Source organism: Amphibalanus amphitrite, unplaced genomic scaffold, assembly GCF_019059575.1.
Source record: "Amphibalanus amphitrite isolate SeventyFive unplaced genomic scaffold, NRLGWU_Aamphi_draft 000200F_arrow, whole genome shotgun sequence".
Lineage (NCBI taxonomy): Eukaryota > Metazoa > Arthropoda > Thecostraca > Balanomorpha > Balanidae > Amphibalanus > Amphibalanus amphitrite.
The window spans coordinates 84587-228765 of NW_024881695.1; the positions used below are offsets into that span (position 1 = coordinate 84587).

Consider the following 144179-nt stretch of genomic DNA (forward strand, 5'->3'; position numbering starts at 1 on the left):
AATCACGACCCCTATCTTAAATCACGCCTACTTTATTTGACACAACTAACTTGAAACCCGCTGGTGTCAAAACTGATGAAACGTTCTAGAATTTCTCGATTTTGAAATCATTGGCTATTGTCTATTCAATGTTTAACACCACTCGTGAGAAAAACTAGATTTGAATTTTTTAAGATGGCCTGGTAGACCCCACGAATCAGAATGCCGTCCGCCAATGGTATAAATTTAAAGGAAATAGTTCACTTTTAGCATGGGGTTTTGAACTGGAATAGCAGTTTCGTAGCTTGAGCTGAGACTAGCACAAATCAGGAGCTTTTACGGCTCAACGATCACCCTAGACGAAGATATTCCATTTCTCGTTCCGAAAAGAGTGCCTTGCACTGGAATGTGTGCCTTGCACAGGAATGCAGCCACGTCATCGTCAGCCAATCAGCATGCTGCTTACAGCCAATGCAGCATGCGTAGGTTTGAACTACGCAATATGATTGGTCAACGCGTAACAAGCTTCCGCGTCAAACATTATTTTACATAGAATATAGTTCGTCCTACATTAAAATATAGAAAATAATTGTTTTTACAAAAAGGTTTTATTTTATTTTCTGATCATTTTGAGCATAACAAATCATAAATCCATAGCAAAATACTAATTTCAGGAAAGTGAACTGTTTCCTTTAATGTTTGTAGCACCTTTTGACAAACGCATTTCGCAAATGTCGCTATGCTACAGCCACGGATGTATGCCTATACCTGAATAAACGTTTGTGTATAACACGGATAGTTAGATCCGCTAGAATTAAGCGTTAAAGTAAATAGACGTGTATATGTTATAACGTTTGTGTTAATTCATAAATTAAATCACTGTTCACGCTGAAAATTACTCGCAGTGGGTTTTAGCTAAAATGTTAATATTTAATTCAAATTCCGCAAGTTTGCCACAAAAAACTTCTTGGGTTATTTTTATACCTTAGGGTAAGTGGCTCCTATCACGCACACCTAGTAGGAAAACTGCTTTTGAGACTTACTGAAACCTGTTTTGCTGACAAAATGGTCACAAGCAGTTTTCATAAGCATTTGCTTTCTTGATTTGACTTTTACGTTCCAGCGTTCCTTCATCATTTATGACATATAAGGCAAAACATCCACCAACGTCCGACGTGCGCTAATAGAGCACCGGTGCTCTTATGACGCACATTCAGCTGCCTCAAATGCGCACAAGAACAATTCCAACAGGTTTTAGGTTTAATAAACATGTCGAGGTATTGATCAAATCACTTTATTTTAAAGTTGAACACCATGAGCACATCATGAACTTTGAACTCGACACATCATGAAACACACCATGAACATGTACGCATCATGAACACATCATGAACTTTGAACTCGACACATCATGAAACACACCATGAACATGTACGCATCATGAACACATCATGAACTCGAAACCTTTTCATTGACTCAGTATCTACTGTCGGCAGAGGTCACAAGTGAAACTTGTCTGTTTTGTTTCAGCGTCAGTGCATGGCACGCATGCCCAGCCAGTGCACACTTGACATTGTATCCACTCTTCACACGATCGTGAGAACTTCATGCAGCAGTATATGCATGTCGTCTCACTTCCTGATGACTGGTCTTCATTGGGCTTTAGGTACCTGTTTTATTTTCACGTGTCCATGTTTGGCTGTTTTCTTTGTTTTTTCCTTGTTACCGTCGGACTCAAACAATGCCCTCTTTACCAGCACAGCATCTCTATTAACTGCCCTTCGCTTACCTTTGCTCTGCACGCGAGGGGTTGGCATCACGTCATGCAGACTTCTATCTAGTTCTTCGTTGTCCCGCATGGATACGGAGTCAGCACGAGATGTTCCATCGGCCGAGCTCCCGGGCCCGGCGTCACCAGCCGAGCGCCCGGGCCTGGCGTCACTTGCCGAGCGCCCGGGCCCGGCGTCACCTGCCGAGCTCCCGGGCCCGGCGTCACCAGCCGAGCGCCCGGGCCTGGCGTCACTTGCCGAGCGCCCGAGCCCGGCGTCACCTGCCGAGCTCCCGGGCCCGGCGTCACCAGCCGAGCGCCCGGGCCCGGCGTCACCTGCCGAGCTCCCGGGCCCGGCGTCACCTGCCGAGCTCCCGGGCCCGGCGTCACCAGCCGAGCGCCCGGGTCCGGCGTCACCAGCCGAGTGCCCGGGTCCGGCGTCACCAGCCGAGCTCCCGGGCCCGGCGTCACCAGTCGAGCGCCCGGGCCCGGCTTCACATGCCGAGCGCCCGGGCCCGGCGTCACCTGCCGAGCTCCCGGGCCCGGCGTCACCAGCCGAGCGCCCGGGTCCGGCGTCACCAGCCGAGCGCCCGGGCCCGGCGTCACCTGCCGAGCTCCCGGGCCCGGCGTCACCAGTCGAGCGCCCGGGCCCGGCTTCACATGCCGAGCGCCCGGGCCCGGCGTCACCTGCCGAGCTCCCGGGCCCGGCGTCACCAGCCGAGCGCCCGGGCCCGGCGTCACCTGGCACCTGCCGAGCTCCCGGGCCCGGCGTCACCAGTCGAGCGCCCGGGTCCGGCGTCACCAGCCGAGCGCGCGGGCCCGGCGTCCAGCTCCACCGCCGTTTTGCCAGCTCCACCGCCGGGAGTGGAGCTCAATGCCGCATTCTACACTGTGCCAATGCCTAACATGTCAATTCATCGTGATATAAGCTGCTCCTTGTAAGAAAGAAGGCTAGATAATCATCAGATGTACTGTGCGCATTTGCGGCACTGAAAGTGTGCGTCATTGCAGAACCAGTTGCCCTAAACACGCACACCTGACATTCAGCCCCCTCCCGTCAGCACTGACGCATTCTGGGTAAAGCATGCATGCCTAAACTGAGCCCCGTTTCATTGCCATCCGGTCAGTGCCCATCGATCTTTCCGGCCTATTCAGGTTTACGCGAGAAGTGCATGCGTCTTAAAACATGCATTATTGCTTCAGGCACTTTTTTGCTGAAGAAACATTGCACCTCAATCACAATATCCGCCATAACTACTCACCTTTTGAGCCGACAACACCCCACCGCCGTCCACACGCAGCACAAATGTCGCTGGAAGTGATTGACAGCTGATTTTTTCGTTCCTGGCTTCTGCTGAAGGAACTACATTAAAAAAAGTTCTTGGTGTGCGCTTTTAGGAAGTGTGCGTCATAGGAGCCACTTACCCTACTTTATACATTCTGTCGTTAAAAAGCAAAAATGTATTTATAGCATAATGACATTAGTCTCACGGAAAAAACATACCAGAAATGAATCAGATGCATAGTTATGTAGAATAAGAAGCAGCTCTGCCTAGGTCATGTTTCGTAGGTGCACGTATTATATGCTAATTGTAATTATACGTAGACATACAAACATAAAAACGATTCATAAACAAAACGCACACCACAATGTTCATAGCTTACCTCAACCTTGTTATCGCAAAAAGTCCTCCTTCAGCTGATGCTGGCTCACCGCCGCACGGGTCACGAGCGTGTGAGGCCGCTCGGCCGCCGGGCCCGGTCCTCCGGTCACCCGTGCCCCGCGGCGGTGAGGTCACAGGGGCGGCGCCAGCACCGCCGGTCGGGGAGGCGCCGGGCGCGGCTTGGGTCGATAGCAGGAAAGTCGTGATTGGAGATAGAATAAACTGAAACTCATCCTACGCAGGATACTTCATTGCGCGCTTGATATGTCAAGTGGTGACGGTATTTGTAGTGATGAAAAAAGTCATGCTACGGCCATCAGTCTTTTTTCATTGGATTTCAATACGACGACCGTTGTTTTATTTTGCGGCGTTTCTGCACAGTTAGCTTCACTATAGTGAATGGGGCAGTTAAGGGAGACATTCAGAAATTTATTCAAATTTGAAATAAATTTAAAAAAGGTCTTTGGTTTTTGGTATGATATAATTAAAAATTGTTGATACACCATACACAGTTTCTTAGCGACTCCCCTGTCCATACCCCTCCCTTCCTCTCCAGCCAGGTGCAGGTAGTCCGTGGGATCCCTCGGGACCCCGGGAGCACGCCACATTCCACCTGGCCTGTTGTGCCGGTGAGCCACCCGAACGGCCGCCGCCGGCTCCTGGCGCCCGCCGCTGCCGGCAGATACCGTCCGAAGGCCGCGACCCGCGGAGGGTAGGCGGGCAATCGTGAGAACCAGCCGTCCCTGCCGCTTAGCTTTTCCTACCGGTCACGATCTAATATTTTGATAATTTCTTATTAGTATCATGGATGACCATTTCACTCAGTTACAATTGCTGTACTTTATCTGATGACTTTCTTACATGAAAATGACACAACAAGTGTTCAGGCCGTTTTAGGCGTCTTAACGGAACACTCCTCTCCTGTGAACGCCCAAAGCACACAAGTGTGTGTACTGATTCGCTCTCATGACACCACTGCCGGCCCACCCCGATGCTGACGTGTGCCGCCCTTCCGTCCGTCTGTCGTGTCGCTATCAGAGCACGCCCAGCACGCCCAGTACGGCCGGCACGCCCACCGGCCGCCGTCGGAGCCGGTCCCGGGGTGGAGGGACGCGCCGCCGGCCCCGGCGCACCCTCCGTATTTGGAGAAGCAGGCTGAGTCTCAGTCGGACACAGGCGCCCGGCCGGCCAACAGCACCGGACCACCTGTGGGCTAATCGCTCTCTGGTGCCGGCGGCGAGGCGGTGGTGGCTCCCGGAATGGTGCTGGTGATTTGGTGACGTGGTGCTGGTGACCCTGGTGGTCGTTTTGGCTCGGTGGAGTGGAGGGAAGTGGTGTATTGGTGGTGAAGCATTGTAGTAGTGGTGCCGACTGCCGAGTTTGCCGAGAAGCAGACCTGCCGTCCATACGCCAGTGCGATGATTAAGCTCTTTCGCCAGCTCAGTGATCAGTCGGAATATGGGCCTCGGTGAGTAACCAATGACCATCCGATGATCAGGTGGTTTTATATCCAGTCTCGTCCATGAACTCATCGAAAAGCAAACATGGGATTCCACCTGCGGACACATTATTCTGCTGCTTTATTAACTCCGTGCACATATTTACGTTTATTGCCGCGTGGTTTTCTCATCCGGGGCAGTTTCTGAGTGGTTAGCTGGCGGGCGGAATTCGGTGTCAAGGCAGTGGCAAAGGTCAAGGCATCAATGTCAGATTATGGCTCGGATGAGCACGCCCCATTTGTTTATAGTCATGGCCTTTATACGGCGGCATACGTGCGGCGAATGCAGAAGCGGTTCCATTCAGTTCGTGCCTTCACCCAGCTCGCCGATTAAATGCTCTGGCTATTCAAGCCTGCGGTAATTGTTCCCAGCACTGCATGAACAGTGGGTCATCTTTGTGGGAGCTGCATTCATCCAGTTGTAGTCACGGTGTAGTCCTTTCTCTCCAACTCACATACCGTGCCTTCAAACCAGCCCACTTAGGTGCCGTGATAATTACTGCCGAGTTTCGTAATTGGCCTGTGTGTCTCTCTTATGTCATATTCAGCGAAAGTAAACACCAGCTGGCCTACTACCATGCGGCCCGCTTTTCCCTGCTGCACTGCCCCAGTCTTCCTGTGCCACCGGGTCGGTTCCCACGGGGCGGCCATTTGCGACCCGGCTCGAAATGGCACACCGACGTAAGCCTTGTAGTGCACTTCCGACACGAGCTCCTTTCCTGATTCACATCGATGATAAACCATCAAAAGACGGCCGTCAAATGTCATATGAACAGTGCCTTAGTCTGTGAACTATTGTTCATGCGTCCGTTTCTCACTAAAGTTTTAGTTTCCTTCACTTTACATAATGTTATTTGCATGAACTTAGCTCCATGGTGAAGCGTGTTCGCACTGTTCATTGATTCTCGTGTCCAGTTTTTCAAAGACACTGACGCTAAAGTAGCACAGTGCAATACTTTGCACCGATACGGTTGACATTGAACATTGGACGGTCCTATATCTCTAATACATGACTACCTAGAATCAAGCCGGATATCACCATGGGTATCGTATTGTGTCGTCTTTCGTGACAAATATTAAATGGCCGCTGTCGGGCCGCGCTGGTGAATCTCTCGCTACCGACCCGTCTCTGCCTCCCTCAGTACCCACTGTGCTGTTTTCGACCTTGGACATAGACGGACGCTGCATCTCCCTGCATACATTTCGCGTTCATCTGGTGTGTACTCCACCCTGGAATCGGATTCCGCTCTGAGCTCTTGGTCGGCCGAGCGTCTTTGTGTTTCTCTCTCCCGTGTGTTCGCATGTGGGTACCGACCGGTGCCCTTGAGGGCAGAGTTGCTATGGCTCTCATGGGAACCTACTTATTTGACTTTTACATCAATAGATTTAATCAGTCCTTCCTTCTTGGTTGGCCAGTCTTTATGAAATTATTTATTGATGTATAAAATCACATTTTTCTCCTTTAAACAGTTTAAACACTTGAGGCGTACGAATACCTATTGAGTCTGGCGGAAGCCTGTCACTCGAGCTGGAGCAGTTGGCTGTCGCTCGATAGTCGATACACGGCATTGCAAAGAAATGATCGCGTCGTGCTGTCACGCAACCTAAATATTGATAAATCCAGACCTAATAGCAGATTCAGTTTAAAACACTTTTAAAAATCGTGCTGCTTTACTCACGATGCTTCTAACCACACCTGTTTTCTATTGGTAGTTGTGGACACGTTATGCAGGAAGTAATAGATAATGGTCACTGTACACTGACACAAGTTTTGAGGCCTCTGAGCCACGGAGTGGATGGATAATAGGTTGCCGAATTCTGACCGCAAAAACGTCCATGTTAAATCACACGTCTGAGTTATTATAATGCATCTGCATTCTGCATGCCGCCCTTGGAACAGGTTTTCTCGTACACGAGTGTAGCGTAGCAGCTGCTTCCGAGGTCGTTTATAACGTTTTCATTTCTTTTTACGTATAGGGTAGAGCAAAGGAACGCACCCTGCAGTAAAATGCCTTTTGACGACTCTTTGGCTTAACTACTTGTAGGTAAACACATGCTTTTATTGGCGTTTGATTTTTTTCGGATGGTAGTCCCGATGAATGACTGAATTTTGAACATGCTAGCGATCGTGCCGCATTTCCTCACATAGACGTTTGATTGACACGCCATTCCATTTGTGATGGTCTACCTACCTTCATGTCTGCCTACATATAGGAAGACTAATAGTTAATTCTGTCAAAGGTAAGGCGTGCATTTGTTCAAATAACTTCCTGTTATTCCTGACTTTTGTCTCTTGAGCTTCCTCATAAGCCCTATAACCGTTCGGGCAATTACTCCGACAGGTTATTGTGTCATTATGGCACCATCGAATTAGGTATCACGTCCTCCTATCCATAGCTGATTGCCTTTAGATCGCTTTATCGATAATTCAATCGGTGCGATTAATTTGATGGATTGAACCACGCCACACATGTATGATCCAACTCCGAGTTAGGCAGATCGCTCCGAATTTCTGATCGTTCTTCAGGCATCGACTTTCAAATCATGACACAACTACACAGCTGGCTGACGAATAAGGAAGACCGGCGATACAGTTACGTCATCAAATTAAAATATTTGACTCGCGTGGGCGCTGGGCGGCGGTCGGGACCGCTAATTAGTATGCGCTGATGACCATGATTTTGACATATCGACTTGTGAAAGTGGGAGCGTGTTTAAAGACAGACTGGGCGTTTTTTGCGGTATGGAAGGGAAATAGAGCAATACTGACGTGCCTTGATTGAGGAAGGGTGATACCTAACGTAGTCTCTGGTGTCCGATGTTATAATTTTGTTCGTTCCGGTGTTTAATAAATGCATTATGCTGAAATAATGCGCTCGGTCGTAACTCTAAAAAGTAAGCCACATTTGCTCCTTTTATGCAACTGATATAATTTCAAAGAGTTGAGTCATAACCCGCGCTCAAACCTGGCCTGGCCCATAACTAGCGTCGAACTAACACGCTCAGGAGATGACGCCTCGCTTTGTTCCCCTGCTGTTCCAGGCTGGCTCCCGCCGCGGACTCCCCTCCCAGCGGGATGACGTCATCAGCACCTCGGCCGCGGAACCCTCTGCGTCGGCTGGCCAACAGTCTGAAGTCGCACACCCGTCCGACGGTGGTCCGTCGTCGGCAGCTCATCACCGCCGACCCCTGCCGCACCAACATCGAGCACCTGGTGTTCCGCTCCGATCCGCGGCCGCAGGAGGGCAGCACCGGCGCCACAGATGTCGCTGCGGTCGCCGTACACCGCCGGGTGCGCTCGGCCTCAGCTGACGGGAAAATGTGCGGCTCGCGGTCGCCGCCGCGACAGCACCTGTCAGAAAACGACACTTCTGGGACACTTCCGCGGCGCGGTACTGTGGTTAGAGTCGACGGGGAGACTCCACCCAGAGGAAAGCCTCGTCTCCGTCATGTGAAGCCTCCGGAGATACCTGGTACCGATCGGGGTGACCCCTCGGGCTGGCGTCCCCCGCGGCTGGGACGGCTGACCACCAGCGTACCCGATATCCTCTGCAACATTCGAGCTCCGCCGGAGGAGCCTACCTCAGACTCGGACGCGTCTAGCCCGTCCTCCCCGCTACAAATACCTGCCTCATTATACCACTTATCCCGTCTGGACAGCTCAGACTCGATTCGATCATCTGAATTATCACCTCATCCCAGCACAGTCAGCGGCGCCGGCTCGGGTACTCCCCCGGCAGTCAGGGACAGTGCGTTCCTGCGCCGGGCGCGTGCCAAGCCGGTGCGCCGTCGTTCTCTGACTGTCACCGTCTCCGACCCTAACGAGAGGCGGCGCTCGCGGCGGCCGTCTGGTCGAGAGGTCATGGGGGCGGGGCCTGGGCCGACGGCCGGCCGGCCCGGCGCCCTGGGCCCGGCGCTGATTACACATTCGGCCCGGCCGGCGGCGGCCCTCTCCGGAGAGCAGTCAGTCGCGGGCCAGCATCCGACGCGCACGGCCCGCGGGCCACCGACGGCGCACACTCAGCGGACAGGCGGCGCGCGCGGTCCCTCACCGGCGCAGGAGCCGCGCGGCGGCGCCATGCGCGTGGCACGCTACACCACAGAGCTGCCGCCGCCGCCGTTACCGCAAAACGCCTGGAAAAATGGAAACTCGGCCGATTTTGGGTTACATGGCCAGCCGAGTAGAACATGCGAGTCGCCGCCGCCGCGTGACGGCCGGCCGCGCGTCAGTGCGTTCCCGCTGGCGCTGCCGCTGCCGCCGTCGCCGCGGCCGGCCGAGCGCGCTCAGTGGTCGCGCGGCCCGCGCGCAGGTAGCACCTCTCGGCCCGGCGCCGTGCTCGGCCGCTCCGAGTCACTGCACGATTCCAGCGCCAGGGCGCGAGAGAGGTTCTTCGACGCGCTCAGTTCCACCAGCGAGCGGCTGAGACGGAGGAGGAATTCCACTTGGGACTCGACATCAGCGGAGACCGGCGCCGGCCGGGTGCTATTCCCCAGTGAGCGTGTTAGCGCGACGGACAGTGTCAGTGACCGGGTGAGAAGTGAGACTGTGAGCGGTGAGCGCCGGGAGACGAGCGGTGTGAGCGGGACGGTGAGACGCCGCGCTCACAGTGAGACCCGGCGAGAGGACAGTGCGGTGAGCGCCGCCGCTGGTGACAGACTCAGACAGAGCAGTAAGTACGCGGCGCCCCGTGTGCGTGTGTCTCGGACTGAGAGTGTGGACGGCCGCGTGTGGACGGACTCTCTGCGCAGGTACCGCTCGCTGCCGCGGCCGCGCTCGCCCAATCTCCACCCGTCGATTGATAGTATCGACTTCCATCCGTCGGAGCCGATCTACGACACTCCACCTGGCCGGCCGCTGCGGCGCGTGTCGCGAGATGACCTGACCCTGGCGGCAGGTCAGGCCGAGGCGACAGACAGCGACCAGGAGATGCCCGGGCGCGTCTCAAACATCCCCGTGTACCGGCGTCGGCCGCCCGCCGGCGCCGACAGCTCGTCGGCCTGCAGCTCGACCGCCGCTCAGAAATCTGCCGACGACAGGGGCAGACGAGCCCCGACCTCCACCACCACCAATGGTAGCAGCGGCGGCAGTAACAGCGGGCCGAGCGCCGCGACCGGTCAGCGTCAGGGGCGGCCCGCAGACGGTAAACTGATGACGTACACCTCCCTGCCGCGGGCCAAAATCGAGTACTGTCCCGAGACGGAGACGGGATCGTCACGGAGCAATATCCGCGGCCGCGGCGCCGGAGCGGGTCTCAGGGAGGAGCGGTGCTCGTCTCCAAAACCGCCCATTCACCCCGGCGGTAAATCGCGCCCCGGGGTCAAATCGGCCGCTTCAACCAGACGTACCGCCGGCACAGGCACGCTGAGAAATGGCTCACCAGCCGCGAGAGACACGGAATCGACAGCCAACGGTCGGACGAAGACAGCTGCTCAGACAGACCGGCGGCCAGGTCTGACTATCGACACCAGAAACAAACCTACTCGGCGAGAAACGGCAAACAGCCCTCGGCCGGCGACAGAGAACGGAGCTCGACCGGGCAGAGGCGCGCCCTCGCCCGGTTCGTCAGCACGCTCCACGCCCAACTCGTGCCCCATCTCGCCCCAATCCAGCCTCAGTCCCAGCAGTCCGAGGGACTCACCGCGATCGTTCCGCTTCTCCGGGAATAAATACTCGTCCGGTATTCCAACACGGCGCAGCAACGGGGCTGACTCTGTGGGCGGGACAGAGTCCCCCACCAGCGGCTCTTCCATCAACCTCAGTGACATCTCCGGCCTCAGCGCGCTCACCAGTCCTGAGTCGAGCACGAACGGTGGTCCAACCCAGTCGAGCGCCTCGCGAAATGGTCGAAAACTGCAAAAACCCAGTGAGCAGCCGACAGCGCGAAACGGCGCCGCCACCGCTGCTCCGGCGCTCAGCAAAAACACGTCCAAAACATGGATCGGCTCGGAGCGTCGCGGCGGCAGCGTGGGCTCGCCGCTGTGTCGCTCCCAGGAGAGTGTGGCCAGTGGTGTGGGCTCGGACAGTGCGCCGGCCTCGCGCACCGCCAGCCAGAGCTCGCTGCACGAGCCGGGCCGGCTGCGGCGACCGCGAGCCACGCCCGGCCGGCTGGACGCCGGAAAATTCGGCTCCAGGTCGATCACAACCATCCGAGCGAGAAATCTGAGCAAAGGCTCCTCCGGCGAGAGGGAGAAGGAGAATGAGCCCAGGCAGACGGCGAGCGGCAGAGCGGGAAAGCTCACCGATGCTGCCAGCACGAAAACAACCAACAAAAACGGTCTGAACAGCGCTCCCGACACGCGGTCCAAAGCGGCTCCAACTGAGAAAGGAACCGGCACCGGTAGCGATACGCCGGCAAACAAGTCTAAGGTGAAGGTTCAGCGATCTCTCAGTCTCCAGTCGGCGGCCAAACCGAGCCTGCCGCCCAAACCGTCCCATCTGCGGCCGCCGGCGGCACTCGGCGCGGGCCGGCCTGACCCGCTCACCTCCCTGCCCAATATACAGGGACTCGGCACCGATACGTGGCGACCCGCCGACAGTGACACGTGGCGGCCCGCCGACGGCGACACGTGGCCGTCACGTGCCGAGCAGCAGCGCAGCACGGGCTCACGTGCCGAGGCCGGCTCGGAGCCGTCTCGGCGGCCTGGCTCCTCCAGCTCCCGCCGGGCCGGCCGCGCCGCCCCCCGTGCCGCTCCAGACGACAATAGGGACGGCCGCGCCGGGGATGCGTCCCCTTCTGCGCCACCCAGCGCGCCGGCCGAGCGCCATTCAAGCTCCGCCGAGCGGCGGCGCCGACCGGACACTTCCAACGTGCCGTCGTACAAAAACCACCGCGATCCGGCGCCGCGCGCGGACCCCACATTCCGATCAGAGGATGAGACAGCGTCGGCCGAGGGGCGGCAGAAGAGCGGGGTGCAGCAGATCGGCTCCATTCACAGTCCCTCGGACCTGGAGCCGGAGTCTGAGCCGGTCCGGAGCCGGGAGCCGGAGCCGGAGCCGGCGCGGCCTCAGTACCGCCTCAGTCCGGACGGCCGGCGCAGCAGCGGCGCCGGCTCACTCACCAGTCGGGACACGGACACCTGTTCAGACAGCGGCTCCATCTGCTTGCCGGTCCCGACCCCGCCGAGGAAGCAGAGCGTCGACAAGGCCGTCTACTCGAGTGTGATCCACGTGAATGGTACGGAGGACGGCCTGGTGACCAACCGTACCCGACTGCAGCGATATGTGGACGCCGGTGAGCAGGTTCAGGCCACAATCCAGGGCCAGAAGGACGCTCAGAACGAGAACAAAGTCCGCCTCTCTCTCAACGTCGACGGCGACTTTCTCAACAACCAGTTCGACGCCATCATCGAGACGCTGAAGCAGGTGGCGGCGTCTGTTCAGGAGCAGGGTAGCCGGCCCGCCTCCGTGGCCATGACGTCCCGCAACTCGGACCCCATCTACGCCGAGATCCGCTCGCCGCGGACACCGGTCGGAGCGCTGTCCCCGGAGCCGATCTACAGTGAGGTGCGGTCTCCGGTACCGGTGCGTCCTGGGAGCACACCAACCTCCCCGACCCGGGCGCCGCCTCTGCCGCCTCCGGTCACACCCAGAACACAGGCAGAGAATGACGCCTTCTTCGACAGCTCGCCGACACTGGACGAGCTCGCCAGAAAGCTACACGCCGACGCTAGGCATCTGGATGACGACTGCGACTATGTCAACTTCCACGACCTCGAGTCGCCGTATCGCACTCCGCCGCCGGTGGCCCCCCAGGCCAGTCAGCTCATCGCCGGCAGACGGGGCGCCGACGCGACCCCGCACCCAGACTACGGCAGTCTGCCGTACTCGCGCAACCTGGAGTCGGTCCAGGAGTGCTCGGAGAACGGCTCGCGGCCCGACTCGCGCGACGGGCCGGCCAGCTTCGAGCGGCTGCAGCGGGAGGCCAAGAAGGCGCTGTCCCGCAGTCTGAGCGACAAGGGCGCGCCGCCGCGGCCGGCGCTGTCCGTGTATCGCGCCGGCTCCGAGTGCGGGGACGACTCGGCGCGGTTCGGCACGCGTGGGGAGCTCGGGGCTCCCCGCTCGGAGCGCAGCAGCTGCCAGTTTCTGGACAGCGACGGGTCGGTGTTCTCGTCCACATCAGACGTATGGACGGGCCGGGATCTGGAGAGCGCCATCCACACCCTGGTCGGCGGCGGATTGGGAAAGACTCGCACCCGCAGCACTGGCAGCGAGACGGCCGCCGAGCCGCGCAAACCCAAAATCAAAGAGTCCACCTCGTCTTCGTTCCTGTCGCGCGACTCCAAGCTGCGCGGCTTTGTGCGTAACGGCTGGCGAGTGGGCACCCGCCGCAGTCACAGCTCTAGTGACGACTGCCGAGACTCGACTATCACCATCGACGACTTCATCGCGTCGCTGTACGGCCAGCAGGGCGTCTCACTGGAGGCCCTCGGGTCACACGCACCGACCGAAACACGAAACCGATCCGAGTCGGAACGACGCGCGCCGACCGCGCCGTCAGCCACGACGGCATCGACGTCTTCAACGCACACCCGCAGCCGGAACGCGAGGAGTAACAGCATCACGGGCACGGAGCCGGGCGGGAGCCGGGGCCGTCCGCCGTCCGACGAGCCGCAGATGGAGGAGGAGGGCTCCGGGCGCGATTCGCCCGTGCCGCAGCAGAGGTCCCTGTCGCTGCCCAAGACGTTCCTGGCTGAGCGGTACGGCCTGGCCGGCATCAAGGCGGCCATTCCCAGGTGAGTCCGCCGGTAGGCCGGCTGACCGGCTGGCGGGGCCTGGGGAAGCAGACGGGGGGGGGGGGGGGATTATCCGCATACCGCTTTCCCTTCTCAGTGATAAAGGCGCAACCAGGTGGAATTTTTTCAATAAGTTTGACAATGTTATTCATGATGCATTATTTTCAAATGTGCGTTCCAAATATGGTAAGAGTTGTAATGCCTGAACGGTATAATCCATTCTTGGAAACGGTGTTCTTGCCGCTACTCATACCCTGTTCAATTTCAAGCCTTTTCGTCAAATGGATAGATACTTTGGAGGGTAATATTACTGCGGGTTGAACTCCGTTTGATCTTGCCGGCCCGCTTCTATAAAAGGCGACCATTGTTCCGTCCCCGCCGTCTCATTACATTGCGGAGAATTAATGGTCGAACGTTCGCCCTGGTACGACGCGATAAATTCGCCTCGTGGCGGGTCGCCTGCCATACGGCCTGCCAGCCGGCATCTTACTTAACCACTCACTAACGATCTCAGGACACCTAATCACAACATTGCCGAAACGCAGTTTTCACACAATCGCTTTCCTAATTCCGACGCGCCCGACTCGAGCGCGTTACCTTCGCTTCCCAATCCATATACCCTCACCAGTCGCTGCGCCTTGGTCGCTGCCTCAACACCCTCGTCCACTCCATTTCCCAAGAGTCTCTCCGCCCCCGCTCCGTCGTCCTTCCCCATTGTGGTGACACGGGCCTGATGACAGCCGGCGGCGGCGGCGGCGGATCTGGCGACATTCCTCGATGTGGTTACCGTAACTCGGGCCGTCGAACTGTAACGTAGCGGTCTCACGGCTCTGTCAGCCATCAGAGGACGCCGCGAGGACGCACGGCCCGCTGCGGCGGTCTGTTATGGTCTAATATAGACACTGAGGTGGTGTTATGTTTGACGTCTGATGTAAAATAGGATATGCGAGGCTGTTTGAACTGAAGCATGCTAAAAAAGTCAGATGAGCTCCATGATTTATCAATCAGCACAATTGAGTAATGTGGCTTAAAAAAATTGTATAGCTCAGAAGGAGCTTGTACCTACCATGTCACTGTCACCTTTACATATGAAGTCACCTCTACTTAAAACCATGCGTAGCTCCCACCCATAATTAATCCCCAGCAAGCTACGGAGTAGTAGTCAACAGATATCAACTACGTAGCCACATCCATTGTTGATCTCAGTGCTCATTCATCCTGTCCATTCAATTCTGGATGCACATCACCGCACGGAGCGGGCTCGGCAGGGCTCCCCTGCATGTTTCGCCGGCGTGGTGGGCGTGCGGGCTGACCAAATAAACACGTCGGTCAGACGGGTGACGCCAATTGGCCGGTCAGCCGCGGGCCGCACCGTCTCGTCGAGCTGCGATTGTATCTCAGAGAACCGCGGGGACGGTCGCCGGACCCTGTCCTTAGACCGGCGCCAACGGAGATCTTTGTCGCGGGCGCGAGGTGCTCGACAGATTGCCGAGAGGGTCGGAGGTATTCCCGTGAGGTCCCGGGGATGTCTCGCAGTGGTTTGAGACTAAGGAAGGCTACAATAAGTCGGAACTAATTTTTCTCTTTAAAAACAAGTCACGGAGTAGTTAATCGTTGTGGGTTTTCAGGGTTTTTATGGGCTCACGAGAGTTCCTATGGGTGACCTAGAACGTATAATTTGAAATAGTATCGGTTTATGTACTGTCTCTCAAAAGATTTTCGGCAGACGATCCATGTTGCTTGATCGGCCGCCATCTATTCTAGTTCGGTCGTGAGGCATGGTACAGGAGATAACATTGGAAACCGGGGTCCGGGGAAGTCCATCAGTCGACTCTGTTTCATCATTGGATATGACGTGCTGTTTACAGCGGGGAATTCTGGTGACGGAGGAGAGAAACAGCGTGTTTGGCACTTTTGCTCAGTTCAGAACCAGACTCCTTGTGCTCAGGTATCTCCAATTACATAAACACTTTAGATAAAGCGCCGCGCAAAACCCTTTTCATCACTCATCTCATGATCAAAAGACTGTCGTGGGATTTCCAGTTGTTTGTGACACTGGTCGGCAACATACAAAGTGCCACACTTTTTCAAACCAGAAGCCTGACAGGAGACTCTCCATGTCACACCACAATCTCGCCATGACAGAACCGTGGCGGTTGTGGCGTCTCCCTTACGTCAAACTCTGACCCCCGCTTCCCTCTGTGGTGTCTCATCCCTCCCCCATGCATCACCGCAGTCGCCTACCGGCGCTGAACAAATATGCATCGAGAGCGCTGACGGTGGGCACTCGCCGGAAACAACATACCTACACGAGCGGCAGGAGCGGCAGGGCATGGGGATAGGGAAAAACTACCGGACTCAAAGCTGGGGCAGACCAAGATTCTTACAGATACCTAGGGCAGACGATGATTTCATCGATGAAAAAATCGGGTAACATTTTATTGTTCCCCTCAGATGCTCCATCTGGGGCTGTTCTGTTCTGTTTGTCTTCATTTCTTGTTTCACCTTATTCTTATTTGCATCGGTTGATTCTGCACGTTTATTACCGGTCCAGACATTAGCCATATCTATAGGTCCCACCGTGGCTGGCCGGCCTCCGCACTCCCGCCCCGTGTCACCGGCTCCGGCGCCGGCGCGCGCGCGCGACCCTGGGTGCTAATTGATGGCCGCCACTCAGAACGGCGGCGCCACCCGGAGCCGTTTGTCATCGGTCTCCTGCCAACCAACTGCAGGGCTATGAACCAGACGGGATAAATACTTAGCCGACTTAGCTGCATGGAAGGGGTGGTGACCTGGGGCATGTATCGATCTTCCTAAGTGGCGACTGGAGTCCATCAGCAAATGATAACGGTAATGAATGATAAACATAAGCTGTATGTGTTCCTAGATGTAAAATGCCGGCCCGTTTTATCGGGTGTTATGTTTGCGTATCGATAAGACTCAGCTGAGTTTATGCTTGGAAAATCAACGCCGCAGCGGTATAGTTCGTTCAATATTTATTCGATAGTACCGCGTTTGACACATTGTAGAGTGACAGCTCGGGCACCGTCTGAGCATTTAGTCTAACCATGGTCTAACGGTGCTGGCGCCCATGACATTGCTGGGCTGACTGAGCCGACTACTGAACTCGCATCAGCGGCATTCATCACTGTTCAGCAGTAGCCTGTCACTGGCACCTCATGAGCCGAATCTGGCATGACTGGCAGACTGCAGGGCTCAAATCCTCACTCTCTGCAGCGTCCATTCTAAAACCATTCACAGTCAATTCGACCCGTTCTCCCTTCACATCCGTGCATTACCGACATTCATCACTTGTGGCGCAGTCCGCAGTGACTTGTCGCGTGCTCGCAAAAGCTGTCCGCCCCTTCGCGGACGTTCCGGTCGGCTCTGGGCCTAACGCGGTCGCCTACATTTCTATTTCTCACGATTTCATTTTTTCTCGCCGGCGCACTACCAATTTACACTTTTCTGGCGTGTCGGAGAAACTTTGCTGCCGCGGCTGGGCGGCTGGGCTCGCCATGGGAACTTGCCTGTCGGCGCGGCCGGTGACCGGCGCGCCGTGCCTCGCCGCACCGCGCCCCACCGCGCGGCGCAGCTGAGAACAATGCTCCCGCACCGTGCAATGTGCATAACCCATGGCTAGCGTCCGTTGTGAACGCACCAGCCATGCACGTCCGCACACTTCTCTCGTGCACCCCGGTTGTGCACTCCACCCTTGCACTCAACCCATGCACGCGTACGCCAGGCGGCGACGCTCCCTAGATCAGAGCACAGCCCCGGCACCGCTTTAGGGCACACCGAACGGACCACCTCTCTGGAGGCCGTTTCGCCCGAAACGGTCGGAGCGGCGGACCTACGATCAGACCCGCGCGCCGTCTTTAGAAGTTCCGGAACCCCGCTGGGGCCCATTTGGCGATAATCCGCCAAATCGCACCGCCACAAGAGAGCGGGCCGGGCAGTATCGGGGTCGTCGGTCAGCACCGGTCAGCAGTGGTCATGCCATGAGATGGTCGGAGGCCCCTGGCAGCGGCGGGGTCATAACATTCCACCGCGCGCAGATACCGGTATCGGAGGGATCACACGTGAGGAGTAGCGGGCCGGGACGGTGCACGCGGTCCGGCCGCTGGACTGGTGACTAAATGAAGATTACAGAATGCTGTTTTATTCATACTTTTTGTTTATTAGAATCTTTTTTTTGTGAATCCCATAAAATTATCTCAAGGATTAATATAAAAATTGTTTGACATCGAGCTGCACAATGCAGAACTTTTTATTTTGTGACAAAAAACTGTTGTCAACGTTTATTTAGTGTCCGCACGTTGCAAAATGCCGCATAACTCACTTGCACTGTAGCACATCTTCTTATCGTGGACCGACAAGCGGACGCCTGCTGTATCGCCACCTCCCCTCGTCACCCTGCAGTGGGTTTTCACGGTCGTCACCTTGCAGGGGTCACCTCGGTCGTCACAGTCGGGTGTCGCCGGCACCAAGGACGGCGGGCGTCTGGGCCATTGTGGGCCCATTTGTCGACCGATTGGTGCCCGTCATACACTCGTCAGACGTTATACGTCATCAGACATCGTCTGGATCGTCGTGGTAGACAGCTGGGAATTCGATGGATTTTCTCATAGGTCTCATATTCATAAATAAATAAATAGCAATAAAAAGGTTGGGTCCCGAGTTTTCACTGAAATTGTGTTATCACGAGAGCTGCTGCCGGCGTGGCTCAGCGGCAACGGCTTTCACCGGCGGCCTGAACGAGCGCGTCAAACCAGCCCTGTTCCGTCGATCGGGCCCAATTGGACTCCCTCTCAGGCGGAGCAGGAGTTATGGGTGTTTCCTGATTAGAGGTCGAGTAGCCAGAAGAGACGCCCGCCTGGACGGAGGTGGCTGCGGCGGCAACGACGACGAGGGCCGGACTGATCGCTTCCTGCGCCTGCGACGGGTGACTGCTGGCTCATGATGATGTGGTGGCTTGAAGTCTCGGTAGGAGAGGGACCCTTTCTGTGTCAAAACACTGCCTGAATCAGAAGCTGCGGTACCGAGCGCATATCCGGACCCACCGCATGAGGAATGGAAGCCACGGCCTGTCTCCCACCAAGAAACCCGGACATACCCGTCCTCGACGTAAAGAATACCGACCACGCAGCCGGTAATTTAAATAACTCGACTGTTCGGGTCCATGCCACGGCGGAATGTATGCACAAGTTTCGTGGTCGGTCACGAGTGGGCGGGACGGGAACATCCGGTTTCCGGCACGACCGCCGCCGATTTTTTCACTTGGCAGATCATTGAGCCCGTGTCGGACAGAGGCAGAGCTGAGTTCAGGCGCAGTCGCGGCTGGTCAGCTGTTTACTTCCTATACTTGTGGGCGGGTGTATGTGTCATTAGCAGTGGCTTATCGGCGCTGTGTGCGTCTTCTCCCTGGGCTGCCATGAACCGTTCCCACTCTGCCAGACCTGTTTGAGTCTCTCCAGTCTCCACTGCCTCATTAGCGCCACCAGTTAAATGACCGGCAAATGACCGTCTCGCGTGTCTCTAACCGCTCGGTGATCTATCCGCTGGCGCCTCCTCCCCTCCCCTCTCCACTCGGAGCACCCACCCCCTGTGTGGGTGGGTGGGGGAGGGTGACGGGACGGGGCGGGGCGGGGCGGCAGACGGGCGCGCCACCGCAGAAACAATGCGCCGCGCGCGCCCACGCTGGAACTGAGTGCACCCAATTCGGCGAGCCAGAAGGTCGCTGGCACTCGCCCGGAACCGCAGGATCAGGAAACGTCCGGTCCGGTGCCGTGCCGGCCGCGTCCGACCGCGCCGCGCGGCCCGCTGATGGAGGATGGCTATTGTGACAGACGAAACACCCGCGCCGGACGCCGCTCGGGACGATTTCGAACCGCGGACGGGCTGAAAGGCTCCCGCACTTCTCTCATACTTCACCCGATGAGAGTTATTCACCGATGAGCGCCGGGTTGGATTTCACCGGCGCCGGTGCGTGGGCCTTGACATGGTTTTTATCGGGGACCGCCCGCAGTCGGCAGCTTCTGTTCTGTGTTCTACATTGGGGAACAGGTGCCGGCTCTCTGTCGCGCCGCTCGCCGGGCGTTGGAGCGCGCCGGAGTGCGTGTGGGCGCGTCCACATGCGTGTGAAGTGCGTCCAAGTGCCGCGCATGGCGTGACTGAGCGGGGCGCCGCGGAGGGGACCGGGCGCGGCGCGCCGGTGACGGATGCGACGCGCCGCACTCGTCGCTGGCGCGCCGCCATATGCCGCGCGCCGCCAGCTGTAGCGGTATGCGCCACTTCCGCCGCAGTGATGATGATTGTGGCGCATGTGCGGCGCCGCGCGGACGGCTCAGAGCGGGATGTGACGGCAGAATGGGGATCGGCCGTGACGCAGCGCCAGTGGAAATTGACAGGAACAGGTGACTGACATCGGAACAGGGGGCTGCTACAAGCGGACGACAAGCGCTCAGACGGACGCTGCAGCTGTGGCGACCTTACAGTCGCTCCATGTAGGTCAAAGTAGAGCAGTGCTGATACCTTTTCGGAGAACCTTTGAGAATCGTTTCGCTGTAACCACTTAGGAAGTTCTCCCCTACTGTTTGCAATGTTATTACATCGTCGTCGTTAAAAGGCCGTAACGGAAATGCCAACGCCTGAAAATAATTATCCACGAGCTCTGTTCATTGTGATAACCTGTCAGCAACCACTTACGAGGATGCATCAGTTAATCTCTATCGGACTCCAGCCCTCCAAACAGCTCGTATTTCCTTATGCATAGGCTTCAACTGAAGCATTTGGGCCACTGCGATCGCTTGTCCGTGCATGCGACTCTGACCCGTATCGTATCCCCGACGCGGTGATATAGGTGTGATATTTGCGCCTCTCCCTCGGTCGCACGTGGTCGGTGCGGTGCTGAGATCGGCCCGCCACGATAGGGGGCTGACGGGCAGCGGGGTTCGCCGGGCACTGGACGACCGATGCTCGACCGATTCCCCGTCCTTGGCACATATTAGCTCCCGCACCCGACTTCACATGGGCGAATGACGCGGCATACATATGGATAACTTGGCGAAGTCGGCTAGATATCGACTGTTTATGCACCCTTACTTATAGCCTAATTGACCGGATAAGCACTCATTGCATCAGTTAGCGGTGCATATAAATTGGCTCATTGAGTTAGCCAATGTACCCATTAGGTATGTCACACTTCCTAATGTCTTCATTGCCATGCTACGTTCCAGCCTGAAGATTTTTATCCAGCTGTAACAGCGTCATTCGAAACATCCTCGTTATGTCTCTATCCCTTCACATTGTCCAGCCGTATCATTGCATCCCATTGTCCGTCCTGCAGGCCGGCACTGAACCGTCACGACCCTTGCCCGGCCCGACATTGCCGGCCATTCAATGTCGTGTCACGCGGCGTTACGTCTGCACACACGGCCGACTCGGAGCCCGTCACGCCCGGTCGTGACGCAGACTTTGCAGACAGAAGTGGCGCGGTCACGAGACGGGGACGGCAGGGCAGCCGCCGGCTCCGTTCCCATCCCGCCGGAAGCGCCTTATGGCTAAAAATTGTCACGGAGTGGGCTGATTATGGCTTTAGAACCGACGTACATAAATATGGCATGATTGATGATCAGAATAATTGTTGTTTTAGTGCTTGCTGGGACGCAGCGAGACACACTTTTTGTTTTAAACTGTGATTTACTTACGTACTATCAACCAGACTTGTGACAGCTCAAGAAAAAAGTGAGCTCGCTCAGCTCAACTCCGTTTTATCCGCTCCCGCTCAGCTCCCGCTCAGTTTAACACGGCTCAGCTCAGCTCACGCTCCGCTCAAACCGGCTGTGCTCCGCTCACGCTCAGCTCAGCTCAGCTCAGTTTCCGCTCAGCTCAGCTCAGCTCAGTTTCCGCTCAGCTCAGCTCAGCTCAGTTTCCGCTCAGCTCAGCTCAGCTCAGCTTCCGCTCAGCTCAGCTCAGCTCAGTTTCCGCTCAGCTCAGCTCAGCTCAGTTTCCGCTCAGCTCAGTTTCCGCTCAGCTCAGCTCAGTTTCCGCTCAGCTCAGCTCAGTTTCCGCTCAGCTCAGCTCAGCTCAGTTCCCGTTCAGCTCAGCTCAGTTTCCGCTCAATTCAGCTTAGCTCAGTTTCCGCTCAGTTAAATTCACGCTTAGATCGCTCAGTCGTTCTTTTTAAATCGGACATGCTTAACCCTCGCCCGTATAGGGGGGGGGGGGGTCGAACGGACCCCCCTGTTTTTCGCGAATAACTCGCGTAAAAAGCGGCCGATCGCGACGAAACTTTCAGTACCCTCGCGATAATCAATTTTACACCTATCCTGAAAATTTCATGACCCTGACCCTAATGACCTTTGACCTGTGACCTACTTTTCGAGACCATGTTTGGCCGGAATCGCGATTCGGCGTATGTCGGCTCGCATTAGCCGCGCGTTAGCAGTCTTTTTGTGGTTTCAAGTGTTCAAACATGGCATATGATGTTGCTCCCATGCATTAGGGTGGGTGTCAAGGTCACCGGAAGGTCAGGTCAGGTCATTGACCTTTGATGACCTCGGTTCACTTTTTCGAGTTTTACATGTTTCTAGGCTAGTTTTTGGAGCTGAATTCGAATTTAGCAACCATTTGAACATTTACGAAGCAGTTTTGGTGCCTTCGTAACATGTTACGAAGCTGTCAGAGGCTACTACGAATACCCGGCAAAATCCTTACTGGTTGACCTGACCTGACCCGACCTGGCCTCAATGCATAAAGACATCATCAGTGATCATAACTAACATGATATTCGTGATCAGCACCCCGAAAAACCCCATAGCAGCCACGTTTTACGACGTTCTAACAGGTCCCGATTTTCCCGACTTTTGGGTCATTGACCTGACCTGGAAGGTCAACCGATAACCTAGGACCTTAAAATTGGGTATCATCGGCTTCCTCTCGTCGCGGGCAGCACGCTCGTTTTTTCCGCGAAGCTCTAGCTCGATCAGGGACGAAACGGCAAGGGGGGGTCCAACGGACCCCCGCCCCCTTATACGTTCGCGGCTGGAAAAACACCAATACGGGCGAGGGTTAAAAAACAGACCAACTCTTGGCGCATAAGTAAGTCTCCTCTAACAAGGAGCGAGGCAACTTACACAATGGGCAAAAGAGATAAGCTCATTAAGACCTTGAGACTTTGCGAGTCGTGCGTCTACTTCTACTTGGACTCAGACTATAGTTACATGAAATGGACTGTTCTTGGCAGTGTTATCACATGTTATCAGAGTGTGCACCCGCGATGTTAACATAACATATAAGTTCAAAATATACGAACGAAAAAAGTCTGGACGAAAAAGTTTACAGACGAAAAAAATGTACAGACGAAAAAATGCCAGACGAAGAAAAGTCGGACGAAAATCTGCTAGACGAAAAAAACGCCATGGAATCATCTCAACTAGGCGGTGTTTCACGGCCGAGAGCAGCACGCCCACGCCGCCATCCGCTCTTGGCACCCTGCCAGGAGCTGACGTTACATTTTGGGGTAGTGTTGGAACTTGGAGATAAGAGTTTGTTTATATCTCCATGGAAACCCCATTTGACACGTGTGATAGCAGCGTGCTGTTATCAGTGAAACCTTGAGTGAAACCAAACACCACCCTGATCTCAACCAAGGCAATGTCAACACAATTAGAATTCATAGTCGGCGTGTGAATAAGGGAGCTTTTCCCATATTATGGACATCAGAAGGTGAGAGTTCCAGTTAGCGCCTCTGCCCCACCCCACTTTCAATAGGATATGGTTGCTTAGCCCACATTCAACCAACGAAGAGGAACATTTGCTAATTCCTAATTGTAAATATTTTATGCAGAGGTAAGAACCCTTATCGATAAAATTAATTTAAATAACTGCTTAAATAACAAAGTGAAGAATGCTGAATTGTACATTGCGGAGCAGAGTGTCAAGGCGAAGCATCAAAGCCTGACAGTAGGTATTCATCTTGCAGTCAGACTTGAAACTTGAGACTGGCTGTATTAGCCTGTAAATTGGCCAAGACCCTGGTCTTCCAATTTCCATGCAACATGGATGAAATAAATTAAGCTTGATTAGTGATTAATATTGATTTCTTTAGAGTTTTGATATTTTTAAGTGCGATCACGAAGGCAGTGTAATTGCTCACTCCATAGCTAGCTCATAGCTGAAGCATCAAATCCTGAGTTAATTTCCAAGCATGAACTGAAAAGAATTAGAACTGGATCAGCTCAGCTCAGCTAAATCAGCTCAGCTCAATCAGCTCAGCTCAGCTCAGCTCAGCTCAGCTCAGCTCAGCTCAATCAGCTCAGCTCAGCTCAGCTCAATCAGCTCAGCTCAGCTCAGCTCAGCTCAGCTCGCTCAGCTCAATCAGCTCAGCTCAGCTCGCTCAGCTCAGCTCAGCTCAGCTCAGCTCAAGCTCATTCAGCTCAGCTCAGCTCAAGCTCATTCAGCTCAGCTCAGACAGCAGCTCAGCTCAATGCATTACTGAGCCGGCTCAGCTCACAGCTCAACAATTTGGCAAAATGTTGAGCCGGCTCATGAGCTGAGCTGATTTTTGAGCCGGCTCAACTGAGCTGATCACAAGTCTGCTATCAACTGAATTTTTACCAGCACATTTTATTCTTTGGCCGTCTGATATACCATTTTTTTTTAAGTATGCGCTATTGCCACTATTTACATCGGAATCAGTTTGAATATAAATATATTCCCACTCGGGGAGCCCGCCTCTGCTGGCTCGGCGGTACCGGCGCCGTCTCGGGCACGAGTTGTTATGAGGCCTTGCCGGGCAGCGCGGTGAGCCAGCAGAGTGACCCGGTGGCTGTCGGTGGCCTCGGTCAGCCGTGACAAGGTCGGGCCGGACGTGACCGGCCGCCGGCGCCGCTGAAACGTGCTCAGCTCCCCTAACGCAGGAACCGGTCCGCCGCCTCCCCTTCCTACCCTTCCTTTGGATAGACTCTCAGTGGGTGCCGCCGGGCCTGCCCCCGTTCCCGTCCCTGTCCCCGCGGCCCACTCTCTGCCCCTCCCCATACAGGAACAAAACCATTGATGAACAACCTGGAACTGGGCTCCTCAATTATTTTTGTAGTTATATAAGTTCAAAATTCACAGTCTTTTAGCGATTTATTTTCTATTTTTATTCAGGAAACGTTAGCCTCTTGCACCCAGTTTATAGTGCGCCATTGGCAGTCAGTGGGTCGGTCAGTGGCAGTGCTGCTCCAAATTTAGGCAGGTTGGGAGGGGAGGGTGTGCGACCAGCTGGTGCGCAGCATGTGAACGATGGACACAAACTGGCGCACGTGGGGTGAAAGTGGGCGTTCCACCGCCGGGCGCGCCGCGCTACCGAGTGTCTCCGTCTGCCGGACCGCCGCGCCGCGGTGGCTGGATACACCGGGCGACTTGTAGAACTGCTCTGAGTCTGCAACTCTGGTGGGTGTTGATATTGGCTGGCCTGGTATGACACTCATTATGCCTATGCATATTGGCTGGCTTGTTAATGACACTCATTCTGCCTACGCACAGTCCTCAAATTGTAAAAACAGGATGAAAGAAAAATTGAGAGTCCTCAGCCAGTGACTGATAGAAATTTGTAAGAATTGCAATGCGTTTTGTTTGTTATTTTTTAACGGTCGATACAATCATAAACTGGATTTGAAATTCGGATCGACAAATAACGAATGTGTCTAGCAGTGACGAATCGCTAATACCATCATTCCACTTCCTTCTATGCTGATTTGGACTCGGTCTCTTCGCTCCGAGGCCCGCCGCTAGCCGTGCCCTCGCCACCGCCATATGTGGTCCTTCTCAGAGGTCCTTTGACAGGTCAATCTCCGACTGATATATGGTACTCATAGCGCTAGGGTCGCATACGCCATTAAAAGCCCGATGTCCGCTCGATGCATCTGATAATCTGACATCCATCCAACTGTAATATGTTAACCTGAGGCTCATTAAATTAAACTAGGGTGTTGTGGTGATACCAAACCCTGGACTGGAGTATTTGGCTCCTTTGGAGTCAGCTCTCGGTCGATCTGTTACTAACGACATATGTGGGGATTTACCACGGCTTCTGCATCTGATGGTACCAAAGTATGGAAAAGGGCGGGATCATTCCGGTTATGTCTTTGCCTACTAGGTAACTGAACTGACATGTACAATAGTTACTATAGAAAACTCGATAATGAAACATGTGTGATAGGTATATACGGTATATACGGTATATACGGCCCTGGTGGCGCAGTCGGTTAAGGCGTCGACCCGCGGTGCGGGCGGTGCCGGGTTCGGGTTCGATTCCCGGTTCCGCCCGTTCCGCGGGCGTCGTCCCCGGCTGTGTCACCAGGTGTGGGGTAGGCTCCCACTTCAGCCGTAGCCTGGGGGGTGGGGGAACATGGGCCAGGAGGAGGAGGAGCCCTCCTGTAAATGGGCATACATGAGCCCGTTGGAGGGAGGCCTGAATAAATAAAAAAAAAAAAATATAATTGGCCTCTCACAAATTATAACAGACATGCTAATAATATCTGGTCTTGTGTAATTGTCGAAAGCATGCCTGTCATATTTTCGAAATTAATGATAGGAAGACATTTGTTGAATCGTGCGTGACGATATTTCATGTCTGTTTGTATAAGAAACTCCAAGGAACTGGAGTACATTGTACAGAACGTGGATGTCATTAGTCAATCAAAATTTCCGTCAGGTAACCTCGAGCAGTTGGTTCTAAAATCAGGAAGCCAGCAACGTTACCAAGGAACAACAGCTTTACGCAATTTAGAGGTCAACTCACTACCGTGTTTACTGCCTGGCCGGCCGATCATTGCTGACGCTGGCTCACACTTTGAAGTACTGCTAATGCATACCCATTGCCGTCCTCAAGCACCCATTTAACTTCAACATCACTGTTACCCGGGGCTTAACCGTTTCATGCTCTTAAGGTCCCGTAATTCCCTCAATGGGATTAAGTGGGCCAGCGGACAATACATCCCGATGAGGGCCTGTAATCACCCTATGTAAGGCTCCTGAAATGCCGTTCATATTTTAGCTTCACCATGCAGGTCAATGTCAATAGCGTCAAAATAGGCTGCTTGGCCGTCTCGAAGTTGATAGCTACAAGCTTGTTTTCGTCCGCTGCCGTGCGCGTTTCTTGCCGGATCACCGGCTCAGGCAATCTCCATCAGACCTCTGGGTGGCGCCTACCCCAGCTCCACCCATCCAGGGCCTTGAATGCAGCTGATTCAAAACCCTCCGAAGCAGCTCACGAGTTCTATTCTGTTGGGCCGCGTTCGGAGTACCCTCGTCGCGTTCGGACCGGTCTCGGGCGCGGGTCAAGGCCGCCGGTTTTTGTGGGTCCTCTCAGTCGAGGAACATCGATCACAGGTAGTTGATCGGCTGACGGGGCCGGTAGTTCGGTAATAGACGTCCTGCAGCGGGACAGGTGTGACCAGGAGTGCAGCCCCCCCCCCCAGGCGTGGCCACTTTCCGGGCGGGGCGGGGCGGGGCGGGGCGGGGTGGAGGGACTAGGTGGAACTGAGAACACCTCGGGGCTGAGGTGTGTCAGAATGACGAGAGTGCCCGTTTGGGGAGGAGCGCTTTCAGTCACGTACTACCGCGAGATTTGGTCCGAAGCGAGAGGTTGTCGGTGATTGGCGACCTTGTCGGTGATTAGTGATCTTCTTTTTTAACTCAACTACGAAAAACGTACGCCTTTGACTTTTATCGTGATTTATTTTGTCAGCCCAATGTATTCAAATGCATTTTTCTTCCTACATATGTTCAAAGGTCTTTAGTCTGAGACTTCATTGCATTAAATCAAGCTCAAGTATATTTGAACATCGCCTGAGCCTGAGATTACACCGCAATCCGAGCATCCTAATCCCCATTTCCGCCGTCAGTTTCTCACACAAACCTCAGCTCGTTCTTCCCGCGCTGGGGGACCCATGACCCTGCCCCAGTCGGTGTCAGTCTCAATATGACGGCCTTGCTTTCACTGATGGGCGCGCCCTCCGCTCGGGAGTCGGACGCCTGCTGGGTATGCAACTCTGGTGTGACACACGCACGTCCGAGGCCAGGGCGGCCCCACGGGCCCGCGCGCTGCAGCCACGTGGCGCGCACACGTGCTATTCCTGCCACGTCCGCCATTAAGGGTTAATTGTCCGGCCGGATCGGCTGCTTAATCACTATGCCACTCGTCGTCTGCCTGCTAGCTAAGCTGGTTAATTCAGGCCTACTTATTAGTCTTTTATCGCGCTTGTCGCGCTGTCGGCTCCCGCCCCAGTTCTCATTAATATCCTTGCACCACGCTAAGTAAACCTGCATCTTTTTTCTTCTCAGCTTCTTCTATATTGTATTTTGGTTCAAGTCTCTTGGTCCACTATTTCTTACAGATATAAATTGTGATGCACGTTTGATCCGTTGCTACCAAATCAACCAAGTTTAATTAGAATACAGGAATGAATTGGGATGCACCTTTGATCCATTGCTACCAAACTCAGCCATGTCTCAATCCCTGTCACGCCCCATGTGTTCGGTTCACGTTCCATGGGACCTTCTCAGCTTGACGCCTCGTGCCGCCTCTCTCGGTCTGAGGTGACCTCCTCAGGACAGTGGGACGCCGTGATCTCGCATCAATCGGTCAGGAAACCTTGGGTGGCGCTGCGGCTATGCGCCCAACTCTCTCCATATAAGGAGGACTGGTGCCGCGCCGGTCAGGGGACGATTGAGGAAGAGGATGGAGAGATAGGTGTGTGTGTGTGTGTGTGTGTGTGGTGACGAGAGAGGTCACTGGTCGGGGATGGTCCTTAGAGAGTGACGTGGAAGGGAGAGAAAGAGAGAGAGAGAGAGAGAGAGAGAGAGAGAGAGAGAGAGAGAGAGAGAGAGAGAGAGAGAGAGAGAGAGAGAGAGAGAGAGAGAAAGAGAGAGGGAGAGAGAGAGAGACATGGATGGAGAAAAGAGAAGGGAGAAGGGAGGGAAAGAGAGGTCACTGCACGTTTCCGGGTGATGTGCAACAGACCGAACGATGACCAGATAGGCGACCAAGATAGCAAGACAGAGACAGACAGGACGAGTTTGGAAGATTGAACTATGAATGGAAAAAGGGTGCAGATAGTTACAGTTAACGGTCTGGTGCATAATGAATTTATTGTTATACTGGAAGATAGCATCCGGTGAATGTGTCATTCCGGCTCCTTATTGTACCATACTTAAATAAAAGTTGTGTGGAAACGTCTTGTTTGATTTTTTAAAGTTATTTAACATTTAAAATCAAACTTTATAGCCAAATTTAAACCCCAAAATTGTAATTTATCAGTTTTTATGGCATTTCCATTCATTGAATGTTAAATGGCCATTTATTTGTCTACGCATCGCTGATTCATTACGGAGCGAGCGAAGCGAGCGTAGTCTTTCCTTAGATTAACGGAAATTTCTGAGTATGAGCGGCCGGCCGGCCGGCCGGCCGGCCGGCCGTGGTCACGCTTTTGCGAGGCTTATATCTCAGCAACCACTTGACCGATTTACATGCGGTAATTTTTGTAGGGTAGCTTCATTCCTTCTACCAAGTATTGGACTATTCCCGATGCATGTGGGTGACCCCTTATGCACGTGCCACGTGCAAAACGAAGAGGTGTCACTTTTGTAATTGTTGCAATATCTCGGTAACTACTTGGCCGATTGCGCTGAAAGTTCGCATGTAGGTAGGCACCCACTAGGCAATGCATATCCATGTGCCAGAATTGGGGTGCTGCTGCACGTGCGCACGTGCAGGGGTCGATTCCAGATCTCGAGAACGGCTGGACCGATGGCGCTCAAATTTGGTACACGGTTAGGGACCGGTTAGTAGGGTGCCGTGCAAAAGTCAGTTGGGACCCTTTTTGCACGTGCGCACGTGCAGGGTGCCGCTTCCAGATCTCGAGAATGGCTGGGCCGATTGTGCTCAAATTTGGCACATCGCTAGAGACCGGTTAGTAGGGTGCCGTGCACAAGTCAGCTGGAGGTACCCCCTCGAAATTTCGCACGTGCAAGGCCCACCCTCTCGCTCGCTCCGTTAGTCGCCCCAAAAGGCGTTATACTGGTTTTTAATGCCGTTAGATGTCCACCTCTGCCACTCAGCACGCTAAGTGACCCCACCGCCGCCTGTATGGGGGCGGGGGTGGTCGTGACGCGACCCTCGTCCGTCCCAGGGGTCCCCCGGCCCGCCCACCTGATGAGCCAGCGGTGGGAGTTGAAGGTCGGCGCTCGGAAGGTCACGAGTCATGTCTACCCTCAGAGTGGCTCCTTCCCGGGGAGGATGCTGCGAATACGATGAATCGCTCTTTTTTGCTTTGAATGACATTTTCCCTTTTATTCGCCGCCAATTTCACCTAGCTAAACAGTTCCCCTAATATTGCTAATCCTTCATGCCTGACTAGGTGAAATATCCCTGTACGCCTAAAAAAAATGGGATCAAATTACGCCTCGCACTATTATTTTCATTAAATCACATTTCTAATACTTACGCCATTATTATTTACTCAGTAACAGAAGCGCAATCGATTTTCTGCCGCCGCACCGCCTTGTCTCCATCCCCTGACCCACGGCGTTGAAGTCTCGGGCTGGTGTTACCGTCGTGTGGCGCGTCGCCGTCTCCCGGCCGTGGTGCTACGCTCCTGTAGCAGTGTCGCAGTCTCCGGCTGCGCGCGGGACGCGGTCGGCCGTGGCCCCCTCCGCTCCGCTCGCCGCCGGCTGAGAGCGCTGTCAGACGTGTCAGCAGTGTTCTGCACGCTCTGGGGAACTGGAGCGGCACTGTCGCGATAGCCGGCGGGTCCGGCACGCCCCAGCGCCCTCCCCATCCCTGCCTACCCGCCTGCACTGATGGCTGCCCCCCCCCCATACAGTGATCGTCTCTCTTTACTGTGCTATTGTCTGAGGCGCAGTAATTTACTTTCTTCGACGCGCGGCACACATGGCTTAGTGCCGGTGCGTGGCTCTGCTCGCGTTTGATTATCTCGCGTGATACAGAGGGCTCTCTCGCGCGCTGGCCAGGACCACATGTGGAGGAAAATGAATCGAATTCAGCGCCCGTATGTTCATGGTAGGCGCCTCTGGCCAGTGAATGGACAGACACGTGGCAGATAGTTAGCTTACTTGCTCTCATCTCGTTCATCTTATCGATGGGCCTCTCCTGTTTGCGTTTGTCCGTCGCTGGTCGTTGGCGCGTGGTAGGCATCCAACAGTAGCAGATGTATGAGGTTTAGGCAAGGAGGACGCGTGCCATGGCAGTTAACTGCGCTATCTCTTAGTACGTGATCTCTTACGGGCGTTTTACTTTAATCGCACAAAGAAAATGCTATCTCTGATGACTCTGAACCACTTGAACGCGAGGATAAGCGGGACACTTCTCATTCTCAGCATCACTATTATAAACCATGTGGATGCCGTGTTTTTTTTTTGTAACGAAGATGAATGTGAATCAGCCTTTAGTTTTGCCATCCACAATAAGTAACTTCACTACCTCACACGGGTGTCTTAATACCGAACCAATGGACTACCATCTACCATCCGTCCCAGCACCCATCCTTCCACCGCGCCTCCCAATCTTGTTTACTCCCGGGGCTACGTTAATTGCCGGCAGCTCGCAGTAATCGAGACGCGGCGGTCAGGCTGATAGGCACGCCGCCGGGCCTTCGGTCGATCTGTCCATCTGTCTCCCGATGAGGTCATGACCCCGAGGGTCAGCCCGGCGCCCGTCCGGACGCCGTAGGCGATGTCGTCACCGCTCTGGCTATTGTTTGGGGGCAGTGGTCACGCCTCGCGAGCGGTGCTCTGTTTTGTCAGGGTCTGTGGCGCTGAGGCGAATTGTTTGACGTTCAGAGTGTCAGACGGAGCTCAAGTGGGCGGCTGAGCGCAGCGTTTCACGTCTTCTTTCGGCCGACTGAGGCTGTTTAGTGTCAATGAGTGGATGACAGTTGATAAATGTACAATCTGGCTCTATAATCGAACAATGAAAGCCAACTGAATGTGCAATGTGCATTGAGGTGCGTGGAAACGCCCATCATAAAATACACTACTATATGCCCTGTCAGGCTGTCACTCTCATATACTGTGCACTGTGCAGTCGTTCTTCCACATGGCTCACTGATGTCGGCCAATAATAAACTATCGGCTATCTCCTGGCCCGGTCTCGTCGCACCTTGTTTAGCCGGCCGGCGTTGTCAGGCCAACATATCACCCCGCTTGGTCGCCGTGACCCGGTGACCTCAGAGCACAGCCCGGCTGTCTGTAAATTACTCACCGTGTCCGGAGCAGGGCGACCCGTATCGCGCGCGCGTCACCCCCGGGGCACCCTGCGACCCCTGTGACCCCTGTGACCTCTGGAGATCTCCGTTCTCGCTCCGTCGGTATCAGGCTGCGTTTTGATCGTTGGATGCCCTAATAAACTCACCTGATAGCGGGCATTATGGGTTATTATATCACGCACGCCGCTCGAAAACAATGTCGGCGCTTTCCATTTTACTAATGGTTTCATCCACGTCCGATCCGTTGCGGGCGTTGATTTCAATCCTAGAAACGTCATAAATCAGCTGATGGCTCCACTATAATCACTGGCCGCCTTTGTCTAGACGAAACTGAACACAACTCTCGGCGCGATCCGGCTGCCTCGCTCTTGTATCGCCTGTCTGGTTCCTCCGCCTCTGGCTGATTAACTAGGGGAAGAGTTCCCCCCTCCCCCTATCACCTGGCCTAACACGCTGCACGTGACCGGGTGGGGAGGGGAGTGGGCGGTCAGGGGTGCGCGCAGAGGGGGCAGCCGTCACGGGCAGCTGCGAGCACCCCACCCCGCGGCCCGTGACCGGAAGGGGTTCATCCGGCCAGGCCAGCCGCTGTCCAACGGTCACGAGACCGTGACTACTGCCTGATGGGGTGGCTGGTTAGATCACCGTGCCCACCAGTGGCTGGTCAGACGGCCGGCCGTGGCTGGTCGGACGGTCGTTCATAAATTTACATATGTATCACTTTGTACTTCATGCACTGAAAACAATTTCACCCAAAACTGGCGAGTAAACCGGTGCCTCGCGGGTACCCCTATCCGCAACCATTTTTAACCACCCTCCCAGGAGTCAATTTAGGACATAACACTTTCGCAATTCACTCTGGAGAGTAGTAACCCTCCACGACTATTCGCGCACCAGTGGCTCGCGACCCCTCCATCGAAAGGTATTCATCGACGCCTACCTGGCAGCAGCGCCCCACAAACCCCTAGGAGATAGGGTTTTCATCCACGCCTACCCGTCGCCGACCAAGTCACGAGGGCCAAAAAAACTCCCACGCTTGACCATATTTGCGGGAAAATATCTTTATTATAGCAATCTCACACCTAGAAAACATCGGTGAGAAAGGTTCACATCGGTGGGAAAGGTCAAATCGAATTCCCATAGAAATTTCGACATGACTCAGTCACCGGCAGTCATGCAGACCGCCCGAAATCAGGAAGATGTGTCGCCACTGCTTTCGTGACCTATATAAGAATCAAAATGGTCTCACTTGGTAGTTTCGGAAGAAAAAGCGTTGCCAATCGTCCCGTGATGAATATTGCAGAGGTTTTAAAGATGCACCCTAACAATTGTACTTTCGCCCCCATTTGCAAACCGCCAAACAATGTGCCAACATATCATTGGTTCAAAAAAAAGTTAAAAAATTGTTGTAATTCAAAACTGTATGAGACAACGCCATCTAGTTGTAACAGTAGATCCAACTCCTTCAGGGCAGGTTATTTTAAGGTTCGCCATCCACGGATACGCGTTTACGATACCTCGAGTAGTTCCAACTCTTTCAGTGAGGGCTATGCCAATGACTCGACACCCGCGGGGACAATATCCGGTGCTGGGTAGCTACCTTACTGCAAAATGTGGGTACAGTGCATATTTACGAGTAATAAGGCAGGCAAGTCTGCTTACCCTCTAGCTAGAATCTGGACATGGCGAGTTAATACACATATACCACCCGCAGAGCAACGCTTAATTCGCCAGCTTCGGGTGAAATTGTTTTCAGTGTGGAAGCCTCCTCTTTTTGGTAGCGTAATGAGGTAGGCTCCTCATGAACTGAACACACCTAATCTCGATCGTCCCCAAAATCACTCTAACCGCAATGACAAAATATTTTACATGCAAAAATACTCGGCTGAAAATGGTGCGGTGTTGACACGGGGACCGAACGTGTCTCGTTACCGGGCCCCTGGTGAGGTGTGCTAACCGTCTCTACCAGGTCGGGCCGACGGGAGGTCGGGGTAGTGATGGATCGATATGTTAGTCGGGGTCGGTACCCGCCGGTGGTCGGCCCGCTGTTACAGCACCGCACTGCAGGGTCGGGTCGGGACCGTGTGAGACGCTGTCGTGTTGCTCCTTCCCTTCGCCCGTGTCCCATGTCCCTGCCTGTCCCTTCGTCCCTTTGCCTCAGTGTCCGTCCTGAAGAGGAAATGGTAATTGAGCTGAATGGAAGGTTGGGCCTCTTGAATCGACGATATAGCCAGTGTTGGCGCTATTATTGTCCGTATCCTCGCTGGACCGTTTGTATTTTCGTTAACGGCCGTTAGCCAGCGAAGCCCCTCGAAAGATGCGGATCCTTCAATAAACCTCCCTCGGGACCTTCTATAAACTCTCCTCCCCAGTGAGGCAGGGTCACCCCAAGTGTTTTGAAATGAAGTGTCTGAGCTGAATATTTATGCTCGGTCGCTCATTGAATAGACATTCTTGCCGACACGGCAGTCGCTGTTATCACCGAAAACACTCGAGGAATGTGTCATAGCTGTCGTACTACACGGAGTGGTATTCTTGTCCCGCCCTCCAGAAGTGCGTGTGAAGGTTACCATAACATGGCCAAATGTGAACCTGTGCATCACCGTGGTGTCTTAGCGCACAAACAAGTTGGCTGCCCTGCTCAGTTGGAGGTTTGGAGTGAAGCTGTTCTGCCGCTTGTAAACACGTTTCTTCATTGCCCGCATTTTGAAGACGCCTGCGCAATCAGCTGGTAATGGTGAAACTAGAACAAAAAGAAATATGACATTTGAAATGATAAACCGCCTTCCGCAATCATGTTGAGATTGCCCTTTTTACTCGACGTATTTCGATACCTTTATACCCCATCAATCATATCAACATTGCTAAATATCAGGCCATGTGCTTTGATAAAATTCATATAAAACACCGCTACAACTTCCTAAGAGAAAAAAAGGTAATGCAAGAACTTAATTTTATCGGACTCTGAAATTCACCTATCCACCTGAATATAAAACAGCGTTGTCCTATCGCTCTCCTCAGCGGACGCTTGTGTCACTGCTGAACTTGTGTTTACACCGTAACTCTGTGTAAGCACCCCACTGCGCTGCCGCCGACAGTGAGTAGCGCAGCGCTGAGGCGGTGAGACGCCGGGCACACCGTCTCCGTGTGACCGGAAGGGCCTCCTCCCCAGCCGTCACAGGAAACGAGCCAACGGCTATCGACAATACGCCGCCCCGTAAACCGACCGGGACCGATTGGAAACGAATGGGGTGGATCGGATCCGATCGAATCAGGGGTGAAGGATTGGGCTGGGGTTGATAAAGGCCATTTGTCAGGGGTGGTATGGCTTTAAATTGTTGAATGGCACCGTATATCGGTTTGCATTAGGCCTGCTTTTTGATGAACGAGTATGGAATTTTTATGGCGATTGGCTGAGCAGGCACTTGAGATCAAGCTTTTCACTTATCACATGTTGGTTGCCCTCTCTGTTTTGCTGCTATTGTTCTCACCATGTGCTATCAATGCGTTTCCTTTAGAGGCTGATATAGCGCGTCACCTCATAACCATTATGACCAACATGGCTTTAGCCATTGGCCAGCAGTAATGATATGACGGCCGCTGGGTCTGTGATGACCTAAATGCCATCTTCAAAAGACGGTGCAATGATGCGCATACTAAATGTGCAACAATATCATAGTAATTGTTTCTGAAATTACATCTGCTGATTTCATTTAGCCGAAAATGGTTGCTAATGGCTGATGGATGGACATCTCTAAATGGTAAACTGTTGTTCTGGTGACGCAATTAATGTCAGACCATGAATAATGACGCTGTTATGATCCTGTAACAAAAAAAAAAAACATCTGGGTTCTTGGGTGGCTGTGCACTGTGCAATGTGCAGAGTGAAGCATTATTCAGTCATGATCCTTCGTTAGTCGTCCAAACAACCTCATCCTGTCTCTTTGGCAGTGCGTGAGAGACGTCGCGTGGCGTTCCCAGCGATGTTTTGTTGTGCGCACCGCGGTTTGTCCCGAACCGCAGAGGCCAATCGGCGACCGGGGTCACGCCAGGTCACACCGGGTCAAATCGTTAGCGCGCTGACCCAAAATCGGTCGTGACCAGCTCATCAGGGTCGCGGTGGGGCGGAGCCCTACCTCCCCCGTCCCTCGTCCGCTGGCAGGCGGGGTCCATCTGATCTATTGGCCCCCCGCCTTCGTAGTCTCAATAGTGTTTATTGCCGAGCCGGGGCTGCTTGGCTGTTGTGTCGTCTCATAAACATGGCAGCCTCGACTGACTGCCACCGGCTCAGGGTCATGCTGCCGCGCGCGCTCGCGCGGTACGCTCCGCGCCTGAACTTAACCCATTGATCCCTGACCTTGTGCCTTGTCACCGGGCGAAAGGCGTCTAGAATCTTGTTAGTGCCGAACGGTTTGCGTTGAACAAACAGGCTCTCTCGTGGAGCACCGTCCAGTTCTTATCTAGAGGAAAGAAACTAGTTGCTATGTTACCCCAGGAAGGTAAGCATAAAGGTTACATTTTGTTATTGGTTTTCTCATGTGGAAGAACAAAAATATGTATAATAACTTCCTCGCATAAGTTGATCGTATTGCTCTTAGTTGCTACACAAGGTTACGTTTTCTTAATACAATCAACGGACTAAATATGCGAATCAACTTTGTCTGTCTCGCACGCTGCCCATTCAAACTGAAGGTAACGGTCATACAGCCTGCCAACTCCGCCATAATCTGCCAAAGGTCACCGAGGGTCACACAAGGCCGTGTGGCCAACTTCTACCGACCGAAAGATAATGTAATCCTCAGAGTGGGTGTCTTCTCTATCTGCAGCTCACCGCACGGCGCGCACTCCCATCCCCGCCGGCTGTAACCGTCCACGTTATGAAACCCGTTGGCGAGGCTCGCCACGCCTGAGAGAGGTCGCCAAACACCGCGCCCTGTGGAGTAACCGGTGTACCCTCCGTGCAACATGGTCCGAATTCCGGCGCCAACGGGCCGCGAGCGATGTGCAGAGGGTCAGATCTGCTCTGAGACGCCGTCGGGGCGGACCTCGAGCTGCAGGGGACGGTGGTGACTGTGAGATAAGGTCGGTGACCGAGCTGTGAGGTGTGAATCGAACTGCGTGCTGTGCGGGCCTTTATATCGTGATTGTGACCTAGTCGCCAGTCGCACAGTGCTGGGGTTCGGTGGTCAGTGAACTGAGTTCGGTACGTGACGCGGCCGGGCTTTGTCGCCGCCTCTGCGTGATCAGTGGTCACTGCTGAGCGAACAGCATAGGGCACAGTACGCTACCCTGGTGTACCCCTACCGATCACTGCAGTTGGAGGGACGGCCTGTGACCGTGTTTGGGCACAGGAGGTGTGAACTCCTGACCTATGCGGCCCGTCAGCGACGTCCGCGAGCCATCACGTCCCGGGCCGACCGCCGCACGATACCCAGAAAAGTTGACGCGTGGTTACCGCGTTTGGTGTGTAGTTGCAGCGAGGGACGCCGCGTTGGAGCCTCAGTTGTTACCAGTGATTCAGTGTGGTGACACGGGGTTGTCTGGCGTCTGCGTCTGTCTCGGCTCACCAGTCCACGGTGACGTCTCTCTCAGTTCAGTGATGTCAGGGTGTAAGGTGACGTAGTGTGCGCGGTCGGCAGAGTCTCGCGCGTGCTGTGTGCGGTGCGCCACGGAGCGCGGCTGCGGACGGAAGTCGGTCCGATAGCTAATGTGGCACACCAGACGCGCGTGGATTCCAACCAACGCTTCCTCTGTGGTGTCATTGTTGACTGTGATTTTCTAGTGTGAACACTGAGTGTCAGTGGGTCATATTGGGACTGCCAACCGTCCGTAACGCGAAATCTCCTCAACGGGCGGAGCAGCGCAACGAGAATAGCTCCATGTCAAGGCCAAACTATCCGCCGCCGACCATCCTGGCTGACCCGCATTCGGATGAGAAGAACACTCGTTGTCGTTCCGTGAACTGAGGGGAGTCGGGACAGACAAGTTAACCACTGGCTCCTGTGGATGCAGACTGGAGACCGGAGTTCCCGGACGAGTGTCGAGCTCCGGAGATTGAGTGGCCACGACGTGCGACAGCGGCGTGCGTGTGTGAGCGAGCGGCGCGTGAACTCGCGCTCTCAGATCGGTCATGTGCGGCACGGCCGTTGACACGCGTCCGTCGCCGTGGCTGCGCCACTACAGCGTGACACTAATTCTGCCCGTGTATTCGACAAACAGGTGAGGCCGCCCGCATATGGTGATGAGCCGCGGCGAAAGGGAATGCGGAACGAATCCGGCGCGCGCCGGAGATGTGTCGAGGTGTGTGCGTGGGAAATTGGAATCCTCAGTGGCCAGCTGGTAGAGGTTGGTGCCTGGTGGGTAACAGGTCTAGGTAGAGATGTTTCCAGGTTCCAGCCATTAATAATTACAAGTTACAACAGAGATTGCTGTCAAGCTTACAAATCAAATACGCCTGGATATTAATCTCTATCGTACTGGTGCATGAGACCAAGTGAGTACACTGGACACAGACGTCTTTAACGCCATTTAATCTGACTTTCATAAACCAGGGAAACGGTTGTTTTCTACTACACCAGTTGTATATTGATGGCCCATCAGTCACAGCTTCCAGCCACTTTGTGTGAATTACCCGGTGGGCGCGAAAGCTCCCATGTTTATCCCAGTCAGTCATCCGTTTCACCGGCGTGGACCGCACCCTGTTCCTCACGTCCCGGTTCCGATGCAGCGCGGTCCGCGTGCACACCTCGCTGCTAACGTCTTCACTATGCCGCCGGCTGCTCGCGCTGGCTAGCGTTACGCTCTGTCGCACAATGTCTACCGGCCGGCCTGGTGGGATCTGGCGGGCCGTGTCTGGCCGATGGTTAGCTCGTATAGGATCCGGACCGACCGACTCGCCCGTACCGGCTGGAGTGGCGAGCTGGTCCCTCGTGGAATCGCCTGGCGGTGGGGTGGAGTGGGACGGTCCCTGCGAGACCCTCCCCACGGTGACACCGATTTCTGACCGCTGCGTGTCCCTGCGCCCCGCCCAGCAGCCCCGCCCAGTCGTCTGCGGCCGGTGTCCAGTGTCGTATATCCCACTGACCGCCACCGCACAAGGCAGACTTTCACTGTCCCTTGGAAAAGGAAAGCAGGTCTTGGAAAGTAATCGGAGTCCGGCTGGTCTGACAAAAAAGCAGACTTTACTGCTTCTTTACCCTGGTAAAGTGAAGACGTGATCTTTTCTCTCGTAACATTATTTTTACCTCGCCACGTTCGCACATCCCGCTGATTGCTGTAAGCGATTATTGGCGATGTGATGGGAACTCTGCGAGCATAAGTCACGTTTTTGATGGATTTATTGCCGGGCAAGGCACACGGCCATTGAGTGACCCGCCTTGACCTCTCAGTGCGGCACCTTGTAATTGACACGTTGCGAGTGTCGGAGCGATCAGCAAACCTGCAGTTTGCGCCCAGCTCTGTGGGCGCTACGGCCTTCAGTTTTGATGATCGATTGTATGCCGCTGAAATGGCGATGAAGATGTGATCGTAGTGGCTACGAATGCCGGAACAGATCAGCTCAGACAGTGATAATGTGGTCAGTTGAATGGGGCGACAACCAGCCAAATATTCGTGAATCGCAATGCCAATGGAGAGGAAATGTGAATGCATCCAAGAAAGTTCTTTCGAAATACTTGCTCATGCAGTCTTCTTACAAGCATTTGAAAATATAAGAGGACCCAATTCATAGAAAAATGAACATCAGATAACTGTGATAAATCAGTGCTTTATGACCATTACTTTATGACCATCTGCACTACGTGTAGCGCCTGTGGTCCTGCGCTCCGACCTTGATCGCCTCATCCGGTCGGTCGATCGGTGCCGCTGTGGCCTGCCGCATTCCTGCGCGTCGGCCCGCACACCAAGGTGTGATGGATTTCGGGGCACGCTGCGCGCACAGCCAGCACCTCACACGCGGCCAGGGCCGGCGGTCAAGGCTGGGCGCCAAACGGGCCCAGATCACGGCGGGGTAGCGCACGAGCCGCCGCCGGTGTTCTCCTGTTGACGGGAGAAGCACGGACGGGATGGCCGCCCCACTTCTGGCTCCTTTCACCGCGTGACTTCCGTTTTGTGTTAGCACGCTGTCGATCGATTCATCGACGCGCTGTTTTCTGGATAGATGGACGCGCTGGCCCTTTTGCTGTTGCGGTTGTGTGCTCCCACGGATGCAGTCCGGCCGCGGTGGTGAGGTGGTCTGATTCGGGAGGCTGCTTTCACCCGGTGTGTCGTGTCCCGTGCGTGAGATCTGGAGACGGTGGGAGTGTCGATCGGGCCCAAACCGCAGACCGGCCAGAATATATTGAGTGATTTTGGGGTTTTAGTCAGCTGTAACGGAACGACTGGTAGTCGTGGGATCCACAGATGGAATCATCTTCAAATCCGGGTCACTCATAACAAAAAGTCTGTGATTGAATCATCCCTAATGAATTCTCTCCTGCACGGAGGTGACAGGCTTCTGTGCCTTACATACCACGCACCACCCGACCGACCCCGCTCCCCAGCTATGAGTCACAGTCGTCCGGTCCGTAAGGCGCTGCTGGCCCGGATGCCGATGCCGTCAGTGTTTATATGACATTGACCCAGCGCGAGCAGCGACAAAAACTGGTGACAACCCGCCCGGTCCGGCCCGCTGCCGACGGAAGGCCAAACTGGTGTTTGTTCGAGACACGCTGCCAGGTTTGTCAGGTTGGCAGTTGCCACCGCTTAGTGACAGTTCAACTTTGATCCGACTCCTTGCCACCACCGCACGCCTCCGAAATCTGTACTCGGGAGTCTGAAATCCTCAGGTTTATGGAGAAGCCGTGTTCTCCGCTGGTTGACCCGCATCGTAATGGATGTTTCACACCGAACCACATTCCTGACGTCGCTGTGTGAAAACGAAACCCAGTCACGACTTCCAAAAGCTCGCTGTGAAAATCGCTCCGTCACTCGCCCGCTCGGCGCCTCGTTAGCTCGTCCGGGACGATTTTTAAACCCTCCCGCGTGCGCGCCGGACTGGCTATGACGTCATTGAAAGCTCTGAATCCAGCTGAGAGCGGTAACAAATTGCCGCTGGGTGGGCTGGGCCGAAATGACTGCACCGCTCCCCGTCTTCCGTCACCATCCGTCCTGCGAGTGCCGCTCCAACCCAAACACACACTATCTGGGTCAGGCCACCGAAACGTGTTTTATCTCCGTACTCCGGACGTGCTCGGCGCTGTTATTTGAGCGAACTGCTGGCCAATTCGCCAGGCCTTCTGCAGAGGCGGACTAAGTCGTCTGGAGAAACATGAAAGGAGCGGAAATATAACATATCGACCAAAACGTCTGAAATGTTTGTTTTAACTTCAAGATAGATCAGCAACTGTTGTTGGACCTAATAACTTGTCTTATGAAAATATTTATCGTAGGTACATACCGCCCATTCGCATTTCAACAGGCGTGTCGTGGATGACGTCAAACGTCTCTAAACATGGCCACACCCCCGTTTACCCCCGTTTCTGACTCCGCCTCTGCCGAGCGCCGCACGCTGTACGCATCTGCGTGCTGGCGCTGCCGGCGGGCCGAGGCGTCTCACCTAATTGCCGCCGGCGCTGAGTCCCTGATGGACCGGTGTTGACATTAAGCGATAGAGCCAATGGTCCCGCCTGTTTATCTGTGAGGTGGGCGCGATAAGTCGCCGGCTCAGTGTAGAACGGACGGCCGGCGGGGCGGTACGGTGGAGAGGACGGTTCAGCGGTGACCGGGCGCGGCCGGGGGCGGGGCAGGTCGGACAGAGGGCGACCTTTGGTGACCTTTGGTAGGTCACTTGGACGGGCTGACAAAGTGTGGAGTGGCACGAGAACTCGAGTGGTTAGACGGACAGTTCCGGTGATTCCGTGCGTTCCGGTCGTGTGTCGTGCGAATGACACGGGGTTGTAAGTCCCGTGCGGAGCCTTTGACAGCTCAGTGACGCCCGATCTCCCTCTCGTGTCCTCCGTCGAGAAACACGTGACCTGACCTCAGCGTGGTGCTACCCGAGCCGGCGTGCGGTGATCGTGGGCCGCCCCTCAGGGTCGGCTGCTGGTGACCTCTGACCGCAGAGCGGGCCGCGCTGAAACCCCGCAGGAGCCTCGGACCGATCTGCAGCGGGTAGCAGTGACTCAGGGAGGCCGCCGGCCCATCACTCGCCGCTGACAGGCCCGCTCCGGCAGTCGCACAGAAACCCTGCACGCGTCCGTGTACTCTCCGCCGCTCGGGAAGTGTCCAAAGTGTGCGCCAGTGTCCCCGCAGGATCGCAGTGAATTACGCTCCCGTCGGTGACGCCAGTGACTTTCGGTGACTGAATTCACCCAGTGGAATCCACAGTAGCGCCTCTCAGTGCATCGACCTGTCCTGGCGGGAGTCGTGCCCAGCTGGGTCTGCGAGTGTGCCGGCCGGCGCGCGGACTAAAAAAGCTCGGACCATATGTGTCTCATTAGCTGCCCGAGGTCAGCGGTCGGGGCGCGGACTGTGAGCGACATATGATGCCCAGGTGGCGGCGCGCGCTGGCGACTGTGTTGTGACGGCCGTCACGTTTGCTGTGACGGCTTCCGGCCGCCGTGACGCCCTGTGACGGGACGCACGCCGACCGTCTGAGGCGTGCTCCAGACGGTGCCAGGACTGGCTGGAGGGTCTGAGTCACCGCCCCGGACTGCGGGGTTTGGATCTGGTCCGCCCGGCGCAGGGATAAGTTCACAGAAGGGGTGGAGCGTTTGCGAACTGAGACTGGAGTGTGTCGTTAGCTGTCGAACCCCGACCGAACCAGTGAGACAGTGGCATGTTGCATCAAGAGTGAGGATACGTTGAGCCGAGTGAAGCCAGTGCAAAGCTCACTTGTGTGCGGACGAAGTGTGAAGTGAAGCCCTACGATGATCATCGTCTCGGTGCTGTTGCAAAGGTTACGCCACCTTAGCTAAACCCCTCCCCGTGGTCTTACGTGACACCGTCGTCCCCTACCACCTTTCTGTTTCTACCCCACTCTTCCCATCTCGCTGTCATGTCTCTGGAGGACGTTGTGGGTCGCGGTCTGTCCATGTTCTGGTCGGACCGCGCTGTCGTCTTCCCTCCGACACCCACTCCTCCGTCGGAGGTACTCCGGCGAAGAGCCACCCTCCGCTCCGAGCGCGCCACCTCCAACTCCCCGTCGAAAACGACGCGTCGGCGCTCGGTGAGGTTCGCTGCTGACTCTAAGCCACCGGCCGTGAACAAGAGGCACACGATGGCGTTTGGAGAGAAAGACTTGATGTCAGATGTGGGACAGCTAGCTCCAGGGAACGCTCAACGCAAAGCTCGGACCCTGAGCTCTGTCACAGAAGCTGTTAACCCTGCCGTTGTTGGCTCGTCGGTCTCCAATCGAGAGCCGCTGGATGGACTGCTCCGCACCACACGGGGACTGCGTTTGAGTGGGAATAGTGCATCGCGCCAGGCTGCTTGGAACGTTTCATCCACCATCGCTGGCTCCGGTGGTGCTGGGACTGGTGTCTGCGAGTGTGGTGCCCATGGAGTCGCCACCGGCGCCCCTGGTGCTGCAAATGGTGCAGCCAGTGCCGCTGTCGCCACCTCTGAAACTGTTGTTCGTCGTACTACCTCTACTCGTCTCAAATACCGTTACAAATCCATCAGGTGCGCCTCAGTGGGGTCAGATCGGGGCGAAAGTATCCTCTTTCCCAAATGTATGGGGCGGGCCGAGCTAACGCGCATTAACGATCATGAGCGGCGCTCGTGAGATGATCCAGGAAAACCGCGAGTCTATTTTAACGACAGACTAACCGCTAAATTTCTTGTCTGTCACGCCTAAGTGTGGAGTGGTCGTTCCGCGGCGCACCTTACGCTGACCTCTCACGACTCTGGCCGCACTTTGACGGCAGTGATTGTTACCGCTAACGTCGCTATTGATGGTCCGACACCTCAGGCGCTGTTCTGTCCCTATCAGATACCGATCGACGTTTGAGGAGCAGCCCGAGTGTTCACACCCACATCTCTAACGGTGCGCCGCTGTTGGAAACATTTTCGTGGCCGCCTGTATGTAAATTTTAATGACGTTTAATTTAATGCCTCTGACTGTTGAACTGATGGTGTCTGTCTGTCTGTGCCCGCAGTGTGCTGTTCCCGTGGCGGAGAGGAGACTCGAACCGCGCCTCCGGCCGCAGCAGCGTCGGTGACCCGGACACGGCTGAGGACACGAGGAGCGTGTCCAGCGCAAAGGTCAGTCCTCAGACGCCCCGCGGGGGCACCGGGGACACGCCGGGCAAGGATCAGAAGAGCCGGGAAACACAGCGGAGATGGCGACTGCGTAAAAAAGACGGAGGAGATAACCTTGTCAAAATGGCGTATTCTTGTTCCTCTTGAGGTGGATCAAAGGCTCAAGGCGCTCTCGTAAATTACTGTCCTAATCACTGAATTATTGAGAAAAATAATTTGCTCTCATAAGTTCGAAATTAATCTAGCTATTTTACCAGTAAAATAAAGAATGCATGTCACGCATATCATATTCCGGGGCTAAATACGCCACCACAGTACTGCCAATTCGTGTGTAAAGCTCAAATTCAGCACGTTTGCAGCAAAGCCGGCATAACATGCTGATAATCCATGTCACTCTGCATTTAGCCGCAGCCCACAGGTGGCATGAACAGGCACAACAGGCTTTTCAGGCTTTTCGGTCACAGTGGTCTGCTAACGCTCGTTCTTCGCTCCTTCGAACATGCCATCAGAAGTCGTTTAACAGAGCGTTCCACTCTGAAAACCGGCACTGTTTGTCCCGCTGCGCTCGTTTTGTCGCATCTGGCATTTATGTTCCGCTTGATTCGGCTTAGCCCGGTTGATTAGCTTTGGTGTGACGAAATTAATTTATTTTGGCATTAGCGCCGTTTCGCTGGAAGCATTCCCCAATAGTAACTGCCTCACGGTCACTCCATACAGTTGATGGATTCAATAACTCATTGTTGGATTATCTGTCATTCGCTAATGGTGTTTTCCGAATTTCTTGGCTGCCCATGGAGACAACATGGAGGCGCTGAAAATCCCAAATGGTCTTCACCCTTTCTGCTTTTTAATTAACCGCGCTGTGCGCTCGGAGACTTCATTACATATAACACCGCCCGCTCTGTTCATTTATCTCGCTTTCTGTTCCATTTGGTCGCTGTGGTCTGAAGCTATCCCTCTCTGGGTTTTCTGGGCATTCAAACCGTCCACCACACCAGCTTATGACAGGCGGCGACATTAGGAACCATGCAGCGTTTTGATGACACCAATCAGATCGCCTACACGAGTGTGTGTGTGTGAGACGGGGAGAGACCCAAATGATGACGGTGAAAGTAAAAACCGTCGGCGCACGCGACTCAGCGTGACGTGACGGGCCGTCACACCGTCACGGGCTCGCCGGGCTGTCACAGGAGCGGAGCCAACTGTCACGCGCTCATCTGTCACCCCGGCTCTGACAGGCCGCTTTGTACCGATCTGTCACCGCGCGCCAGTTCAGAACTGCCGGGTCTGCCCACCCACGGGTCATGGGTGACCTGTGCTTCTTTTTGTCAAGTAGTAAAGACCAGTGTCAACAGGGCTTTTTCTCCTGATTCCTTTACCAAACGCTCGCCGACAGGTCATGAGTGAGCCAGATGCCAGACAGCAATAGATTCTCTCAGCAGTTCAGCAGCAACGGATCAGCAGCTTCTCAACTATCACTCATATTGTCATCAGTGATGTCGTTCCTCCTCGACAAACACCCACGAGAGCGTGTTTCCACACCCCCGCTTCTTCTCATCATTTTGCTCGCCCCTGTGCGTTCGCGTAAAACTGCGACAGCAATTAGGAGCGATGAAAGTGGCAGCCATGAGTTATGTCTACGCACGCACTGCTAGTGAGGAAAGTGCGCCGTGGCCGCTGTTAAAACTGCTCGCGTTCGCGATCACTTTCGCTAAGCATTGCTCAAGCACCACGAGTCCTGGCGGCGTAGCATGCATCACTTGCCATGTGGCGCGTCGTCACGGCGCGCCGACCCGCCCCAAGTGTTGCCAAGAGAAATGGACTCTTGCACGGTCCTGGCGTCCGATGTCGTTTCATAAACGAAATCATGGGAACGGTCTGTCGTTTCCTGTGCCGGTGCGGCTGCCGTAGCGCGTGGGACTCGCTCGCAACGCCGGCCGTCCAGCGATGGGCTAACAGAGCTCGTCGCCGGCGGCGCTGGCAGTTCCGTGGTGGCTCGGTGTCTGCGGCACCCGACCGTCGGCCGACGTGGACCACGGACTGATTCTCACGGTCCGCTGGTGCGCCGGTGGAGGGGCGTCCCGCCGTCCTCCCAGCTGCCAGACCCGCCGTCTGACCCCGCAGGGACGCGGCGCGCGGGTGTTCGAGGCTGGAGATGAGCCCGGGTCCTGGTCCTGTCGACGGGCCCGCCCGCGCCCGCCCCGTCTCCACCCCGCGCCGCTCCGGGACCGGTTTCTCCTGACCAGTCGAACGTAATGAACATATTCTAATTCGCCTCGAGAAAGTCGGGTGTCGGCCGCACGGGCGACGAGCTCGGCATTCGCGCTGTCCGTGGGCGGCCTCGCGCGGCATGGCGCCCCGGCCACCGTGACAATGCCAGCCAGAATGCGCGCCTTAGATATTCATTCGAAGAAGGTCACTAAGAAGGTCGCGTCTATTGTGGTGGGCGGATGAAGGCCACTTTCCCACCTCTGCCTAATCAGAGAACAGTGTGGGACGCGTGCCGCCCACTCCAAGGAGATGGAAATGAGTGAACCTCCGCGGAGCTAATGATAAGATACCTGGCCTGCTATCTGCTCTGGAGACGGAAAATCGCCGCGGCGCTATCATATCGAAGGAGATCCAGTGGATTTGCGAGAAACCTGGCTGAAAACAATGAGATACGTCGTTTTTTATTAGCGACAACTACGATCTGATAAATCTCTGAAGTGTCATGAATCCGTCGGAGATGAAGTGCAGATGAAAGGCGAAAGTCATACTGACTTCATAATGATTTGATGGGTAAATAGAGACAGTCGTTGATATATTTGTTATCGCGTAAGAATTTAATGACAAAAGGTTTTTCATTTACTAGGCATACTGAATAACACAGCACTGAACCATGGCAGCATTGTTCATTACGTAATGAAATTTATCAAACCAAAATAGTTAGTCCGTGTGCTGACTTCTGCCACCATTCGGCACCGCCCGTGTCGCTCAGTGCCGTCCGTCATTCCGCGCTGTTCGTTCACCTCTGCGTGCCGATATGAGCCCCCGGCGGCTGCCAACTGTCCGCCACGCTGACAAACGACACCTGTCACACGCAGCCGCCATCGGGGCCGCACGCGCTGATTTGGCAGCGCGCCGCCGCGCCCGCTGTGCGGACTGTGTACCCTGCTGATGACTTCCGAGCCGTGGTCGGGCCACTTCCGGCATCCGACTGCTGACCCGTGGCAACTGGCCCCTGGCCTGCAGTCAAAACTCATGGCGACTGGTCCGCTCCTGGCTCTCGCATTCATGCAACTGATGGCTGTATCATGTCATGTGTATAATGTTTTTGTTAACCTTTTATTTTTCCTTTATTGATGTCATTCTTCTGTCGATAGTGTCCTGGACTCACTTTTCTAAGTCTCGTTCTGCGTTCTGCATTTTTATATTTCCAAAGACACGTACTCATCTCTCAGACTGGAAGCTGGCTGTCTTTACCCCTTTTCATTCCCACCTGTCTAGCATTAAATCGGTTGTGCTAATAAGTGTCATGATTTGTAGTTTCAACGCTCTTCTGACGTCACATGCTAAAACCTAACTAAAATCTGACCTCATTAGGGTAGTGAGCCAGGCTTAACTAAAATCTGGTCTCATTAGAGATGGAGCAGGAGTCAGGTCGGGCCATGGAGCCGAGCCAAGCATCCTCTAGTGGACAGGCCGGGCCTCATCAGGGTGGGCGCGCGTCATCACGGATGGCGGCGGGGCGTCATCGGCGTCACTCCCGCGCCCTCCATCCGTCACTGTCAGCCGCCGCCGCCGCCGCCGCCGCCGCCGCCCGCACCTGCGCGTGCCTGTGGGGGCGGCCGGTGCGTGTGTGCGTGTGCGGGGGCGCCGGTCAGACGGTCAGAAGTCAGTGACCTGTCAGTGGCTCTGTCGATGACCCGCGTGCCTCGAGGTGCAGCGCCTCTTCCGGCGTTCGGCTGATCTGTTTCCTCTTCCTTTCCACCGTACTGAGCTAGCTCACGCTGGTTTACTATAGTTAGTAGTTATACAGAAAAATTATCGTGAAAAGTGACAGGATGTGCTTCACAGACATTTCTAGGAAACGACGCAATGCATCTCCTCATCACTTTTTTATTCTTTCGTTGAAGCCTTTTTCACATCTACATATGCCTCCATATCGTCAGTAAACGAATGCGCCATACGCCGACGGTCAGATCGCTCTGGTAACGGCTCCATGCCACTGTTCACCCGTTCAGTGACTCCACGGATCGACCTGGACTGACCAGCACCGGCGAAAGGGTCTCATCTGGGTCATATGCAGCCCCTCGGCAGGGGGTGTTTACCTTCCCCTGTGGGGTGCCCACTCTGTCGGTCAGATCCAGGCAGGGGTGGCCTGCTCTCCGAGACCACGTGACCCGTTCCACGCTGGTCAGACGGTGATTGTGGAAGACACGTGTCTGGTGCGTCGGGCAAGGATTGATGGCTTCATTATGGGCTCCGTATTGTTGGTTGCAGGCTGCAGGGAGATAGTGAAGTGCGTGGAGGGTGTGACTGTGATGGATTCGCCAGATTCGTATGCGTGCCTCGGCCCTCGCGCACAGCACAATCCATCCCTTCGCCCACTGCGGTATCGTGTTAGTTCCGCAACCATATAAATTCCCTCGCTCTCTCGTCCAAATTTATCTGTCAACAAAACAATACCTTTACCGTGTATCGTCTGTCTTGATTGATATAGATAGACAAATTGAATTATAAGTGGAAAACAATGGGAACGTTTTTGGTTATATTACTTTAAGTTGGCTACACATGTGTTTCGATATACATCTTTTTCAAGCCATAAAGACAAAATAAAATGTAAATAATTCGCCTAAACATCAAAGTTGTCAAAATAGTTTGCGGCACAGATTAAAATTCAAATAGCAATGCTTCACACCCGTCGCTTCTCACTTTGCACTTCTAGTTTTTAGATCGTGCAAAATAAGTTCAGCCGTAAATCTGCTCAGTTTCACTTTTCCTGCATTACCATTTAGATTGTCAAAGATGTGAATATAAGCTGCTTCTACAGCCTGCCTATGCTTCTTTGTCAAACCCCTACACAACACAGACATATCATCCCAGTTGGGGAGATGTCCCGCCTCATCTACGTGTTGCACAAGGGCGTTGGACAGACGGTGGTACCTAAGGTCACTCTTATGCTCCTTTTGCCTGGTTTTAATGCCCCTGTATGTTTCACCGACGTAACATTTATCACATGCACCACAAGGAATTTTGTAAACGACACTATCCTCATTAGTAGAACCTTTCTTCTTCGTTTGCACAAGGTTTTTAATGGTCAGGCCCGCTGGGGATGAAATATTGATAGTTTCCCTTACAAAATTGTCCACAGCTTCTACTTCTTTTGATGCTGGGACTGAGAGATACCTCCTCTTGCTATTCCTTGTGGCGTTTGAAGCTGTAGCTCGTATTTTGACGGCCCTCTTCTCTAGCTGACATCTTCCTCCGAAGAGGAGGAAGATGGCACTATTGCATTTCTGGACGCGTGCATCCATAATCGGGGCAACAAGGCTGTATTTTCAGTGTACCGGAAGCCCACCAACAAGAATGACCTGATACACTTCTACTCGGCGCACAGCAGTCGAACAAAAACTGGAGTCGTGCTGGGATTTTATCTTCGAGCACTTCGCATTTGCTCAGAAGAATTTATCAGGGACGAGCTGAACTACATTAAAGAAGTATTTATTGGACTCAAGTACCCGCCAGGTCTTTTATGTCAGCTAGAGAAGAGGGCCGTCAAAATACGAGCTACAGCTTCAAACGCCACAAGGAATAGCAAGAGGAGGTATCTCTCAGTCCCAGCATCAAAAGAAGTAGAAGCTGTGGACAATTTTGTAAGGGAAACTATCAATATTTCATCCCCAGCGGGCCTGACCATTAAAAACCTTGTGCAAACGAAGAAGAAAGGTTCTACTAATGAGGATAGTGTCGTTTACAAAATTCCTTGTGGTGCATGTGATAAATGTTACGTCGGTGAAACATACAGGGGCATTAAAACCAGGCAAAAGGAGCATAAGAGTGACCTTAGGTACCACCGTCTGTCCAACGCCCTTGTGCAACACGTAGATGAGGCGGGACATCTCCCCAACTGGGATGATATGTCTGTGTTGTGTAGGGGTTTGACAAAGAAGCATAGGCAGGCTGTAGAAGCAGCTTATATTCACATCTTTGACAATCTAAATGGTAATGCAGGAAAAGTGAAACTGAGCAGATTTACGGCTGAACTTATTTTGCACGATCTAAAAACTAGAAGTGCAAAGTGAGAAGCGACGGGTGTGAAGCATTGCTATTTGAATTTTAATCTGTGCCGCAAACTATTTTGACAACTTTGATGTTTAGGCGAATTATTTACATTTTATTTTGTCTTTATGGCTTGAAAAAGATGTATATCGAAACACATGTGTAGCCAACTTAAAGTAATATAACCAAAAACGTTCCCATTGTTTTCCACTTATAATCGTCTGTCTTCCGCATTATAGCTATGGCATAGCTTTCCTTTTAAAATTAAGGATAGTCACGATCGCAGTCACAATCCGCCCTCCCTCCGTGAAAATAACTGTCTGGTCGTGGTCACACCCCTTCCATTGCAATGCCTCCCGACTTCGATACATAGGAATGCATGTCTGGCTTCTGCAATCACTCTGCTTTGGAATTTGTTTGTTCATCGTGACATCAATGGTCACATCGTCGTGATGCCACTGGTCATTGGTCATGCTCAGAACTGGTGTCCACCCCATTCTGATATGTGCTCGACCATTGGATCGTGCAACACTGAGTGCACACTGCAGTTACGTCTCGTGATCTGATGATTTGAGAGCATCGAGTCTCAGGGGGAGATAAATGTGAAGACCTAGGCTATTGACGGACTGTGGTTTGTCCTGACTCTGGCGAGTTGCGTCGATTTATCACGATTTTGTGAGGATTCGTGGCTGAGCTCCGTATGAGACCGGTCGTGAGACTCTGAGTGAATTTCAGGGTGATCTTCGAGATCGCGCAGCCATGTGAGGTAATCTTCTCACACGTCAGCACGTCTGGCGGCTGATGACGGCCGCGTTATCCAGTAACGGCTGACGGATGGCGGATTTGGCGCAGTGGGGTCAGCCGCCCGACCTCAGGGTTATCGCCGGGCTGTGCCGAGGTCGCCGCCGGGTCATGGACAGATGGTCGGGCCGATATGGGACGGCTGGCGGAGAGCGAACCCGCCGCATGAAACTGTGAGCGCCAGAATCCGCCATTGTTTCCCAGCCTATCCCTCATGACATGGCATCATCAGGAGAGCAACGCAGCTCTGATCGAGTCGGATAGATATTCAGATGGCCTGTCGAGATATAAATGGGCGTTTCGACATTTTTCATAAAAGCTTGCACTTAACGACCGTTAAAATGGATTACTCATACGGTCGCTACGCGCACTTGATTTGAGTAATCAATCAACCCATCTCCGAATTTCGATGAGCGGTCTTAATTAACGGTTAAATTAACGGTGCTCTCGTTATTACTCTCGCAGAGCCCATCTCACTAAGTGGTGAGAGTTCTCACGGTTTCCGCATTTACAGTCAGGTGATTGTATTGTGCAGTATACAGTCCTTGAAAGTCCGAGAAAAAGAATTATTTATAGTCATTTAAACTACAAAGAGATCACCCATTTGGTCAACGAGATGCCTTCCCTGACCATCTGCGAGCTCGCGCAAGATGCGGGGTGCGGTCCAACATGTCTCATTATATTATTGATAATGACATGGGGATTATACCCTACAAGGTCAGGAATCAATAGGTGCTATTTAGGGTAGAAAAGGGCTAAGAATTTACTTTGCTTCGAGGATAAAAACCCAAATCAATTCTGAGCACCGCTCACCGGCCACGCCCGGTCAACCAGTGAAGCACACATCCACCTTCATGGAGGCGCCGACGGCCAGAACAAACGGTTTGGGTAGATATGCCACCCTCAAAGGCTAGGTAAGAACACCAGCTCCACAGTCCGAAGGTCATTGCTTGATTTGCGATAGACGCTCATGGTGCCGCGAGGCCTTCTTCTTAAGACTTCAAATTGAAACACCAACATTGCCGCTGAAAACTGCTGCGTGGGAGTGCTCTAGAAGTTTAAGCGAGAAATGTGGGGCAACTCGGGGCAAGACAATGGTCAAAACGCTGCAGACATGCGCACGGGTAGGATGGGTTCAAGTCCACACTTCGAAAATTGCACTCCGGTGCCTAAACGAAATGCTAGGGCCCGTTTCTTGAGCAGGAGGACCCTTACCCCCTGGTCGACCCATTCACTTGGTGTCAGCCCCATCGGCCGTTACCTGTGGGATATCTGAAGTCCAAGGTCTACAGGAAGACAGCCAAGAATCTTTCTCGGCTGATGATAGTGATTGCAAAGGCCGTCCGTGTTCACTTATAACACGTGCGTGCGAATGAACCCTTATGTGTAATCTCTAGGTGATACGTGCATCCGCCGAAAAGGGGTTCATATTGAAAACAGCGTGTGGGGTGCGCCCGGTTTGACATGAGGCACTGATACATGTGTATAACAAAACTTGAAGATCCGGGCAACACATTTCAGCAAGACATTTGATCCTTGCTTATTTGAGCTGGCGATAATGGCGTAACGAAATCATGACATATTTTTGCGAACACCCTGTACTCAAGGGGCGGTAAGATCACACAGTACACCGCATGTAAGCAGATATGCTGTCGTAAATCATGTGAGTCATGACCACTCTCAAAATAGAATGTTTGGCCGGAATGTCAGCTCTATGTGACCTTGATTCGAGCCCGGAAAGGCGATGTAATACCGATCCTGTTCCTTTTGCAATGCAGCGTATTCGTGCCTTGTCAGTGTCCACGTATCTCGCTGATGAAATGCACACGGAAGCCATAACTCTGATAGGTATTCATGCTAATGATTGATCATGAACGCTTGGGTGGCCAACCTTTAGATTGAAACTCGGAATACGTGCTGTGAATGAGAATGTCTCCAGAAGCGGTGCGCACTTCCGTAGTTTTCATATAAAATTCAAGAATTTCACTTGAAACGCACAAACTGAGCCTTTTCCGTAAATTGCATGCGATTCATCTCCTGAAGTTGAGAAGCAGCTGGCTTAGCATAATCATTGTCTTACATTGCAATGTGTTTCTCATATTTCTTTTATGCACATTTACGGTAAAGGGAATGTAAAGTGTATTTGGCTCAGTCTTGAAGAAAACATATGTTCTTTATGCGTAGTGTTCATCAGAAACTGTTGGATGATTATCATTTCCCAGCTGTGTGGGCCAGCTGTGATGGTCCGCTCTGGTCCGGACCACTGAATGGTCCGGTGGACCACAATGGTCCGAGGTTTCTCTCCTCGCTGCTCGGCCGAGCTCGGTTCATTGGTCGGCGACACGCCTTCACGGTACGCCGGACCGCCGCGCTCACACGCGCTCACGAAACACGGACACGGACCACGGACAGTGAACACGGACATGAAACGCAGCCGTAAGCTTAGAATGAAAGACAGATGTGGAAATATTTTCATCTATAGTTTATAAGACTGGAAATGTGCACTGGCTTACATTGCTATACTAAAAAAAAAAATCGAAAGATCTTACTACGGAAAATTGAGGATGCAGTAAGATACCTAATTTCATCGGATGGCACTGTTCACTCTTTGTCCTGTCCGCAAATAGATCACGAACTGTTTCATCCTCTCATCAAGCCACCTGAGTCACCTGTCGCGCTGGCCACCATCTTGCCTGCACCTGTCTGAGCGACTATGGCCGACTGCTGCCTGTCGTCTAGCGGCGACACCTCGTTCTCAGCGGTTTGACGGTCTCCTGTGCGCAGTTGTATCAGTGCCTCACATCATGTGTTGGGGGAAGCTGGCTCACTGTCTTTCTGCCTCAACTCAGCAGCTTCTCGAGACAGGTGCCGGTGGGCGGTGGGCGGTGGACGGTCGACGGTCGACGGTGGATGGTTATATGTCGGCTGTGGTTGACGGTAGCGTTGAGCGGTGAGCGGCGGCTCGGACAGTGCCTGGGAACGGGCTGACTGACCGCGGAACTGGCCGGACCGCGGCGCCACACCCGGAACTGACCGACGGACACGGTCCGGGCACCGTCTCTGGGTACACGAGCTGCAGGAGAGAGTCGGGACAGCTGCGAGTCGAGCTGCTGCAGCTGTGAGACGAGCTGCTGCAGCTGCGGGACGAGCTGCTGCAGCTGTGGGCAGCAGAGCGATCCCGAGTGACGCAAATCAAAGGAGAGTGCTGGCATCGAAATGGATTTCACAAGTTTCGTAATGGATGCAATAATGGCTTTAATTGGCCTGCTTATGCTTGGGTGCCTCTGATTCTTTTACCCTCATACATTGCTTCATAAGCATACTATCTAAATCCAAAAGCCTTGCATGGTTTACCTAATACCTGGTCGCCTTTCTGTCGCTTACGTCGCGTTTTCGCCGACCGCGTTTCCCCGGGACAATAGCTCGCCTCCATTCCCATCCCGCCCAGCTCCAATCCAATCTCCAATGACGGATGTTGCACGGCACATGTTTAATGACGTGCCCCGGGGGCCCGGCTACGGTCTCGCCGTCACCATTCCCGTGGCTGACGGACGTACTACGCCGTAGGCCGTGCCTGAGGAGGCGGGCAGCACACTGACCCACTGCCGTACACACGGCGCACAGCGCCCGAAACCACCCCAAAATGGAGTGGAACGGGTCCGGGCCGGCGGCGACACGGCGCCGGAAGTCGCGGGGCGAGCTGACGAGGTGGTTGGTAATTATTGTTTGATGGTAGATCAGTGATAAGGAGGGATGGAGAGGGAATGTTGAGGCCATACGTCATATGAATCGTGCAATGGGTTTGGTCCGATGAAAAACAAAGTGTGCAGAACATCACTGCCTCATTTTTTTTTTGTATTATGAGTGCTGTGGTGATTTTGAATTACGTTTATGGTATAAGATATCGTTTTTGGTGCATTTTACGGTAGTGGCATAGATAAAACATGTACCTATGTGTGGAAAGTTGGAGACGTGATGATATGACGAAAGCTTGTCATTGAATTGAATGCCACATTCTTTGATCAAAACCTGGTCTTTATCAAAATGGTCACGGTAGATGTTCGGTATTTCACCATGGAGAACTAATGACGGCCAATTTCTAGTTTCACTCCCATATTTGGCGCCTCTACGTAGGAGTGTTTCGGTGAAGGCTACATTTTAGTTGGGCTCATCCACTCCAGGACTGTCTTTTTTATCTGAAGTAAGTTTTTATTTCTATTTTACAAGGACTCGGTCATTGGCCATTTGTTACTCATGTGATCAAATCACATTTGTTCGAAGCGCACACCTTTCCCTTTCGGTACACAAGCAGATAAAGATATACTGCGTTTGAGTGGTATAATCTTTGTAAAGTGGTCGCACTTACTAAAGACGCGAACCTTGTCTTCAACATTCAACAAGGAGATTAGCGGCCATTGCAATCATGTGTCGCCCGACTGAGTGGATCTGCAACTGATGCATCATCTTCTCTGCGCAGCGATAGCCGTCTCGTAACAAACCCGCGCCTGACCGCGCGGAGGTGTGTGATCTCGACTCGAACAGGTGTTCTCACATTTCCACCGGAAACCGACCCGTGTCCGACCCCACTTCCGGTGTGTCACGGGCTGACTCAGGTCCGAGGCACGGAGACGGTGACGTACCGTGCGTCGCAGTTTGTCGAATGGTGATTTCGGTGGAGATATTCGGAATGAAACAATGAATTGTAAGTGACTGAGCACCTTCGGGTTTGAGCTCATCTCGTGGTCAAACCACGTCTTGTCCTGACATTATCTGCCGAGTCTCGACGAGAGCTGTTCAGGTTCGAGCTCTGAAGTCACCTCGTTCTTCTTGGGTGGCTTCTGAGCTCCGTGCCCGGCGTTTCCTAACCGATCTAGCCAGTTATTTAGCGGCCTTTATCGTAAGTACCTCGATCAAGCCTGCAGCCATCACCCACCGCCATGGGGCGACCCTTTCACACCTCTGCAGTTCAGTAGCGCCGGCCGTCGAGCCCGGCTGGCTGTCCGATCCAACAGGCGCGTCGGAGCGCGGTACCGACCCTCTGAGTGTCGCCCGACCTCCACGGGTCACTCCCCAGGCACAATGGGGGCGGACACCGGCCCGGGACAGGCCAGGTCGCATCGCTGGCGCCGGACAAAGGAGGCGCCGGCGGCGGCACAAAGCGCGTCACCAAACTACCGGACATCCACACACGTCTACCCACACCACACACACTCGCCCATACGTGCACAAACGGCCGACGGTGACGGAATGGTGATTTGCAGTCACCGGTTGCCCGTATTGCTGAGTGCCCGTGTGGTGCCTGGTAAACGGGGGAGTCTGTGGGGTGAATTAACTGGTGGGGATATCGTTAAAAGTACGGAGGCTGCACAGGTATATGCATTTAGTTAGATCGTAGAATTAGCTAAAGAATAGGGATGATTCTCCGCTATTCGTATACCATATCGCTCGACATGCGGAAAGCATTGGGCCGCGTTTGATACGTTCGTGGGCATAGTGGGCAACGGTCGGGAAGGAACATAATGTTTGCATGTATTTATACATATGTATATAAAATGTTATCATTTCATGTTCACCCCAAAAAAAAGTGAACAAATAAGCTGTGCTTGGTCTAGCTAAATTAGAGGTATTACCCGTCTTTGTAGAACAGTTCAGAGGAACAAAGCAAATTCTTTACCGGATGCGAATTAACAAAACATGCATGGCTGAGGTTGATTGATTGATTGATTGATTGATTGATTGATTCATATTTTATTTATAGAAGCATTTTCACAGTCATACATTTACACGGATTGGTGCAGAAGCGACAAGCGCTTATCTCTAAGCACCTCTCCCAGTTCCCTACAAGGTAGGAGGCACGACCACCGCCCCCGACCGCCCAGCCAACAGACCAGAAGCAGAGCCGCCCGTCGCCAGTCCGCCTATTTTATGCTTAGAGAAATTACCTCCAAAAGCGTGCTTTTTATATGAACCTACCAGTGCCAATGATATAATTTTGAATGGCCCTGACCAGCTCCCCGCCAGGTGGATGAACGAGACAAATAGCACAGCTCACGAATTTGCTCGGTTCGTGATTGTTTGCATCGTTTGTGAATAAGTTTACTTTGCACTTTAATGCATGCCTTCTGTGCAGCTACTTGCTACCACAGCGAGGGGTGCCGGACTGCGACACATTTCGTCACGCGCTCCGTCGCTCCTTACATACACACATGCATGCATTTACATCATTCGGCGACCGATGAAATGTTTCTCGGTCGTTTTCCGAGAAATGAACGTCCCTGTTGGACGCCGGCTATGTCGTCCGAGATTCAGCGAATTTTCTGGATGTCGTCGTGCAGTAATCTCAGAGGGGCTTGTGCTGGATAAAGTGCTGATGTCATCTCGGGGAGATGTCGCAAAATGACGCTATAGGGACGAGCAAGCCATGCTGCGATAAAGGCGATGACTGGTGTCAATGTGTCTATTTAAGCTATTGTGACGTATTATTTCGGGAGAAGAGCAATGTTGCAAGTTCATTCTCTTTATCCCACCTGCATTAGATTGTTTCTAAGTAGCCTTCAGTTGTGCAGAAAGGTGGCAATGCATTCTACTCATTGTCCTCGATTGATTTATCAATAAAATGATGTTTTCATGGCACTAAGCATGCTGCCATGCAAACAATGAACAAAAGCATCACGCTAGCATGGCACGTGATTTGAGCTGCAAACCTGTTCTTTCACCCGTGCTCAGCTCAGCACCCCACCTCGCCGCCTCATCATCAGGGATTTTACCTCATTCTCACTTGTCGCCGGTCCAGTTTGCCCGTCTTTGTGCGCTCGGCTGTGTTGCTGAGCCGCTCATGAGCCCTGCCTATCGGGTCGTGACTCAGCTCTGGCGTCACGGCCGGGGGAGGTGTTGTCGAGTATGCCGTGCGGTCGGTCTTCCCGTTACGTGTATACCGAGCAGTGCAGGCTTGCGCGCCACTCGACATTGATAGCGGCTGGAACGAGTCGGGGTTCGAGGACGAGTCAGAGCCTCGTGACGAGCAGTCGAGGCCGCTCCGCAGCTGAGGAGAGGTGGAGGAGCTCGCAGTGACCGCCGTGGGTGGAGACTGAGAGTTGAGGTGAACGAGGAGCTCGTGATTCGTGATCGTAAAGTGCAGCTTGTGATTTGGCGTTCGTGATTTAGGATGTGGATGCATCGTGATCAGTGAACGGGGGAGGTAACTGAAAAGGGCTCATGACCGGTTCGTAACTCAGTGAGAACTCGTAATTCAGTGCATCGTAGCTCGTGAACTCGCCCGTGACTCGTGAACTCGCCCGTGACTCGTGAGGTTGCCCGTGACTCGTGAACGCGCCGTGACTCGTGAGTTCGCCCGTGACCGTGGCACAACCTTCTGCAGCCCGTGGCATGTAGGTGCCCCGTTTGTGGCTTGCGGTTCCATGACTACTTGACGAAATAGTGAACCCACTGAAACATGCAAACAAATATGTTTTGTCTGATGCTCCCTTTTTGAAAGCTACGCAATGGCTTTGATGCAATGCTGGTGTTTAAAAGGTTTAGGCATTCGTCATGCACTTTTTCGCATTGTGACACAAGGAACGCTAGTTTCGTAGGCATACGTAAGACATTCGTGCAATAGATTTAGCGCATCTAAAGCATGGACAGATTGTTGGTTCGATGTTGCAATTATTTAGTAAGTCCATCAGTCACTTGAATAACGATTTCTCACTGAAGCTCGCGCCAACTTGCGTTTTTCATCCAGCTGTACTCAGTTTCTGACCGTCCCGCTCCTCTGTGTGCCCCTCAGATGGACGGCTCGACCGGAGCCGAGCGGCGCCGTCCCGGCGTGAATAAGACGCAGAGGCAGCTGAAGACCTCCAGCTCGCCGGTGCTGTCCGGCAGGCGGGGCAGCACGTCCAACTCGGAGTGGGACGTCAGGAGGTGGGTAGGACAAAGTTATCTTGGGTAGGACGTGCCGGACCGGACGGTGGAGGGGCGAGGCTGCGGGAGATGTGATGTGACGGAGAGGGATTATCACCGTGATACATGGATTTACTCGCACTGGGCGAGGAAATAAAACCCATGTCTGCATCCGATACAGAGAGATAAGGAGGGAATATGAATACATTATGATGGGCTAGCCCAGTTGACGACTATATGTTCTGTTAGGTATTGTTCTCGTGTCTTGTTTTCCAATTTCTTACTACTATAGGTACATGGACGTCGCTGGTTTTATCGTTTGAGAATCAAACTACAAAGGGGCATGTTGCATTACCATGCTTACCGTTCAGATGAAAGAACGATAACCTTCCCAGGATTGTTTTATCTCATTTGTGTCATATTCCCGAAATTTGTCCTTGAGAGTGTCATAAACAGCGGCTATCTGAGGGCAGTATCGACACATGACAAGACTCCCGGATTACCTCGAGATACTCTATCTCACGCACATGAGTCCGAAGAGTGCTCTTGGACTTCAGCGGAGATTGGTGGCTAATAAGTGCTTCGGACGTAAGGTCTAATCATCTAATGCCTCTTGCGGCATTGCTGTTTTGTACAATGCTTCAAGACAGTTTTATCGATGTCACGATGAGAGCTAGTTGGAAAATGATTGGGTAAAGCACTTTCGTGATTACGTTCTTTTGGAGCAAATTAAAGCTGCTAATTGTCGCTGGTTTTGTCATTCTAAATAGTTTTGGTTTGTTTCATAAACAAATATGCGGCAAAGTAACAAAGTAACGTATCTGTTTACCGTGGGGCTGTTTTATCTGCTGTTTTATCTCATGCCGTATTTGTATTGAGGCCTCTATCCATTCTCTAATCCGTCAGCTACCGTGCTGAGCTTCGGAAAGGTGGCGACATCAATAGTCGGAACGTTTGACAAATCGACCTATTAATATTAATGTAATGAGGCACGCGCGAATTTGACTTCTAAATTCAAATCTACAAGTCATCGTCTATCGAGTTAGGTACCTATGCCATGAAAGAAAGACTGGCCATGATACTTCCTGGGATGGACGGCTACGAATTGGAATTTGTCCGGTGTTAAATTTTAAATGGCATATGTGTTTTAGGGATCATCTCAGTCGATTTATGTTCTCGTAAACCCGTTCACCGTAAATCGCACATTTTTTTGCTGTCGTTAGCATTTTACCAACGCTAGTTTTAGCGAACCATTACCAAAGTTGAAGCAAGTTCAGATGTTTCGAATCTCGTTTGCCCCGTGCGCTTATCGACGATCACTTACGAACCGTGAGCCCAATAAGGTGCGGGATGCGTCTGCAATCACGCCCGCCACCCGATCGACAGCACCTGGGCTCTGAAATCGACCCGTGCAGCGGATATCCGATCACGACTCGCACCGTTTCCCCGGTGGTATTCGGTGTCGGTGTCCGGCGCAGAGGCGCGGCCTTGGTCAGCACAGCGAACCGTCGACCGTTGGACCGCCGAGCCGTTCAAACGCGAACGGCACCGAGCGTGACGCCCGACAACGGTCAGAGTCGGTGGAGGCCCGATCGACCTTCCCTGCGGCGGCCTGATCGGCAAATATTGATTGGCCTCATCTCATCTCCCAGTTTGGAAAGGAAACGTTTAGAATAGTTGTTGGCGGTTAGTGTGGTCAGGCTACTAAAAGCTGTGGATGTAATTGCCATCTAGCGTACTGCCTTGATAATTGGTGTCATTTTGCGGTGCTCAACTGCATGCAAATTGTAGCAAACAAAAGATAGGACCTCAAAATTTCACAATATCTGCTTTTTTAGGGATATTAAGAAATCAAGAGTGGGGAAAAGGCATACAAGCAAAGGCTAAAAAATAATAGAATCTGGCCACCGCTTCCATATCCATAAAAGCGGCAGTTACGAGTGGACGTAGACGAGTGTGGTCAACGGCAAACTCTGGACGCTGACCTTGGAGAGAGAAGCTGGGCGTGTTTCAGTTTCTGGTAGTTTCGGTTGTTTTATCAGGCTTATCACTATATGGAGGTTCTGTTCAAACCAAGTTCAAACAAGACTTATTTGTTTTACATAATGTGACTGAGTTCTGGAGCTGGTAGAGTGGAGAGGGGAGATGTAGTGCGGTGTATTCCATTTGTTTCCCTAATCCCTGGAAGAGGATTGTGATCTGTCGACACATCTCAACCTTCCACAGCCTCAGCCTGACTATATTTGAATTTTTACCTGAGGCATAAGTCTTTTGATCATTTGAATTGCTTTGTGTCAGTCATGTATTTAACCAGTGTAAGATTGCATTGATCGCTATGGCAGAAGATTCTGAAATGAACACACCATGTGAATCTGGGTAGGTTTACGAACAATCTACCTATATACCAGCATAATATGTCAATGTTCCCTGACCAGGAATTCCAATTTTTCAGATTTACTAGCATTACCTATCTTTTGTAATATCAATTTGGTCATTGGTGGGTCAGGGTTGCATTACAAAGAATTGGTGTTGTGGCCACTTTCAACTCAAACTACCCATCCTAAGTTTTTCATGCTCATGCATAAGGTGTGTCTGCACATCACCATTATGGGGATTTGAATTCCAAGCTTATTCCCTGCTTCTTGAAAGGTTTTGCATTTCTTTGGTGATATACCTAATGTCTGATTGAATATTCACAGGACCTGGTCCCTGTACGGAGACCAGGATGCTGACATGCTGTCAGCCAACTCTGAGGCCTCTGTGTCACCGCTGCCACCTGATGAGGAGATGGTGACGGGACCCAGGTCTCTGCAGACCAATCCAGGAGCACCATCCCCCACCCCCAGCTCAGGTGAGAGTCAAGTGGTTACTGGTCAGCCTGTGCTACTGTTCAGCATGGCATAAGGAGTGAGATTTCTCTACTAGTATTAGGTAGTAGATTGATATGCATAATTCATTTATTAATTTTGTCCTGATGAAGTTTTGATCAGGATATATTTTCTTTCAGGTTGTGCTTGCTGTGTTGTACCATTGTTCAGCTCATACATAGATAACAGTAGAACTGCTACCGTAGTTCCACTGTTATCTATGGCTCATACTATGGTAACAAATTGGTGCAGTTGATTTATATTGGCTACGGGTCAAGGTCAGCATACTATTGTTTATCAAGTAAACTACCATCTGTGGCATTCTTGCAACTAACTAGTCTGCATGCTGATACATGAGGTTGTTCCTTTTCCCCACCTTACAACCACTTCCCACCTTTTTCTGCAGAGAGCGTCTTGCAGAAATTCCGTAAAAGCTTCAGTTTACGGTTCTACAAGCGGGGCGTGGCGAGCGCGGAGCCTGCGGCGCCTTCCCGCGGCCGGCCGCCGGCCGCCGGTCGTCCCGACGAGGACGAAGATGAGGACGACTGTGACGACTGCGAGGACTGTGACGAGGACGACGGAGGTCCTCGCGCCGGCGGAGCACAGGGAAGGCGTGCCGACAGGTCCGTGGAGAGCGCGGACTGCGCGGCCGGAGAGGATGACCCCATGGACGGCGGACTGAGGTGAGCGTGGGCGGATGGGTGGGATGTGTAATTGCTTCATTGGTGCTACAGTTGTGTAATTTATCACCCTCAGAAATGTCTTAGGCATTTATGGTAGGCCACCCTGCATAGCTGATAGTCAAGGCTTGTTCCGTACAAAATTAACTGCTCATTGAGGCCTCAGGAAATTGTTCAGTGGTAAGGGAGTAGGCCAAACTGAAATTTCGATTATAGACGTCGAAAGACCGACCTCGTCGACGCCAACGCATGAACGCATCATCCATGTTTGGCAGCGTTCACTTCAAATGGCCGCCCTCTGTCATCCAAACACGGGAAGTGTCTCCTTTACTGCCTCACTCAATGGCACTCATATCGGAGACGATTGCCGTTTTTGTTGACACTGGCACGCATTCCGACCGCAGTTCGAGTCTGTCCTTGAGCGGCCGGTACCATTGTCTGTGTGAGCACACCGTGAGAGGTACCGCCCGCCGTTTATGGCTCTCTGTGTGTGATCGGACTGGGCTGGCGTGCCGGAGATTGTCTCCTTACCGGGACGGCGGGACCATCAGATGACCCGGCGTCGTGACTGGAACAGCCCGCTGCCTGCCGGGGAGGGGGTTGTTCTGGGCTGTGAATGTGGGACAGAGTAGTGGGGGTGTCACAGAATGGACGGGTGATGACAGTTCTGGCTTGCGATAGCTGTTCTCTGGGGATCTGAGGACTTACTGCCGAATGCCTAATAATTTCCGGCATTCTTCTTTCGTTGGATGTAGTCGCAATAGACTTTTAAATGTCTAGCTTAGCGGTTTGCTGTGAAGTAAGCATGATCAATAATCTTTGTAATAGATAGTATGCATTGCGATAAAATCACGGTGGATTATTGGCCATAAAGATCATGATCCTATTTACATCGGCGCAACGGCAATATTATACCTCAGCGTGAGTTTGCACTCCACTTTAGCCCGACTACCCTATTGACCTAACCCGCCCGCCCCTCCGCCCACAGATTGCCCCGCGCGTGGCGCTCCAGCAAGGAGCGGCGCCGGCGGCTGAAGAAGGAGGCACGCAGCGCCAAGTGTTCGAGCGCTGACAGCGGCGACAGCGGAATTCAGCTGGAGACGGCGGCGGCCGCCGGGATGGCGGACAGCCCCGGCGTGCGGCGGAGGCTGCGCAGCACCACTGACGCAGAGGATATATCGTCAGAGCCCCGCAGGGAGAAGAGACCCCTCTCGGATATTTCGGGCAGCTCAATCATCGAGGAGATCAAGGTGGGTGCTCTGATTGGAGGTCGTGGAGTTAAGACAGTGTGTGATCGTCAGGATCAGGGAAAGGGATGTTACTCGATCCTACTTTTGGTGTCAGTGTCCTGAATTGAACCGAATTGATTGTGCTGCTCTTAATTCTGTAAGACCAGGAGAATTTGTACCACATCTCCAGGGAAAGTAGGAGATAGCTAGGGCAGATATCGGAATTTGTCTTAAGTTTCAACTCGACAACCAGACTGAGGTTATCCGCCAGATCTTCCTCTCTGGGAGGCCGGGTCGGGTCGTTACCCGTTTAACGCCACAACTTCAAAGATGCGACGAGCTACAGATTTAAAACCTTTCCTCTAAAAGCATTTAACGAGCCTCTTAACGGACATTTCACACCACTTTAACTCTCCGCCCCGTATCACGAAGACAGGAGAAATTTACGGCTGCTTGTTTATGACCAGGATGAGTGCGGACTGAAACAAGTCGTCCGGTGTCGTGTCGAACGTCTTTCTCCGTGATGCATTTCCCTCGTCTGACGAAAACCCGAGTCCCAGATCACCAGATAGTTTGTAGGGAGGCATAGTTAGTTTGCGCGTGGGCGTTGACGGATCGGTGTATGCTGTCACACTGTGTCCGTCTGGGAGGTCCTATTGAGGTAAAGGGCCTGTGGGCGGCACGGAGAGCGACGTCGGGTTTCGGCGTGCTTTGATGCTCTCCGTTGGTCCTCGGCTGTGGATCCTAGTAGGGTCTGGAAACAGCGTTCCGCTTTATCATTGTTCGGTTTTAACTTGCGCACGGTCAATTTTCGTGAACGAGAATCTTGTTTTCCATCGCCAGCAAACCTGCAGCCATTTGAACTCAAACTAGGTCCTCGGCTCCAGGAAGGATTCCGCCGATCCCGGATACACCCATTGTTTGCGGCTGCCCGGCTGCATTCCTCCGTGCCCCGCGGTGTAACGGACGGTACTCTCTGATACCACGCTGGCGGGACTACCTACCAGGCCACGACCGCTGATAAAACCCCGGCCGGCCGCTGGCGGCCCGTCACGGCGCACCTGTGCGTGACTGATAGCGGCGGCGGCTCCGATAGTGACGCCCGGTGACGCCGGGTGACCCGCGGTCACCGCTTGGGCACCGGCCCGCCGCTGAACAATGACCCGGAGACCGGAACGGAACGGTCAACGGTGTGGGTGGAGGACCTCAGCGTTACTTGGACGACGACAACGGGGCTGGATACTGGAGATGGGCTGAAGTTAGTTGTATGTGGTTACGACCAGTGCTTACTTTGCCTTTTTGGAGCTTGGCGATCCGTTGTTGTTCCGTTTTTTGAAATCTATTTCGGAAGAGCGACGCTTTTGTGATAGCAATATACCCAACGATATAATCAACTTCCGCGTAACATATTTTCCACGGGCATTGCGTGTGCGGCCCATTTCTCCGTCTTGTTCACACCGTAGTAGCGACGACAGGCGCTCCCTCATTCAGCTGGAGCGGTCATCCATCCATCGCTGTGTCGCCACCCGGTTGTTGTGCCTCCCCCCCCCCCCCCAGGCTCAAACGGCTCTATCCTCACCAACTCCCGTGCCGCTGGGCCCTTCATAGCCCGGGGCGGTGACGGTGAACCGAGTCTTCCCCCTCTCTTGCGATTTTTGCCGCGAATCCGCGCCTGTCACCAGGATTTTTCGACAAGTCGCACGGAGCCTGAGCGAAAGTTACGCTCGTCGCTCATTAGTGTATCTGCCGCTGCGTAACGAACAGACGTGTGTGGGAGGCGGCCGGTGCGCCTTCCCACCCCGCTTCCTCCGCCAGTCCACTTACACGGGTGCACAGCGGCGACGGGCGCATGGCGCCGGCGAAAGGGATTCATTATGCGATGACGCATGCTCGTACCTCCTGACGTGGGTGAGATTTACCTAGCTCTAATGACGTGCTAGTCGGTGATAGTGTCCCTAAATTGCGATTACATTATTTGACACGTGTTGCCTTACAGTTCCCACCGGGCTCGTGAGCTATGTGACTACATGGGTTTGTTTTGAATCGTGACTTTAATTTGCGAGACATCGCGATCGCCTCAAGTCGTGACGAAAGCACTGCGGCGGTTGTGACGTCAGACAACAGAGCACACGGCATAATGACGTCACCGCGTGAGACCGACATGTTTGTTACGAGATCCCGGTCCAGCCCGGGCGATTAGGTATGCTGTCCTGACTCTTGATAGTGTTCTTGGTGAAGGTACTTTTTAGGTAACTGACTAAGAAGTCACTTGTGCGAACCAATCAAGGCACTTGTGAACAGTATGAAGCTTCATTTGTGAAGGCGCCGTTATCCAGGCCCGTCCCCGCGCCGTCCCACGCGCACTTAGGGCGGCCGGCGATGGTTTTATGCAGGCGCGTTATCGGCGGAACAAACGAATTCCGCCCTTATTGGATGGTGGGCGGAGATAGCGCACTTATCACCTCTCATTGGTATACCATGGCGCGGAGATTGCCGGCAAAGCTACGCAGTTTTCAATAGAAAACCTGACAGCATGTGAAAATTATACCCATGGGTGGAGACAATTGTATTGGATTAAAGCAAATCTGAAAATAAAAGCCGAGTTCCGTGTGGTACTGGAGCGCCTTGGCCTTCTGACCTTAGCTAGCTCAGAATTTTAGTAATTAATCGACCCTTGCCACGCCGACGCTTGCTCATTTTCCTTGGCGAGTTCACTGAAAACGAAGAATCGACGGGGCGGTTGTTTTCCTTCTGTCGTTCACGCCAGTCGCCAGCCGTCGCAACTGTCGCTCTAGGACCATTAATCAACATTTGAATTGCGTTTATGTTTTAAAAGAGCGCGTTTTTACAGCAAACGCCTGCCTCGGAGGACCAAACAGTACCACTCTAATGCCGCCGACATGGCCTTGTGGGCTGACTGCGGCCTGAATCACACGATTTCCTCAATGGGAGTGGGTACAGCTGACTGCTGGGGTGGGAACTGTACCCTCTGCATCCAATCTATCGTATGACTGGCCTCTCTCATCGGCCTTAGATCTACAAATGTACACAAAAAAAAGACCACATCACGTATTAGGCGCACCTATTTCGACTAGATCCCGTCCAAACCAAAGCAAACCGAAGTCACTCCCAGATCCCTATCCTACTCGAGCTGTGTTTTCCCAGATCCAGATACGTCAGATACAATCCAGATCCACACCAGACCACAGACCGTCGCCGCCGCTGCCGCTGTTCGGTGACATGACGTCACGGCTGCTATCGGCACGTCCGTCCGTCCGTTTGTGTGGTGGACAGTGGTCGGCTCGGCTTGATTTGGCCTTCGAGGACGGCCCTGGCTGCACGAGGAAGGCACTGCGACAGCGGGCAGTAGCGCGCCTGCAGTGGAGCAGTGGCGGGCGGCGGTGGAGTGGCTGTGAGGCGGTGTTGGTCTGCAGTGGAGAATTAGTAGTGTTGGTGAATAGTGAGAGCTGAGCAGCCTGTGTGTGGCGGCAGCTAATAGGCGTACTATGGACGTTTGGGTGGTTTGATCCAGTGACCGGACGCGACGGAGCGTAGCGTACCGTGTGTGGCCACCTCTCCTCGATCGCCGGATACGATACTAGGGGAAACCGTCCTCTGGCGCAACGGAGGAGAGCAGAGCCCGACTGTCAGGTAGGCGCACCGGGACGGGGCCCGGACGAGCAGGAATGTCCCGGCGATTGGGAGCGAGCCGGCAGCTGTGTCGAAATGTGAGCGGAGAGATACGGTGTCGAGACGGATCAAATGAACCGTAGGAGCGACCAGCTGACTTCTATCTCCGTACGTACGCTTCAGTGATTCGACTGGAACGAGAGGGAAAGTGGTGGCAGCGTTTAGCTTTCTGTAGATTCTTCCGCCTGGTGTCTGAGCTGGTGGCTTCTAAGCTCATTTGATTTGCTGGTGTCATGCTTACCACTGCAATCTTAGTAGGCTCTATCCTAGTGATATGCTCGCCTCTTTCATTGTCTGATATTCTACAGCCATGGTGCTAGCAGGCTTGAATCGCCCCCTGTTCCATAAGATTCATGAACCTCGGCCAGCGCTGGACGGTGCCGTGGCTGCACGTGCAACAAAAGGAAGACTACAAGGAAAGTTCCTGATCTCATTGCCGCCGTTCGATTCACTGGGCGTGTATAACGGCATTTTCCGTGGTGCCGTGCAGAGGTGCGACCTTTCCTGGTTGGTAACAGGGGGTGTCACTAACTGCAGAATGTCACTGACTCGTATCGCGTCTACCTTGAGTGTCTAAAGCATCAGAAGCTGTCAGTTGTCATATATGGTTCCAGCTCTGTCAAAGATGGTTATTTTTGTACATGCACCCAATCAGAAATGTAGTCCAGTGATCGCGACCTCCTGAATTTCACCTCTGTACTCCCGACTAACGTGTCGCCACGGTCGCCAATCGCCATTGCACCCTCACCCCCTCCATAGAAGGCGCGACTGAACACGTCACTCCCCGCCACGTGCAATCGACTGAGTGATGCACATCCTGCCAATGGCGGAACGGGAGGGACCGACTTCCACTCAGACCTTCCTTCCTTGTGGAGCCTTCCCTCCTGCAAACTGTCCGATCCATCACACGGCTGGGTATTATTATTATTATTATTGTTTATTCAGCATCGTCATGCGACAAAAAGAAACATAGCCCCCCCCCCCCCCCACCCACCCCACCCACCCACACACACAGTTAATCAGCACTCAGGAGGTTAGTAGTCTTAACAGGCGCCGCGAGGCCTGACAGTTGCTTGCCAAAACCATCTTCAAACTGTCTATAAGACCGCTTTCTTGGAGTGGTGCCCGGACTATGTCGTGATCGACGTACCCAGCAGCGATGTGCATGATAGCGCCGAAATTCCCACCACACAGATTATATACGTGGCCAATAAACGACCCATCCAACTGCTCGGGGTACGTAGCAAGTCTGGCCAGTCCAGTGACGTAGGCTTGGCGAAGACGGTGGTCAGCGCGGAAAGCATTACGGAATGCGCGGAGGGCATCACCTCGCAGCACCTCACCGATGCGAGGCACCCCAGCAGCAATCAAAAGAGCCGTATGGTGCGCAGAACGCGGCAGACCCAGCGCTGCCTTGATCAGCGAAGCCTGTCGCGAGTCTAGACGCTCAATGTCGGCGGGGCTGAGGGGAGCCGTCTCACAGCCGAAGATCAGTGCCGGCAGCACTACTGTCTTCCAGAGGAAGATTTTGTCAGCAGCAGTCAGGCGGTTGGTGAAATTGCCCAGGGGTGTGAGGCCATAGAATGATGCACAAGCACGCCTGATGCGCTGAGCCACGTGGCTGTCTGTGCTGAGGTTGTCATCAAGCACCGTACCGAGGTGCTCGGTCGTCTGCCGGATCTGCAGCTGCTGTCCTGACAGTGTCTACCTCGGTGTGCTCGTGAATAGTTCCTGTCCAAATATAATACAATGGCTCTTGGTTTTTCCCGGTTCAGGGTGAACGAAGTCGAGGCGCCAAGTAGCCGCGAATTCTCCCACCATCTGCAGCATTGCACCGAGGTCACGCGCGTTCGCAGATATAAGGAGAATATCGTCAGCGTAGCAGATAGCGGGTACGTGCTGGCTGTGTAGATATGCTCCACGACCGCTGCGATCTAGGACCTCAATAAGAGGTAAGAGGAAGATGTTTGCAAGGGTTGGCGATAAGATGGCCCCTTGTCTGGTGCCCCTGCAGACCAGGAACGCTTCAGATGTGGCGCCACCAAAAGTCATCCTTGCAGAGAGGTGGCGGTACCAGGTGACCATGAGGCACCAGCAGTAGTCGCTAAGATAATCTTCCAGACGGAAGAACAGACCGTCATGCCATATTCGGTCAAAGCATTTCCTCGCGTCAAGGTTTGCGACAAAAACAGGAAGACCCCTGGCTCGATTCTGCTGTATGGTCTCTCCAGCCAACAGAGACGCTTGCATGGTGCCCCGATTGGAGATAAAACCAAACTGCAGATGATGAGGTTCAAATGAGGCGTTCAGTTCGTCTAGCACTAACAGCTCGAGCAGCTTAGATGCGCAGGTTGTGATTGAAATCGGTCGATAGTTGTCCAAGCAGTTAGGGTCCGATTGAGATTTCTTCAACACGGGTACAATAACGCTGTCAGCGAAGGTAGCTGGCACGCTACACGTGGACAGGCAGACAGAGAGAAGGTGCGCCAGAGCTGACAGGAGACAAGGCGACTGACCATAGAGAAGGTGCTCCGCCGTGATGCCGGATATCTGCATATCTGCCGGGTATCTGCAGGATGGGCCATGTCAAAATTAATTTCAGTTTGCTGCTGATGTTTTGGTTGTTTTTGTCGTTGGCATTACATGAGTCATTCGCACATGACTCGCAGGCCAGCAATGTTGCAGCCAGTAGTCGGCATTCTGCGTATTAGCTATACCGCGCAAACAGCCCTCGTCATATCCGCTCAGATGTTTGTGAGGTCCGTGGGAAGGAAATTCCACCAGTCAGGTGTCAACGCCGTGCCGGTGTTGCAGTGGTTCACAAATCACACCTGTTCGTTCATCTCGCCGCTCCTGCCGAGCAAGTTACCATTCTCCTTTCAGTGTTTGTGCGTGTGTATGACGGGGCCTCATGTGGTTCCGTGGTCGGAGCTCATGAACACGCCTCTTTGTGAGCTGACTTGACTTTACCTCACATCGAATCTGTCTGGGCTGACCTGACCTCTCCCTCTATGTGACCACTCTAGACCTCCCCTCGCGCTCTGTCTGACCCGACCTAACCTCCCCCCACCCTTCCCCACAGGCCGGTCTGCAGAGCGAGGTGAAGCGTCGCAGTAAGCTGGTGCGTCGCACCCACTCGGACTTGGGCTCGGACTTGGTGCGCGGCTACAGCCGCCAGATGTCCCAGCCGGCGCCGATCACCGAGCACCCGGCCTCGGCGGCTGACGGCCGGCGGCCCCACCACCACCACCACCGGCTCAGAAAGAGGTGGGCACGGTGGGGGAGGACGGGGAACGGTGGCGGGGAGGGGGATGGGGAACGACAGAAGGTGGGGAGAGAAAGACGAAGCAGGCGGAGAACAGCAAGGGAATGTGGCGATTAATGAAGACAATATTTTAAGTCGCCCCGCTAGGATGCAAAAATTAAGCAACCAGTGTGCAAACAGGAGCACACCTACACCAGCTCATATTCCGTCACCTCTTCCGTTACGACTTGCAGTCTCTCACGTGCAGTCCTTTAGTGTAACGTATTCCAATGTCACACGTGACGCACGTGTTCTCGCTAATCGTTCCACTGTTGGTGACACTTGAAGCCCACCACGTGTCTGAGCTAGTTGTAAGAAATGGTAGCTATCTGAGCCGCTGCATATAGTAATTAACCACTGCTCTCTAAGAGTTGCTGAGATGAAATCAGACCCATCTCCGCGTACGTATGTAGTGTGCGGAGTTTGTTGATAGGGTTGTCTGCCACGCCGCGGGTGACGATCCATCCGACGTTGCAGGACTTCTTGAGAGAGTGGGAGGGTTACATTTCGAGTGGTGGGGGAATACATAAAGACGTATAAAAGAGGGATGTTTAGTAAGCTAGATGAACGTCTGTGACCTCTAATTTCGATGTCCTGACCACTTTGAGTCACCATTCACAAAATGACTGTGTATTTTCAACCTTCTTGTAGAACGGGTTAACGCTATTTCCGCAGCTCTCCGCTGTACCCACCAGTAAATGAATTGGTCATTGTAGCCGCTCCCATTGTCATTGTGGTGACTCGAACAGACGGAGGTAGCCGTGTCTAAATGGGTCATTGTGGGAGACCTCAGTCTTCAGACATTCACTTTGGAGACATTGTCTCCCACGACAAGAGTGGGTTTTGTTTGGGCTCGGGTTGAAGCGGGTTTGTTGGATTGTTTCACTGTCTGGCAGCGCTGTTACGCAGGCGGCCGAGAGTGATGGTAGAAAGTGGATGTGAGTCTGTGTGGTATTGCAGGGAATGGGATGGCTTTGGTGACCCCTTAGGTCGCATAGGAGTCGCGTAGAATGATGCCTTTCCCTTTCAGCCGCGTTATGAAACAACTGAACATGATACGAACGTTACATCTCGGCTACCTAAGCTGATTTATCCACATAAGAAATCTGATATCCTGGGTTTCGTTCAATGCCGTTGGCCTCTGTTTTTAATTATTCGCTGCTAGGTGCTCGACCTGAGGTCTCAGCTAAGGAGTGAACCAAGTACAATGCCTCACAATCTTCACCAAAGCCACCTCGTGGCCTTCGCAGCTCTGTCCGCCCTGTGACCTCCCATATCTGACCTCTGACATCCGCTCTCGTCTCTCGTCAGCCTGGGCCGGGCGCGCGGCGCCTCCCGCCTGCGCCGCTCGCTCTCCGACCCCAGTGTGGCGCCCTCTCCACCTCGGCAGCGCCGGCCGCCGCCGCCCGCCGCCGGCCACGCCACCGACGACGACGCCATCTCTGAGTCGGACGAGGAACTACTGTCGGACGATGAGAGCCGCCGCAGGCCGGTACGTGGGGTGTGATTGTGATAGTAATAATTCAGGGTAATAGCCAGCTCGCTTGGAAGGTTGTCATTTATTCTAGCTGGTTATTTTTATGCTTTAAATCACAACGAACTATGCATTTTGTATTTCTGATCACGCTTATTTTCCATTTTCCGACTTTTTCATTTCATCCAAATTCCAACCTTTACAATCCTTTTCACGAGCTGGACAAATTTCTGATCACGCTCAATCATCTATTTTTCAATTTCTTCTCAGTTCTCATCCATCTGCAACCCCTTAAGATAACCTGGCTAATAACCCCCTCCCTCGGTTCCGCAGCAGCACCTGGTGCGCACGTTCGAGCCGGCCGAGGACTCTGTGGTGTACGCCGAGGCCCACTGGGACTACATCACCCTCGACCCCGAGGAGCTGGCCTTCAAGGCCGGCGACGTGATCGAGGTGCACGACTGCTCCGACCGGCACTGGTGGTTCGGCGCCCATCAGCAGAACCAGGGCTGGTTCCTGGCCGCATTCGTACGGGTGAGTGATGGCTGGAGGATAAGAGGGAGACGTTGATAGGCGAGGGAGAAAGAGGTGGTTCAATGACTCATTGAAATGAATTGCGAGAGAGCTTCATAGCTGTTTTGAGTTGAATTGCGAGAGAATTTGATTGGGAGGATTGGAATGCAGTTGAGCTAGAGAAAGACCGGGTGTATCAAACGAATGTCTGGACAGGATATAATGATTCAGCCTGGCCACTCTACTCCACCTGCCCGACTCTCCCACATCCACTATGACCTAAACCTGACACCCCCCCCCCCCCCCCGGCAGCTACGAGTGAGTCAGGAGGAGACGGTTGAGGAGACTCTGGACGCCATCCGTTCGGGCGCCGCGCGGCCGCAGCTCAGTCGCAAACAGTCTGTGTCGCTGCTGTCGCACGACCAGGTGCGCGCCAAGGTGGTGATGGAGATCCTCAGTTCCGAGCGCGCCTTCGTGCAGGACGTCGGCAACGTCATAGAGGTGAGGAAGGAGCGGGGGAGATGGGACTGCACTAAAATCACACATCATTATCAGAGGGGGGAGGAGAAGCGGGGAACTGGGATGGTCAAAATAAGCAAGCGTTCAGGTGCATGCAAGCTGTTTTTTTATAATGCAGCCTTGACCTAAGATTTGTTATCATTCAGTAACACATCTCTGTGATATTGCTGCAATACCTACCCCAAAGGTACTGCAATGTTATCTTGTGTTTTTCTGGTTCACTTGATTGTTGGTTTACTATTAATTTTGAATCAACTTCACAAATATGGCATACCATTGAAGTACCCTCGCCATGCCTACCGTGATGGGCCTCCCCCTGACCCCTTTCCCCGTCTCCCCTCGACAGGGCTACCTGCGTCAGGTGGTGCGCCGGCGGGACCTGTTCACAGACGAACACGTCACCACCATATTCGGCAACATCGAGGAGCTGCACCGGTTCCAGACGGAGTTCCTGCGGCGACTGGAGAGTCGTGTGGACCGCGCCCGGCCGCACGCCAGCTGCATCGGAGCCGCCTTTGTCGAGTTTGTGAGTGATGCGCGGGGAGTTGGAGGGCGAGTGGGTGTTACCCTATGGGTAGGATGGGTATCGGTTGTTTCATGTATCCCAAGTGGGGCATTGTTTTTCTATTTGTTTGTCCGTCATTCTATATAAGATCTGACAGTTTGTGTTGTGATTGTCTATCAAAAGTATTGATATCCAATCGTGCAACATAGTCTGCCCACTTTTCAAGACTATTTTGCATCACGCTGTGCCAGAGGCTGTCGCAGCATGTCTAAACACCGCCCAGCTGTCAACTAACACCCTTCCTCCCTCCCCTCAGCAAAACGGTTTTTCGATATACGCCGACTACTGCAACAATCACCCGTCTGCGGTGTCGGAGCTGCAGCAGCTCTACCAGAACAACCGCTACATCCACTTTTTCGAGGCGTGCCGCCTGCTGCGCGACATGATCGACATTTCCCTGGACGGCTTCCTGCTGACGCCCATCCAGAAGATCTGCAAATACCCGCTGCAGCTGGCCGAACTGCTCAAATATACAAAGGTAGGTGGATGTAAGAGGCTGGTCGGAGATGAACGCTCTAGATGACCGAACTTTAGCTCCGGGTATTCATATTTTTTTTTTACTGTAGTGTGTCTTTGAATTCAATACCACGATCCTACAGCTCATATTCTACAGGATACCAGGAAAGAAGTAACTTCTCTTCGTCTGCTTTTAAAGTGTGTATTTTGGTATCACCAACAGACCTTTGTCCACTTACAAGCGAAGACTACGCCGCACTTGTAAGGCGTGGTCCCGTACCACTGCGCCTCCTCTGACGTCTCCCCGGTCCCACAGACGGACCACCCGGACTACGAGCACGTCCGGCAGGCTCAGGCCGTCATGAAGGCGGTGGCCATGGGCGTCAACGAGTCCAAACGGCGCATGGAGAGCCTGGAGAAGCTGGCAGCCTGGCAGATGAAGGTCGAGGGCTGGATGGTGAGGACACGGGGAGGAGAGGAGAGACGGCTAGGCCAAGCCGGGGGATTGGGGAGGTTTGGATGGAGGGGCATTTAGAAGGACATGAAGACGTATTATAATGCCTTCTGCCTGAACATTGGTCCGAGAGAAAAGGAAACTATCCTTGTTAGTTGTTACTGATTTGGTACACTTGATTTTTCATTATCTCTATTTTGTTTGTCTTATTGGACGAAAAATTCGTTACAGTAGCCATGTTTTCTAATTTCCATCGCCTAACCCCATGTTCCTCGTTCCAGGGTCCGAACCTGTTAGACACCAGCTCGGAGCTGATCCACCAGGGTGAGGTGACCAAGCTGACCTCGTCCAGCTGGTCCAAGGAGGTGTGCACGCTCTTCCTGTTCGACCACGTGCTCATCTACTGCCGCAAGGACCTGCTGAAACGGAGCGTGCAGCAGTTCCGCGGCAGGATCAACCTGGATACGGCACATGTGGTCGACCTCACTGACGGAAAAGGTGCGAATCGGAGGATGCTGGAGAACGTTTGGGGACGAAGATGTCCCAATGGTGCTCTTAGTCACTGGTTTAGTCAAGATGTTTGCATAACTATGAATTTGCTCATGACGAGCGCTCAGAAGGTCTGGTTGTACTGCCTCTCCGTTTTTCAATCGTTCTTTTAGTTCAATTGCAACTGTTTTTACTTTGTTGGCTATATTTGAGGTGGATTTATTCATGTGCCGGATATTCAGAGCTATTGACGCCAATTTCTGATAGATACGACAGTGCTGTTCTGACGCCCTCGTGTCCGCCTTGTCCACAGACGAGTTCTCCGGAGCGACGGTGAGGAACGCGATCCGTGTTCACTCGCAGCTGAAGAACAAGTGGTACGTCTTCTGCTGCAAGTCCGAGGACGAGAAACTGCGCTGGATGCTCAAATTCCGGTCAGTACCTTGGCGTAAAAGAGAGTGGTGGGAGGGGTTTTCCTCGGGAAGCTCTGTGGTTGATTTGATCCGTGTTGAGGGGAATGTCATGCGCTGATATTTTGGTAATGGCAGATATCTTACGCTCTGGTATGCTCGTCCTCCGAGTTTTGCAATGTACGGATGACTAACAAGTCTATTTGCGTCGGGTTGTTCTTGCTCCAACGATTGGAATCTACTTTCGCTCATGAATCATACAAGAAAAAGGCACTGAATACTTGTTACAGGATGACAGCCATTTTTTCTCCGTGTATGCCCGTCCTGACAATGTCTCGGTGCTGAAATTGTTTTTCTCACCTTTGTCTCGTCTCTCCTTTTCAGGGAGGAGCGGATACGGGTGTGTCGGGACCACGAGAACGGCTTCCGGGTGTCTGACAAATTCCGCCGACTGGCCCAAATCGCCGCCAGAAATCACCAGAACACGCCGAAAAAGCCCAAAAGTGAGTACAAAGTCGCTAGACGGCGGGGTAGTGGTCTGCAGATTGAGTTTGGGAGTGTGTGGATTCCCCTAATAAGCTTCCTGCTGTGAATACCTGGCCGGGCGGGTGTTGCTTGGTTGGAGCGTTTGTGTGATAAATCGTAAACAAGCTCTTCGGCTATTCAACTGGGTGTTGTGCTGAATCGGATGAGATATGATTATATGTTTGCTGCTTGTGGAGATTTCATCGCCCTCCTAAAACCTACGAACCCAGCGATTGCTGCATGAAACTGGAGAAGAATGTAAGGTAGCATTTTCTGCAAGGTTTGATATTATTTTTCCTCCCTCCCTGTGTTTTTTTTTTTTTTGTGGAACAAGAGGTGCACTCTCCTCTCCCGAATTATTTTCCTGAGGTTTCAACCGTTCATGCCCTGTCTCTTTCGTTCCCCGCTCTCCTGAACTTTGAGTGCAATGAGCGTTCTTCCAATAAGGGAGCCTCTTGGGACCTCGCCTCCCTCCCATGTTCTCATCCCTTCCACGCCCAGGCCCTAATTGACCCACGGGGCCGTCAAACATCGTTCCCTGACTGTGCCACGGGGCCGTCGGCAGCCCAGCACCCCCGTTGCCGGCGTCCCATGACGCTCTCCCAGGCCGAGCTGGTGCTCAGTGACGCCAGCCCATCCCCGGCTCCCAGTCAGGAGATCGTCAAACGCAAAGGCAAGTGCTGCCACCTCCCGGCAGCAACTCGCACTAACCGGCAATAAATTCATCACCTTCTCACCGCTAAAATAATGATCCGGCACCTAACCTTCCTTAGTGGTAGCCCCTTCTTAACCTAGCCACAGGCTTCTGCTAACTCGCTTCACAGGTTCTGCAGCTGGGCGGCGCTTTGTTCTGAGAGGTTTCCGTAGCATATGCCTTTGCCCTTTCACTCTGGTTCAGGTTTTCTTTGAAGCTATATTTAAAGAATCTTTAAGCATGTGCTAAATAATAGCATATTCTACTAAAATACGATTGAATTGATCTTATCTAGACGCAACATTAGTAGTTAGCACTTTCGACTTACACGTTTGACACGTTCGACACACACGACTTACACTCTGTAAGTCGTGTGTCACGACACGTTCGACACACACGACTTACACTCTGCAACACTCAAACATAACGATAGAAGGCGTAAATGAGCTCACCCATCTCAATAACAGTCTAAAGAACTCTCCTTTCCTCGCTAAATTCGACGTAAGATAGGCATGGATTGTCCTCTGCAATATGATAACTTTGTTGATTGTGAAATGTAAGTATAAGCAATAAAGCGGCAGCAGTTACGAGGAAACGGCGTGAGTCCTCGCGTCGGTAGTTCGCTACGTGTGTCCAGTGTCTGCATGTTGTAAGGTTCCCCTTGCCCATGCCCACGCCCGAGCTTATCTCGGACTCGAATTGGGTCAGTCACTTTTCACTGCAAATCCACAGATGACATCTCAGCATTCATGACTAACGGCCGTTTTTTGTTTCAGGCACTTGGTTCAGCTTCGGCAACAGCAAAAAGCGCAGTCGGGCAGCGCCGCACATCATCCACCAGCACCAGCTGGTGTAGGTGACCCGTCTCCATGACAACGAGCAGCCACACTCGTCGGCGCCGCCCGGCGGCCCGGCGTAGAAGCTGTAGTGCCTTCGGTGACCGCCAGGTGTCACTGGCGCGCCGGACCGTGGATCAGCTCCATCCCTCAATCTGTGATCGCTACTGTGTATGTGAGATTGTCGTTGATCATGCAATATTTATGGACTCTGTATGATTGCTCGACTTTTGATAGTGACAAGCCGCATATGCTAGAGTTTTTACATATTTGCATGTCGTAACATGTACTGCCCTAACCGACCGACCTCTGTCGTCTTTTATTGTTCTTTTTGCTCCGTCTGCTGTAAATAAACAACTCAGGGCGCGCTATAACGGTGGGTTTTTATGCGGCGCTGATAATGCGCTTTCGTCTGATGATTGGGGAGTGCGGTAGGCTGAACACCCAACCCAGTGCCCGTTTAACGTCGACCCTTACAGCGTTGGTAATGGTAAGGGTTGTTGCCAGCTGCAGGGGCATGTAAAGAAACACGGCTATTTCGACATCCAGCTGCGAGGAATGGGATAATATGTGCCCGGCGAGTTACCGGACATTAGATGAATGTGTCAGAGCAGCAACAGGCCGCAGCACGTTTGTCCGATAGCTCCCACACGAGCTCAGCATGTTCTAACGCCAACACCGCCCATGTTTTCCTTTGATGTTCTCATAATTCTACTCTGCGTCCCATAAGCTACTGCATGTATCTCGCTATATATTTTAGGATTACACGGGTGAATACCGTTCGCTTGGCGTTTCGTCGCCTGAAATTGCCGACAGAGTCACGCGCAGACCTTGACGCCGTTTACAATCCCCCTCCCCCTCGACCGGCCACCCCCTTCAGTTAACTTTAGTGAACCACAGCCCACGTTTGTCGAGTTGCTGAGAATGAGGGACTACGAGGGACGGGAATGGCTAGCGATGATCTATGGCTAGCGGTTTGCAGAATAGTCGACAGATATGTCAGCCGGATGATTCGTGTGGAGTAACATTCAAAAAATATTGTATTATGGCTACCATCTAGCGTACCCATTTCTACCAGCCATATTGCGTAAACATCTTACGATGATTTAATGCTAGTTGTGGATCTCTTCACTAGGGGAAGGGTGCCTCAATCGGAGAACAATCCATGCTTCCCGTTTCTGTCCGACGAACATCCCCTGCTTGACCTGATCCAACTCCTTTCTCATCCCCACCCGTCTTCGGTACCGAATCGCCATTTCTGAGTGAAGTGAACCAATCTTTTCGTGACTTACTCTAATCCCTTCCATCTCTTCCTCTCTTCATCCTGCTCTCATCCCACCTCTCCCAGAGCCCGGAGTGTGAGCCAGTGGCCGTTCAAGTGGCTCTCAGCCCTGCCCGGCGCCGTACCGCTTTTCTCCCGATCCTTCCCTCGGAGCACTCGTCTCGGTCGTAATAAGCCCTCGTCGAGCGGACAGTCGGCGAGTCGCCACTCACGCGGTCGGCTGCAAAGAGCAGCTACTGTCCGACGGCGTGACGACTCGGCTAGAATGTGGCAGCACAATGTCACAATACAGCAGACGGCTGAGGGAGGGGTGGGTGAGGGCCTCCTTTTGTCGACCGGGACTGCAAGTGAAGCGTGTGGTAAAAGAACCGCACAGTGCTCAGGGTCAAGATGTTTTAGGGTCAACTGGCTTTCTAAGCAGCTTAGCTGGGATATCAGGCCGTAAACAGGGTGTGGTCACCTGTTTACAGCGCGCGGCTGAGCTGTTTGATGCTCAGGCTCGCGACTCAGTTGAATTAGCCTGTCTGCAAATACCTAGCTACGACATGGGACGCTTACATCGAGGGATGCGGCCGTATCCCGTTCCTTGCATCCCTCGTTGTGGGGATTAGAGTCCGCGTCTTGTTTCGCCTACTGTGGTTTCGCCTATCTTTTTACCTTAAAAAAATACCTAAATAAGATACTGATGTTACGATTGTGCAGAGGAAAGTGGATATTTGATAGATTTACTGCTGTACTCATAGATTACGGTTTCTCATTAACTGAGTCTGAGTGGCAAGCTTAAATAATAATAAAAAACACAAATCATCGGTCACCGTTTCAGCCTCCTCGTAACAATGCTGGTTCTCCCGTTGCCGAAAATGTGTAGAAATTAAAAACGCAGGCCCTTCGTTTCAGCATGGTTCCATCGTCCTTCCTCCATTTCTTCGAACGCTGGCGCCGGCAATGCGCCCTCGGGGCATGGGTCACGTGACTTGGACCAGGGTGTATCGTCTCGCTCGACTCTCGAACTGCGCCGCAGGGCCGCAGGCTGCCCGGCGACCATCTGTTGCTAGGCGACTGCGGGGCGGGGGGGGGGGGGGGAGGGGAGCAGCGCCGCAGTTGTGCCACGAGGAATGGTGCGAGGAGGGCGTGTTTTGTTGACCGTGAAGAACAAACGAGATTTCTGTGGCTTATTAAGTGGTGGAAAACGATGTCGATTGCTTAGAAGCTGACAACTACCGAAATAAGGAGATCGTCACGCCTCACGGGTAGAGACTTCACGGCTTCTCGGTTCATTTCGAGTTACAAGAGGAGTGATCCAGCCTGACGTTCCATGGCGGTAAGTCCGGTCTCTGAACCGAATAACTGTATTGTCATATTTGCGATTTGACCTTTGACAGACTGCTGGCCCTGCAGTGGCACTGATCGCACTGCAATAGCAAAGAAAGCGTCTGGAAAAAAAGTGGCGGTACCACACCAGACACGTCCACGTGCACGCTCCGAGTGATGGATCTATGATCTCAGTGGATCTCGAAGCAAACTGCAGCCGCTAGGATCCATGATCCCACCGAATCCGACGTGAAAAACTTATCCTGGATCTATGATCTCATAGGATCTGACGAAAAACCAAAAAGGTGGATCTCATGATCCGAGATCTGTGATCCGCCATGCACAACATTTGGAACTAGGTTTTCGAGTGTTTCTAAGCCAATAAAAGTGCCACAAAACTGTGGATCATGATTTGACGTGCAATCACATAAAATTACTAAGCGTAGCGTTTGCGAGTTGCAACTAGATTTTTTATTTGTGTTGACAAAAATGAATGAGGATCTATGATCTCAATGGATCTCAAGCAATAAATTAGACTGGGATGAGACTGAGATTCCGGGATCCCCATGGATCTCTCGATAAATATAAATCAAAGAGCTGGATCTATGATCCCGTCGGATCTGAGATCAGGATCCCAGGTCCATTTTCTCGGATCCATGCAAATGTCTGGGTATCACCCTACTGTCGGCTGCCCGTCGCCCCCCCCCCCCGCTGTCAGCACACGGCCCGAGCCGGCACCCCTGTGTTGCATATTCGACAGCCGCCGACCCGTGATTGATCGAGTCTAATGAAAAGGTCACGACTCACGACTCAAGCGGCGCGGTATCAAAGGTGTGCTGCCGCCGGTACTCTGTCACTACTCAGTTGACACTGGGGCTGGCAGACAGCCGCCGGTGCTCTGTTGATGATGCTGGACGCTGGTGTGTCAAGGAAGGAATTGGTGATGTCTGCTCCATGCTTCCTCGGCCCTCGATTCATTATTTCTTACGCTCATAGGGTTATCGGCTGCTGAACTTGATAAAGTTTTGAATTTGTTTCCAAGTTGATGAGTTTTGATGGCATTGAATCTTTCCTTATCGTGATGATAGTGAGAATGCAATAATACATTAGGCATCTATGATCTATCGCAAGTCAGTGGTGAACCTCGGTCAATGGTCTTGTTCAAATGATGTCCTTTGCTACTCGGCAATCATACGAGTCATAACTTTCATCCCTCATGGCCCTCAGCTCCTAACATAGTGCTTTTGGGTGTTTTTCCGTATTCAAGTGAAAAAATAGGCTAAGCGAAAAATAGGGACTATGCCAGTTTTAGGGATTGAAATTAGGCTGGAGAGTAAATATAATGCCGTGGCAGTGAATCATGCACGCTGAAGTCATCGCTGTGGCATGCGGCATGTTAATGCGCGCGGCAGATCTGGAGACCATGAGAGTCAGTTGCTGGTGTATTTATGCAGAGTTTGACACTAGAATTAAGTTAACGGCTGCTGCACTTTATTCCCAGTCCCACACACGGCGTGAGAGGGCAAAACATGAGGTAACGTCACCTTAACGTCTGTATTAACATATTATAATGGACGCGGCGGTAAAAATTATTCTGGCCTGGGTGTAATTAAGAGTCATATGAGCTACTTACCGCTTATGAATATGGATCAGTTGCACTAAATATCATTTTATGTCGGGTCATTTTCATTTAATCAAAATGTAGCGGCCTGCATTTGTATATTTTGACGTCGGTGCACCGACCATTTAACTGTCACTTACACAAAATATTTATCTCTGTATTTTTCTGAATTTAGCATAAGGAGCAGCCTGACTACACGTATCATGGTGCTGGCATGTTCTACCAAGATATGGCTCTTAAAAATTATCAAAAATAAATCTGAACTTGAAATGCTTTTTGTGATGGGCGAACGGTGGGCGGGGGCTTGCCCCTCTTAGCCGCTGGCTTACGGACAGATCTGGCTTTCCGTTTCCAAAGTTAAACGCAAGTTCATGTGTTCGCAGATGCGTGAATGCGTTTTTTTTTACATGAAGTGACATCTGATGCCTCCACTTAGCTGAGGATCACTGACTACATATGTGATTGGTTGGCATTTGTGATTGTTGACCATACACTTAAAACAATCAAATACCTAAAAGCGATTGGACCACATCGTTATCATTGAACCATTCTCTTTCCCCGATACGACTAGACTAGAAGGTCCATGTCGTCTAGTCCACTCCTCTCCCGTACCTTTCCCATCCCCAGCGCCAGCCCCGCCCCGCCTCGCCCGCCCCGCCCCGATCACCCATCCATCGGGCGGTCGGCGCGGCGCGGCGGCGGCTAACGCGGCGCCCCGGCGGCACTGGCGGCGCATTGTTCGACACCTCTCGGCGCGCCGGTACCGACAAAGGCCCCTATCGGTGATTGGCTTTCATGACTGGCCGCACCGGCGGGTGGTCAGTCGGCGCCAGTCATGGCGTTAATTCCAGCCGGCAGCGCCGGAGACCCATGGAGGTGCTGGTCAGTCAATGTTCATTGGTCAGTAGTCACCGGTTTTCAGTGATCGAAAGCCAGAGGTTAGTGATAAGCTTCCATTAGGTATAGGTTTAGAGGGGCAAAGGTCGTGGACTTGGAACTATGCAAGTAGTCAGGGGTCACATGAACACTGGACAGTGGACAGGGAGCAGTGGTTAGAAGCTAGTTACCGTATATCAATAATCCCACTGCATTGGTCAGTGGACTTGGAAATATGCAAGTCGTCAGGGGTCACGTAAACACTGGACAGGGAGCAGTGGTTAGCTGTCAGTGACCGAATATCATGATCCCATTGCACTGGTCAGTGTTCAGTAGTCGTTGGTCATATTCTGTCGGCGGCCGTTAGCTGTTGGACTGGTCGCTGGTCTTAAGTCGTCGGTCACCACTCGCTGATCGTTCGCTGCTGGAGAGCTGTCATTGGTCAGTCGTTGGACAGTCGTTGTCCAGCTGTCGGCGGTCGGAGCTGTGTGCCCAATTGCCGTCGTTGTCAGCGTCCGCCGACTCTGATCGAGCCGCCTGTCCTCCGTCTCCCAGTGGGCAGTCCCGATGGACGGGCGGACACCAGCAGTCAGTTATCACGTACCCCCGGCGGCCCAGTGTCGATTGAATGGCCATAGTTATAAACGTAAACAGAAAATACTGCTGCTAGGTGTTTGGCTGCCTGCAAGCCTGCAAATATCCATGCATGGCGAACATGGGACTTTATTTTCCGTTCGCTGCTTGTCTGTTGTTGCTCCTTGCTGTTTCATGTTTTATATTCTATTTTATGACGCTGAATAGCAACTTCTCTCTGAATTGGATTGAAACGCTTGATGTGTGCATGTAAATGCCAAATAAACCGTTTTTAACGTGCCGACAATGGTGCGGACAAAGGCTTGATACGTAACAGGTTATTTGTTGCACCACATTTGTTTTAATGTAACGATCAAGGAAGAATTGAATGGTCAACCAATGTTGAATAATGCATGCAACTGTGATAAAGCAGCGACCTCAAATAATAACCACCTATCATTTGTTTTGCGTGTTTCTCATTCACTTCTCATTCATTCCTTAGCCTATATACTGTGCCTTCAGTGAGGGTATAGCTCCTTATGCAAACAGAAATGCTTCACCGCTGTCATACATCCTTTGTGGTTTTTACATCAATACGTCGTATTCTTTGTATCACAATACGTCGCGTTCTTCTGTGATGCGCTATTTGTCTGCGACAGTGACTGGCGTGCAGTGTGTCAGCATAGACACCCGGGGAGGCACTCGAGTCATGCCAGCGAGCATGATGATGCCTCCCGTGAGACATTGTCACCGTGACAGGGTCAGAGTTTGACTGATGAAGTCAGTCGGCTCCCGCGGAGACGAGGTATCGATCGGTGCTCGCGAGTCTGTCTCGGAATTATAGCCGGAGTCGGTGTCGGAGTCGGGGTCAACAGTTGTGGCTCGAAAAAACGGAGTTTTACATATGGCATGTTGCGTAAAAATGAATGCTCCATTACTAACCTTTTCCTAGCCACCATCTCATGGATGTTAAGAAGATGGTTTTGGGTGTTGGTTCTGTTGACGGGCACTGAGCGGCGTTGACTAGTAGATATTTAGGATGGCGTGATCCCATGAAGACGGGCCAGTCAGGGCGGATGATTACTGGGATGGATCTCTGAAGATGAAGCCTCCCGCGCTTTGAAATGTTTACAGCCTTCCATGCAGGGAGGCGGAGCCGACCGTGGCCACTAAAAACTCATCGGCTGATGGGCAAACGTAGTGAGTTGCTACCTACCATCACACGCGATTAAGACGGCCACCGGGAGCTGATGAAAAGCGCTCATAACCGTTTTCGGTGGTTAACTGCAGACGTGCGCGGCTTGGGGTCGTTAATCAGAGAGCCAACAGGCGATAATGGCCGCGGCCGGCACGGAGTCTCTCCTGACCCGAGCTTCCGAGGGCTGCCGGCAGTCGGCTCCATCGACAGAGAGAGCCATCGGGGTTGTACATACATAGGGCTCTTGTGAGACAGATCTGATTCAACTATTAATTTCTTTACTGGCTTCTTGTGTGGATGGCGGATGCCTTCCGCCATAAAAATGAATATATAAACAAATAATGCGGTTTAGATACTAAAAGCACTAAACTACGATGTCCAAAGCATCATAACCTTCAACGTTACGTTTGTCATTCATACGAGTATACGTGGGCAATGGGCGTGCAATGATCCATTAGCACTCAAGTTTGTTCCTATGCGTTCTAAATGGTTCTCTGTTTTGCCTTTGCTCCTCTGATTGATCACGATACGATACACACACTTCAAACACCCAACCATATTGCCTCGCCCGCCAGCGCCCTCCCAGCAGGGGGCACGTCACTCGCGGCCCACGGCTGCCGCCTACTACAAACGGATGTCACGTTATCTGATTACGCTGTGATATATGTCGTCATTTGGTCACTTCCAGCGCATAAACCCCAGATCTACGCGCCAGGTCTGTCAAATAGATCGCAAGATCATTTTCGTCATTTTAGACAAGCTGAATGGTTGTTCAGCGATCGTAAGGAGCTTGCCCGACCCTGATTGTCCTACTGAAGGACTTCAGCAAAGTTGCTTTGAAAGAGGTTCACCTGTTAGTGACGCTCCGTATAAGATCACGATTATACACTCGTGATCTTTAACCGCACATACGTCTGAGATCACCCACCATCACCTTTTTGACATAATCCTCTGAGACGAACACATCCCCCGTCGCCATTATACGCCTTATGGAGCCGCCTCTTGGGCGCGATGCCTCCGCCTGCCCGCCGATACCATCTCCGGCTGTCTGGAGCCGTGTCTTTCCGCCACCATCAGTCAGTGAGTCCCCGCCCGCACCGCACCGCTCTGGGCTCACTCAGACGGGGTGGGTGGTGCCGAGAGGCTGTCAGAGACCGGCAGATGTGCGCTGCGTGGGCTCTGTTACCGCGTGTTTCTCGATGAGGTCAGGGGTGGCGGAACAACGGCTGATGACCTTTGTTGACCCGTGTGAAGACTGGCTGTCAGGTGGTTGATGGGATTTTTCGGTAGATGACAGGCGAGGTGGTGGGTTTGCCCCAAAATGCCCAGATTCAAAGTATGCCGCATGGATGAGTGTTTATTTGAGATTGAAAAAAAAAACGAAACGACACTCTCGCCTTTTTGATTTGTTGCCTCTGAACTCAGAACTGTTGTAAATGTCACTATTGTTAGAATTTTAAGGGGATTTTTTTCAGCTTTTATGTTTTCAGTTTGCCCGTAAGTGAAAAATGAGATCCGTTTGAAAAGGTAGCCACTTCCCGCCCAAGTGCTGCCCATTTGTCGTCTATTTTATGGTGCTCATTTCGTCCAAGGATGTCCCCTATTCAGGCTGGTGGGGGCCATCCATCAGACACCTGTGCCGGCCCGCTGGCCCCGGCCGGCCGTCCCTGTTCAGACGACCTCAGACGGTCCCCCATCAGCAGGGGAGGGTCGAGCTCTCGCACAGACACCGATCGGCACCTCGCCTCTCTCCGGCCCACAATGGGCCGCCATTAGCATGGCTCGGCGCGGCTCTCGTTAATCTGCGGCCGTTTAGTCGACTGTCGCCGGCGGCCACGTGACACGGGCGCGTGCTCGGCCGTGCTGTCGGCCGCTAGTCACGTGACTATCAGCCATGCTAATGACCCGCCAGCCGGGGGCGGTGCCGCTCGGGAAGTGAGATGACTCCAGCGGTGGTTTGGACAGAGTTTGGTTTTTCGTGCGCGGCGGCAGTGAGCGCGGGGCCAGCAGCCGGCAGCGGAGGCTCGGACTGCTCTGTTGATATCTCGAGCAGTCGGTGTCGGGCCCCGCGGCGAGTTTGCCGCGGCTGCGGCTCGTTGGCCGCTCTGCGCCACGTGCCCTGCATTTCATTACCCTCGCGCGGCTCTGGCTGGTTTTAATGAACGTTAATGACTCCGAGATTATCTAGACTTGAGAAGTAATCGCCGATAGGTCTTAGAATGCTTGTGTTAGTTTCCCTACGGCACCGCATCAAGAAGAGAATTCAACGCTGGTGGATAAAAACTGGGCTCTTAGTGTCTCATCTGTTTTGGAAAATCATAGTGCTCGAGATTTTGTGGGCCTATTGCATGGATTCTGAAATGATATGGAAAGCAGAGAAGTTATAATGTCTATGTTTTGCATGAAATTTCTTATTTATAACCGCATATCATATCTTTACTTATTCTGATTACATCTTTATAGCTGTTCTCGCATTCTAAAGCAGTTATCTTGAAATTCAATATGACTCTTCTCGCACTCAATATTCAGCTTTATGTGAAGCCTTTGAGGGGTGATCCTAGTTATAGGGCTTCATACCTTATTTGCAGTCTGTTCTTAATGGTGACGTTAGCATGGACTAGGAGCTTCTACAAGCTGCATACAGCCATAACAAACTGAAAATTTTAACAATATCATACAAGGGTGCCATGTGCACTTCTCTAAATGTTAATTTAAGAGCACTTCTTTGAATAACTTGCGCGTTGATTCTAACTGCTTTATGAAATTGAATAACACTGTGTTGAAATATCTACTTGGTACGAACACCAATCCGTTTTATAGGTCCAGTGCTGCCTCTTCAATACCAGCTTAAACATTTGACCGCCCGCCCAGCGATGCATCCATGCTCAAACGACACCGGGTCTTATCATCCATCCCACCATTGAGAAAAAGGGGGACAGTCTCCCATAGTCGCTGGTAAGCACGGTATAAATAACGGATCGATTCAGTCGGTCTGACGCCTTCGAAAGAGAGCCGCCGGAGCTACAGTGGTTGATCCCGGTACCGCCCGGCTTATCCGGCTCAGCTGCGGTTCACTGGGGGCGACTCAGACCCAACTCGCGGCTAGGATCGCTCGGTCCTCTCTCTGATCCTAGCTCGACAGTCGACACCGGTACCGCCCGTGCATGACCAACCCTCAGAGGCTGACTATGTATGTAAGCACCAGCCCCCGGCTCCCCAGGAAATCAGCCAGTATGACGGGCACGGTACCAGAGATCGATGATCAGCGGGCCTTACTTGGGCGGGATGAGCGATGACCTGTATTCCTTTAGAGTTCCACTAGCCACTGATAGCTCTATAGCGCGCAGGGGAGGAGCCGACTGACGGAGGCCGCCTCTCGTCTGCTAGATTAGAACTGGAGCAGTGAAGATATAGCGAGGACGACTGTCTGACCTCAAAGGTATCCATGTCGACGATTACACTTTTTTCATCGCAGTATCGCCGCTTTCAGGGAGGATTTTCCGTTCATTGGGCCACCGGCTATTAGACCTTCACTATCGGTCTTAATTGTACCGTATTACGGTTGGAATTTCACGGCCGATACTCTCACCATTAAAAATCAATAAAACGACTCCGGCCCCGATGTGTGTCGCCATCGACACAGGCTGAATCCCCTGGGGCTGGCTGCTGTATGCGTGTCTGTCTGCGTGTATGTGTGTGTCTGCATGTGTGTTTGTGAAGGTCACAGCGAGGCTCTCTATGCGGAGACCCGCTGCGGACGACACTGGTGTTCGTGGCTGTGAAATTCGCCACGCACCGGTGCTCCATAGAGCGCGCCCGGCGAGGGGCGGCCCCTGTCAGCCGCGGCTCCGCGGGACGCTGTCACGGCTGCCTGTCAGATGTCACATCAACCGTGACCAGTCTGTCTGTCAGGTGTCAGATCAGATCGGCCGTGACCGGTGTGTTCAGGGTGGCAGAATGGTCTGAGATTCGAGTGAGAGAGAAGTTTTTGCTTCAAAAGATGCCTTGGGGATGGAGTAGGTAAATTGTGATCTTCGATGTGATTAGTGGTCTGGATGTAAAACAATTTATATTTGTCCACAAAACCAGCCATTTAGTAAAGTCACCCTATCCAAATTATTCTCAACACCCATGTAATGGGTTGTTTTCCCTACATTTGTCCTCACCAAACAAAACCACGCCCAACTTGTGCCTCTGACCAGCTTCCACTCAGACCCACCTGCACTACTCCATGTCACTATATAGGCGTGTCTCCCTCACGAGTCTCCCCTCCCACTCCCAGGGACAATTTACAGTCGTGTTTACCGTGAGTGGAGACCACGGGGGCGGCTGGCGCGCACCCAGACCCGCCCATCTCAGTTACATGGTGTCCACGCGTGTGAGACAAGACACATGCAGTGGAATGATGAGAGAAGGTGAGCTCGCTGCTCGACTGAAAACGCTGCCAAAAATCTCGCGTGTGAAAACTCGCAGTTTTATTTTCGGGAGTCAAGCATTTGTTTTCAACGACCACCATGGACAGTTTTCTTTTTCTACACTTCATCGACTTATTAATTACTTTCGTATGCCTAAGCAAGGGAATGAAGTTTCAAGGAAAAGTGTGGATAAAACAATGAAACGCAGCTCAGGAAATTGCTAAACAAAACAGATAATTAAGAGGGGAATACATGGTATGCTGCATGGTAGGCTTGATGGTTAGTTCTAGACCAAAAGCTTGCCTCCTTGAGAGGCGGCGCTCCACTTCCTGGTGGCTTACCAACCGCACGTGAGCCGCAGCAGGTCGGACAATCAGTTTTTGTTGCTTCCGAGCTGAATCTTAACATAGCTGGCTGCGATATCGCGGCAGCCAGAGCACTGGTGAGGAGCGGCCTCTGGCTCGCTGGGGAGTCGGGTGACGAGGATGCACGTGCCAGAGGTGTCCGATTACAAGTAACTGCAGTCTGCACCGAGAGGGGTAGCTTCTCAGCAAATGAGAAGACAACAGTGAAATAGCGTTTGAATGGGCGAAGAGAAAATGTAGCCGGCGCATTCTGCACCAACGCCTAATACAACATTGCATTTATGTGACTCATCTCTTCTATGAAACAATTTCTTCGTTCTGGCTCGGAGATTGCTGATATCTGTAAGCCTCGTACGCTAAAATTTTCTGTGAAATTAAAGCATCAAAATGAGGAGGTATACCGCCTAACCTCACTTCAAAAGCTGTCGTCATCACCTTGACAGCGTTTTTGGCTACCTGAGGTAAACGCCAGTTGTGAAGGTAAAAGGTAGTGCGCAACCGGGAGAAAGCGTCGCCCAGAAATAGTGCCGCCGGCTGCGGAGCGTGCCGTAATTACCTGCCTGGCGACAAATTGGGGCGTGTGACAACACAGGTGTGGCTCGGCTACTGGGTGCACCCAGCCGGGATTAGTCAGAGGCTGGATCTCCATAAGACATGTTTTCTAAATATGTTTTTTTTCTTATATTTCTAGTCGTAGTCGTCTTTTTCGTTACTTTTTCGGTTTTTGTATCGGATATCGCGGTTGTTATGCAAATAGCCTACTATAGTAGCCTAAAGCGAGCAGTTCTTGTGTTTCGTTGTAAAGTTTTTCTTCGTACTGTGATCTCAGTGATCCATTTTCTCTTAGCTCCCGGTATTACCGACCCAAAGTGCAACGTCTCAGGTCACTAACACACATTCTATGTTTGTCGAGCCGGTATTTATTACCGAGTTTTTCCCGGCCTTATCTCACCCTTGCATTAAAGCCTCGCCGACCGGGCGCTCTGGTGTTACCTTTGTATGTTACACTGGGGTCTCTGGTGATAGGTTTTTGTGCGGGCGCTGCAGTTCCTAGCCGGACAGTCGGGTCGTTTGCAGTTTTTCCATCGATCGTAACTCGCACGCACCTGACTTTACCGTCTTTTTCTGCCGTCCCTTATCGTTTTATCAGTCGTTTGGCTGTCGTTCACCTGCCTTGGAACCGACTTTCTATCGTTATTTGTATATCGTAACCTAACATTAATTGCATACTTCTAGCTTCATTATCCTAGCTGCACTCTACAGGCTCATGAGGTAAGGATGCAAATAATAATAATACACATGCCTTCTTATAATCCCCATGGGAGTTATTGGCATCCTTTTTCGCACTCTGATGTATACCATTGCTCAATACTCAGTTGCATATAGTAGGGCATCGGCTGGTTGATCCCAGTGGCTGCTGGTTGCTGATCTTGTTTTCTTTCCTTCCTTTCCGTTCCCATACCTCCCCCATAAATCACATTTCCATCTGCCTCCTATGATGGGACTCGTCGCCACAAACCTCCTCCGTTTGGACATTTCAGAGTGGCGGCCGGAAACGTAGCCGACATACAAAGGGTAATTACGGCGGGTCGGTGGCGCTACAGTGCCACCCGCGCCATTGTTGTCACTGGGTGAAAGTCTGACGCGCAGACTCTTTATCACACCCGACTGCTCACCCCGGTGGGAGTAGAAATGACGGGGTAAAAACAAAGAAAACAGTGGAACTAGTGGAGACAGAACATAGAACAGTGAGTAAAGTGGTTGTATGGACATTCCACATAGAGATCTTATATACATCTCTATGTATCATCTCTATGTATATAAGATCTCTATGGTACCACTGGTCACTCCAGGCCAGAGCCAGATCAGGTCAATCAGCAGAGTGACTGCAGGTCACGTGCCACCCTCACTCCGTCCTTAGCGGCCAGGGAGAGCCCCATCAGCAGAGCTCCTTGGCTGCCGCTCTCCCGGGCGGTCCGGCACGCAATCCGACTCCCATATTCCATCCACGTTGATCTCAGTAGGAGCGTGGCCACTTTTTGCAGACACCATGCATAAATAGTCGAAGATGCTGTTCATATCGTGTGCGGGATTCAGCTGGATTGACGGCGCTGCGAACTACGGGTGGCCCTCGAAAAAGGAGGCCGCGGAAAATTGACGTGGGAAGGGACTGTGATATCAGAGATGGAGCAATGCGTGGGTGTCGCAACCGAAATCGCCGGGCGGAGGAATGGGAAAAATGCCTACTGCGGGCAAGAAGAAATTATGTGACCTCAGCCAGAAATTATGGTCACATTTAATGAACGTGGGTCTCTTCATTTAATAAAATGTTACTAGCCCATCATTTTACTAACAGACTTAGACCAGTGGGGTAGGTAGTTGGTATATTCTTATTACAATAAGCTGTTCGTCAGAGCCCATAGGTGGCCTCTGAGCCCATGAATCCCTGTCACTCTTTGAGAGCAATGACTTACCTATCTCCGAATTAATCACATTTGACATGAGTTCCTATACCATTTCTAGCTAAAACACACTAGCTTTCCAGACTTCTAGCTTTCCAGACTGGGTCACACTCACATTGATGCCATTTAGGTGGAATCCGGCGTTACAAAACATCTTACGCCTTATCTATCCATGTCAAGATAACATCGTCGAAAGCTTATTTGGTCCGTTTGGAAGACATCAGTAGGTAGCCGTAATTCTTTTTCAGGCTCAGAACCCACCCGGTCAGAACGTTTAATCACTCTGAACTGGAGCAGAGGCTGCTGAGAGGCGACTAAACTATCCAAACTCCCCGGCGAACCGCTGGGAGAGTGATGACGCCTCCTGCCCCAGTCCCGTTCCTCCCGACTACCCTCGCGGTGACGATGCCTTATTTGTACGGGGAACGTAATTATGTGCTGCTCCCCGGCGCGGTTCGCACATCAATAACGGAACACCACTGAGAGCGTGGCATGGTGATGAGCTAAATTCTGGGCATGAAATTCCCGGCACAGTATGAGGGAACTTTATGTAACTACGGACCAGCTTCGTGGTCATGCTGCCACCACACGGTCACTCGGCTGGAGCTAACTACTGATGGGCTAAACGCCCGAACGGCCGGAGTACATGCCTTTTACATTACCACAGCAAATTGAAATCGACAGCACGACATAGAGTGCAGGCAATGTAAACGATTTATTTAATAAATAACGAAAGTTGCACACACCAGCGAGTGCGTTCACATCATTAACATGTCACTCCAAGCTTGTCGAACAGACACTAAGTGCAGTCTGGTAAGTGGCACCGGCTTCTGAGCTGTTTCACCGTCAGTAGCAAACGTGAGAAAATATCTTCTGACGTCACCAGTATCCATTTGACGTTATTTGAGGAGACTTTGATGACGTTCGTGCATTTCAAGAGATGCTCTTATATTGATTTTTATTTTATCGTGACTTAGTTCCAAGGCGGGTGGTACGAGCATGTATAATTTTCAGCGGCAATAGATGCTCTCAAGCTGTCTTTGGCAGGCAGTGGTACCGCTTTCATCTCACGGAAGAGAAGTTTTAGTCTAAAATTTACTGATATCACCACCCGGTCCCCGTCTTTCTCCACCAGGTAACATCTAATTCCTGGCTCACCATTGCCCCTGTCCCCGCGTTCCGTCTACTATCACCCCCCCCCCCCTCCCCCGGATCCCACGGCTCCCGGTGTTGGCACACACGGTGACACCCGCCGTCACGTCACGGCCGTCGCGGGGTGTCACGCTCCCACGCCGGCCGTTACGACACCCGGGAGCCGTAATTAATACGTCACCGGCAGCCGGCTGTCACTGGAGGGCGAACATGGGGAGAGAGGGTGGGAGGGAGAGAGGGCGGAGACGGGACGGAGACGGGACGGAGACTGGACGGAGACGGGAGGGAAACGGGACGAGACGGAGACAAACTCTAACCATTGGTAGACACTTGCAAAAATGAGTAGACTTGATTTGTAATAAAATAGCACATTCATCATACGCTTAACCCTCGCATGTGTAGGGGGGGGTCGGATGGACCCCCCCCCATGGTTTTTCGCGAATAACTCGCGTAAAAAGCGACCGATCGCAACGAAACTTTCAGTACCCTCGCATTGAGGGTATATTGAGGGTATATTGAGGGCAGCATGCGTCACCGCAGCTGCCGGTGACGCATGGGGTGGTGCAGGGCAGCATAATGGGCCCAGTGTTGTTCCTGGTGTTCTCCAATGATTTGTCACAACACGTGCCGCATGGGAGGCTTGTTATGTACGCTGACGATGCCCAGTTTATAGATTCGGACTCGCCAAGAAACCTGTCAGAGCTTAAATGCCGCGTAGAACAAACCCTGTCTGTAGCTCTCTGCTGGTTCACGCAAAATAGGCTAAAGATAAACCCCTCGAAGACCGAACTGCTTATCTTGAGATCCTCACGCCAAAATGATAATGTCAACTTCACCGTCAAATTCGGCGAGTCGGAAGTCGTGCCTGTGCAGTCGGCGAGGGTCCTAGGCGTCAACATCGACTCGTGCCTGACGTGGGAGCAGCATGTGGCTGCGATCACTCGCCGATGTTACTGCGTTCTGATAGGGCTGGCCAGAATGCAGCGTCGTGTGCCGCGTGAGACAAAGCAGCTGTTGGTCGAGGCACTGGTATTCCCTCATCTGCAGTACTGCATGTGCGTGTGGGGAAGCTGCACAAAGACCCAAAAGCACAGACTTCAGAGATGCATGAATTTTGGCGCCCGCATTGTCACTGGTCTTGGCTATCGTGAACACATTTCCGGGACACTGCGAGAGCTTGGATGGCGGGTGATCGAGGACATGATAACTGAGCGTGACCTGTGCGTCATGTACAACCTGAACCATGTCGAGAGCGCCCCTGAGCTTCTCCGCTCACGCATCACCCACCGCTCTGATGTGTCTGTGCGTGAAACGAGAGCGACACGTGACGGCGAGCTGGAGGTGCCGCGGGCCCGCACAGAGTTTGCCCGTCGGTCGTTCTTCAATCGGGCGGTGAGAGCGTGGAATAGGCTACCGCTGAGTGCGAGAAACGCGTCTTCTCTTCCTATCTTTAAAAAGTGTATCGCAGATGCCTTTTAAAGGGTGATGCAAATGTGGATTGATAGGAAAATGTTTTTACTTGTGCTACATGACGTGGAACGCTGAAAACCCATTTTATGGATGTATTCCTAAATATATGATATATATATATATATTGATCAATTTTACACCTACCCTGAAAATTTCATGACCCTGACCCAAATGACCTTTGACCTGTGACCTCTTTTCCGAGACCATGTTTGGCCGGAATCGCGATTTCGCGTATGTCGGCTCGCACTAGCCGCGTGTTTGCAAGCTTTTCGTGGTTTCAAACGTTCAAACATGTGATTTGATGTTACTCCCGTGTGTGTCAAGGTCACCTGAAGGTCAGGTCAGGTCATTGACCTTTGGTGACCTCGGGTGACCTCGGGTCACTTTTTCGAGTTTTACATGTTTCTAGGCTAGTTTTTGGAGCTGAATTCGAATTTAGCAACCATTTGAACATTTACGAAGTAGTTTTGGTGCCTTCGTAACATGTTACGAAGCTGTCAGAGGCGGTTGACACGTACTACGAATACCCGTCACGACGCCTACTGGTTGACCTGACCTGACCTGACCCGACCTGGTCTAAATGCTTCAAGACATCATCTGTGATCAAAACTAACACGATATTCGTGATCAGCACCCCGAAAAACTCCTTAGCAGCCACACTTTACGACTTTCTAACAGGTCCCGATTTTCCCGACTTTGGGTCATTGACCTGACCTGGAAGGTCAACCAATGACCTAGGACCTTAAAATTGGGTATCATCGGCTTCCTCTCGTCACGGGCAACACGCTCGTTTTTTCCGCGAAGCTCTAGCTCGATCAGGGGCCAAACGGCAAGGGGGGGGGGGGTCCAACCGACCCCCCCCCCCTACACATTAGAACAGTGGTCGGCAGGTCATTCGGGGTCGTGCCCCCCTTTTTGGGCGCCAGGCAGGGCCATTACCCCTACCTAACTAGACCCCATTGCTGACACAACCAAGTTTACTGAAATTCCATACCGTCCTGGAACTCTTTGGGTATTTGTGCATTTCCAATACATCAAATTTAAAACATGACACTTCCTCCACAAAACATTTAATACCTATATCCCAGTAGCGGCGGAACACCTTCAATTAAGGGGGAGGGGGGGGGGCACTGCCGACTTTTGGTCCCATTCTTTCCATGCAACGCCCATAGGGCTAATGTTAAAATGCAAAAATCAAAGGGTGCACGGTGCCCCGGTGCCCCCGTTCCGCCGCCTATGCTATATCCCATTTACCCTTGTACGTATAAGGGCGGCGGGTGGTTTTTCGTTAAAAGCTCACGTAAAAGGCATTGGATCACGACCAAATTGTACCCTCGAGCCCATCATTTTTTTTTACCAGCCCGGAAAATATCATGACCTGAGACCAGTTTAAACCAACAGAAAAATAACCGCCTGCCGGAATTTTTGCCTTAAGACCGCTTCACATACGGAGCGTAAACGCGATGGGCTCGTAAGCGGATAGGGCTTTACCGTTTACGCTCCATATGTGAAACGATCTTTAGGCAAAAATTCCGGCAGGCGGCTATTTTTCTGTTGGTAAAACTGGCCTCTGGACCCATAATGACCGTTGGCTTATGAGCTTTTTCTGGAGATCATCTTGAGCCATAAAATCTCACTTCAAGAAGTTATAGCGGGTCCCGATTCTCTCGACACTTGTCATTGCCCTCTTGAATGAGACGGAATGACCAAGGACCTTAAAAATGGGCAGCAGCGGCTTCCTATTGTCACGGGTAGCACGCTCGTCTTTTTTATGCACAGCTCCATATCAGAGTCCGAGAGGCCGCGGGGGTCCGATCGACTCCTCCCCCTTACGTTAGCGGCTGTTGAAACGCCAACAGACGGGCGACGGTTAAAACTTGCAGCTGCTTTTGTACGACTGTACGGAGGGGTGAGATGGTGAGGCGAGCAGGTACGTGAAAATTGGTATCTAATCAATGTGTGCTGTGCCTTTGGCCTGGGCTAATCTTTGAACCCTGGGATGCAACAGTCACGATGGCTCCATCACTGGAGCTACAAACTCCAAAAAGATAGGCTTTCTCAGAATCCCTCATTACCCCCACCGAAAGGGCTCCATTACCCCCAAAGGGGGCATGCCCCACCATTTGCCGACCCCTGCATTAGAAGCTGGCAAACGCCGCACACGTGCGAGGGTTAAAGTGCAGAGTAAATCGTAGAATCCATTATCGCAGAGCTGTGGATAAATTTGCCGCAATACGTTGTCAGAATTCACTCTCATAATCCACTGAAACAGTTCGTATAACAATTGAAAACGCACATATCCATTTATGATGATATCCCGTGCTGACTCGAGCTAATCTTCTTTCAGTCTGACTCACAAATCCAGCCCTCGACCCACACACGTAACCTAATTCTGATGGTATATCAATCCTCCATTACCCAATATCAGGGTCTCGGCATTGAATACGATGACGTGGCCTTCAGATATAACCTCTATTACCACTGGATATCATGTCTTAATACCGTCTTAGAATAGCGTGATATCTTCGCACATCAATCAGCGAACATTCCACGCCGCGGGTGTCTCTGGTTGCTATGGTAACTGGCAAACCAAACATCACATGGCGCGATCCTTGCACCGCACGTCTCACTATAAATAACACAGCAATCGACCAGTCTCATCCACCAGCTCAATGTTCAGATACCAGCCTGAGTCAGTAATCTCGCCCCTTCCTTATTATCCCCAATCACTTTGACGAGCGGTTCCATCCCATTCGCGCTGTCTCGCGAGCCGCGATTGCGTGCGCGAGTGGCGCGCTCAACTGGTGGATTCCCGCAGATCACTGATGACCCTGCCGAGTGACCTCAGGAGTACCATGAGGAAGATGGCGACGGCCAGCAGCCCGGCGCCGCCCGTCACCAGAATACCGCCGATTGAGGGGTCCGTGTTCGGGGGTCGGAACCGCGTCAGAAGGGCGCCCTGCCGGGAGAGAGAACAAGGTGTCAGTCAGGGGCATGCTGGCCAAGAGGGCAGATACAAAACAGGGGGACAGATAGTGAAGCACGATGTGACCGAAGGGATAACAGGAGTGAATAGCCATCTGTCAACAATACAAGGCGGGCAAAAGACCGAGACGGTTGCGTTGACGTTCGGTAATACACTTGGTATTGTCACTTGGTATTGCTCGGTAGTGTCAGTGATTAAGCTGTGAACGATCAACAAGTTAATCAGTCAGCAGCAAGGCTTGATCTGAGTCCAGAGTAATGATCTGACATCTGACCGAAGATTTTGAAATCAAGTCCAATTCCCATCTGTCATTCATTCACGAGTTCGCCGTCTCTGGAACTGAGGACGATGGGATGAACGGGGTAGAGGTGCAGACGGGCTCGACACAATGGAGCAATAATTAGAGACGACAGTCACAAAGTGGTGGTCAGGAGGTCAGCCGACTGGTCGGACCGACTAGTGCTTTAACAATGCATAAGGAAGGGGGTTTAGGAGTAAAAAAGGATGGGGTAAGACCATCTTATGTCATCTTTAAAAATAAAAACAAGCACCAATGAGCCAAGGGTTTCAGAAACTGAATTTCAGTTCTTGTAGACAAGACTGCAGAATATCCATACGATTTAAATACACCAACCAGAATTACATTTGCCAGGCAGCCCGTGCCATCGCGTCGTCATGAATGAAGCCCAGCCGGCAATCGGCCTTGATATGCGCTGCATGGGGCAGCTTTTATTCAGACCCGCGGGAGGACCGAAATCCGACGTCCCATATTCGTCGTTTCTCCAGCGATTGCCTCTGTCAATACAGGAATCTCGCCACATTCAATCCCCGATAGAATGTTCGGAGCCGGTCCCGACGAATCGAAACCCGGTCTCGGGGCCGCCATTAGCAGCTGGTGACGCTCGTTTTCACTTGGATGACGCTGACTGGCGCAGAGCCGATCGGAGAGTCCCTTTGATCTGAGTCAGGGCTGGTGAACTCAAGGTAGCGCTAATTTGGTGGTAAAAAAAAAACGGTCGATGTTCTCTGAAGCTTTTATAGGCACAATACACATTACACAACACATCTATTACTCAATGTAGACGAAAGGTGGCTAGAAAAGCATCGCAATGCCTTGTCTGGGTCCCTTATGAATGAAACCCAGCCATTTAACAACGGACACCAACCATATTTTTAATGTTGCATTTGAGTTAATGATACAAATATGTTATTCTAAACCCCAAAAATATACATTTCTCACGATCCGCCGTTACAGCTGCATGCAGTGTGATTTATGCAAGCATGTCCGGGTTAATTATCTCTACTTTATGTCCTCTCTGGACTCGAGGAGACATCTTGGCAATCTTTCTCCATAAACAGCTGTCTGTACCCGCAGCACGTCTAGCCGCTGGCGGGGACTGACTGCTTTCCTTCCTGTCCCCGGACAGGGTCGGTCGGGGGCCAATTAACGCGTGGCCCCGATGGCCCTGATAAGGCCGCCGACACAGGTCGGTCCGGTGTGGAGAAATGGCCGCGGACGGAGTTCGGCCAGGTACAGTCGTCATTAGAGGACAGAACTCGATGGGGACAGACAGTCCTGGCTGGTCGCTAGTCACGAAGCAACTCTCACTTGCTCCAAATGGTGGGATGTCGAAAACTTCTCTCCTCTCAAACTTCGTTGCCCAAATGTTTTCTGTGAAATGTAGTGAAGCTGATAATCATTTATTAATATGTGTTTCATTAGAGAGGCTTCTGCTCTCTTATGAACCATATTCGATGACAATATTATTCGATGGACGGGATACATTTCGGGCAGTCCCATTGCAACGAATGGCTTCATATTTGGCAACGACTGTATCTTCTTCCTAACTTCTTTTACTTCTTCCCGTGTTACTCTGCCTCATGCTGTTGCGCTTTCTGCTCCATTTCTTCATCTCCCTCTCTCCAATACCTTCCCATCTCTCCTCTCTCCCTCCAATCTTCCTCCTCTCTCCCTGGGCTGCGTCTTTTTCAGGCGCCGCCTGACAGCCACCTGTCATCGTGTGGCCATTAAATTCCCTCCGTTTTACAGCGATAAATGTGAGAATCACGCTGTGCTGGCATGTGGATGTGCGCTGGGCCGGGACGGCCAGGCTCTCCGCCCGGCGTGAGGCGCTTCACGGCACGGTGAGCGTCTGGGAATTGTGGGGTTGGCGCCGCCAGTCAGGCAGTGGTGGCGACGGCGGCAGCTTTGACGGTTTGGGCCTACATGGTTGACAGAATGAGCGCTGATTGAGATGACAAATGGGTGGTGCATGGCATGTTGAGGACATTGAGAGATGTTGTCGTTTACTTCGCCAATCGTCGCTTCTTTGATAACTTGTCAATTGCTGAATCGCCACATTTCGCAAACGTTTGTTTAATTATATTCCAAGATGTACCGGAAACAATTAGGAGGGTTTCTCTGTTCATTAGGGGGCACTCGGAGAACGATTACAGGCCCTCTGAGGGTCTTCGGACCTACTTAGAGCTACTGCCGCGTTCATTTACATGGCAGCTCTCTGCTATTTAAGATAAGGCTAATTGCCCTCTCAGAAATGCTTATGTTCCGTCACGAAGGTTAGTCAAGGAACCACCGAAGGGAACTTCCATAATGATGCAATGTTATTTATGCACGTTTCTAATACTTTGATGTTTGTTATTTGTGTTGTTGTCTCACGTTTAGGTTCGCTTCTTCCTACATCGTATCCTCTCGTCTGTAGCCATGCGCCGGTCCTGCCTCCTGCCCGGTGCTCCACTTCCCCGGCCACTTCCCGCTGGGCCCGGCTCCTGACTCGGTGATCTGATTACCGGAGAGGGCGATTTAATCAGCCGGTCCGCGTGCCGGCCGGGCTGGCCGAGCGGTCAGACCGGGCTCGATTACACCCGGCTCGTTCCAGGAGTCGGGCCGGCCGGTCGACCCGCCCTCCTCGGACGCAAGCCGCTCGCGCACCTCGAGATCGGTATCACCTGAGAGGTGATGACAGCCACGCACGCGTCTTCCCCTTACAGCTGAGCGCACCTGAGCTTTTGAGAGGTGGTCGCTGGACCGAGTATAGCAGTGGATTAGAGTGGTAGACCAGCTCGGTGTGGAAAAAAGAACATGCAGGATTAAAAATGTGTTGAGTGTCTCCTTGTGATTAATGCGGTGATTTAGCGAGATTTCTTGGAGAAACATACTCTTGAGTGGCAAGTGCGTCTGCTTTCTTTTTATATGCAATGACAAAATAGCATTCGAAATCATGTTTCCATCTATAGGTGCACGTCCAAAGAAGAAAAACCTCGGTATATAGATGTCTACATTTTTCACAGAAATGTTTCATTTTTTCAAGACTCGAGTGATCAGGAAAGCAAGGCATAACTACATATAGCAGAAAGTCCCATTGCTTGAAAGATGCCCCTTTATCGTCTATCAAATGAAAGGCTCATTTCATCAGCGTCGTTCGCTAGGATATGATTTATCTAGTGAGGAAAATACAGACTTACTTGACTGTGACGATCATGTTCGCTCAGAAAAAAAAAACATAAACCTCATGTGCGCATGCAAGTACTATATTGGGGGTTCGTTCATCTAATGGCTAATACCGTACGAGTATATCGGACGTAGTAGCAAAGTGACTGTGAATTTGGTCACCGAAAAGTGACTAGCCGGTAGCCCATAAAAGCGCTTCAGTGGAAAGTCAGCCACCGCCATGACCAACTCCACTTTTTATGTGAGATGTCTACAGCATCATAAGATTGAGGGGAGTGATGCTTGAGCTGATTCGTTTCTCCCTGCCCTGATCAACATTCAGTATCAACATTCACTATCAGTTATTATTTAGTAGCCGCTCGTAAAGCATCGCTTTTGCTGCTGTCTTTCGAGCACGAGCGGTCACTCCCACGAGGCACGAAAAAGCCGGACACTCCTCTTTGCTAATACATTTTAGCTCTGACGGCCTCTCGATGGTGATTAGTTACAAACGACAGCACATGCATATCATTAGCCTGTCGTTACGCGAGCGTGAGTTAGCGTTTTTGGCCGTTTCCGTTTACCGTAGTGTCAGCAATGGAGGTGTGCATGATAGCCGGGCTCCCGGCGCCAGCACAAATGACCATCATCATTTGTAAGGTGAAAAGTTGGGTCACGGGTCAGCCATTCAATGAAGCTTCCGACAGAGCCAGTGCAGAGAGCTGAGTAATTAAGAGACAAATAACACCAATGACTTGAGATTTTTCCCACCCGCCGCCGAGCCAGTGACATTTTAGCTGACGACGTGACATAAACTTTGGGAGTTTCACCTGTGTGATATGATAAATGGATCCGTTTGGCGAACTTGATATCCCAACTGGCGTAATTTCAGAGAACGCTACTGTTTTATGTAAATTTTAATTAGGAGTACTGGCATTTCACCTCTGCCTCCTACCAAACAATGCTGATGCATGTAATGGCCCAGGGCACTAGCGGTAAGCCTCATTCATGATTATCACGAAAACAAGAGTCTGCATCCAGAACAGTTACCAGCAATTTCATAGTTTATGGTGACGTATGGTTACGTGTCAATTGCCATAAGCCAATTGTCGTCACGAGTCATTATATGGTGTTATTCATCTTGATTTTATACAATGAGTCGTAGTTCGCATCATGCTGCTACAATTTTGTCTGTTGTTTATACAATAATACGGAGACCACCTAAACTAAGTAGGCCATGTCAATTGATAGCTAATCGAGGCTATGTCGATTGATCTACCTCATTATTTACTGCTCTGGCCATTGCAATTGGCAGTGGCCCGCTTCCGTCCCAATAACACAACCAGACCATTTCGTATCTGGCCGTACCGGCGCACAGTGGCCCGTTTCGCTCCCGCCGCTGGTCACCACTCTGATCAAGCTCCGCCCCACCCCGGCAGCCGAGGTCGCTGACTCAGCCGCGCCGGCGGCTGCTCCGAACACGTCCGAACTGTGGATTATTGGTCAGCCCCGGGAGCGCCCCGCAGGCCGGCACCGAGAATAGCTGTAATCAGAGCGCCAGTGGACGCCCGGCGGTCGATGTAAGTGCGCGGAATGTCGGAGCCGCCGTCCGATCACTCAGCGTGCTCGGTCATCGGTGAAAGTGAGTAATGCTCCCGGGATATTTGTTATGTTTTATTGGTAGAATGGTATTTTGTTGGTGTTTGAGGACAAGCCGAAGAAAGTTGAATAATTTATCAGTTTTTGCATGCAAACCCGTGTCTTCAAAGCGCGTCCTTCTTCAGATACAAATTTTGGGCTTCCCTTACACCATAAAAAAGAAGATAAGAAAGAAAACTCTGATTGGCAGTAACTTTCTAGAATTGATCTGACGAAAGTTCGGCACGCTAACATTCTCAATCAAATTTTTAAACCAATGTTGGTCTCAGTGACGCAATAATGCGGAATGCGGTTCTGCACATTAAACTCAGTGAACCAATCATAGATGAGGGACTCGGTAAATCTGGCCTGCGCTTACAATAGAGCAGCTGGCGTTCCTAAGTAAATCGTTACCCCTCTCGGAGCGATTTGTCAATGCAATTCGATAGCAATATAGTTCCTCGTGCAAACAAGCCTTGACAATTCAATTGCAAGGGCTCAATGGACAGCCGCTGTTGCGCGGCAGTCAACGCTATTTTCTACCGCTGGGTTCAGCAGCTCAGCACAGTTCACAAGTCTATTTGCGGATCAGGAGCAATGTACCCAACGTCGGGCGCCGCTTGCAGCAGTGATGATAAGCCAGCAACGCTAGCAATATTGGCGTGCATGCTGCCGGGGTAGACTACGTTCACGCAGTTGTGGCCTGTTTCTAATCGAGGTCTGTGATTCCTTCCCGACCGTGACAGTCACATGAGCGGTGATTGTCTCCAGCGGTGAGCCAGCGCTTCTGTTTACTGTTCCTGTCAACAGACCCTGTCCCAGTTCCACGGCCCACTGCCAGGCCACCGGAAATGCGTGAGTTCCGCCCGTCCCGAGGCCGTCACGGGAGAGAAAGACAGTAGAGTGGCTGGTTTTTCTCAGTTCGTGAGTTTTACCGACCAGAGGTAGTGATTTGAGCAGCCAATGGTAGCAGCTGTTGCCTGTTGGGGCTTTCCTCAGTGTCCACTGTCTCCAAATGATCAAAGCAAATGGTCCATTGTAGTATCGGCTTTGTAACTGTATTCGGCCGTGTCATGGCCATTGGCCACTGTCTCATACCGGTGCCTGTTGGCGCAGTATCCTATATTTAAATTGCAGCGTACCTACTACCTAAGCATTAATAAAAGCGATGGATTCGAAAACGTTTACAGTGCGACATCAACTCAAAAGATGGCACACTCCACAATTGTTTCCAATCGTTTTTAAAGTCTGACATCATCTTTGTCTTACTGCCAGTAATCAGTGTCTCCATTGCAACAGCTCACACCTTGTGCCAGTCGCACCTATAGCAGATTTAACGATGGGTGTCTATTACCAAGCTATTTATGAGACAAATATTGGTCATTGATCATGTTTCATTCTCCCAAAACTTGTCCCTGGTGAATGCATGCGAATAATATAGCACCTGAAAACATCCGTAATTGCCTATCTATAGCCCATCAACGTGACCTATCCGTTTTTAATAGCGGTGATTTCGGTCCGAGCATAATATACTGTTATTGAAATCAGCGTGGTTACGGCGAGTTACCTGCATACGCCCTTTACCGAGAAAGGTGCCAGGGTGCGCGCTGGCCTGTGTCATAAAAAAACATACGCGCACCATCTTAGCGGTCATGAACGGGACGTGTATCGTGCTACAGGACTTGTAATTTTACGCCACAGAGCGTAACAAATCTTTTTAGCTAAACGGACTACTTCAGTGACGTAAGATTAACCGAATAACTTTTTAATCTAGCTTTGTTTTATGAATGATCTTAAATCTGCATTTCATTCAAACAACTATGGGATTTCGCAACCAAAGGGAGCGACCTGTCTTTTAAGTCTCCACATCCCATGGCACATTCAAGTTCCCTCTCAATCTGCATGAGCTGGTCCGTTTCGGAGGTTCACGCTGCAGCCCTGTGTGGTCTCCATTGTACGGAGGTGGCCGGAGAATTGAGCCGATCACGCCCGAACCATTAGAGAATGGGTGCAACAGCGGTGGTCTGCCACGGGCCGTCGAACCACCCCATCACGACGTCACACGTCACAGCGCGTCACATGAGGGCGTCACAGCGTCACAGCGTCACACACCGAGTCACGGAGACAGGGCGACCATCGGAAATAACGCGTGACGACATGATTGTTCGTAGCGAGGCGTGAAACTATAGGAGTAAGCTTCAGACTTTGATTGACAGAAAGAACGACACTGCGCAAAATGGAGGCTTTATAACGCTCCCGAACTCTGAAACTTGTCCAACAAAGAGTACCCGCAATAAAACATTCCGGCCTTATCGTGTGTCGGGGACATTCATCAAACTAAATCAAGTCCTGTCAAAGCCCTAAAGCGCGGACCAAATGGCTACCTCATTACAGCCGTGCGGCATTGCAGGGCGGTGAGTATTCATGTCGCATTCCCACCACTGCACTGCGTGAGTCGGAGCACCCTGCAGCTTCATTAGACGGGGAACGAGGCCATTTCTATGCGCTGGTCACTCCAGCCGCGCGATGTGAACAAAGTCATTGCTGATATGATGGCTGCTCTGGTTGCTGGGTGACGGTTGACTGGTTGGGTGGGGGTTCATGAAGGAGTTTTTTTGGGAAGTTTCGAATTGCTTCTGGAAAACGAGGCTCCAGTTATGCCCACCTATCACTTCTTGACACGATTGACATTAGAAACAACTGTTCACAGTTTAGCACGCATGCATGGCGAAAAGTTGAGGTCAACACGAACAGGAGAAATATGACTCGGAAGCTATTAGCATCGTAGCGTGCTCACTTGCTCTATGTTACTGGCTGACAGGTATAATGATATCGTTATGCGAGTCAGAGCGGCGAAACCCCTTTCAATCATTGATACACCCGATTACAGTGTTTATATACTCGCTCGCACCTTGTCCAGTGCTCTGCCGGATCTGGTGACGGATGCCGGTGACGTCTGCACCGTGGGGGCGGGTTCATAACGCGGTCCCGGTGAGCTAAATATAGGAGCGTGATTGACTGACGGTGACGCTGCACTTTGCAGCGCGTCATGTCTCGGTGCGGAGATGGTATACGCCCCTCTGGTAATCGGTGCTGCTCATCACGAGGTACTCATTTCTATTTAAATCTCGGTTCGAGTTGGAGTCATCGGGCTTGCCGAGATCCCACACCTCAAAATACTGTTCATTTTATCAAATTGTGTGGTATCGCAGCTCATTCCGAGGCCCTGAGAGCAGCATGAATTTGCTAAAGTGAAGTTATATTTATTGTTTCAAATCAGGCGACTGGTGAGTGAGCGATCAATGATCCGACACGGTAAATAAAGGTACAAATATATTCAGCGCCCGCTGTTTAATTACTTCTTCGACTTTAGGAACTAACCTGATTGTAGGAAAATTTTATATAGTGTAGCTCCCTCCCTATTTAAAGCTGAACTCTCAAAGTCGAACAGACCCCTGTCTCGACCTAACCTATACGCCTCCCAGGTTGGTGGCACACCGTGTCCTGCGCTAATCAGACCCCGCACCTGGATAATGCCCGAAAAAGACGGATCGGGTGATCGCTCAGACGGAGCCGTGACCTCGAGTACCCAGGTCACACCGTTAACCCAGGTCACAGCGGGGGGCGGGGGCAGCGGGCGGGGTGTGACATGGTGACGGTGGTAGAGAGGAGGGGGAGAGGGGGTGCACTGGGTATGAAATGATAAGCGTTACAAGATGATGCACTTTAGGTTGTCTTTTCAATACTCAGCATCATATTTCAGTCATCATTGGATATGACCTCTTCTATTTTGAGTTGTGCCCATGCCAAAGGTGACAAATACCTATGTGATGGAATGCACTTAACTGAAACCTTGACCGGTATTAGAGCCTCTGTCTGTCTGCATGGCATCTCGATGTGTCAGCGGGGACACGTTTCAGTCGTGTTACAAACATCTGACACACCCTGTCCGAGCCATACACAGACAAGTGACGGGTCAGACAGGAGATGGTTGATATAATGAGAGCCTTAAGGTGACAGAGCGGGTCAGGTCAGTTTGTCTGAGTAGCACAGGAGGGTGAGTCACTGAGGGGAGAGCAGGGTGGACAGTTGGGGACTGGACAATGGATATGTCATTGTCAGACAGAGGCGGACTTGTGATAAGTAGCTACCTAATTATGGTAGGTATGTACGCATTGCCGTATACGTTCAAAACAGTGCAGTACAACACAAATCAATCGTGAATATATTATACACGTCACTAACTCACTAAATTCCAAAAATACGCCGGAGCACTCACCCATCCTCCTTGTGAGGCGATCCACTGTCCGGTGTCCCTCTCTGCCACCATACCCAGCGACTCGATCAGGCCCAGCAGGTACTCTGGGTGACCTGGAAAGGAACAGGTGAGGTCAGAAACGGCCTCTGTATGATGCTATATATGGTTGCTGGTTTTGCTGTTATGTGCTGTTGTTTGTGACATGACGGCCCACGCGATCTTGACACAACCAGAGCAAATCCAAAATCAAAGTACCTATCATACAAAGATAAATTGTAATTGCAGACAAGTAGAATACATTGGCACGTTAGAAAGAAAACTACCAATAGACTTTGATCGATTTATATCACGGCCAGCCGGTATCCCACCAATATCACGTCAGATGAACGTTACGCCATCATCCCAGCCCTCCGTGACCCCTCAGCTCCGACATGCCGCCGGTCACGCCCAGATTTGGCTCGGTCCGTGATGAGGCGACTGTACATAAGTGGACGGGCGGCTAATGGCTGTCTCAGGTGTGACTGCCGACTGACTGGCATGCAAGGCGCTCCTACCGCGGGTAATCCCATGCAGTATTTCTTCCCATTGTTGCGGTAATGCGGAATGTTGCATAATGAAGAGTAATAAACATCTCTGGGTTCTAATGAGGGTGTTATATATTATACAAATGAGTGATTCAACTCATTAAGATAAACATGTCAAGCGTTGGGTAAATCATGTTCATCCGTGGGCAAAGAGAGGGAAATTTTCAACTAAAACGAATATACCATTTTTGATGTTCGGTTCTCATCATTATTTGATTTCTAAGTGAACGCCTAAAAGGTCAGGAAGAAAACAGGTAGAGCTTTTGAGTTTTGACTAGAGCTAAATTGCAATGGCTGATACACACACAAAAAATAGAAAAGCCTTCGACACAACGATGCTGCTGAATTCTGGCCTCCACGTGCTCCTGATCCCACCTGCCTGTTCAGTTCCGCCACCGGCTACCAAATGCGCTCGCCGCCGTGGGGTCTGCGGCGGCATTCTGAGATACCGCCAGTGCCGCTCCAAACAGGCGATTACGTGCGGTGGGCGGCGCACATACATCAGCTCCAGTGCATGTAACACGCCGGTCCGTCCAGCCGGGCACATCCCAGGTAGCACTCAGGCCCGCTCGTGACATACATCAGACAAACGCGGGCTCGCTGGGACCATCCCGGCCAGTGGACGGATTCTCCGGGGCCGCGGGGCCCAGATAGACCCAGAGGCACCCAGCAGAGCCCAGCAGGGCCCAGCGGTGGCCGGCAGTGCCCATCAGGTCTGATCCTCCAAACTCAGACACTACGCCCACCCCCCGCGAACGCATCTCAAATACTAATCAGCGCATTTACATAGTCAAATATGCTGGGTCCTTCGGCGCGGTCGACCAGCTGGGGTGTTCACAGGTGGCTATAGAAAGGTATCAACGTGAAGGAGATGACTGCAGTGGGCTATCCGGGAACAGATATTCGCAGGTGTGTTTGGAGACAAGGGTGATACGATATTCAGTTAGTGGATTAAAGACATACATTTGAAAAGAAGTAACTAAGGTAGTGCAATGTTATGACATTGCATAAAGAAGAAAACATTGCACGAACGATGAGTAAGACTCATATTGACAGTCGACTGTGGTAATTGTAAGCACAATCAGATCACTGCAATCTATAAATCGGTTATATACAAATCTACGCACAGTCATAAACGATGGTTTGATGAATGACATATGCAAGATAGCGCTATGCGAAGCTGGCTATTGGCGGTTAGGCAGACCTCAGATATAAACTATATAAACAGGGACGTGACAGTTATGGTATCATACATTGCGAACAAACCAGTGGGTGCCTAACAACATCAGACAAATATTTCAGAACCTACATACTCATTTTGCCATTTGAGCTGCAATTTACAAATATGGCCCGGAATCATTCTTGTTCTGCTGATGGCTAGCCTAGACATATGTTATTATCAGTCAAAATGCATGGATTTTCCACCGAGGAACAATTCAAACCTGCAGGTGGGATGGTAACTGCTTCAGTTTTGTGAATCCATAATAACTAATACGCTATCCCGCAGACTTAATGGGCGTTTGCTCGCGCACCAGCATCCATAATTGTACTGTAGCATTGATCTCGACTCTAAATATGGGCGAGGATCGGTCCAGTAATAACAGCCTGCCGCGATGATAGTGGGCTGGGTCGGGTAGTTTACGCCAGATTGGGAAATGAGATAGAAGGGCAGAGAGAGGTGTAATTGGACGGTCCGTCAAATATTGTTAGGCATCACGAGGAATAAATTGTGAAAATCAAACATTCCGTGACTGGGCTTAAAACAGATGCGAATGGAGAGGTGTCATTTACTCCCATTAGCATCACAAAGTCAAACGCGCTGCATTTTGTGGATGATTTACAAAGTTTATGGGATGTGTGGTGGGTCTTTATATAGGCCATCGATTTATGTCGAACGACACCTCCACGCACAAAGGTGAGCCTCTTTTTGCCTCAGTTTCTCCGCCGGGACCTCCTATATCAATTCTGATTGCCGCCAACATTGACAAATTCGCCAACACTTTGGCTTTAGACCTCCTGCCGTTTTCAGTGCAACCGAGCAGAAACAGTTCGTGCTTTTAGGCCCGGAACACACTGCGACCCACTCTCTGGGAGGTCTGTCATGTGACACCCCCAGTCAGAGGACCCCCAGCTGACGGTCACGTGACCGCCCACCGGGGCTCGCCGGCTCCCAGACACGTTCTGCCCGTCACCTGTGTCTGGACGCGCGCCAGACACTGTTTCAAAGCACGTACTGTTCATGTGGCATGGCTATTTCGGTCGTATACGGACGCTATTGAAGTCTCGGGTTTGTGTTCAAGTTGGTATGGTTGCTAGTTTCATTGCTGTGCCACGAGGCATGCCTTTTTTTATAAAATATTTTTGTTGCCCGACCCGGGCTTTTGTCGTTAGTAGCACACATTCATACTAGGTTAGTACACTATATACACGGCAGTGGTACGAATCGTTTTCGGCACCCGCTACGCGGGACAGCCTTGACCGCACGCTTCCTGTCACGCACCCCAGGTGGCACCGCACTGGTGCGCACGCTGGGGCTATCCCGATTTCTCGGGCCCGGCAGGTCAGAGGGCTGCTCCGGAACATGAAGCGAGGCCGTGCCCTCGGGACATGTCACCGGACCGAAGGATCTGTTTAAAGGCGGATCAGGCCCGTGTACCTGCGGCCGGGGGCGCTGGCTGGCACAGCGGTAATCCCCACGACCGAGCGAACACTCCCCAGTTACTGCCATCTCCTGGGTAGGAGCCGGCCGAGGAAAACGCTGCCAGAGGTCAGCTTTGATCCAAGGACCTCCCACACCAAACGTGAACGCACTTGCTCAAAAGCTGGGGAACATTAGTGTTGCCAGCGGGGGAACTCCAAACGGGAAGAGGGAAGGAGAAAGAAAAGATTTTGTAATACATTTCGGCCCAATGTAAGGCACTCATTCTCAACTACGAGCATCCAAGAGCTCACTGAGTCAATATCGTCGCCCTCCCTTAATTCCGTCGGGAGATATTCCACGCGAAAGCTATGGTTCCTTTCTTGTGATCGGGAGGTATCAATTGAAGTCTTTGATGATAGTTTCCTATGCTGGGGAATGGGCGTTGCAGTCTCTCCCTCGACCAATCAGAGGGCGGAACCGATCGATGATCTACCGGTTCCGAGTCTGGTGGAGCAGTGGACCTCTTATGAGCTTTAGCAAAAGGTGCTGGAGATGCCGGAGATGCGTATGCTCTACTGAAGCAAGATTCAGTCGTATCGGTAGAATGCATCCCGGAGCCAGCAAATGTAAACAAACGTTGGACAAAGCACGTGAGTCTGGCGAACATACAGCGCCAAGTGTATGTCATTAATTTTTTTACATTAATGGCATGCATGGGCAGTGTTATGCTGAATATATTTATGTTGAAAGTCTTGAAAGTGGGTAGAGAAGAAGGTACCTTGTCAGTATCGATTTCTGTTTCAGTTTTGCATCGACATTGTTAGAGGTTCCAACGTATTTGATTGGTATCACCGGAGTTGTCATAATGATAAGGTTTGCATGGAGGATGTCAAATAAAAGGACATTACATTCTAGTCAAAATAAATGCATTGTTCATAGGTTTATTAAATATGATTTAATTTTATTGAGAGCAAGCATTTTTGAAATAATTTACACTGTTTAAGCTTAAAACAGTAGACGCCTAAAACATGGAAATTTTATATGAAGGCCCTCTGAAGCACCGTACTACTGTTGACAGAAAACAATGGGGAAAAGTCACAAAGCCTTTGGACAAGCCATCTGGGCCCAGCGCCTGAAAAAATTCGCACAACAAAAATGCTGGACGCCGGACATGGGCAGCAGGCCCGGTCCGAGACAGCCAAGGGCTGTCCTTGACCTGTATAACAAGGTGAGTTGGAGACATATTGAGCTTAGATCGCCTACCATCAATTGTTAACTTTCCGAAAAATCTACATTTTCTTAGTCTCTTATCTTAGTCTTCTTAGTCAGAGGTATACAGAGGTCTATGGTAATTGGTATGTATTATCATTAACATAATATATGATTGTATTTGTGTTTCAGGTCCAAAGATGCCCACGGCAGTGCGGCAGCCAGCAGCCGCTGACCTTCCGGGGGGTGGCTGCGCTGCAAAGAGGCTGTAACTGTGGACTGCACAGTGTAAGAGCAGACAATTCATGGAGAACTTCTTGATGCCTAGTTCCCATATACTTGTGGTTTTAAATGACTTCTTTTTGGTACAGGGATGCAAACATACACCATAGAGTATGAGAAAGCCCTTATGAACTCATGTTCACATGTGTTTGATTAAATTATTTTTTTTTTAAAGAGAATCCTGCTCAATACGCATACCATAACAGTGCACCATTTTTCAGTGAGTAACTAGGTCTCATTCTTTTTCAGAGCCCCAGTCATCATGCACCATTCTTGCATCCTCACTAGAATGTCAGCTGTGACTGGGTGGTCCTATTTGATGCTTCTAATCACTATTTCTGACTAATTTATTTGCTTGGTGTTGGACATGTCGCTGTTTTGCTGTTTTGCTGTTTTTTTGGGGGGGGTGGTGGATGGCTTGGACAATAGCACAGTATAGTATTTTGAGTACATCTGTGGTGTCCTGGGCTGAGAGTTGTACCTATTACTTGTAAAGGTGTGCTGTGTTGTTGCACAGGTCCCCAGGCTTAGTGCTGGTGCTTGCGAGCTAACACAACAGTGCAATGGTGTGGTGGCTGGTTAACTTATGTTCACAAGTTTGTTTTATCCCATTTATTGTTAACCTCACTGCTTTTCATGACATTTTTCTTTCCTTGGTTTTGCAAATGCTTTGCTTGGGCTGCATACTTAGAGCATGATGGTCATGATGGTGGCTGAATTCAGTACGCTGAGCTGCATCCAACCCATGCTCTAGGACCCCCATGACAGGGCTGGGATCCAGCGGATCCGGCAATATGTTGAGTCCGGCCGTCTGGCGGAGCTGAGGCAGCGCCCCAACATCCAGCCCAATCTGCAGCTTGAGCGGCATGCTGCAGGCCAGGTAATTATAAACATAATATGTCATTGCCACCCAAACTGGCTGTTCACTTGTGTTGTTTGCTCTTAGAGTACCTCATTGTGTGGGCATTTCTTGTTCTTTGCTGCCAAAACATGATTACGGAGCAAGCGAAGCGAGCGGAGTCTTTCGTAGATTAACGGAAATTTCTGGGTATGAGCGGCCGGCCGGCCGGCCGTGCGGACGCTTTTGCGAGGCTTATATCTCAGCAACCACTTGACCGATTTACCTGCGGTAATTTTTGTAGGGTAGCTTCATTCCTTCTTCCAAGCAGACATGGGCATGGATCCCAGACAACCAATCACGAAAATCGAGATGGTCATTAGATGCATGTGGATGATCCCTTATGTAGGTGCCACGTGCAAAAAGAAGAGGTGTCAGTTTTGTAATAGTTGCAATACCGTAGCTTCGTGCAACTTTGGCCCACTTTTTTCGTTGAGCCTCAATAATTAAGTCATCTTTTATGTACAATGTTAAGCAACATGGTCTGGATAGAGGTCACCCCTTTTCCAGGCATGGGCCAAAATTGCCCTTGGTGGCCAAAGTTGCACGAAACTACGGTATCTCGGTAACTACTCGGCCGATTGCGCTAAAAGTTGGCATGTAGGTAGGCACCCACTATGCAATGCATATCCATGTGCCAGAGTTGGGGTGCTGCTGCACGTGCGCACGTGCAGGGGTCGATTCCAGATCTCGAGAACGGCTGGACCGATGGCGCTCAAATTTGGTACGTGGTTAGGGACCGGTTAGTAGGGTGCCGTGCAAAAGTCAGTTGGGACCCATTTTGCACGTGCGCACGTGCAGGGTGCCGCTTCCAGATCTCGAGAACGGCTGGGCCGATTGTGCTCAAATTTGGCACATCGCTAGAGACCGGTTAGTAGGGTGCCGTGCACAACTCAGTTGGAGGTACCCCCTCGCAATTTCGCACGTGCAAGGCTCACTCTCTCGCTCGCTCCGTTAGTCGCCCCAAAAGGCGTTATACTGGTTATCTAATATCGCTTGGCAATGACACAATAGAAACCTGAAGGGTGGTCGAAAGCCTTCTGGAATAGGGTTAAGCTAAGCACTTTATCCTGTATCTCATTAATACTTAATTCTATTCTTTTCCAGGGACTACAGCCAGCGACCTCCACTTCCATGCCTTCCTGATCGAGGGTCTGGTTAGATGGAACGCGGATCGTCACCTGGCGGCGATCGGACAGGACAGCGCCCGCGAGGTCCGGTGCTACGGACGAGTACAGGGTGCTACGACGGCCGGATACGGGCAGCCGTCAACGACCTGTCGCAGAGGGTGCTCAAGAGGGACCTAGTCACCAGAAGCGAGCCTCTTCGATACACGGGTAAAAAGTCGCATGCTACAGTCACACAAATTATACAGTACAAAAACTGCCAACTAATGCCAATGATCGAATGCAGTTAAGTCCGCTAGCCTCCATTGAATTTGAACTTATGAAAAAGTTGCCGCTGCCGCGACAACCGATCAGCTAAAATTATTTACTACCTAATACCTATATACATAAAACGAACTTACGTACCAAGACGTGTCAAGTTGTCACAAGTCGTGAAACATAATGTTTCACACATGCTTCTGTTTACATTCAGGTGAGCTCGTCGGGGTCGCCTACCTGTACGGACAGACGGGCCGTAGGCTCGACGAGTACAGGGTGGGTGACCCCGACACGCAGCACGGCGAGGATGACGATGTTGGCGATGACCTCGACGAGGGATTCGAGGACGTCGAGGACATCTTCGTGACCGACGCGTACGATGGTCTCGAAATGCCAGTAAGTTAATTAAAGAGTACCGGAGGGTGTGTCGACAGAGGTGTTTTTCTCACAGATTCGCGTTAGACAAAGATATAAAGTGGCGCGAGCATGCCAAAACACTAGCCCTGCATTTGGTTTTGCGTAATAGTGCGATTTGACGAGGCTCGTGCGGGTCGAAGTTACAGCGAAAAAGTCGCAGTCGACGGTGCTGCCACCTACATTGCCAATAACGGACACTATCATATCGTGATAATTGGGGTAGTTTCAAATGAGAAATGACTTCTATTTTTGTTCAAACTGCTTGAGAAGAAATGAAACAATTCGGAAACATACATTTTTCCCAAATATCGCGTTCCATTTTTTCCTGTTGAGTTGTTAGGAAAGTGGTAAATTTCAAGGTTGACGGCTAAAAAACGAAACAGGAGGAACAGAGCAGGAATCACGAAGACGTGTGCCGCGCCGATGCTGTAGCCTGTAGATAAGGGGTGAGCAACAGAACCAGCATACCTAACGATTTTGATTAGTGATAGATATTTTTCTCTAAATGAAAGACTATTAGTAACTCAGGCAAGCCCTCTAATATAGGTATCGACAGGGTTGCGGTAAAAGGTACAATCGATGGCACATTACAATTATTCTGAGTTGGGAAACAACACTCTTCAGATACCTACCATCAACAACCTCACTATCTCCTATATGGGAGCTATATCATCTGATTCCAGCGCCCTGAAAACAAACAGGTTATCACCAAATATCTCTGTATTAGCGCCTACCGATATATGCTGAATGACGCTATCAATACCCGACATTTGTAAAAGGTGATTCGCCACACAGACCGCCGGCGTCTGAGGGGTTGAATCAGTGAGCCAGATTGCCAGCGACTCACCGCTGAACTACCGGGCATAACAAAACGGACGATGCGACATGACTCAGAGATCATCACAGACGCGACGGTAAGCCGCGAACAGCTCCTCTGATGTATGCTTTTAAAAATGTTGGCCAAAATTTAAGATCGATGTAATCTAGTGCTAATATTTGGGTTTTCGGTTTTCTAATTCCCTCTATTTCGCGTATTGCTTGAAAATAGCTAGAAGGTTTCTTTTCACCGATAGCAAGTGATTTTAGTTCAAAAGATTGGTGGTGCTGCTACTGGCAACATTATTGGCGCAATATAACCGTTCTTTAGTCACCGTGTCAATAATATTGACACAGTGAATGACCACGACTCTCACTGAATGTGTCTTCCTGTTCCGCAGGAAGCTGAGCTGTGACTGACTGGCCATTGCGTGTCATCAGTTCGGCCAGTAGCGGCGGAATACCTTCAATTAAGGGGGGCACTGCCGACTTTTGGTCCCATATTCTTTCTATGCAACGCCCATAGGGCTAATGTTAAAATGCCAAAATCAAAGGGGGCACGGTGCCGCGGTGCCCTCCCCGTTCCGTCGCCTATGAGTTCGGCTTGACAAGGGAACCGCGAGGTGGCAGATAGCGATATTACGTATCTGAACGAGGGTTCCGCACGAGATCAGATGGCCTTCGGTTACATTTGTCGTTGCGTCTGTGATGATCTCTGAGTCATGTCGCATCGTCCGTTTTGTTATGCCCGGTAGTTCAGCGGTGAGTCGCTGGCAATCTGGCTCACTGATTCAACCCCTCAGACGCCGGCGGTCTGTGTGGCGAATCACCTTTTACAAATGTCGGGTATTGATAGCGTCATTCAGCATATGTCGGTAGGCGCTAATACAGAGATTTTTGGTGATAACCTGTTTGTTTTCAGGGCGCTGGAATCAGATGATATAGCTCCCATATAGGAGATAGTGAGGTTGTTGATGGTAGGTATCTGAAGAGTGTTGTTTCCCAACTCAGAATAATTGTATTGTGCCATCGATTGTACCTTTTACCGCAACCCTGTTGATACCTATATTAGAAGGCTTGCCTGAGTTACTAATAGTCTTTCATTTAGAGAAAAATATCTATCACTAATCAAAATCGTTAGGTATGCTGGTTCTGTTGCTCACCCCTTATCTACAGGCTACAACATCGGCGCGGCACACGTCTTGGTGATTCCTGCTCTGTTCCTCCTGTTTCGTTTTTTAGCCGTCAACCTTGAAATTTACCACTTTCCTAACAACTCAACAGGAAAAAATGGAACGCGATATTTGGGAAAAATGTATGTTTCCGAATTGTTTTATTTCTTCTCAAGCAGTTTGAACAAAAATAGAAGTCATTTCTCATTTGAAACTACCCCAATTATCACGATATGATAGTGCCCGTTATTGGCAATGTAGGTGGCAGCACCGTCCACTGCGACTTTTTCGCTGTAACTTCGACCTGCCCGAGCCTCGTCAAATCGCATTTTTACGCAAAACCAACTGCAGGGCTAGTGTTTTGGCATGCTCGCGCCACTTTTTATCTTTGTCTAACGCGAATCTGCGACTATCGACACACCCACTACCCAAAACATAACAATATGATTAAAAATTAAAGCTAAATGCAACTACTTCAATTTTGCGATATACTGCACCCTTTGATGGATGTTATTTACCCTATTACTTTCTGCATCCCAAATGAAGCAAGCATATAACTTATTTCATAGGTGTACAGGTAACTTAGGATCGCGAAACATACTGAGCTCATGACTACATCGCTTGTGTTTCAGCTTCAGACGCCTCTCCCGGCCGCTCCCGTCGGAGTCCCCAGCCTCGCCGCCGCCGGACCTCAGGGACCCGCTACCGCCCGAGTCCCCAGCTCCGCCGACGCTGGGCCTCAGAGTCCCGCCGACGCTGGGCCTCAGAATCCCGCCGCCGGACCTCAGAGTCCCGCCGCCGCTGCAGCTCCGGGCCCGGCCGCCGCTGCAGCTCCGGGGCCCGCTGCTGCTGCAGCCGCCGCAGCTGCACCTTCAGGACCGCTACCGCTGCCGCTGCAGCCCCGCGGCCTGCTGCCGCTGCAGCCCCGCGGCCTGCTGCCGCTGCAGCTCCGGGGCCCGCTGCCGCTGCGGCTCGGGGGCCCGCTGCTGCTGCAGCCGCCACAGCTGCTGCCTCGTGGCCCGCCGCCGCTAGAGCTCACAACCTCTCACGGGTAGGTAGTCAGCCTCGTTTGATCTAAGGACGGGACTTCTCAGTCATTCAGACCGTTTTGAGTCCAATCAAATAAAACCATTAAGCTCCCCAGGATTGGAAGTGATCACCTGCGACCTCAAAAGTTTCCATAGTTACACTTCCAGTAGCGATATGCAAATCAGCGTTAATTCAGACAGCTAATTGCTCGCTTACATAGTCCCGTGTGTTCCACCTCAAACGGATGAATGGTCCATCAGTTAGCTATACACCGGGCGCAAGCACATATTAATCATGCCAATCACCCTGAGCGCTAAATTCGCCCGTTCTACTTTCAGCATGGTAACCAGCCTCCACCGGCTCCTCCTGCCGTCGACGCTGCCAGCTGGTCACCAGCTGACGCACAGCCGGACCTGGAGGGACGCAGCTCACCCGGCCCTGGTGCAGTAGTGGCCGCCGCTCAGTCGCCCGCCATCCCACTGACGCCAGACTGGGCAGCCGAGGGTCTTCCGGAGGTGCGGCTGCTTCGAGTTGCTTCGACCTTTCTGTTTCACTCGGGATCTTTTTTTCTTCTTAATTATGAAATTAGGTATCTCGGCTGACACGAGTGTAAATGCACCCCGGCCCGGTCACACCAGTCTGCTATAAAAGGATAAATCGTCTGTTCTCAGCACGGCGTTCAGCTGCTGTCGGCTCCTCCGACTACCGCCGGAGCCCCTGGCCCGGTCCCTGCCGGCGTCCCGGGCACAGCCACCGCGCCACCCACCGTCGCTGGCTCCGCCACCACCTCAAGTTTCGGGAACCCCGACCCGGCTCGCCAGGTATGTTGTAACTTGTCTCACAATCAAATTGCTTTAACTGTAAGTGCGCAAAATGCATGTTCTGATGTGTTCATGAAGGTGACATGCTCTTGTCAGACACCCTCGTTTTCCATGTATGTTTTAAGGACGTGACCGGCCCCGACCACCAGCCGGGGTACGCCGAGTGCCACCGCCTGGCGCAGGTGCTCGTCGGCCTAGACTGCTCGCGGGGGTATGTCGCCGACGAAGAGGCCGAGTCCATCGTCCACCTGTGGCACCAGCTCTCCGCCGGCGACAGAGCCAAGGTGGCGGCCTCCCCGCGGTACCAGCACCGGCTGACGACCGGCCGGTTTAAACAGCCGAAGACCAGTCGGCTGTCTGGTGTCGTGCCGGGCGTGGACAGCGCACGGAGGTAAGGATCCCGCATTTTAAAATAGGACTATCATTGTAAGCGTTGTTCTCAAATGAAACACCATCGGGCAGAATAATTGGGGTTTGCACGCATATTATTGGAACTATTAAATTATGTCATATTTATTAAAAGGCAATAAAAGTGAGATATTGTCCATGCTGGTAGGATTTTGTACGCATGTTAGTCACAACCTGGACATGCTGATGTGATGAAAAAGAAATACGAAACGCGTCCACGTCATCACATAATTTAATTATTGATTTTCACGAAACACAACTTGCATACTGCTTGCCAGAGACCTTCAATTTGGAAGGTATGTCCAACGTGTGCTCCGTAGAATTTCGTAGAACACATGTGAAAGTGAACTTAATGATGGATTTCTATTTGACAGAGTCTCACTCAAGCGAGGAGCGGTTCCCGCGCAACGACCCGACTTGAACCGGCTCGCTGAGACGGTCGTCCGCCTGCTCTGCGAGCGGTACCGAAACCCCAGGCGCAGCGGAGGGTCGGTCCAGTCGCGCTGGGCGCAGATCCTGGCCCACCACTCCAGCCTGCGGGACATTCTCCTCAAATGTCCCGCAATCACCCAGCGGACTGGAGTCAACCTGGCGGCTCTGAACCAGCACACGCTCACGTCCTGGTGAGTTATATGTTCGCTCGATCCTGCAGATGCAGAGACTTGATAGAATGTCCAGTGTCCATCCTCTCATCAATAATGGTGTAAGATATGTTATAAAAATACTACCATCATATTCGCCCGTGTGCGGCTTTACTGCTGGGGGGGGGGGGGGGGGGCGGACCCGTTCATTACCTGATTTTGCTAAATTTATCAGCGAGTGTTAAAGCCAGAACAATACACGCATTCAGTGTTGTAACAATTACGTTTCACAATACTTCTGAGTATCAGAAAATTAAAATTGTTCGCACTGGGAAACCGGCGCGCATCTACCGCATGGTCTTCCTACTGAGGACGCCAATGCTGACGGGATACATCCAGACTCTGTCCCTAAATGCGCTGAACCGAGTTGGGATGAGGCGGTGGGATGCAAGTCGACATCCTGAGAGATCGGAGCGTCAAAAGAGGAGCTCTGGAATACAAGGACCCCAACGAACATTTCAATCAACAGTATAAAGTAAACCCCTCAATTTTTGTTTTTGTTTCGCCGCCAGGTTCAACGAGCACCAGAAGGAGACGGAGCGGAGAGCTCTTCTCCAGGGCGTGCAGCTGCCGCCAGCCCGTCCGATCGCCGCAGTCGCCCTGCCAGCACCGGCGCCGCGGCTGATGCAGGTGCAGGTGGTGCGGGTGGACTGCCGCCGCCCACCGCACCACTTCGTCCTGCCTGCCGACACGGTCGGACAGGCGCAGACCCGCCGTCGCCCGGCCGAGGACACCGGCCACGACACCGCCGCCAAGAGGCCCTACACGCGCCGGCAGCCCACCAACACCTGCGGCCAGTGCAAAGGCGCTCTGACGGCGGACACGGGGCACAGACGGGGGAAGGGCGGCCCATGAAGCCGAAACAAGGTTTTCTGTCCCGTTGCCAACCCTGATCTAACATACGATCAGTGGTTGGCAAAGTTCAAGTGAGAAGTATGTCTTGTACCTATGTATGTATGTCTTGTCTATGTTTTGTGTCCTGTATGCCTGGCAAGTCCAACGCCAGACACCGGCGGAACTGCTTCAGGGCCGCTCTCTCCGGCCGCAGCTCAGGCGCTGCGCCCCCCCCCCCCCCATGATCGCCGCTGGCGCCACCTTTCGGCGCCCCGCCGCCGTCGATGGGGAGAAAAATAAACCAGATCTGACTTCGGATGCCGTCATGGTGTTTGTGTGGCGTAGAACAACGACGATAATAGCGAGTTAAAACCGCCTGACACTGTTTCAGGGTTTGGCGTTTTTGTTCGTGAATGTTTGCCTGTTCCTTTGATACTTAGGTTTACGATTCCCTTCCTTCGTTTGTTTGTTTGGTCGTTAAACATTAAATATACCAGTGTATAATGCAGGCGTACTTCGTCCGGGTGAGGCATCGTAGTCCCTTCGTCCTCGCACCTAAGGTTCACGCTATTCAGGCATGCCAAAAACTTGACCTGTGTGTCTTCCAGGTAGGTATCACACATTCGTGCGCGGGTGGGTGCGTTGAATGCTAGTTAGATTATGCGACAGTGCAGCTAACAGCGACTTCGGACAGCTTCCACGGTCGCAGAACACGGCAGGCAAACTCACTTAAGGCACCGGCCATTCGCTCGAAGCCCGGGCGCCGTCGATTTTGTCGGATTCCACTGTATACCCAACGCATTTATCCTAAGCAATACAATTAATGGTGCAAAGTAGCTGCAGCACGGCATGGGTAGCTTTCATATTCTGTCAATTAACCCGCGCCGGGCCGGTGCTCCGCGACTTCCACGCCGGGCCGGGAGGGGGGGGGGGTCTGAACTCTGAACCCCCCCCCGTCTAACTCGGCTCCTGGGCCACGTAGCGAGACGCAGTAAGCGGCATTCGAAAGAACGCCAAAAATAACACTTCGGTCATTTTTAGATCAGGTCAAAGCTCGGGGCCCTGTTTCACCGGTGATAGCAGCACGCTGCTATCACACGTGTCAAATTGGGTTTCCATGGAAACATCAACAAACCATGACGCCGTCAATCTGTGTGATGTCATCAAATATTGCTGCTAACATCTTTACGGCCGTGCGATCAGACAAATGTTATCAAACGCATTCAACGAGACAGCAACTCTGTTCCAAACGCAGCTCACGGATTACACGAAACGTCAGTAGTGTGACCTCATCACATTACGTCAGCTCGCGCGAAACCATTACGTCACCGGCGAAACAGGGCCCAGGTCGCCAGAGGCCATCAAAGGTAACATTTTGTCCATTTCAACAATTTTGGAAACTGCCAGCGGCTAACTTGGGAACCGATAGAGCTACAGCGGCGCGGAAAAGCGCATTCGATAGCTCTTTTAATGCTATTTTGCCATAATGTCCCCAGATTTGACCTCGGAAAAGCGCATTCGATAGCTCTTTTAACGCGATTTTGCAATAATGTCCTCAGATTTGACCTCAGGTCAACGGTTTAGCCTCCAGAGGGCAAGAACTCCAAAAATGGCGGTTTTATGAAAAACATTTTTCTGCAATAACTTTTGACTCAGGGAAAAGACGACATTTAATTTGCCAGCGCATCGTGTTCCCCTCGTCGAGACGCGTCGAAAGAATTATAATTTAACCTTGTAAGGTCATTTTGAAAATGTGACCTCAGGTCAAAGTCATGGCCTGACCGGAAAAGGTCATGTTGCATATCAGTCGATCCGTATCGTCGAGCTTAACACATCTGAGGTGTTCTCATCGCTCTAGCTGTCTCTATCAAAAGTTATTGTCAGAGAAAACTCCTGGGGGCCTGATATGACCTGATATGACCTCTGGGTCAAAAGGAGGGGTCACAGGTGCCATTTTTCGGTTCAGCTTGTCGAGTTTACCGGTAACACGATGTTTGAGAATGTTTGGAATGACGTTCGTCCAAAAAAGGCGCCTTTCAATTATCTCCCATTAACTTACCTGAAATGGAGAGGTCGCAAAATTGGCCTGACCTTAGGTCACCAATATCAAAATTCCGAGATATGCATTTTGTATACACTGTTACTATTATCAATCGCTGAAAGTTTCAAGGTGATCGTTTGGTCGTTACAGATATGACGAGGATTCTAACTTTTCTGAGGTGCTTGAGTTACCTGGGTCTGAAATTTTCACATGTGCGGAAAAGATGCATGAACAGGTGTACCAAAAATGGCGGCGCAGCGCCGCCGTTTTCAATATATCTGCGAAAAACCGCAAGAGGGTAACACCCAACCCCCGGCCCGGCGCGGATTAATTTAAGGTTATTTTTGTATGACTGAAGCTGATGTCCACATGGTTTTCAAAGGGTAAATATCGCTGCTTTGAAGCTTTCCATGTTTCTTTCATGAAGCTTTCCAGGCAGTCATTTTTGAAAATGACTGCTACCAGTCAATGGAGGAAAAAAAGAACAACTTATATCAATTATGGAGATATAGAAATAGCAAATGAACGCCAAAGAGGAAGATCACAAGAATCGATAGAATATCAGACGAAGATAATACGGAAGGGGTGGCGTTGCAAAGCCAACACCCCGAGAAAAATCTGATCTGATCTGATGTTTTTCAATATCCTGAATCCAAGAATGATACTCATTAGTGCAAGGAGTATCATGATAATCCATTGAGGGGAGGTCACCCAACCCTAACTCATCAGACCCAACCCATCCTGGGCTTATGCAAAGGTAGGTGAGGTGTTAGGTTTTGGGTGGGTGTAGGGTTGGGTTGTCAGGCTTGGTCAGGGTAAGTTTGGTTAAGTTAGGTTAGGTTGGATTAGGCTGAGCTTACTCAGATTTGCTAGGCAAGGTCAGGTAACTTCACTTCAATGAATTATAATGATACCTATTTGCTGCCAGACATGTGCATGGATCCGAGAAAATGGATCTGGGATCTGATCCCCCGAATACTGATCTCGGATCCGTCGGGACCATAGATCCAGCTCTGTAATTTATCGAGAGATCCATGGGGATCACAGATCCGAGTCTCATTTTTTGCTTGAGATCCAGTGAGATCATAGATCCTCACTTATTTTTTTTGTTAAAACATATATAAAAAACTTGTTTCAAGTTTCAACTCACAAAACAAACGTTCTGTTTTAGTGATTTTATGTGATCGCACGTCATAATCCACAGTTTTGTGTCACTTATTGGCATAGAAACCCATTAAAACATGGTTTCAAATGTGGTACATGGTGGGATCCACTCAGATCATAGATCCATGTTCTTAATTTATCGTCAGATCATATGTCATAGATTCAAGATGTATTTTTCACACCAAATCCGGTGGGATCATAGATCCCAACCTGTACTTTGCTTCGACATCCACTGAGATCATAGATCCATTACTCGGATACATGCACATGTCTGTTTGCTGCACTTATTAACATTATTTTTGGGATCCCAAGTATTGAAAAACATGGAAAAGAGCAAATTTAATCTTGGAAAAATCTGGTGCTTTAGTGTTACAGTAATTTTCATCTTAACCCCACCATTCATTGCATTTGATGTGTTGTGTTTCATTGCAAAATGTTTGCTTGTTTTACATAGCATTTAATAAAGAAATTAAATCAACACAAATGAGACATTTACAAGTTGCAAGATCAAGAACATGCTGACTGGAAAACGTAATCATGGGCTCTGTCAATGGGGGGGGGGGAGGAGTTGCAGGGGTTAAAGCCACCCAATAATTTTGCTTCTGCAATGCCAACCAATAGGTAGTGATGCATTTACGGATCCAACCCCCAATCCTGAGAATGTGTCAGAGCGCCCAAGTGGAATGAATATATGCTGCTCAAAATGAACTTTTCATAAACAACAGTTGATCATAAAACAGTGACTTTTAACAAATTTCAAGGCTTTTGGGTCAGAACTTTAAAATGGCTTAAGATATTTTGCTCAAATGCCAACCAATTAGGTACCTATGCTTTAGTGCAGGGTACATAATAAGTGCCTACTGCCTAAGCTGGAACCTGAGATATACCTAAGCCAAAAGCAAAGAAGCTCCGGGTGGGGTTACTTTCAGAAGTGCTCATGAATCAAAGTTACCCTGGCCTGTCAATACCCCTGGTTTTAAAGCAGCCCTGTTTTACAGTACAAATTTAAATATGTAAATAACATGTTAATGTGTAATGCCTGACACAATTTGTATGATAAAATCCAGGATTTCTTTGGTTGGCATTAACAGCAAAATAGGTACCAATACCTATAAACATCTTTGAGCCATATAAGATCAGGGCCCTGTTTCACCGGTGATAGCAGCACGCTGCTATCAAATTGCGCGAGCTGACGTAATGTGATGACGTCGTACTGCTGACGTAAGGGGCAATTCTGGCGCACGATTGCCGCAATATTGTTTTACGTCATCAACTAAATGGTCGAAGTTTAAGTCCAAATTTTCCTTAAACCCAACTTCTTTTAAATACATCATATTAAAAAATATATGTTACAAATAAATATACTATCATGACTGTGTAAACTCTTACTTTTAAGCACACACGTCACTTAATGCCGTGGCCAAGGTCGCGGCATTCGTACGCCAGAACTGCCCATCACGTCAACAGTATGGCGTCATGACATGACGTCAGCCGTGCTGCTATCACCAGTGAAACAGGGCCCAGACGTAGCTATATTATCTATGTTGATTTGCACTTGCCAAACTGATGATGTAAAGCAAAAGATGAAACATGAAAATTTCAATTCTGAATGCAAAATGTATTTTGATGAAAAAATGTACCAATAAGAATACCAGCCAACACTTCTACAAAGGCCCTGTTTCACGGGCGCTAGCAACGCGCTGCAAAAGCTTTTCACAAAAGGAACCAAATATGAACGCCTTATGAAACGAGAGGAAACATAAATATGAACGATTTTCTTCCAATATATTTGCATTGAACTCAGTGAAATATAGGTAATAAAAATGAGGGTGCATCGGAGAGGATATTCACGGCTTGGTCTCACCTTTATTATGCTAACTATGAACATTAATATGGCATTTCCAGGCAAGGTGGGTCGGTCAATGCCATACCTACCTGACCAACTAATAAAAACGAATTTCACCGAACTGTGCTTCGATAATGCAAAAAAACATTTATAAAACCAAATGAAAACAAAACCTTACGGAGTTTGTTACTCAGCCTTGGGTCTCCTAACGCAAAAAATTAATTGGACGCTGAACGAGGACTGTGACGTTTGCGCCTCTATATTCAGTAAAGCTGTGAACTTTCCCACACTTGTGTCCGTTATTATAAATTTATAGGTACGTACTATTTGTAAATAATAGTTTCAATGCTTAAAACTTCTCGTTAAACATAACTATCTCAACCCAGTTTTGTCAAACGTCACTGAAATCAAGGCCATACTGAAAAAAGCAGCGAGTGCCCACTCCAGGCTCTACCGGTATCCGAAGAGCCTGGCGGTCTTCTCAGCTCAGTGTACGTATTGGGCGAATACGCCCCGGAAACGGTAGAGCATTTTTCTACCAGGAGACTCCACTCAATGCTTGCACGTGATTGGCTGCCGCTATTCCAATCGAAGCAACGTGATTGGCTGGCGGCATCTCCACTCGAAGCAACACGATCCAGCGCCACGGAGCGCCAAAGCTGGGGAACATTAGTGTTGCCAGCGGGGGAACTCCAAACGGGAAGAGGGAAGGAGAAAGAAAAGATTTTGTAATACATTTCGGCCCAATGTAAGGCACTCATTCTCAACTACGAGCATCCAAGAGCTCACTGAGTCAATATCGTCGCCCTCCCTTAATTCCGTCGGGAGATATTCCACGCGAAAGCTATGGTTCCTTTCTTGTGATCGGGAGGTATCAATTGAAGTCTTTGATGATAGTTTCCTATGCTGGGGAATGGGCGTTGCAGTCTCTCCCTCGACCAATCAGAGGGCGGAACCGATCGATGATCTACCGGTTCCGAGTCTGGTGGAGCAGTGGACCTCTTATGAGCTTTAGCAAAAGGTGCTGGAGATGCCGGAGATGCGTATGCTCTACTGAAGCAAGATTCAGTCGTATCGGTAGAATGCATCCCGGAGCCAGCAAATGTAAACAAACGTTGGACAAAGCACGTGAGTCTGGCGAACATACAGCGCCAAGTGTATGTCATTAATTTTTTTACATTAATGGCATGCATGGGCAGTGTTATGCTGAATATATTTATGTTGAAAGTCTTGAAAGTGGGTAGAGAAGAAGGTACCTTGTCAGTATCGATTTCTGTTTCAGTTTTGCATCGACATTGTTAGAGGTTCCAACGTATTTGATTGGTATCACCGGAGTTGTCATAATGATAAGGTTTGCATGGAGGATGTCAAATAAAAGGACATTACATTCTAGTCAAAATAAATGCATTGTTCATAGGTTTATTAAATATGATTTAATTTTATTGAGAGCAAGCATTTTTGAAATAATTTACACTGTTTAAGCTTAAAACAGTAGACGCCTAAAACATGGAAATTTTATATGAAGGCCCTCTGAAGCACCGTACTACTGTTGACAGAAAACAATGGGGAAAAGTCACAAAGCCTTTGGACAAGCCATCTGGGCCCAGCGCCTGAAAAAATTCGCACAACAAAAATGCTGGACGCCGGACATGGGCAGCAGGCCCGGTCCGAGACAGCCAAGGGCTGTCCTTGACCTGTATAACAAGGTGAGTTGGAGACATATTGAGCTTAGATCGCCTACCATCAATTGTTAACTTTCCGAAAAATCTACATTTTCTTAGTCTCTTATCTTAGTCTTCTTAGTCAGAGGTATACAGAGGTCTATGGTAATTGGTATGTATTATCATTAACATAATATATGATTGTATTTGTGTTTCAGGTCCAAAGATGCCCACGGCAGTGCGGCAGCCAGCAGCCGCTGACCTTCCGGGGGGTGGCTGCGCTGCAAAGAGGCTGTAACTGTGGACTGCACAGTGTAAGAGCAGACAATTCATGGAGAACTTCTTGATGCCTAGTTCCCATATACTTGTGGTTTTAAATGACTTCTTTTTGGTACAGGGATGCAAACATACACCATAGAGTATGAGAAAGCCCTTATGAACTCATGTTCACATGTGTTTGATTAAATTATTTTTTTTTTAAAGAGAATCCTGCTCAATACGCATACCATAACAGTGCACCATTTTTCAGTGAGTAACTAGGTCTCATTCTTTTTCAGAGCCCCAGTCATCATGCACCATTCTTGCATCCTCACTAGAATGTCAGCTGTGACTGGGTGGTCCTATTTGATGCTTCTAATCACTATTTCTGACTAATTTATTTGCTTGGTGTTGGACATGTCGCTGTTTTGCTGTTTTGCTGTTTTTTTGGGGGGGGTGGTGGATGGCTTGGACAATAGCACAGTATAGTATTTTGAGTACATCTGTGGTGTCCTGGGCTGAGAGTTGTACCTATTACTTGTAAAGGTGTGCTGTGTTGTTGCACAGGTCCCCAGGCTTAGTGCTGGTGCTTGCGAGCTAACACAACAGTGCAATGGTGTGGTGGCTGGTTAACTTATGTTCACAAGTTTGTTTTATCCCATTTATTGTTAACCTCACTGCTTTTCATGACATTTTTCTTTCCTTGGTTTTGCAAATGCTTTGCTTGGGCTGCATACTTAGAGCATGATGGTCATGATGGTGGCTGAATTCAGTACGCTGAGCTGCATCCAACCCATGCTCTAGGACCCCCATGACAGGGCTGGGATCCAGCGGATCCGGCAATATGTTGAGTCCGGCCGTCTGGCGGAGCTGAGGCAGCGCCCCAACATCCAGCCCAATCTGCAGCTTGAGCGGCATGCTGCAGGCCAGGTAATTATAAACATAATATGTCATTGCCACCCAAACTGGCTGTTCACTTGTGTTGTTTGCTCTTAGAGTACCTCATTGTGTGGGCATTTCTTGTTCTTTGCTGCCAAAACATGATTACGGAGCAAGCGAAGCGAGCGGAGTCTTTCGTAGATTAACGGAAATTTCTGGGTATGAGCGGCCGGCCGGCCGGCCGTGCGGACGCTTTTGCGAGGCTTATATCTCAGCAACCACTTGACCGATTTACCTGCGGTAATTTTTGTAGGGTAGCTTCATTCCTTCTTCCAAGCAGACATGGGCATGGATCCCAGACAACCAATCACGAAAATCGAGATGGTCATTAGATGCATGTGGATGATCCCTTATGTAGGTGCCACGTGCAAAAAGAAGAGGTGTCAGTTTTGTAATAGTTGCAATACCGTAGCTTCGTGCAACTTTGGCCCACTTTTTTCGTTGAGCCTCAATAATTAAGTCATCTTTTATGTACAATGTTAAGCAACATGGTCTGGATAGAGGTCACCCCTTTTCCAGGCATGGGCCAAAATTGCCCTTGGTGGCCAAAGTTGCACGAAACTACGGTATCTCGGTAACTACTCGGCCGATTGCGCTAAAAGTTGGCATGTAGGTAGGCACCCACTATGCAATGCATATCCATGTGCCAGAGTTGGGGTGCTGCTGCACGTGCGCACGTGCAGGGGTCGATTCCAGATCTCGAGAACGGCTGGACCGATGGCGCTCAAATTTGGTACGTGGTTAGGGACCGGTTAGTAGGGTGCCGTGCAAAAGTCAGTTGGGACCCATTTTGCACGTGCGCACGTGCAGGGTGCCGCTTCCAGATCTCGAGAACGGCTGGGCCGATTGTGCTCAAATTTGGCACATCGCTAGAGACCGGTTAGTAGGGTGCCGTGCACAACTCAGTTGGAGGTACCCCCTCGCAATTTCGCACGTGCAAGGCTCACTCTCTCGCTCGCTCCGTTAGTCGCCCCAAAAGGCGTTATACTGGTTATCTAATATCGCTTGGCAATGACACAATAGAAACCTGAAGGGTGGTCGAAAGCCTTCTGGAATAGGGTTAAGCTAAGCACTTTATCCTGTATCTCATTAATACTTAATTCTATTCTTTTCCAGGGACTACAGCCAGCGACCTCCACTTCCATGCCTTCCTGATCGAGGGTCTGGTTAGATGGAACGCGGATCGTCACCTGGCGGCGATCGGACAGGACAGCGCCCGCGAGGTCCGGTGCTACGGACGAGTACAGGGTGCTACGACGGCCGGATACGGGCAGCCGTCAACGACCTGTCGCAGAGGGTGCTCAAGAGGGACCTAGTCACCAGAAGCGAGCCTCTTCGATACACGGGTAAAAAGTCGCATGCTACAGTCACACAAATTATACAGTACAAAAACTGCCAACTAATGCCAATGATCGAATGCAGTTAAGTCCGCTAGCCTCCATTGAATTTGAACTTATGAAAAAGTTGCCGCTGCCGCGACAACCGATCAGCTAAAATTATTTACTACCTAATACCTATATACATAAAACGAACTTACGTACCAAGACGTGTCAAGTTGTCACAAGTCGTGAAACATAATGTTTCACACATGCTTCTGTTTACATTCAGGTGAGCTCGTCGGGGTCGCCTACCTGTACGGACAGACGGGCCGTAGGCTCGACGAGTACAGGGTGGGTGACCCCGACACGCAGCACGGCGAGGATGACGATGTTGGCGATGACCTCGACGAGGGATTCGAGGACGTCGAGGACATCTTCGTGACCGACGCGTACGATGGTCTCGAAATGCCAGTAAGTTAATTAAAGAGTACCGGAGGGTGTGTCGACAGAGGTGTTTTTCTCACAGATTCGCGTTAGACAAAGATATAAAGTGGCGCGAGCATGCCAAAACACTAGCCCTGCATTTGGTTTTGCGTAATAGTGCGATTTGACGAGGCTCGTGCGGGTCGAAGTTACAGCGAAAAAGTCGCAGTCGACGGTGCTGCCACCTACATTGCCAATAACGGACACTATCATATCGTGATAATTGGGGTAGTTTCAAATGAGAAATGACTTCTATTTTTGTTCAAACTGCTTGAGAAGAAATGAAACAATTCGGAAACATACATTTTTCCCAAATATCGCGTTCCATTTTTTCCTGTTGAGTTGTTAGGAAAGTGGTAAATTTCAAGGTTGACGGCTAAAAAACGAAACAGGAGGAACAGAGCAGGAATCACGAAGACGTGTGCCGCGCCGATGCTGTAGCCTGTAGATAAGGGGTGAGCAACAGAACCAGCATACCTAACGATTTTGATTAGTGATAGATATTTTTCTCTAAATGAAAGACTATTAGTAACTCAGGCAAGCCCTCTAATATAGGTATCGACAGGGTTGCGGTAAAAGGTACAATCGATGGCACATTACAATTATTCTGAGTTGGGAAACAACACTCTTCAGATACCTACCATCAACAACCTCACTATCTCCTATATGGGAGCTATATCATCTGATTCCAGCGCCCTGAAAACAAACAGGTTATCACCAAATATCTCTGTATTAGCGCCTACCGATATATGCTGAATGACGCTATCAATACCCGACATTTGTAAAAGGTGATTCGCCACACAGACCGCCGGCGTCTGAGGGGTTGAATCAGTGAGCCAGATTGCCAGCGACTCACCGCTGAACTACCGGGCATAACAAAACGGACGATGCGACATGACTCAGAGATCATCACAGACGCGACGGTAAGCCGCGAACAGCTCCTCTGATGTATGCTTTTAAAAATGTTGGCCAAAATTTAAGATCGATGTAATCTAGTGCTAATATTTGGGTTTTCGGTTTTCTAATTCCCTCTATTTCGCGTATTGCTTGAAAATAGCTAGAAGGTTTCTTTTCACCGATAGCAAGTGATTTTAGTTCAAAAGATTGGTGGTGCTGCTACTGGCAACATTATTGGCGCAATATAACCGTTCTTTAGTCACCGTGTCAATAATATTGACACAGTGAATGACCACGACTCTCACTGAATGTGTCTTCCTGTTCCGCAGGAAGCTGAGCTGTGACTGACTGGCCATTGCGTGTCATCAGTTCGGCCAGTAGCGGCGGAATACCTTCAATTAAGGGGGGCACTGCCGACTTTTGGTCCCATATTCTTTCTATGCAACGCCCATAGGGCTAATGTTAAAATGCCAAAATCAAAGGGGGCACGGTGCCGCGGTGCCCTCCCCGTTCCGTCGCCTATGAGTTCGGCTTGACAAGGGAACCGCGAGGTGGCAGATAGCGATATTACGTATCTGAACGAGGGTTCCGCACGAGATCAGATGGCCTTCGGTTACATTTGTCGTTGCGTCTGTGATGATCTCTGAGTCATGTCGCATCGTCCGTTTTGTTATGCCCGGTAGTTCAGCGGTGAGTCGCTGGCAATCTGGCTCACTGATTCAACCCCTCAGACGCCGGCGGTCTGTGTGGCGAATCACCTTTTACAAATGTCGGGTATTGATAGCGTCATTCAGCATATGTCGGTAGGCGCTAATACAGAGATTTTTGGTGATAACCTGTTTGTTTTCAGGGCGCTGGAATCAGATGATATAGCTCCCATATAGGAGATAGTGAGGTTGTTGATGGTAGGTATCTGAAGAGTGTTGTTTCCCAACTCAGAATAATTGTATTGTGCCATCGATTGTACCTTTTACCGCAACCCTGTTGATACCTATATTAGAAGGCTTGCCTGAGTTACTAATAGTCTTTCATTTAGAGAAAAATATCTATCACTAATCAAAATCGTTAGGTATGCTGGTTCTGTTGCTCACCCCTTATCTACAGGCTACAACATCGGCGCGGCACACGTCTTGGTGATTCCTGCTCTGTTCCTCCTGTTTCGTTTTTTAGCCGTCAACCTTGAAATTTACCACTTTCCTAACAACTCAACAGGAAAAAATGGAACGCGATATTTGGGAAAAATGTATGTTTCCGAATTGTTTTATTTCTTCTCAAGCAGTTTGAACAAAAATAGAAGTCATTTCTCATTTGAAACTACCCCAATTATCACGATATGATAGTGCCCGTTATTGGCAATGTAGGTGGCAGCACCGTCCACTGCGACTTTTTCGCTGTAACTTCGACCTGCCCGAGCCTCGTCAAATCGCATTTTTACGCAAAACCAACTGCAGGGCTAGTGTTTTGGCATGCTCGCGCCACTTTTTATCTTTGTCTAACGCGAATCTGCGACTATCGACACACCCACTACCCAAAACATAACAATATGATTAAAAATTAAAGCTAAATGCAACTACTTCAATTTTGCGATATACTGCACCCTTTGATGGATGTTATTTACCCTATTACTTTCTGCATCCCAAATGAAGCAAGCATATAACTTATTTCATAGGTGTACAGGTAACTTAGGATCGCGAAACATACTGAGCTCATGACTACATCGCTTGTGTTTCAGCTTCAGACGCCTCTCCCGGCCGCTCCCGTCGGAGTCCCCAGCCTCGCCGCCGCCGGACCTCAGGGACCCGCTACCGCCCGAGTCCCCAGCTCCGCCGACGCTGGGCCTCAGAGTCCCGCCGACGCTGGGCCTCAGAATCCCGCCGCCGGACCTCAGAGTCCCGCCGCCGCTGCAGCTCCGGGCCCGGCCGCCGCTGCAGCTCCGGGGCCCGCTGCTGCTGCAGCCGCCGCAGCTGCACCTTCAGGACCGCTACCGCTGCCGCTGCAGCCCCGCGGCCTGCTGCCGCTGCAGCCCCGCGGCCTGCTGCCGCTGCAGCTCCGGGGCCCGCTGCCGCTGCGGCTCGGGGGCCCGCTGCTGCTGCAGCCGCCACAGCTGCTGCCTCGTGGCCCGCCGCCGCTAGAGCTCACAACCTCTCACGGGTAGGTAGTCAGCCTCGTTTGATCTAAGGACGGGACTTCTCAGTCATTCAGACCGTTTTGAGTCCAATCAAATAAAACCATTAAGCTCCCCAGGATTGGAAGTGATCACCTGCGACCTCAAAAGTTTCCATAGTTACACTTCCAGTAGCGATATGCAAATCAGCGTTAATTCAGACAGCTAATTGCTCGCTTACATAGTCCCGTGTGTTCCACCTCAAACGGATGAATGGTCCATCAGTTAGCTATACACCGGGCGCAAGCACATATTAATCATGCCAATCACCCTGAGCGCTAAATTCGCCCGTTCTACTTTCAGCATGGTAACCAGCCTCCACCGGCTCCTCCTGCCGTCGACGCTGCCAGCTGGTCACCAGCTGACGCACAGCCGGACCTGGAGGGACGCAGCTCACCCGGCCCTGGTGCAGTAGTGGCCGCCGCTCAGTCGCCCGCCATCCCACTGACGCCAGACTGGGCAGCCGAGGGTCTTCCGGAGGTGCGGCTGCTTCGAGTTGCTTCGACCTTTCTGTTTCACTCGGGATCTTTTTTTCTTCTTAATTATGAAATTAGGTATCTCGGCTGACACGAGTGTAAATGCACCCCGGCCCGGTCACACCAGTCTGCTATAAAAGGATAAATCGTCTGTTCTCAGCACGGCGTTCAGCTGCTGTCGGCTCCTCCGACTACCGCCGGAGCCCCTGGCCCGGTCCCTGCCGGCGTCCCGGGCACAGCCACCGCGCCACCCACCGTCGCTGGCTCCGCCACCACCTCAAGTTTCGGGAACCCCGACCCGGCTCGCCAGGTATGTTGTAACTTGTCTCACAATCAAATTGCTTTAACTGTAAGTGCGCAAAATGCATGTTCTGATGTGTTCATGAAGGTGACATGCTCTTGTCAGACACCCTCGTTTTCCATGTATGTTTTAAGGACGTGACCGGCCCCGACCACCAGCCGGGGTACGCCGAGTGCCACCGCCTGGCGCAGGTGCTCGTCGGCCTAGACTGCTCGCGGGGGTATGTCGCCGACGAAGAGGCCGAGTCCATCGTCCACCTGTGGCACCAGCTCTCCGCCGGCGACAGAGCCAAGGTGGCGGCCTCCCCGCGGTACCAGCACCGGCTGACGACCGGCCGGTTTAAACAGCCGAAGACCAGTCGGCTGTCTGGTGTCGTGCCGGGCGTGGACAGCGCACGGAGGTAAGGATCCCGCATTTTAAAATAGGACTATCATTGTAAGCGTTGTTCTCAAATGAAACACCATCGGGCAGAATAATTGGGGTTTGCACGCATATTATTGGAACTATTAAATTATGTCATATTTATTAAAAGGCAATAAAAGTGAGATATTGTCCATGCTGGTAGGATTTTGTACGCATGTTAGTCACAACCTGGACATGCTGATGTGATGAAAAAGAAATACGAAACGCGTCCACGTCATCACATAATTTAATTATTGATTTTCACGAAACACAACTTGCATACTGCTTGCCAGAGACCTTCAATTTGGAAGGTATGTCCAACGTGTGCTCCGTAGAATTTCGTAGAACACATGTGAAAGTGAACTTAATGATGGATTTCTATTTGACAGAGTCTCACTCAAGCGAGGAGCGGTTCCCGCGCAACGACCCGACTTGAACCGGCTCGCTGAGACGGTCGTCCGCCTGCTCTGCGAGCGGTACCGAAACCCCAGGCGCAGCGGAGGGTCGGTCCAGTCGCGCTGGGCGCAGATCCTGGCCCACCACTCCAGCCTGCGGGACATTCTCCTCAAATGTCCCGCAATCACCCAGCGGACTGGAGTCAACCTGGCGGCTCTGAACCAGCACACGCTCACGTCCTGGTGAGTTATATGTTCGCTCGATCCTGCAGATGCAGAGACTTGATAGAATGTCCAGTGTCCATCCTCTCATCAATAATGGTGTAAGATATGTTATAAAAATACTACCATCATATTCGCCCGTGTGCGGCTTTACTGCTGGGGGGGGGGGGGGGGGGCGGACCCGTTCATTACCTGATTTTGCTAAATTTATCAGCGAGTGTTAAAGCCAGAACAATACACGCATTCAGTGTTGTAACAATTACGTTTCACAATACTTCTGAGTATCAGAAAATTAAAATTGTTCGCACTGGGAAACCGGCGCGCATCTACCGCATGGTCTTCCTACTGAGGACGCCAATGCTGACGGGATACATCCAGACTCTGTCCCTAAATGCGCTGAACCGAGTTGGGATGAGGCGGTGGGATGCAAGTCGACATCCTGAGAGATCGGAGCGTCAAAAGAGGAGCTCTGGAATACAAGGACCCCAACGAACATTTCAATCAACAGTATAAAGTAAACCCCTCAATTTTTGTTTTTGTTTCGCCGCCAGGTTCAACGAGCACCAGAAGGAGACGGAGCGGAGAGCTCTTCTCCAGGGCGTGCAGCTGCCGCCAGCCCGTCCGATCGCCGCAGTCGCCCTGCCAGCACCGGCGCCGCGGCTGATGCAGGTGCAGGTGGTGCGGGTGGACTGCCGCCGCCCACCGCACCACTTCGTCCTGCCTGCCGACACGGTCGGACAGGCGCAGACCCGCCGTCGCCCGGCCGAGGACACCGGCCACGACACCGCCGCCAAGAGGCCCTACACGCGCCGGCAGCCCACCAACACCTGCGGCCAGTGCAAAGGCGCTCTGACGGCGGACACGGGGCACAGACGGGGGAAGGGCGGCCCATGAAGCCGAAACAAGGTTTTCTGTCCCGTTGCCAACCCTGATCTAACATACGATCAGTGGTTGGCAAAGTTCAAGTGAGAAGTATGTCTTGTACCTATGTATGTATGTCTTGTCTATGTTTTGTGTCCTGTATGCCTGGCAAGTCCAACGCCAGACACCGGCGGAACTGCTTCAGGGCCGCTCTCTCCGGCCGCAGCTCAGGCGCTGCGCCCCCCCCCCCCCCATGATCGCCGCTGGCGCCACCTTTCGGCGCCCCGCCGCCGTCGATGGGGAGAAAAATAAACCAGATCTGACTTCGGATGCCGTCATGGTGTTTGTGTGGCGTAGAACAACGACGATAATAGCGAGTTAAAACCGCCTGACACTGTTTCAGGGTTTGGCGTTTTTGTTCGTGAATGTTTGCCTGTTCCTTTGATACTTAGGTTTACGATTCCCTTCCTTCGTTTGTTTGTTTGGTCGTTAAACATTAAATATACCAGTGTATAATGCAGGCGTACTTCGTCCGGGTGAGGCATCGTAGTCCCTTCGTCCTCGCACCTAAGGTTCACGCTATTCAGGCATGCCAAAAACTTGACCTGTGTGTCTTCCAGGTAGGTATCACACATTCGTGCGCGGGTGGGTGCGTTGAATGCTAGTTAGATTATGCGACAGTGCAGCTAACAGCGACTTCGGACAGCTTCCACGGTCGCAGAACACGGCAGGCAAACTCACTTAAGGCACCGGCCATTCGCTCGAAGCCCGGGCGCCGTCGATTTTGTCGGATTCCACTGTATACCCAACGCATTTATCCTAAGCAATACAATTAATGGTGCAAAGTAGCTGCAGCACGGCATGGGTAGCTTTCATATTCTGTCAATTAACCCGCGCCGGGCCGGTGCTCCGCGACTTCCACGCCGGGCCGGGAGGGGGGGGGGGTCTGAACTCTGAACCCCCCCCCGTCTAACTCGGCTCCTGGGCCACGTAGCGAGACGCAGTAAGCGGCATTCGAAAGAACGCCAAAAATAACACTTCGGTCATTTTTAGATCAGGTCAAAGCTCGGGGCCCTGTTTCACCGGTGATAGCAGCACGCTGCTATCACACGTGTCAAATTGGGTTTCCATGGAAACATCAACAAACCATGACGCCGTCAATCTGTGTGATGTCATCAAATATTGCTGCTAACATCTTTACGGCCGTGCGATCAGACAAATGTTATCAAACGCATTCAACGAGACAGCAACTCTGTTCCAAACGCAGCTCACGGATTACACGAAACGTCAGTAGTGTGACCTCATCACATTACGTCAGCTCGCGCGAAACCATTACGTCACCGGCGAAACAGGGCCCAGGTCGCCAGAGGCCATCAAAGGTAACATTTTGTCCATTTCAACAATTTTGGAAACTGCCAGCGGCTAACTTGGGAACCGATAGAGCTACAGCGGCGCGGAAAAGCGCATTCGATAGCTCTTTTAATGCTATTTTGCCATAATGTCCCCAGATTTGACCTCGGAAAAGCGCATTCGATAGCTCTTTTAACGCGATTTTGCAATAATGTCCTCAGATTTGACCTCAGGTCAACGGTTTAGCCTCCAGAGGGCAAGAACTCCAAAAATGGCGGTTTTATGAAAAACATTTTTCTGCAATAACTTTTGACTCAGGGAAAAGACGACATTTAATTTGCCAGCGCATCGTGTTCCCCTCGTCGAGACGCGTCGAAAGAATTATAATTTAACCTTGTAAGGTCATTTTGAAAATGTGACCTCAGGTCAAAGTCATGGCCTGACCGGAAAAGGTCATGTTGCATATCAGTCGATCCGTATCGTCGAGCTTAACACATCTGAGGTGTTCTCATCGCTCTAGCTGTCTCTATCAAAAGTTATTGTCAGAGAAAACTCCTGGGGGCCTGATATGACCTGATATGACCTCTGGGTCAAAAGGAGGGGTCACAGGTGCCATTTTTCGGTTCAGCTTGTCGAGTTTACCGGTAACACGATGTTTGAGAATGTTTGGAATGACGTTCGTCCAAAAAAGGCGCCTTTCAATTATCTCCCATTAACTTACCTGAAATGGAGAGGTCGCAAAATTGGCCTGACCTTAGGTCACCAATATCAAAATTCCGAGATATGCATTTTGTATACACTGTTACTATTATCAATCGCTGAAAGTTTCAAGGTGATCGTTTGGTCGTTACAGATATGACGAGGATTCTAACTTTTCTGAGGTGCTTGAGTTACCTGGGTCTGAAATTTTCACATGTGCGGAAAAGATGCATGAACAGGTGTACCAAAAATGGCGGCGCAGCGCCGCCGTTTTCAATATATCTGCGAAAAACCGCAAGAGGGTAACACCCAACCCCCGGCCCGGCGCGGATTAATTTAAGGTTATTTTTGTATGACTGAAGCTGATGTCCACATGGTTTTCAAAGGGTAAATATCGCTGCTTTGAAGCTTTCCATGTTTCTTTCATGAAGCTTTCCAGGCAGTCATTTTTGAAAATGACTGCTACCAGTCAATGGAGGAAAAAAAGAACAACTTATATCAATTATGGAGATATAGAAATAGCAAATGAACGCCAAAGAGGAAGATCACAAGAATCGATAGAATATCAGACGAAGATAATACGGAAGGGGTGGCGTTGCAAAGCCAACACCCCGAGAAAAATCTGATCTGATCTGATGTTTTTCAATATCCTGAATCCAAGAATGATACTCATTAGTGCAAGGAGTATCATGATAATCCATTGAGGGGAGGTCACCCAACCCTAACTCATCAGACCCAACCCATCCTGGGCTTATGCAAAGGTAGGTGAGGTGTTAGGTTTTGGGTGGGTGTAGGGTTGGGTTGTCAGGCTTGGTCAGGGTAAGTTTGGTTAAGTTAGGTTAGGTTGGATTAGGCTGAGCTTACTCAGATTTGCTAGGCAAGGTCAGGTAACTTCACTTCAATGAATTATAATGATACCTATTTGCTGCCAGACATGTGCATGGATCCGAGAAAATGGATCTGGGATCTGATCCCCCGAATACTGATCTCGGATCCGTCGGGACCATAGATCCAGCTCTGTAATTTATCGAGAGATCCATGGGGATCACAGATCCGAGTCTCATTTTTTGCTTGAGATCCAGTGAGATCATAGATCCTCACTTATTTTTTTTGTTAAAACATATATAAAAAACTTGTTTCAAGTTTCAACTCACAAAACAAACGTTCTGTTTTAGTGATTTTATGTGATCGCACGTCATAATCCACAGTTTTGTGTCACTTATTGGCATAGAAACCCATTAAAACATGGTTTCAAATGTGGTACATGGTGGGATCCACTCAGATCATAGATCCATGTTCTTAATTTATCGTCAGATCATATGTCATAGATTCAAGATGTATTTTTCACACCAAATCCGGTGGGATCATAGATCCCAACCTGTACTTTGCTTCGACATCCACTGAGATCATAGATCCATTACTCGGATACATGCACATGTCTGTTTGCTGCACTTATTAACATTATTTTTGGGATCCCAAGTATTGAAAAACATGGAAAAGAGCAAATTTAATCTTGGAAAAATCTGGTGCTTTAGTGTTACAGTAATTTTCATCTTAACCCCACCATTCATTGCATTTGATGTGTTGTGTTTCATTGCAAAATGTTTGCTTGTTTTACATAGCATTTAATAAAGAAATTAAATCAACACAAATGAGACATTTACAAGTTGCAAGATCAAGAACATGCTGACTGGAAAACGTAATCATGGGCTCTGTCAATGGGGGGGGGGAGGAGTTGCAGGGGTTAAAGCCACCCAATAATTTTGCTTCTGCAATGCCAACCAATAGGTAGTGATGCATTTACGGATCCAACCCCCCAATCCTGAGAATGTGTCAGAGCGCCCAAGTGGAATGAATATATGCTGCTCAAAATGAACTTTTCATAAACAACAGTTGATCATAAAACAGTGACTTTTAACAAATTTCAAGGCTTTTGGGTCAGAACTTTAAAATGGCTTAAGATATTTTGCTCAAATGCCAACCAATTAGGTACCTATGCTTTAGTGCAGGGTACATAATAAGTGCCTACTGCCTAAGCTGGAACCTGAGATATACCTAAGCCAAAAGCAAAGAAGCTCCGGGTGGGGTTACTTTCAGAAGTGCTCATGAATCAAAGTTACCCTGGCCTGTCAATACCCCTGGTTTTAAAGCAGCCCTGTTTTACAGTACAAAATTTAAATATGTAAATAACATGTTAATGTGTAATGCCTGACACAATTTGTATGATAAAATCCAGGATTTCTTTGGTTGGCATTAACAGCAAAATAGGTACCAATACCTATAAACATCTTTGAGCCATATAAGATCAGGGCCCTGTTTCACCGGTGATAGCAGCACGCTGCTATCAAATTGCGCGAGCTGACGTAATGTGATGACGTCGTACTGCTGACGTAAGGGGCAATTCTGGCGCACGATTGCCGCAATATTGTTTTACGTCATCAACTAAATGGTCGAAGTTTAAGTCCAAATTTTCCTTAAACCCAACTTCTTTTAAATACATCATATTAAAAAATATATGTTACAAATAAATATACTATCATGACTGTGTAAACTCTTACTTTTAAGCACACACGTCACTTAATGCCGTGGCCAAGGTCGCGGCATTCGTACGCCAGAACTGCCCATCACGTCAACAGTATGGCGTCATGACATGACGTCAGCCGTGCTGCTATCACCAGTGAAACAGGGCCCAGACGTAGCTATATTATCTATGTTGATTTGCACTTGCCAAACTGATGATGTAAAGCAAAAGATGAAACATGAAAATTTCAATTCTGAATGCAAAATGTATTTTGATGAAAAAATGTACCAATAAGAATACCAGCCAACACTTCTACAAAGGCCCTGTTTCACGGGCGCTAGCAACGCGCTGCAAAAGCTTTTCACAAAAGGAACCAAATATGAACGCCTTATGAAACGAGAGGAAACATAAATATGAACGATTTTCTTCCAATATATTTGCATTGAACTCAGTGAAATATAGGTAATAAAAATGAGGGTGCATCGGAGAGGATATTCACGGCTTGGTCTCACCTTTATTATGCTAACTATGAACATTAATATGGCATTTCCAGGCAAGGTGGGTCGGTCAATGCCATACCTACCTGACCAACTAATAAAAACGAATTTCACCGAACTGTGCTTCGATAATGCAAAAAAACATTTATAAAACCAAATGAAAACAAAACCTTACGGAGTTTGTTACTCAGCCTTGGGTCTCCTAACGCAAAAAATTAATTGGACGCTGAACGAGGACTGTGACGTTTGCGCCTCTATATTCAGTAAAGCTGTGAACTTTCCCACACTTGTGTCCGTTATTATAAATTTATAGGTACGTACTATTTGTAAATAATAGTTTCAATGCTTAAAACTTCTCGTTAAACATAACTATCTCAACCCAGTTTTGTCAAACGTCACTGAAATCAAGGCCATACTGAAAAAAGCAGCGAGTGCCCACTCCAGGCTCTACCGGTATCCGAAGAGCCTGGCGGTCTTCTCAGCTCAGTGTACGTATTGGGCGAATACGCCCCGGAAACGGTAGAGCATTTTTCTACCAGGAGACTCCACTCAATGCTTGCACGTGATTGGCTGCCGCTATTCCAATCGAAGCAACGTGATTGGCTGGCGGCATCTCCACTCGAAGCAACACGATCCAGCGCCACGGAGCGCCACGGAGCGCCACGGAGCCAACCGGAGCCAACTGCGCCACAAGGGTGGTACGAGGCACGCCTGGAGTCAGCACGTTTGCGCGCTGTGATTGGTAAGTGAAACGTTAGCGGCTCTTTGAGAAAGGTTATTGGCATATAGGCACCGACTATATCTGAGACGCTGCTGCTGTATTACCATATTTTTCAGGTTGGTGGTTTTTGAAAGACTGGTACCTTTTATTTTATTTTTATTTTTTGCATGTTACATATAAATGAATAACGTGTTACCAGTATACACACATTTTCTATTCTGAAATCACCACGACGACACGAAAAGCTGTCAGTCACTCATTATCCACAGCCTCTTCCCGCCTGTCCTCTCGCCGTCCTATCCCGCTCCTCCCAGTCCCACCACCACAACTCTTTGCTCTCGGCCGGCGAGTTATCACTGTCATCAATCTGGTAGATGGGCACGGATGGGACGCACTGAATCACCCCTCCAACCAGCCCGGGTCGGGGGAGGGTGCGTGACGTGCGGTACTTTTCTCCCCCTCCCACCAGCCGCCGGGGGGGGGGGGGGATCGGTTCGTGATGTCGACCATGGGCGGCAGCTACCGGACATGGTGAAATATTTGAAGGCTGGGCTGGGGCGTTTTAATGACAGGTGTGTACAGTAGAACGGACGCTATGAGAGAATAACCGGGGTACGCTAAGGACGATGTGTGAGTGGGACAATGGGGGACTAACCAGCAGTTCATGCAGTTGTTATGTTACCTTGTCTGTGTGAACACGTTTTAACCTTCTATTTGGGTGGTTTGAAAGTTATCTCATGACTTGCTTTAGGAAATGCTTAAATCGACTCGGAATGATAGTGAAATGTTTTATTTTCATTATATATATGGTAAATGCGGCCGTGACCGTAAACTCACAGGCAAAAAACAGAGTCTATATATTTTTCTGATATAAATGGCTACGACATAGTCCTAATTCAGGTAGGCGATTCGGGCTATGCCATCAACGTTCAACTCGAGCCAGCCGGGCGATAAACACCTCTAAAATTTGCACCGATTTAGTAGAGGCGGATCCACAGGACTCGCCGCCGCTTCAATAACTCAATGGAGCATCAGGAGCCGGGGATCGCGCCTAATCAGGGAGGCACCGGTTCTGACGTCACACGAAAATGTCAGTCGGCTGGTTGTGGCACTGCCCCCTGCCGGCGCGACTGTGCTGCCACCTAGCTAAGCCTAGTCAGCCTAGGACGGGACGGTTCAATTTGTTCTCGTCGAGTGGGGCGGCTTGCGACGACACCCGGTCGACATGGCTGTGCTCAGTAGCGGTGGAACACCTTCAGTTAAGGGGGGGGGGGGGCACCGCCGACTTTTGGTCCCATTCTTTCCATGCAACGCCCATAGGACTAATGTTAAAATGCCAAAATCAAAGAGGGCACGGTGCCCCGGTGCCCTCCCCGTTCCGCCGCCTATGGGTACTGCAACATACCTCAGGTTCGGAGTCTCTCGGACGGCCAGTCCCGTTCCATAACCACAGCCAAGCCCCCGCTGACCTTAAACGGGATTGGCCGGACGACGTAGAATCTTCGTGCTCCGAGAGACACCGAACCCGGGGATAGTCTGTCGAAGTCTTGGCGGCTGAAGAAAGGCTAGACATCTCTCACTAGATAATGGCATGGCCATTGGCCAGCCTCACTTCCGTAGTTTTGCTTCACAAAATTCCATGTCCTATTGGGTTTCCAGTTACGTAGTACTAGGCCACCTTTAGGAACTTGATGTTTTTTTTAGATATTGGCAGCAATTACATTGGTTACCTGCATATTTTGGTGAGGAAAAATCACTATCGCAGTCGTACAATCAAGACATACCACAAAGGATCAGATCTAAAGCAGCATTATTAACAAAAAGTGTATTGCAGTGATCACCAGCATGTTCGTAAAATAAAATACATCACGAATACAGATGACAACCAAGCCGGACTAGGACACTTATAACAAATATGAAAAAGAAATGAAATAGAGAAGATGAATCTGCCCTACGCAATCGTCAACTTAAAATAAAACTTCAAACAAATATGTAACAGATCTTTGTGCATTAAATGAACATGAATATATCCGCTCTGTCCTAGACACATAATGGGAACATCCTGGCGGGCCAAGCCAAACAGCGCGCCCGCCTTCGAGTAGGGAATACTGGCGGCCGCAGAAGTGACTAACAGATGCCACATTGTTCGTCACGCCACCCACGCTGAAAAATAACAGCTATTTAATCGCGAAATGCAACTATTCATTCAAAGATGCTGCACTACACCAGCACCACCGCACAGTTAGCAAATAGTTAGATACGGACCGCAGGTCCTGGTCTCTGTCTCTTCCGAGTAGGGTCTCCGGACCGGTCACCAGCGCCACCATCTCCGCGCGGTAGCTATAGCACAGCTGTCCGATCGGGGCCTGCAGTTCCTCGGCCTCTTCGTCCGGCCAGACCAGCACGGCTCCCACCCAGCCCCTGAAGACTCCGCCCTCCGCAAGTCCGTCCGTCCAAAGCCGGACAGCACACAGCGGCAGGGACGCGAGGTGCAGCGTAGCCACGCTTTCCCTTTCCGCCTCCTTAGCCCCCAGCCCGGATCAGGCACACGTCCAACCGGAAGGTGACGCCAGCCGTCTGTTGCCACCGTGGGATTCGCTGGCGCCGAGGCCTCGGCGGTCGCGCGCAGGAGGTCCCCTGGTGGCAGAGCCAGCGCCCTCCCCCAGCAGCCTGGCAGCCAGCGTCCAGCTTCTCTCCTCCATCGGAGAAAGTCGGGCTTCCGCCATTGGTGCGTGGCACGGTGTCGAGCGCGGACACCAGGTGATAATGCGGCCGCCTCTCGCATTTCCCGCTCCAGGAGCTTCACGTGCGAAGGGGGCGGCCGCCGGCAGCCACGCGGCGGCAGCGTGTTCGAGCGCCCCTCGGACGTAACCGATTGGTCACCGTACTGAGGGCACCCTCGCCCAGGCCTCAGCTATTCAACCAGGTTGACGGCGCCGTAGCCGTC

The 144179-nt window shown here is 51.4% G+C and overlaps 2 protein-coding genes and 2 long non-coding RNA genes across 11 annotated transcripts in view; 3 read left to right on the forward strand and 1 right to left on the reverse strand.

The window, feature by feature from the left end:
• The first annotated feature begins 4658 nt into the window (after positions 1-4658).
• Positions 4659-78194, forward strand: LOC122384859 (serine/arginine repetitive matrix protein 2-like). The gene is made up of 19 exons (XM_043372643.1): positions 4659-4879; positions 7952-13642; positions 44052-44157; positions 59006-59139; positions 61818-61969; positions 62392-62668; positions 63654-63915; positions 70667-70851; positions 72200-72380; positions 72696-72896; positions 73188-73376; positions 73741-73920; positions 74216-74437; positions 74732-74872; positions 75151-75367; positions 75672-75792; positions 76153-76271; positions 76859-76966; positions 77764-78194. The coding sequence occupies exons 1-19, from the start codon at positions 4830-4832 to the stop codon at positions 77841-77843; spliced, it is 8616 nt and encodes a 2871-aa protein (XP_043228578.1). The 5' UTR covers positions 4659-4829; the 3' UTR covers positions 77844-78194.
• An 18535-nt stretch (positions 78195-96729) lies between these two features.
• The window catches only part of LOC122384829 (bcl-2-related ovarian killer protein homolog B-like), a 67355-nt gene continuing 19905 nt past the window's right edge, over positions 96730-144179 (reverse strand). The window contains exons 2-3 of the mRNA XM_043372603.1: positions 106900-106991; positions 96730-97507 (exon numbers count right to left, since the gene is read on the reverse strand). Coding sequence (XP_043228538.1) covers positions 97346-97507; positions 106900-106991 — 254 coding nt within the window. The 3' untranslated portion in view covers positions 96730-97345. The remainder of the gene's footprint in view (positions 97508-106899; positions 106992-144179) is intronic.
• On the forward strand, positions 110312-120521 carry LOC122384832. Of its 4 annotated transcripts, none has more exons than XR_006257097.1 (12): positions 110312-110782; positions 111182-111331; positions 111505-111600; positions 111844-112474; positions 113600-113829; positions 114092-114273; positions 116915-117333; positions 117650-117826; positions 117983-118132; positions 118258-118523; positions 118915-119163; positions 119694-120521. It is a non-coding gene; the product is annotated as an uncharacterized LOC122384832 (long non-coding RNA). The 4 variants fall into 4 exon arrangements; XR_006257096.1 differs by having other exon boundaries at positions 110312-110753; XR_006257099.1 differs by lacking the exon at positions 110312-110782 and adding an exon at positions 110801-110884.
• Positions 125733-135962, forward strand: LOC122384833. 5 transcript variants are annotated; one of them, XR_006257100.1, is made up of 12 exons: positions 125739-126223; positions 126623-126772; positions 126946-127041; positions 127285-127915; positions 129041-129270; positions 129533-129714; positions 132356-132774; positions 133091-133267; positions 133424-133573; positions 133699-133964; positions 134356-134604; positions 135135-135962. It is a non-coding gene; the product is annotated as an uncharacterized LOC122384833 (long non-coding RNA). The 5 variants fall into 5 exon arrangements; XR_006257103.1 differs by having other exon boundaries at positions 125740-126194; positions 127790-127915; XR_006257104.1 differs by lacking the exon at positions 125739-126223 and adding an exon at positions 126244-126325 and having other exon boundaries at positions 127790-127915.

Coding starts and splice junctions, on each gene's coding strand:
- LOC122384859 (XM_043372643.1), top strand. CDS start 4,830: ATGATTAAGCTCTTTCGCCAGCTCAGTGATCAGTCGGAATATGGGCCT. Junction 62,669..63,653: donor CCCATGGACGGCGGACTGAG/GTGAGCGTGGGC, acceptor CTCCGCCCACAG/ATTGCCCCGCGCGTGGCGCT. Junction 72,381..72,695: donor ATGAGAGCCGCCGCAGGCCG/GTACGTGGGGTG, acceptor TCGGTTCCGCAG/CAGCACCTGGTGCGCACGTT.